This window comes from Natator depressus, chromosome 4 (genome assembly GCF_965152275.1).
Source record: "Natator depressus isolate rNatDep1 chromosome 4, rNatDep2.hap1, whole genome shotgun sequence".
In the NCBI taxonomy this organism is placed as follows: domain Eukaryota; kingdom Metazoa; phylum Chordata; order Testudines; family Cheloniidae; genus Natator; species Natator depressus.
Genome location: NC_134237.1, coordinates 29,815,123 through 29,959,301, shown reverse-complemented (window position 1 = coordinate 29,959,301; position 144,179 = coordinate 29,815,123). Strand labels below are relative to the sequence as shown.

The 144,179-nt window shown below is 41.4% G+C and overlaps 1 protein-coding gene and 1 long non-coding RNA gene across 2 annotated transcripts; one reads left to right on the top strand and one right to left on the bottom strand.

Annotated features, from left to right (window-relative positions):
• The first annotated feature begins 66,608 nt into the window (after positions 1-66,608).
• On the top strand, positions 66,609-134,702 carry TACR3 (tachykinin receptor 3). The gene is made up of 5 exons (XM_074950696.1): positions 66,609-67,084; positions 93,093-93,281; positions 94,193-94,343; positions 128,078-128,274; positions 129,595-134,702. Exons 1-5 carry the CDS (start codon positions 66,609-66,611, stop codon positions 129,908-129,910), a joined length of 1,329 nt encoding a protein of 442 aa, XP_074806797.1. The 3' UTR covers positions 129,911-134,702.
• Positions 111,819-121,853, bottom strand: LOC141985795 (uncharacterized). The gene is made up of 3 exons (XR_012639021.1): positions 121,727-121,853; positions 112,655-112,774; positions 111,819-111,863 (listed from the first exon to the last, which is right to left on the bottom strand). It is a non-coding gene; the product is annotated as an uncharacterized LOC141985795 (long non-coding RNA).
• Positions 134,703-144,179: the final 9,477 nt, after the last annotated feature.

The following is a 144,179-nucleotide window of genomic DNA, read 5'->3' as shown; positions in this document are numbered from 1 at the left end:
AACATGAGGCAATTGGCTTGTCCTCCACCATTCACAGATGATTTGCTATACACTTCAAAGAGAGATGAATACAGAGATATCCCATGTTTACAATTCATTTAAAAGCTAGGATGTTCTTTTGATCTCTGAATTATCAGAATACAGCATAGACAGGGACTGTTGATTACATTGTTGACCATTATCCATATACAAAAACATGCAAAAACACAAACATTATCTCCCCACTTGTCTTCAAGGGTTGAATTTGAACCATTTATTTTGCAGGATGTTTAACCCTTTCTAGCCATGCATCACAAAAGAGTAGGTGGACTTTGCTCCCATTTGAATTTCCTTGTCTGTACCGGGGGGGGGCGAGATATGAATTCAGAGAGCAAGGCAGCAGGGAACAAAAAAGTTGTGCAAATGGGAAGATAGGGAACAGCAAGGATGACAGAGGATGGAGTAATATGGACCCAATCCTATCATATGCTGATCAACTCCAATTTGCAATGAAGTCAACAGCAGTCGAGGGTGCATCACACAATACAGAATCAGGCCCTATGAAAGAGAAAGAATAGAGAAAATGAATTTATTTTTTCTTTGAAAAGCAGTGAGAAAGAAGGTGGTAAAGTCACAGAACAATTCACAAAAAGGTAAAAAGGAAATGGAGTTTGGGATTTAGGAAGCAAGAGACACAGAACTATCAGGTTCATGAATTTGACTGGTGCTCTTTTATTTTAATTGTACTTCAAAGAGATGCCCCGCCTCTCTAACTATGGGGAGAAAGAGTGGCATGGTGATTTGGAAAACTTATGTTATTTGAATATTCCTAGTTATTCTGGATTCCATAGCATAATTGGAGGAAAAGTCAGAAAATGAAATTTAGAAGCAAAGACAATTTATAAATCACCCTCAAAAACCAAAGCAAGACTCCTGGTTTTATATCTGTTACCACTGGCTATTTATGTTAGAGTAATATTGCTGACTAATCTGGATTTTATAGTTAAATATTGGAGAAGACATTAACCTAAAATTCACCAGAATGTAGGCAAAAACCTCTAGTATTTAATGGCTATTCGATAGGCAATCTGAAATTAATCAGCAGTCAATTCACTTCCAAAGACTGAATCCATCGCCATAGCTGGGAACAGCACCATGGATGGTAGCCGAAGTAGAGAGGTCAAGGCAATAAGAATAGCAAACAAATTTCCCTCTTATCACTAGAAGTGATTTTTGCAGGGTTGAACAATGGTGGTGGCACAGGATGGGGAGGTTTATGTGGTTACTCCCCATGCTGCACATATCCTGTGACTAGAAAGAAAACTTACATTCTTACTTTCAAGCTGGAACCTTTCAAAGGAATTAACATTTTTAGATGTGTAGAAAATGGGACATTTTAAAAAATTTATTAATGGAAAGAATTTTCCCTAGGTTGTACAGGGAAGCCAAATCATAGCCCGACTCACAAGCCAAAAGGAATTTATCATGTACATATAGGCTAGTCCAACTCTTGTTGAAGACAATGGGAGCCTTTAATGAGAGCGGGATTAACCCCATAGCTGGGATGGCTGCTACTTGGTCCATAATGTTCCTAATAGAAGGATTTATGGGTAGTAATAGTAGTAATGAGCATTTATACAGCTCTTATTTATATTTTCAAAGAGCTGTACAAACATTAGCTAATTAATCATCACAACAGCTGTGCTAGGTAGGAAAGTTATTATTAAGTAATTGCCTATAGCATACAACCTAGAGATTTTCCCTTTAACCTTATCTCATGCTTTTAATTTCCACAGATTTCTAAATTGCCTCTCTGCTGGAAAACCATTTTGGTCATGACTGAATTATAGATTTATTTTACTTATATTTACTTTTATTTAAAGGTGTATTGAAATAGTGAATTAAATTATTAATTAATAGAAATTAAAAATAGTCTGTCCCTTTATTCTTGTGTGTAAAGATACTTTGAGTTCCATCATAAATCAAGGACATTGCATTCTCAATGCATTTGAGCTAACAAGCACTCTGGTGACCTTGTGGAAGTTAGTCACTCTTTTCACTTCTCGGTGCTGTTGCTGTCCTAGCTATGAAACTGGGATACATAGTTCTCTCAGTACAGGCAATGGAGCCAGAGTAGATTAGCAGCTGCCTGAGTTGTTATTTTTCTGTTTGACATCTAGTAGATAAGAGTATCTGTCATCGTATTTTGTGCAGCTTCTCACCGAGAAGGAAATAAATAAGCAGGAATAGAAGGATTTAAAAAAAAAATTAACTCGCTTGGGAAGATATTCAGTTACCTCCACAGACATAACTTGTTTCTAATCCAGAGGGAGAATTTCCAGTAAATAATTAATGACCTCAAGCTTTCTCTGAGTAGGGGCCTCATGCCTACTATATTTTAGGTGCTTAGAAACAATGGTGATGAGCCAGATACTCTGCTGATATAAATTGTTGCAGCTCCAATTAACTTTGGTAGGTTAGGATGCAATGGATTGGCTTCAATGGAGCTGTGTCAGTTTGCACCTGCAGAGAATTTGGCCCTGACATAGAATAGAATTCATAGATTCATAGATATTAAGGTCAGAAGGGACCATTATGATCATCTAGTCTGACCTCCTGCACAATGCAGGACACAGAATCTCACCCACCCACTCTCACCTATGTCTGAGCTATCGAAGTCCTCAAATCATGGTTTAAAGACTTCAAGGCGCAGAGAATCCTCCAGCAAGTGACCCATGCCCCATGCTGCAGAGGAAGGTGAAAAACCCCCAGGGCCTCTTCCAATCTGCCCCTGAGGAAAATTCCTTCCCGACCCCAAATATGGCGATCAGCTGAACCCTGAGCATGTGGGCAAGATTCACCAGCCAGATACCCAGGAAAGAATTCTCTGTAGTAACTCAGGAACACCATTTACTAGCTTGTACAATTATTTATATTACTTTAGTGTGTAGGAACCCCACTCATGGACAAAGACCCTCTTTGTGCTAGGTGCTGTACAAACAGAACAACAACATCCCAACTTCAACAGGAGCACAGGAACTTGACTTGAATGTCAGGTCAGTACCGGGAGTGATAGCAGGGCATTCCTCCTCATTTCTCTTTAGATTTCAAATCAAATTAGCACACACCACTAAGATTATACTTAATTTAGCACACAGAGCTTCAGTGAGGAAACCTCCTATAGTTTTGTACATGTAGGGACTAATCCTAAAAGGTACCGAGCATTTGTATCTCCCACTGTAACTCATGTGGGCTGAAGATTCTGAAATTTTCTCATCTGAAATTTTCATTTTACCTGCACATTTCTCCACTTTTCTCACATAAATGCAAATTTAATACAAAAGGCTCCCTCTGCCCTGCAGAGGTACCCTTCAGAGGTAGGGACCTGGATCAGCAGGGGGGAAGTAAACCTGTGACCTCCTTTGAAAAATGACCACCCCCTGTTTTCTCCCCTCTATGTGGGCACTGAGTTGCCTCATAGGCTTGAGGAGAGAGACTGAGGGGCTGGAAAAAAGGGTGTAGTGGAAGCCTATCAGCTCCGATAGGCAGGATTTGGGGGTTTTCCACTTTCCTCTCAGAAGTCCCAGGGACCTGCTTGGTACGTTAGGTTGCAACAACACAAGTTTTACAGACATCCAGTGCCAGTAACTGTTCAATAGAGGAGAATTTGAATTGGAAGCTGATTATGAGAATGTATCGCTAAAGAAGGTGAGGATGGCTGTTAGGGGTCCTAATGTTTGGTACAGTGAGAAGACAACCCTTTCTTCCCTCTATCTCAACCCTCATACAGTGAGCAGTGACTGGGGCCCAAGCAGTGGTGCTGGGACTGGTTAAAGGGGTGTGTGTATGTCAAAGAAGGGACAAGAGAAGTCCTCCAAGTGGTATGGATGAGAGAAGGATGACCAGCACTGGACATTGCTGGAGAGTTCCCAGATGTGTTACTTAATAAAGCTGTCATCCAGTTAAATCGCATTTATGGTCTCTTGTCTTCCTTCCTGCTGTGTCCAGGAAAATGAAACAGCTTCAAATAAGTGCATTAAAAGCAATATTAACTAATATGAAGTTATTACTCAAAAGTTTTTGCTAAATAGCTGTTCACTGAGGGTCAAATCCTACAACTCTTACTGAGCTCTAATTCAGGTCAGACTCCCATGGAAGTTTATATCAGGTTTGCCTGAGACACTACAGGATTAAGTCTTTAAGATTAAGTCCACATTCCCTGCACTGAGCTCAAATACAGAAGTTTTGCATGGGAAAAATTAAACTGAGGTTTAGGTTTAGGGGAATCTTCCCTCCCATTGCATGGGCTGCAGGGTGAGCACTTGAGTAGCTGCATCACAGCATTAGCCCACTCGTCCAACCCCCTACATGAGAGTTAATCAATCAGTTAGTTCTAGCAGGGTATGGAGCCACTGACCACGACCCTATCATTCCCCAGTCCATTCCTGTGATCCCATGGAAAGAGCTGCCCTATAGCTGTTTCCTTTACAGCCTCTCCACTTCACTCTCATATTGAGGTTTTGCTGTGCTTTGACTCTGCAGCAGGAGGCAGGACCAGAGGATTGTCTTCTAGGAAGGCAGGTAATATAAACAGGAGAATGAACTGGATCACTTGTTTCCTTCTGATCACCATGAACATAGATTTGTGTCAAATCCCTCATGGAGAAGTCCCAAAAGGAGTTAGTTGTGAATAACAATCTTTCTATTATCAGAGGGGTAGCTGTGTTGGTCTGGATCTGTAAAAGCGGCAAAGAGTCCTGTGGCACCTTATAGACTAACAGACGTATTGGAGCATGAGCTTGCGTGGGTGAATTCCCACTTTGTCGGATGCATCAATCTTTCTATTGAATGTTTAGACTCTTTAAATGACCCAGAAATTTCTACAATAGGGACATAGTATTCCCTTAAAGGCTTAAAAATTCTGTAGAAAGGCTAACATTCTCCACTGATTTTTAGAGTAATTTCCATCAAAATCCTATTTAAATTCTGCAGGACCTTCTTGGCCTCATAGCTGTTCAATTCCAGAGGACTTTTTTCACAAAGGTATATCTAATTAAAGAAATAACATTGCCTAAAGCACCCAGTGTGTGCCATAACTGACGTTGTATTGCTGCACTACTAAAAGGCTCTATTTCAAGAATTTAAAGAAAAGAAATAACATGCAGTAAATCAGCCTTCATTATTATTTTCTTACCTATTTAGTTGCACTGTCTGTGCTATGCCAGACTGTGATACCCTTACCCACACATTAAATAGAACCTTACATTACAAGAAGTCCTTCTGAAGCCAATGGAAAAGGCAACTTACTTACAGCGTAAAGTTGAAGAAGGGTATCTCAATCTCGTCCTATGCTTTAAGTTACACCAAGTAACACAGAATAACTGCTTGGCGTGATCACAGCACCAACAACAGTTTAATGAAATATAAGTACTAATGAGACTGATTGCTGAGAAAGTGGGGAAGGATAATTAATTGGGTTTTATTTTCATTTCACAGGTAGTACAATTACCTGGTATTTGTAAGTGCCCATTCTACTTCTTCACTTACCTTATTGTTTCCTTTTTGTACAGCAAATAGCTTGGTAATCAGAAATAAAAAGGAAGAGATATTGTTTCCCACTGAGCTATTCAATTTGAGGCTGTTACTGAACAAAATCATAACAACTATAATGGTTTTGATTAAAATGATAAAGAGACACCTTCTGTTCTGTTTATACTAGTGTAAGAGAGCAGAGTTACTTCAAAATCCTGTTGTACACATGTGGCTGAAGTGGAGGTCACACTCTCAATGCAGAGGTCCAAGAACTGAAGGGATGGCCCCTTATTTCCTAATGTCTGGGGTTTTGCATGGTTTGGGGGTCATGTCACAGCTCTTTCCTAAAGACAGTAGCTTCCCCCCAACACCCACCCACAGCCCCCTAACCCACGTAGTTCCAGACATCCATGACTTGAAAGCTACAGGGTTTAGTTTAATTTTTCCTGACTCACTGGTTTTTCCATGGGAGAATATCCTGGGGCCTGCTCTGTTTACCTTGAGCAATGAAGTTCCCATTAGAAAGACCAGTTATTAGCTAAAAAAAACCAACAAGGAGTCCAGTGACACCTTACAAACTAACAGATTTATTTGGGCATAAGCTTTCATGGGTAAAAAACCACTTATTCAGATGCATGGAGTAAAAATTTGATCAGGATGGATGTAGTCCACTCCCAATAATTGATGAGGAGGTGTCAATTCCAGGAGAGGCAAAGCTGCTTTTGTAGTAAGCCAGCCACTCCCATTCCCTATTCAAGCCCAAATTAATGGTGTTAAATTTGCAAATGAATTTTAATTCTGCAGTTTCTCTTTGAAGTCTGTTTCTGAAGTTTTTTTTGTTGAAGGATGGCTACTTTTAAATCTGCTATAGAATGTCCAGGAAGATCGAAGTGTTCTCCTACTGGCTTTTGTATGTTACCATTCCTGATGTCCGATTTGTGTCCATTTATTCTTTTATGTAGGGACTGTCCGGTTTGGCCAATGTTATTAGCTAGAGACTATACAGCTTCATCATGGAAGTTACAGTACTTCATAGCAAAGCTGCACATTCCTAAGGCACTGTACGTTTTCAATGAGTAAGTAATACTTTTCCTGACAATTTGTCAAATGAGAAGAGGACAGTTATGTTCCTCCTTCTCTGCTTAATGGGGCTGAAAACAAACAGCACCGTGTTTGTTGTGTCTGATTTTGTACCATCCCTCTACAGAGTTTAAGGCTCAACTTTCAGCCCTGACTTGTGTGTTAGGAAGTGGAGAACTATACCTCAGAAATAATCTGAAGTGAATACAACCCGGAGAATAGGGTTTGTTAATGCTGCTGTTAAGGAAAAGTTAGCACATGTGACTCCATTTTGGTTTGGGGCCCACCATTGTTTAAATGCCAGCACATCATACACCAGGAGGAGTGATCCTTAGATACTGAATCCCTGTGAAAATCCTCCTCCTTGTCTCCAGCCTGCCTTGACTCCCAGTATCTGGTTTTTGTTAGTCTCTAACTCCCTGTCTTTTGGCCTTGATGTGAGGCCTCCCATCCTGATAATAAAAGTTACTGATGCATGGCTTTAGGACCATGCTGTGTAATTAACATACTGGTATAGCACGAGGAATGCACCAAGCAGGGATAGGTGGTAGATAAGACAAGGGTTTGTTTATTGGCTAAGGTTTCCGATGCACGAGGGCAACATGCTTTGCTAAAAAGTATATAACCTCTGTATAATCTGTATTCAGGGTCCCCTCCTGGCTAGCAGGGGGGCACCACGCTCGAGCGTAATAAACTTAGTGTCTTTTGGGAACTCTGCAGTTGTGGACTTTGTTTCTGTGCCTCAGCCTAGATTCGAACTGTGCGTGTCCTATCAGGTATAATTCGCAGCACTGGTGTGCGTGTCCTGTCAGGTATAATTCGCAGCACTGGTGTGCGTGTCCTATCAGGTATAATTCGCAGCATTTGTGTGCGTGTCCTACCAGGTGTAATTCGTAGCATTTGTGTGCGTGTCCTACAAGGTATAATTCGCAGCAGTTGTGTGCGTGTCCTACCAGGTGTAATTCGTAACACTGCCAAGCCATCAAAGAGAGCATATGTATTATTTTTGAGTGTAAACATATTGTCAGAGCCCTGGTTGAGCTCCCCGGTTGAACACGTGTTTGGACCCACATGCTTGCTTAGCCTATCTGCTTTTTAGGCTCCTCTTGGTCACTGGGTAGATTTTAGCCAGCAACAGTCTCTGGCTTCAGCCTCACTAGCCCACTTATTTTGCACAGACTCTCTGATAACCCTCCCCAAAACTGTGGCCCTGCAGCCAAGCTTCCCTAGGCCCCCAGGACCAATTCTAGCCCAATGATGAGACACTTAAGCACTCCCTTTACCAGAGCTTCACCTTGTGGGCAGGCTGATTTAAAGTTTAATGCTTGACGGACCCTTGGACAAAGGCTTTGCAGGAGAATTTCTAAATATCATTCTTTAGACAGCACAAGAAAGAGACAGATCCAGATAAAACAACACACACCTACATGTCATTTCCTGCCTCAGTTACCTCACCACTCAAGCGGGCTTTGGAATTTAGGTCTGTCATAAATATAAAGGGAAGGGTAAACCCCTTTAAAATCGCTTCTGGCCAGAGGAAATCTCCTCTCACCTGTAAAGGGTTAAGAAGCTAAAGGTAACCTCGCTGGCACCTGACCAAAATGACCAATGAGGAGACAAGATACTTTCAAAAGCTGGTAGGAGGGAGAGAAACAAAGGGGTATGTGTGTCTGTCTATATTCGGTCTTTGCCGGAGATAGACCAGGAATGAAGCCTTAGAACTTTTAGTAAGTAATCTAGCTAGGTATGTGTTAGATTATGATTTCTTTAAATGGCTGAGAAAAGAATTGTGCTGAATAGAATAACTATTTCTGTCTGTGTATCTTTTTTGTAACTTAAGGTTTTTGCCTAGAGGGGTTCTCTATGTTTTGAATCTAATTACCCTGTAAGGTATCTACCATCCTGACTTTACAGGGGGGATTTTTTTTTATTTCTATTTACTTCTATTTCTATTAAAAGTCTTTTTGTAAGAAAACTGAATGCTTTTTCATTGTTCTCAGATCCAAGGGTTTGGGTCTGTGGTCACCTATGCAAATTGGTGAGGCTTTTTATCCAACATTTCCCTGGAAAGGGGGGGTGCAAGTGTTGGGAGGATTGTTCATTGTTCTTAAGATCCAAGGGTCTGGGTCTGTAGTCACCTAGGCAAATTGGTGAGGCTTTTTACCAAACCTTGTCCAGGAAGTGGGGTGCAAGGTTTTTGGGAAGTATTTTGGGGGGAAAGACGTGTCCAAACAGCTCTTCCCCAGTAACCAGTATTTGTTTGGTGGTGGTAGCGGCCAATCCAAGGACAAAAGGGTGGAATATTTTGTACCTTGGGGAAGTTTTGACCTAAGCTGGTAAAGATAAGCTTAGGAGGTTTTTCATGCAGGTCCCCACATCTGTACCCTAGAGTTCAGAGTGGGGGAGGAACCTTGACAAGGTCAGTGTCCTTTCAGGGGTTCATGCCCCTCTGCTGGACCCACTTCTCTAGCTTAAGGCTTTTCCTCCAAAATATATAGTCACTCTGACTTGTAAAGTCGCCTTCCATCAGCTTTGGGTGGTCCTGAAATCACCAGTCCCTTCTCCCTCCTAAAACTTTCCCTTCTGTACTTCTCTCGTCCTCTGTGAGCCCTGGTCTGCACTACAAACTTATGTCGTTATGACTATGTTGCTCACCCTTGAGCAACACACTTATGCTGACCAAACTCCTGGTGTAGACAGTTCTATGTCAATAGAAGGACTTCTTCCATTGCCATAGCTACCGCCGCTCTGGAAGGTGGAGTACCTATGCCAACAGGAGAGGCCTTCTTCAGTAAGTGCTACAGTGATGCAGCTGCACTGGTGCAACACTATAAGGGTAGACAAACCCTGAGTCTCTCCTCAGCTTCTCACTGTATGTATTTTAGGCACCTCCTTTGACAGCTGTCTTTATTCCCTTCTGGGATTTTCCACTCCTTATAGTCCTAGCTCTCTGTAGATAAGTTGGAGAAAACTGGTTTCACTTAGGACGCAGCCATCCCACTGTCATGTTTGGGCAAGATCTATTCAGGTGCTGGTCTTAGGTGCCCCTCGCTATCTCCTTAACACAAGAACTAAAAGATAATAGGGGTTTAAACATACAGAGATCAATCTCAAACAGAATTCATTATCTGAATCTAAAGAGATTTCACCAAGTCATCATACAGACATGGCATTTAAAAAAAAAAAACAACAACCGAGCTTAGGGGTTTTTTTTAGCTTGGGTTTGTTCTAATCAGACTTCCCAGACTAAGCATTACATTGCAGTTCTCCCTGTCCAGGAAGGAGAGCCATTTTTCCATTCTGTTTCACCATAAGACCCTCAAAACAGATTTTATTCAAGGGAGTTTGAAAACATTTTTCTTCTCCAAAGATGTATCTATTTAAAGAGTTCTAATATGCTGTCCAGTATCTTAACAGAAGTTGAATGGGAGACCCCTAAAATTAGTTTTGCTAAAGAAAAGATAAAGGAAGGCTTTGCTAAACCTATTTTAAAAAAACAAAATATGAAAACACTATTTGTTCTCTTTTAAGCACTCAAGCAGTACTTTTGACAAATCTTGTGCTGTGTTCAAGAATCCCAGCATAAATTAGAGCATAAACAAAATGAAATTTGTCAGATCATTCTTTGGCCAAGCTGAGCAAAAAGCACAAGGGAAACAGTGAAAAGAAATTTTAAACATTTCTTTTAGTTTGAAATATAAAAGTGTTATTAGTAACATGGGTGAGAATTTTTTAAAGATGATATTTTACAATATAATCCAAGTGTCTCTTTAAGGGACTGATCCTGCCAGCTTCTCAGCCCTGGACTCCCATTAAAATTAAAGGAGGCAGCATAAATTGGGATTGAATTAAATTTACCAAGTTTTCCCTCAGCTCTTGTTGCAATACACTGTGCATAGTCCACTGGACTCCTTTTAACTGTCTCCATACATTAGCCATATATCTTGCCATTCATTTATTCTGTAGGTTGTTTATGACTGCAAACATCCAATCGCTGATTTAGACACTGTACCCTGGAGCATGCCACATTTGCATTCCCAAATGCTCATCTCAGACTATGAATTTGATCAGACGGGAGGTATGGTATGAAAACTCACAAACGATATCCTTATTCAGAGAATGCACAACCATGTTTCAGGTATTGTCTTCTTGTCTTTCAGGTGATAATGTTAATAACTTATGTCAGAAGACAAGGAATATAAAGTCACAAGAAGAAACTGCATAATTCAGAGAGCTGTTGGAATTCTAAAACTGCATTAGATACCTTGACAAATTTGGTGGCATGTTATATGTTAATGAAAAGGAAAATGGAATAGATATAAGGCTAATAGAAACAGGTGCTGGTTGCAGCCTACTTTTACTAGTGATAATCTTTAAAGAAGACACAGAAACCAAGCTTTTCCCTTCTCAGACACTAGCCAAATGAGTAACATTTACAGGGCTAGATCCTCAGTTAGTGCAAATTAGCATAGCTCCACTGACTTCAAAAGAGCTATATCAATTTACTCCAGCTGAGGATTTGGTCCAGAGCTTTTTCATAGCCCTTAAGTGCTCGCCAAAGATTTCAGAATATTTACCAAGCTTGGAGTGCCTGTCTACAGACTTGACATCTTTCTGAAAAATCTAACTATTGAGGATAATAAATGTTCCCAATTCACATGTTCAACTTTTGTTGACAGTGGGAAATCTGTGTGCAGAAGACTGTATCCTGCTGCATATCAATTACACACTGTAAATTTTAAACATTTTTTCCTTTCTTCTCCCATAAGGAACTAGAAATCCTCATTCAGAATGTCTCACCATATGTGAGACATTCCCCCAAGTCTTTTCCTAGCTCAGGTCCCTGCACTCAGTTATGTTGGATCAGGGTCTGCATGGCCATTCTTAGAAGTGTGCTTTAATCCTGACAGTCTTCACCAGCCCACCCTTATAATAATCCAAGACCAAGAAAGTCTTCCTGATGGTTTCCCATGATTGAGCTAAAAGCACCCCTTTAGAATCTTCAACAGATAGTCACTTGACTCAAGCACCTAGTGCCCATTGGTCTGCTCAACCTTTGCAGAATTACCTTTCTTAAAGGGATCATGCCTTAGTACAGGGTTAGCTGTCATCAGGCCTCACTGCCCCTAAACAGGACAGACCACCTTGTTACATTGATGACATGCTCAGCTTCCATGAAGAACTGCCCCCATTAACAAAATAGCATTTCATCCAAGAGAAGAGTTAAACAGAATTCATAAGACTTTTAGAAAGCAAATGAGTAAAAACATAAAAATGGTCCAAATGGGCCATAAGAAGCTGGCACTAGCACTAAACCTGGTGTACTGCTGCTCATGAGATAGAAAATGTCCCCAGACCTCAGTCAGGCAGAAGCCTGTAAAAGAGTTGCAGATCACTAAGCAGACAGTGGCTGTGGTGCCAATATCTCATTAAGAAGACAATTAAAATTACCGCCCTCCCCCCAAAAATTAGAATATCATGTGTCAAACAATTTGTCAAAAGAGCACCCAAGCTCTAAAACTCCCACACACGCTGTCTTTCACCACAGTAGGAACACAGACATTAATCAAAAAAGATATTGTGCAAAAGTAGCTCAAACCATCAATAAATGGCCTGGAACTGCTTCCTGCGCAACCATTGAATCAAGCTTCACCCTGTATGCAAAGATGGCTACCCCTGCGCTTCTAATGGAACCATGATTCACATAAACCTCCCCTCGCCAATCAGCAAGCCAGTGAGCTTGGTTGCCTGAATCTGTGTGCGTCTCTTACAAAAATGTGGACACTTCCTTTTTCTCGGACAGGTACTCAAAAAGAGCCATACGTTTTTTAATGTCCCTGCACCCATTCACATTCATTCAGAGAACCACATACAAAATTATCCATCCGACTAGTACTCTATTACTAAGGGGGAAAAAAACCAAGCCTCAAAAACACCAAATTCTCCTATATCCATTAATCCCCAACTTTGGTCAGTTTTTTCTCCCAATCTGTGCTATTTCTGTTTAAACTTGTAGACATCTCATAGTATACTGAACACACTATAACAGGTTAAGATCAGGAAACCCATCTGCATCTCCTTTCCATGTTTCCCCTTAGTCTTATCCAGAAACCTACTAAGGGTGTCCAGAGTATATCCCCTTCAGGGAGTTCAGAATCCAAAGAATGTGTGAGTTTGTCATCCCCCACACCCAGACTCAGTCACAACTGACCTCAATGGGAAGGGAGGAGGGCAGGGAAAGAGGGAACCTCAGAGAAACTGGAGGGAGGGGACTGCTGGGACCAAGGAAGGCAGAACTACCACCAGAGAATTGTCCATGTCCCTGACAAAAAAACCCCCCCTCCTAATCACCCCCAATAGTGTGCTTCCCAACTGTGCTGACCAAACTAGCCCTCTTCACAGCACCCTTGGAAACTGGAGCCCCTTCCTCTAATGGCCAGTTGCTGCTTCGGGGCTTTGCCAGCAACCCAGAATCCACAGCTAATGCTGCAGATATCATAGCAACAGGCTCAGGCTCCATTTCGCAGTCAGGCTCAGGCCAAGAGGCCACTGAGTCAGAAACCACAGAACCAGTAATACCACCTCCCCCAGGTTGTAAAGGGGGTTGCCCATAACCAACAAAACCAGAGACAGCTGGATCCTGTTGGGACACAGTCTCTGCCAGAGCCACCCCACCTTGGGCTTTACGTTCAGAGACCCCCACGTTCCCAGGTACAGGATCATCTTAGGGCACTGATTAACCAAGTGTGTCAGCCTCCCGCACTGAAAACAGCTGCCCTCATGTCCTCAGCTGCCAACAACTTAGTCACACTCCCCAATTCTATACTTCATGGAAACTTTTAGAACTTTGGCAGCATTGTTTAATATATAATCCTGCCTTTGAAGGGACAAGATATGCAGGACCTCTGGTACGCTACAGAGACAAAAAAAAACACCCACACAACAATCCCCTCCACAGTCATCTGCTCAACAAGGCTAAGTGGGGAAACACAACAGCCTTGCTCATGGGGAGGCATACCTCACAGTTTTAAACCCAGTCATCTTCCCCACAGTTAGAACACATTCCTCCACAGAGGCAGAGTCTGCAGGCAAAATCTGCAGCCCATGGCCATGGGTTAAACCCTCAAAATCCACAACAAACTGAGGTGTTTTCCCCCTCGGCTGGCCATGCCAGCCAGGAGGGCAGACAAAATCCTGCTAAAGTAAGAGAAATCCTGAAATTAATTCCACAATCACAAAGCAGAGCCCCGTTTCCCCAACAGAAAGAAACACAACCAAAGCACATCCACTCTCAGTCTCTCCCCTACTCCCAACATTCCCACAGTCTTCTGACAGAGAATTATGAATAGAGAAATGCTCACTAGATTTTCACCAATGTTTTGCCAGTATATTTTCCTTGCTTGATGCTGTCTGCCAAGTGTCAATTTCCACTCAGTGTATTGCTGTAGTTGAAGGAAAACACTGACACATTGAGTGTGAGGAAACATATACTTCAATGTCTTGGGCAGAGGTGGGCAAACTACAGCCCGTGGGCCATATCCGGCCCATGGGACCATCCGGCCCGGCCCCCAAGCTCCTGGCCAGGGAGGCTAGCCACCGGCCCCTCCCCCACAGCCACGCCACCACACCGCCAGCACTCTGGGCAGCGGGGTTGCGTGCTCCTGAAGGGCAGCGTGTCTAGCTCCAGCCAGGCGGCGTGGCTGCCATACATGCTCCTCTGAGTGGCATGATAAGGGGGCTGAGGCCAGGGGGTTGGATAAGGGGCAGAGGGTCCTGGGGGGCAGTCAGGGAACAGGGAGCAGAGGGCGGCTGGATAGGCCAGAGGTTCGGGTGGGGCGGTCAGGGGATGGGGGGTTAGGATAAGCGTGGGAGTCCTGGGGGGCCTGTCAGGGGGCGGGGGTATGGATAGGGGTTGGAGCAGTCAGGGGACAGGGAGCAAGGGGGGTTGGATGGGGGTGGGGTCCTGAGGGGGCGGTCAGGGGGTGGGAGTGTGGATAGGATTCAAGGGGGTTGGATAGGGGGTGGGATCCCACGGGGGGCAGTTAGGGGTGGGGGGTCCCAGGAAGGGGCAGTCAGGGAACAAGGAGCAGGGAGGGCTGGATGAGTCGGGGTTCTGACAGGGGCAGTCAGGGGGCTGGAAGTGGGAGGGGGCAGATAGGGGGCGGGGCCAGGCTGTTTGAGGGGCACAGCCTTCCCTACCCAGCCCTCCATACAGTTTTGCGACCTCAGTGTGGCCCTCGGGCCAAAAAGTTTGGCCAGCCCTGGTCTTGGGGGGGTCAATGAAATGATTTTCCAATCTAGAATTTTCAAGAAGAGAAACTTGCCTGGGAATGAAACAGATTAGCACAAGTAGAAGTATCAGACTCTTGCATCCCAGAGGCAAATATACCTTCTTTCCTGCCACTCACATTTTCTTTATTTTTCTTTAATTACAATACAATACTTTGATGAACCTTCTTGTTGTTTTGTTTGATCCTCAGAGAAATGGTATTCAATTATGCAGTCAAAGTGTTTTTGGCATAGAGTTTGTTTGTCAGACACAAGGCAACGTAGACGATCAAATTAATCAACAAGCTCCACTTGATTATGATAATGATGAATTAAACATGTGCTGTCAGAAGCTAATTTTGTCAGATACATTTGTGATTTTACTAATTCATCATGCTACCTATTTCTTGTTCGCTTTATTCTAACCCTCTGAAAAGTGTGTTGATTATACTAGCTGTAGCTTCTAATATTTGTTTCCATGTTGCTGATCATTCCATCGTAACTAACATCCTTTTTGAAAAAGCCTATAAAATTTAACACAGGCTAAAAAGAAAAGGAGTACTTGTGGCACCTTAGATACTAACCAATTTATTTGAGCGTAAGTCTCTAAGGTGCCACAAGTACTCCTTTTCTTTTTGCGAATACAGACTAACACGGCTGTTACTCTGAAACACAGGCTAAGAGTCTACCTATGTAAATCTTTAAACCTACAATATTTATTCTAAAGCAGGGGTGCAACTCTCTATTAAATTCTGTAGGATTATAATTTCCATAGAACCCTATTGCATTTCTGGATAACACTAGTTTCAATCTACTACATTCTATAGGCATTTTCTACAATAAATATATCATGAACTAAATTCCATAAGACTTTTCCAGAAGGAAAAAGGGATGAACCCGTAGATTTCTAAAAACCCATAGAATTTACTAGAGAATGCTATTTTTCTATAGTTTTTCTAAAACTGTTCTATTGGAATTATACAGCAGAGTATTCTCTACTATTGGTCTATATTAAATTTATAAAATTGGCAAGATCACTTTCTGTTATACTCTATAGGACTAAGCTGGTAGAGGCCCTGGCTGCATCATATAAAAGCTACCCACTCATTATATAGAGTCAGAAGGATCCAGATCCTCCAGAAGCATTTAGGCAACTAACTCCCATTGAAATCAATTGGAGTTGGTGCCCAAATATCAATGAATAGTAACTGCTCCTAGAGTCTGGTTCATTGACAAGAAGATAACTGCAAAACAACACATGAACCAACGCTAATCAGCCATTTCCCCATATCAGGGAGCTCCTAGGGCTCCTTTACTCCAGCCTAAGCCTTCTCTGAAGAATTTGCTGCTGAGGGGCTGTCTGTTCCAGACGCTAGCTCTCTACTGTAGAAGGCTACCTGCCCCCTCCCCCCAGATGTTCAAAACTCACAAGCCAGATCTCAGAAAAAATAATGAGACTTTAAAAAGATCATTATTTTAAGTCAACAAGCTCACCCCCATTTCTTATTTTTTTTAATTTGCCTTTTGGTTTCCGGGTCCATATGTTGTACTCAGATCATATTTTCCAGCTTTTCTCTAGAAGTATGAGGGTTAGAAATTTTTTTTTAATATATAATGCAAGCTGAGATTCTCACATAATCACTTGGTTTCAAGAACTGGGATTTGAGTGTCACGTACACTGAGAGTTGGGATAAAATCCTGATAGTTGGCAACACTGCATTCTAAATCTACCCCAAAGAGTCAGTAGTAATTAACCTGCATTCCAGATCCTGCTGTCTGGATACGGAAACAGAAGAATCTTGCTACCCTGTTACAAGGACTTTCCCATACAGGAAAGTTACAAATATGAGTGAGAGACTGCAGGGTTTCTTTGACATTGTAGGCCTTGCTTGACATGAGTAAGTGGATATGGAAGGCGCCTAGTTTCTTGGTGATAGGATTAGGGAGGTAACTGGATCATCTGTTTGGAGACATGATTACTCTGCTATGCTGAATTAGCCAAGATGAGGGTAGAAACCCTGGTACTACTGACAATGGAGGAGATAAACCTGGAATGTAGTGGGGAGAGGGTCGATAGGTATGTATAGTGTGGGAACAGAGCATGCAGTACAAGGATTGGTTAAATAACCCAGCCAATCCTGAAGAATTGAATGTGTAATAATGCTATGTGTAAATAAAGGAAACGGTTGAGGTGTAACTTTGGATCTGTTTGCATATGATCAACTCTGTATGCCTAATAAAGATACCGGAGACACAAACTTAGGAGTCTAACTGAGTTCTTGGGAATGCTGAGTGGAAGAGATCTTGGAAGGAATCCTAACAATTACAACAGGTAAAAAGTGAGACAACCATTCCAGATTATGCCATTTGATCAGTGGAAACAAAACAACAACAAACAAACAGAAAAACACACCCCTGTGGAACCATTAGCCTGATGACCTAGGCACATCAAGAGAACTGCAAAAGATTTCCCCAAACAATCTGAGCACAGTCAGTGGAGCTGAAAAAAAGAAGCTAAGGGCTTGGCTACACTTGCAAGTTAGAGCGCATTAAAGCAGCCCCAGCGCCCTAACTCATGACCCGGCCACACTGACAAGGCACTTAGAGCGCCTGGACTCTGCAGCTGGAGCGCTCCTGGTAATCCACCTCCATGAGAAGCATAACGCTTGCTCCGCCTCGGCTGAAATGCCCCAGCGTCAGGGTGAATGAGGTGTTGCATTATTGTGCTCTGATCGGCCTCCGCAAACGTCCCATAATCCCCTTAAGTCAAGTGGCCACTCTTGTCATTGTTTTGAAATTGGCTGTAGGAATGCGGATATGCCCTTTCAAAGCTCCCTTTCTTGCAGCCGGCATGCTTATCTGCTCTGGGACAAAGCAAGCCATTATTGTGGAATGCTGCTGTTTGAGTGTGTGAGAGAGAGGGCTGGGAGGAGGGGGTCTGCTGCTGTCTGAACTTACAAGATAGCATGCTGACATGCTCTCAGCCCCCCAAAAACCCACTCTCTCTCCCCCCACCTACACACTCCCTGTCACACTCCACCCCCCACCCCCCCCATTTGAAAAGCACGTTGCAGCCACTTGCATGCTGGGATAGCTAACACAATGCAGTGCTCTCTGAGGCATTGCAAGAGCTGCTAATGTGGCCATGCCAGTGCGCTTGAATCTGACAGTGTAGACACACTGCAGCGCTTTCCCTACTGCGCTCTTTGAGGGCTGGGTTAACTCACAGCCCTCTACATCTGCAAGTGTAGCCATGCCCTAATACAGTGACCCTCCGTGAGCTTTCTACAATTCTTACATCCACAGTATCCAGATAGGAAAGGCTAGTGGCCCCACAGATGATCTTGGAAAAAGAATAAACAATACAGATCAACAACATGTAGTATGTATGTCCCGAATCAGATTTTTGCTCTACAGATGCTTTTCTTTTCAGCTGCTGATCATCCAACTGGTGGTTAATGCTGCAGGCAGCGTTAACTTTTCCAGATTTTTTCCTTGCCCTTTTGTTTTTTTGTGGAAAATCGTACATGCTATTCTTGAAATGGGCTCCACTATATTTTTGCATAATCACCACATTTTTCATGGATCTGGAGGATCCATTAGCAATTTGCCCTCTGCAACACATGACATCACGACATATACTCTTATAAAGAGCTGGCCCTGATTTTTGGAATAACCTCTCTTTGGCCATTCTTAGTGCCACCTGTGACAGATGTGAGACCCTGGAAGAGTGGAAGTTTCAAAAAGACTAGTTGAGATGGGCCAGATGCTGCTCAAAACTTTGGTTTGTTAATTTACAGTTAAGTTAGATTAGCTAAAAAGATATTGGACATGCACAAGTAGTTATCTGGACATGTTTACTGTCCCGGCCTTTAAATATGCACTCAAGTCTGATGCATAATGAAGCACAAAGGATTTTGCACAATGGATAGAATATTCTTGTTTCATTTAGTCTTTGGTGCTCTGGGTGTAGGGATTCAGGAATGTGAGCCAGCAAGCCTATTCTTTCCACTCAAATAGCTTCTTCCATGTCATTCAAGAAGCTTCTAAAAACCTACCTATTCCATGGAACATTCTGGATATAAAGACCATGCCCCATTCCATCTATTCCAGGGGTGGACAAACTTTTTGGCCTTAGGGCCACATCAGGGTTGCAAAACTGTATGGAGGGCCGGGTAGGGAAGGCTGTGCATCCCCAAACATCCCGGCCCCGCCCCCTATCTGACCCCTCCCACTTCCCACCCCCTGACTGCCCCTGTCAGAATCCCAGACCCATCTAACCCACCCTGCTCCTTGTTCCCTGACCACCCCCTCCTGGGACCCCCCGCCCCTAACCACCCCCCAGGACCCCATCCCCTATCCAACCCCCCTATCCCCTGACTGCCCCGACCCCTATCCACACCCCCACCCCCCTGACAGGCCCCCTGGGACTCCCACGCTTATCCAACACTCCCTGCTCCCTGACAGCCCCCCCCACTCCGAACCTCTGCCCCATCCAACCACCCCCTGCTCCCTGTCCCCTGACTGCCCCCCAGGACTCCCTGCCCCTTATCCAACCGGCCAGGAGCTCGGGGGCCAGGCTGGACGGTCCTGCGGGCCCACCTCTGATCTATTCGTAGGATCGCTCTTGTGGTCTTGCAGTGGAATTCCTGCATCATGGAAAGCTATTGTTACCGGTTTAGTATTGGCCTCAGATTGTACAGTGCCAGGCTTGTTTGTGGAACTATATATGTGTTTAATAATGACCAAAAACAACTCCTACAAAGTATTTTAACTCTGCTAAGCAACAAGGTTTAGTTCTCCTCTAAGAACCACAAGCACACGTCTTAAAAGTCTGCGAAGTGTAAAAAAAATTATTCATTCCTTTCTTTTGAAAAACAAATGTACTTTAAAGACTTTTTGAATCAATAGACTTTTTGAATCTTTTTAATCTGAAACTTCCACATAAGTGTGTCACTTGACTTTTAGATAATTGTAATTCTAAATTTAATTTAAAAGTAAGAAAGCCATTATTCATTCAAACAATGTTTCCTGGCTGAGAGAAACATAATTTTGTTGGAAGATTATAAGTAGGTGAAATTGTACTTGATGTGTAGGAAATTTGTAAATCAAGAGATGTTTCAAATAATTCAACTGTAGCTTCAGTTTTTATTGTTAGGTGCCTTCCTTAATATCAAAATCAATTATAAATTTTCAAAGTGAGAAAAATCTAGGTTGGGATGAAATAGTATTGGATTCCTTTTTGCCTTATTGGTTGTCTCCCAGCAACTTAATAAAACATCTGTGATAGAAAAAATGTTTTCCTCTTTCTGTTCACCCAATCTTTCCATAAGTGGTTGAAAAAAATTCCAGAAGCCCTCTCTAATTCTTCTGTGTCCCCTACCTTTCATAAACGTTCTCTTGCATTACTAGGAATAACTATCTGCATATTGTAAAGTTGGATCAATTTATAATAAGAAGCTGTCTAAGTTCCTGTTCAAAGCACAGCAGAGTACAAATACATAAATATAGATGTTTTCATAAGAGAAAACATCATCTGTTCTCACTCAGTTTGCAACAGGGTTAATATTTTTGAACAATCTACCCAGGGACTGCAGGGAGTACTAGCCTTATTTTGCAGGATCAGAAACTGAGGTACAAAGTAGACTGAGGGACTTACCCAAGGTTACATACTGTGACTGAGCCAGGAATTGCACCCAAGCCTCTTGATACCCAGTCCAGTGGCCTATCCACCAGACCATCTTTCCAGTAAAAAACATGTCCCTTAGAGATGAAAGACCTACTGGGTCTCTTGTCCCTAGCCCTGATAACATGTTTATCCCATTGGACCTACATAGATGCAATATTGACATTGAAATTATGAGATAATTTCCCCACGATCTTCTCAAGAAGGGAAATATTATGCACAGATTCCCACTTTCTAGTTCTAGGGGGTGGTGGGCTATTGCCTCCACTGAGCCATCCCCTTCTACTCCAGGCTGAGAAGGACCCTACAGGAGTCTGTATTTGAGGATAAAGAGGGGGTAAGAAGGATCCATATCATCCCTTCTCCCACCCCTCTTCAATGATAAGTCAGCTAAAAATATAACACAGCCTAAATGCTTTAGAAACTTCTCTATGCCCTCACTGGTGAAAGGCTTCCAGGAGCAGGTGGAGGTGGTAGGTAGAGGAGGACGGGTAGTCTTGTGATCCAAAGCAGAAAGTCTGGCAGTCAGTGGGGAGGCATCTCTGTTGGTGTTCTTGGCATTCAGAATATCCCTGAAGAACCTTTCCACTGGGATCAAGCCTGGCCCTTACTCCAAATGGAATAAAGTTCTGGCACTTTTCTTCCTCCCCTTCCCTGGTAGCTACCCACCACTGACATTCTATTGGTCTCCTATAAAATACACATAACTTAGAACTCCAAATAATGAAGTCAGAAAATATTAACATTTAAACAAAAGCTATGGTGGCGTGCCAAATCACTTGAGAAATAAAATCTTCTAAAAGTGGCTAAATATGAGCCTCAGTGAGATGACAAGGTAGGGCAATAAAAATGGAGAGCACTTATAAGCCCCTGGATCAAAAGGACCTGATTCATACAACACTGGAGAATGAAATGCTACAATACAATGCAATACAATATAATCTATTGGTACCTTCCACGCTGTTATGGGATCACTGACAATGCGTCACAAGTAAGACCATAATGTGTTAGACTCTAAGTAAGCCAAGAAGCCATTAGTGACAATAGAGTAGTTTACAATATTTTAAAAAGAAATCCAGCTATGCTATTGTCAACGCATTGAATAAATAAGGTGTTTTTCAAAGTAGTTATAAGATCCTGGGAGCTCATATGGAACATTCATTAACTGCTTTATTTTTGAAATACCAAATGACATAATTAGAGACTGCTTTTGAGGTGTACGATGGATTATCAAAATACATGTAATTGGAAGTCCTTAAAAACCTCTTGAAAGTAGGGAATCAAAAACAAAAATAAGTATTTTTAAGATATTCAGAGATTTCAAGTGGACCATTTTGATAATCTATTATGAGCTCCTGTACAGCGCAGGCCATATAACTATGATATTACAGTTTTAACACTCAGCAAGTGAAATAGGTGATGCACATCTCTTGAGTGACACCAGATAAGATCTGCGAAGAACTCCACATTGCTCAGTGGAATAACCAGTTTTGCAAACGGAGGCCTTCCATATGGAGATGGGATATACCCCTGTTGCATTAAGGATTCAGGGTGAGATGCATGGCACAGAATTAGAAGTCCAAGGGGAGTAAGGGATATGGTGGCTTTAAGCTACCTCTGCAACCCCCACAATTCTGGGCTGCTTAAGGGATCCGAGCCACCCCAGTATAATTAATGAGGCACCAAAGGACTAAGTTACAACAGCCTGTTCCTGTATTCCTATGGCAACAGGAAAACCCAGAACTCCACAATGCTATGAGCCACCCCCAATATGCAACTTCTGCCCCACCCACACTCCTTGTGTGCTCCCTAGGCAAGGGCTTGCATGTGGATCCTCTGAAGACAGCCTACTGCTGTCTGACTCAGTTCCTGCGCTGGGAAATTTGCTCTGCCTGTCCCAGGACTTTTAGGGTGTCTGCACTGCAGCTGGGAACATGCATCCCAGCACAGCTGGACAGATTTGCACTAGCTCCAATAGCTGTCTGGACCTTGTGGCAGTTCTAACTAGCCACCTGAGGCCAAGCCCACCAGCCCATTGGGTTGGAGCTTGGGTGGCTAGCCCGAGCCATTGCTGTGCTGCAATGTTCAGACCACTAACTAGCAGCACAGGCTAGTCACCCGAGCTCCAACCTGGGGGATTGGGCAAGCTCAGAATTGGGCAGCTAGTCTGAACCACCACCTGGGCCACACCATCCGCCACTAATGTTAGCATGCTAATTTGAGTGGAGCTAGCATGAGTTTTTGTACCTGGGCTGGGTGGCATGCCCCAAGCTGCCATGTAGACATACCCTTAGGTCCCTCTTATACCATTCCAGCTCTTCCCCCTCCCCCTAGTGTAAAGGAGTTGAAGTGGGGGGTGATAATCTCCCCTGCAGAGTCCAGTCCAGTCCTGATCCTATTGTAGTCAATGGGAGTTTTGCCATTGACTCTCCAGTTCCTAGTGTAGTGTCCCTGCAGTGAGAAAAATGTACTTGCCACAATTTAGCATCACAGGAGAGATTATATCATACAGAGCAGGGGCTCTCACCATGATGGGTCTAGTACTACAGTACTAGAATGAGAGACTGATTTGTTCTCTAATCACCACCTGTTTTCAGATATTTATCACAGAGAAGATACTGTTTTCAGGTTATTCTTTGTTATAAAGAAAAATGCTCTTCAAAAATAAAGACTGAAAGGAACGAAAAACAGCATTAAAAGTCATTTAAAGAGGGTAAAAATCCAATTGGACAGGATAAACAAAAGTAGGGGAACACTGAACATTAGTATTGTAATATAGGCATTGAAAATGAAGCTTAAAAACGATCTACTGCTGCTAAAGACTGAAAATCTATCTGAATTCTTACCTGAAACGACTGTGGTTTCATTCTTGTGATCAAATGTAGCATTGTCTTTGCATGAAACAACAGATGCTCAAATAGAAAATATTTCACTGCAACAACAACAAAAAAACATGATTGAGGCATTAGTAAAGTTTGTGGGAGGGGAGAATATTTATTCCACATAGCTTCACAGCATACATTCTTCTGCAACTTTGAAGAATGTCGTCACTAGCTTTTGTATTATACTTGTGCTACTCAGAAAATATCCTACGCATACTTCTGAGTTACTTTTGGAACTATGGTTGTTGTTAAAGGTTGTTGTTACCATAGTGGATTTTTTTTTGAGCATTTCCATTGGCTTGATTTCTCAGTAAAGTCAGTGATAGATTAAGTGGAGATTTTCAAAGGCATAAAGGGCAGTTTAATTGATTTTCAGTGGGAGTTGGACTGTTAAGTTTAGGGAGGAAAACCCTCCATAGACAAGATATAGATCAGAGAAAGCAAGCCACAGACAAAACTTTAAAATAGACCATTTCTATTTTATTGGGGAGAGGGGCAGAGAATATTCCAGGATTAAATGATTCACTGCACATTTTTATACAAACTAGAAAAAAACTGCAGGAAGAGGAACATTTTGGTTAATTCCATTTTAGCTTTTATAATGACAATATTAACAAAATGAAACAACAAAGCCAAAATGAAACATCTTACCTTATTAAAACAACACAGTTTTATCAAAATGGAATGATTCAAAGTTATCTAAACAATGTGTTTTGATAATCCCAATTCAGATTTTTTTGGAATTTTTACTTCATGGGAAATTTAAAGTTTCAGCTTTTTGTTCCAATTCAGAACAAACTTTTTTCCAGAATGTTGGACTTTCCCACGGAATGAAATTCTTGTTCCCAATCCGCTCTAACACATACATTTAAGATTGTGAGATGCTCAAATACTACGGTACTGGGGACTAAATAAGTAACTTGGGGCTTGTCTACACTTGAAATGCGACAGTGGCACAGCTGCACTGCTGTAGAGCTTCACTGTAGATACTACTTGTGCCAATGGGAGGCCTTGTCCCATCTGTCTAGGTAATCCACCTCCCCAAGAGTCTGTAGCTAGGTCAAAAGAAGAATTCTTCTCAATCTAGCAGCTGTCTACCCTGGAAGTTACGTCAGTTTAACTATGCCGCTCAGAGGTGTGGATTTTTCACACCCCTGAGCAACACAGTTAAGTTGACAATTTTCTAGTGTAGACCAGGCCTTAGATATTTGCAATACATGAGTAGTCCCATTGACTTTAAGGCCTATGTAACTATCTGAAAAGGCCAATAAAGGCTGGTGGATCTTTGAAGAGAAAAGGAATATTTGTCAGAATTTGAAAGATAATGTATAAATAGGCAGAGTTGGAAAGAAAAATAGGAATGTCAGGTTAACATCTTTGAAATGCCTTAGAGTCAGATTATTTTTAGAGAACGGTGTAATTGATCTATTTGCTTAAAAACAAGGATTGTCCTCAGGGACAGTTGAAATACATTTAGAGGAGAAATGGATGATAAACCATCCGGAAATTTAAGAGATATCTATATGGACATTTTAAGTATCTAAAAAGGGTGCACCAACAAAGCCATTTTGTATACTTTTGCATCATTGTAACTTTTCCTCATTCTTTAAAATGGAATTCACAATATAGACAGATCCCTTTTATATTTTTAAATAGTGGGACAATAGCTTTTTCCTCTGCAGAATTCAAGGTGCCGCTCTGCACTCGCAGTAACTCCTGTCCATAGGAATTTTAACTATTCAGTCACAGTTATCAGCTGAGAGTTATTAAGTGGAACAAACATCTAATTGTCCATATGTTCCGAGGGGAGTTTTTCTAAGAGAAGACTGCCTAAGACCTATGGGGCCACGATTTCACCTTTGAAGTCAGGGGAGTTCTATCATTGACTTCGGTGAGGCCAGAATTTCCCCCTAAGGCTACATCTACACTACAAGCTAAGCATGTTATTCCCAGCTTGTGTATGCACACTCATGCTACTACTAGGATAAATGGCACAGTAACACAGGTCACAGCAGCGGAGGCATGGCTAAGCCAGAGAAAGTACAAACCCACCTGAAACGGAGGGATCCGTATTTGGCACAGCTCAGCCATGCCTCTGCTGCCATTGCCTGGGCTACTGTGACTATACCGCTCTGCACGCTCATGCTAGCTTCAGGAGTGCTAGTGCGAGTATGTGTACGCAAGCTGGGAATCACACTCAGGGTAGATGTAGCCTGGGATGTTCCGTCCTTTTAAAGTTTGTTATGTCCCCTCTTTTGCCAAGACAGGGTTTGGGGGGTGGGGGGAGACAAGCCTATATCCTGCATTTGCAGTGGGATGCAGTCAATGGTATAGTAGGATTTTCTCATCTCATCTCCAACATTTATGATCCTAAGCCCCTGTACTGCCATAATTCCCCCTTTATCCAAGAAGAGTGAACACTCATACAGCAGCTTCCTGTGGAGTCTGGTGCTGTATTAAAAACTGTCCAGGAGAAGTTCTCTGTGTAACTATTCAGAACATGTGTGTGACAGTGCCTGGTAGTTTTAGGTTAAGTAGGCTTTTATACAGACAGTGGAATTTTCTGGTATGGCTTCTGGGTAAATTCACAACCTGTAAAGAGTATTTCAGTCTATCTGGATTACTAGCCTCTTAATAGGAAGATCAAATATAAACTCTCCTCAAAAGAGTTAGCCAGTATTCCCTCCTACCGCCACCCCCAAGCAATCTAGTTCAACTCAAATTAGATTTTATATATTTCTCTGCTATGTCTAATATTAAGACTATACAACAATGCATACATTTCATACATCTTGCAGGAGAATTACACAAGGATTCTGCTGCCAGCTGTTCCATACACTTCTGCATGATTGCTATTAGTGTTGGTCTAATTATTCATTGCCAATAATATTCAAATAAAACTTAATTTTTTTCTTTGATATTTGTTTGCGAACAGATCCTGATTTCTGCAAGTGTATTCATTATTCATTTGCTAAATAGCTTGGATGAACAATTTTCAGATTATGATTGGGTTACAAGTAGAGCTGTCGATTAATCACAGTTAACTCACACGATTAACTAAAAAAAATTAATCGTGATTAATCGCGATTTTAATCACACTGTTAAACAACAGAACACCAACTGAAATGTATTAAATATTTTGGTTGGTTTTCTACATTTTCATATAAATTGTATTCTGTGTTGTAACTGAAATCAAAGTGTATACTATTTTTATTACAAATATTTGCACTGTAAAATTGATAAAATAAATAGTATTTTTCAATTCACCTCATACAAGTACTAACGTGCAATCTCTTTGTTGCGAAAGTGCAACTTACAAATGTAGATTTTTTTTGCTACATAACTGAACTCAAAAACAAAACAATGTAAAACTTCAGAGCCTACAAGTCCACTCAGTCTTCTTGTTCAGCCAATTGCTAAGACAAATAAGTTTGTTTACATTTACAGAAGATAATCCTGCCCTCTTCTTATTTACAGTTTCACCAGAAAGTGAGAACAGGCATTCGCAGGGCACTTTTGTAGCCGGCATTGCAAGGTATTTACATGCCAGATATGCTAAACATTCATATGCTACTTTATGCTTCGGCCACCATTCCAGAGGACATGCTTCCATGCTGATGATGCGCGTTAAAAACGTGTAAAGACGTGTTACTTCTGACTGAACAGCTTGGGCAAGAATTGTATGTCCCCTGATCTGTTTTACCCACATTCTGCCATATATTTCATGTTATAGCAGTCTCGGATGATGACTCAGCACACGTTGTTCATTTTAAGAACTCCACTGCAGATTTCACAAAACTCAGAGAAGGCATCAATGTGAGATTTCTAAAGATAGCTACAGCACTCAACCCAAGGTTTAAGAATCTGGAGTGCCTTCCAAAATCTGAGCGGGATGAGGTGTGGAGCATGCTTTCAGAAGTCTTAAAAGAGCAACACTCCAGTGCAGAAACTACAGAACCTGAACCACCAAAAAGGAAAATCAACCATCTGCTGGTGGCATCTGACTCAGGTAATGAAAATAAACATGTGTCAGTCTGCACTGCTTTGGATTGTTATCGAGCAGAATCCATCATCAGCATGGACGCATGTCCCCTGGAATGGTGGTTGAAGCGTGAAGAGACATATGAATCTTTAACGCATCTGGCACATAAATATCTTGCAACGCCAGCTACAACAGTACCATGAGAACGCCTGTTCTCACTTTCAGGTGACACTGTACACAAGAAGTGGGCAGCATTATCTCCTGCAAATGTAAACAAACTTGTTTGTCTGAGCAATCGGCTGAACAAGAGGTAGGACTGAGTGGACTTTCAGGCTCAAAAATTTTACATTGTTTTATTTTTAATGCAGTTTTTTGTACATAAGTCTACATTTGTAAGTTCAACTTTCGTGATCAAGAGATTGCACTATAGTGCTTGTAGTAGGTGAATTGAAAAATACAATTTCTTCTGGTTTTTTACAGTGCCAATACTTGTCATCAAAAAATAAATGTAAAAGTGAGCACAGTACACTTTGTATTCTGATTTGTAATTGAAATCAATATATTTGAAAATGTATAAAACATCCAAAAATATTTAAATAAATGGTATTCTATTATTGTTTAACAGTGCAATTATGATTAATTTTTTAATCATGTGATTAATCGCGATTAATTTTTTTTAATCACTTGACAGCCCTAGTTACAAGCTCTCCACTTTGGGTATTCATGTTGTGTGAATGGTTCTCTCTATTTTATGGTATTACTTTGGCTTCCTAATTGGAAGACTGAAATCTTTTAAATTAAAGAAAAATAATGACAAATAAATGTGTAATGAATAATCCACTTGATACAAATCTTTGGAGGAATATTCATTTGTGATAAAATTCTTGAAACTATCACAATTCAAGTACTTTTTCCACACACACACCTGTTTTCCAGTATCCACAAACTAATGATAGACACAAATAGTATAAGCTTAAACAATAATGAAATTGTTTGTATTATGGCAGCACCCCCAGGCCCCAGACAGGATCAGAGCTCAATTCTTCATGTGCTGTATAAGTACATTGTATGACACTGTCCCTGACCCAGAAAGCTTACAATGTAATTTTAAAAGTCAAGTTATAAAGAGTGGATTTAAACAATGGGAGGGTGAAAGGGGAGGGGACTAGAATTACAGCGATGAAAACGTGATTACACAGATTAGAGTACCACTTTATGAGTCCAATTCAGTTTTATTACTGCTGTTACACACACACACACACACTCACACACACAGGCACTTCTACTCATGAAAGTGTTTGAAAACAAAACTTGTTTAACAATTAGTATTTGACCAATAGTGGCTGAAAGCTGCCCCTCTTTGACCACAAACCACATAGAGATATCATGGTATCACTACAGGGAATGGGTTTATTTTCCAAATGGCTGCCCACAGTCAACCTATTGCACACGCACACGCGCACACACACACACACACACACACACACACACACCCAACACCACCATGATTCCTTAATCCTTAGTATTGCGTCAGAGGGTATATCAACTTTTTATTAAAAACACCCTTCCATTTGAAGTTATAGAATGCCATCAACCCACTTCCTACACCTTTAATTACCTTAAAAGGTCTGTGTGAAGTCTTGTAACAAAATGAACAATATTAGGGTGTATATGCATGGTAAACCAATGAGCAGTTTGAAAAGCTACTGCTTAAGGAATGCTAGTTTGTCTTCTTGAGATAGTGATAATTCATAGGGGCATTGCTAGAATACATGGTAAGCACATATGCCAGCTCAGGATTTCCTTCTCATTGTCACCAATAAAAGAAAGTGTGCATACTTGTGCCAGAGAGATAAAAGGCTCTTTCTTCACCACATTAATTTAGAAAGAATTCCTTAGATAATATTCTACATCCATGAAGACATGGAACAAGAAATGAGTTTCTCCAGTCCATAAGTGATGTCCCTGTATGTTATAGCCACCCAGAGTCCTCCTTGACAAAATTAAATTGTTAGAACAATTTTGTGAGACAAAAAACATTTTATCAATACATCACATCTGGATCAACTTGGCAACAGTCAAAGATTAATAAGAGTTTTAATCCCAAGTATTTGCTACATCGAGAAGAAAATAAAGACTTTACTTTCAGAGAACACCACAATGGGGATTTGAGAGATTTAATCAAAAGATCTATTACCTGATGCAGGAAAAAAGCCTATGGAAGCCTCACATTTTAATTAAAAAATCCCAAACATCTAACACTCTTCTGTAAACTTGGTTAAAGGTATGTCTTTTATGTAAACCATAGTACAACATAGTCATTCCCTCTGCTATATTACAGCAAGGTTTGGTTTGTTAAGTTCATAATGCTGTTTAACTCATTTTTATTTATCACTAGTAATAGTGATGATGTAACTCTGAGTTGCTTTCTACAGCCCTGTTTTCATTCCCACTTGTGTGTTTTCCCATAAATCATGATCTACAGCAGGCTCTCAGTTTAAGAATCAGCAGACTAAGCCATTTCTGATGACGTTTTCAAAGACAGGAAATAATTTTGTCCCCTATTAAGGGGAATTCAGCTGCAGGTAAAGGCTGCCTCTGCTCTTGGAAGTGTTAAATGAAGCCAGTTATAAATTAATACTTGTCCCTTGGAAATAAAGTTGGTGTTGCTGATTAGTCCATATGTCTTTGCAGGTTGGTGAGTTGTCCAGGAAATCCAACCGTCACCCATCTGAGTCTAGTACTAGATTATAAACTCAGATAAATTTACTCCTCTGTGCTGGCTCTGGATCTGTGAAGCAGGAAAGAAGTGATGGTGCTTTGTTTGTTTTCCATATGTGAGCTGGCCTCATGGGATCAGAGCTTCATTAAATTAACAGTGTAAGTTATGGAGTTGTAGTAGCCACTTGATAATGAAGGTTGCTATTGAGTTTTCATTATAATGCTGATTCCCCTCCCTCCTACCCTAAGACTCACTAGACAGAGAGATCCTGGCCATCATACGGCCGGACTAGGTATGAGACTGAGTTAGAATTTTTCTGCCAAATTTGAAATTATTCAGACAGGGGGTTCTTGAATTAATACAACCTGCAACTAGAGGAAAGGCTTTTGAAAGAGAAGTATCTTGCAGCCATCGATTGTTTTTCTAGATTTGTAGAAATTTTGCCCCTCACAAGTCAACTGATCATAAAAAATTAAAAGGCATCTCATCTCATTTTAGCAATAAAAAAGAAATTGTAATAGTGATGCTTTTTGGGGTACCGCGGGCCGAGAGTCATTTTGTTGCCCATCTGCCTCCAGCATGAGGGAATCTTGCCTGTGTCAGCTGGGTGTTGCTCCCCAACACAACCAGCCTATCAGCCACTTAAGCACTCTCCTCTGGGCTATACCAGCCCTCCTGGTTGACAGCAGATAAACCCCAGCCTCCAGGTCCCTTCAAAGTGTCCCATGTGATATCCAGCCCCTGATCACTGGATACCCACAGAAATCCCAGATCCTCTGTTCCCAAAAGAACAGCGTATTACAGTTTAGCAGTTTTACCTTGGACCACTTCTTCTGTTTCACACACAGCACCTGAGTTCAGTTATAGTAAAACAAAAGGAAGTTTACTTAAGACTAGAAACTGAAATAGAAACAAGTGAGCGATGGAGACAGATATATAAAACAAAATCATAAGATATGAATTAGGGCCTACACTTAGTAATTACCTTTCCTAGCCAATAAAGTAGATTCTCATTCCAAAGTTCAATCTTTTGCAGTGCTTGCTGGCCCCTAGGATCCAGAACCCAATCTTTCATGAAGCATCCCCAGTCTTCAAGGTGCTTTTTCAGTGAATGGCTGCAGAGTGTCTTTCCCCACCCTATTATATACCAAATCAGTGGTCTTCATATACAGAAAGTGTAATCCCATGCCTGTCCTATCATTCCTTTTCACTGCCGTGTGGTTTCAATGTTTATAGTTTGTGTTGGGTGATTTTCCATTGACTTTTCTGGGTTGTTGCAACAGTGCAATATGTTACATAAACTGGTGACTTGCTTTCACTCTAAGACCATAAGGCATAGTTTTCAATATAGTTACATTATTCCTTAAATGTTACCCATGCACACAGCTCACAATGATTATGAGTATCAATAAGTTAGAAACTTTCAGTAGAGAGCTCACATACTACCCTTTATGGATAAATACTATTTAAGTAGTGTAGTGGGTGTAATGAGTTTGCCAGGTCAGAGACAGGAGTTGCTTGTGAAGAACAATGAACCTTTTGCCAGTTGGCACCAACGAGCCTCCGTGTCACAGTAATGACAATGGGCCAGTTTGTCAGCTCCGAACTCTATGCTTTTGAAGACACAGTATGAATTCAACCTTCTTATTTCCACCTCTACCACTCATTTGGAAGTGGCCTGCTGGAATGATATGTGAAGTTTGTTGAGATAATATGGGATCTCTGTTGAAGAATTATCTATGCTTAGCTTTAGGGCAACTTGTACTTCATACCCTGGAGTAAGATCAGCTCAACTGCTTATGGATCAGATCAGAACAGAACATGTAAGTCTTCACCCTAACAGACTCTGCTTAAAGGATGTGAGGCTGAGAGATTCCAAATCTAAGAGGACTCAGGCTTTCTTCTTTAAACGTCATACTGCATCCCAAAGTTTACCACATGAACCCCAGTCCTAAAAAAAATGGATAAGGAAAATATTGCACAACAGTAGCTGTTGTCTCTGGAAATTGCTGCACTATACATTTGCACCTGTTTGAGAGTGCTCAAGTCATGCTGTTCAGAAGAGGTAAGCAGTTGGTTCCAATCCCAACTGAAGTGCCATGTGACCATAGTTGCATTGGTCCTCACATCACAGCCTTAGCAAAGATAAATCTGCTGGGAAGAGTCTTTACCCTGCTCTGCAGGAGTCTATGCATTTAGAATTTGATAATCCAAGAACATTCACTGGGGCAGTCTCTCTCAGGGATGGAAGATGGCCTGTTCTGGATGAGTGATAAACCAGTGCAGTACCTGGATCGGTAATTGGTTGACAAATATTAATTCTGTTCAAAATTCTTTACACAGGAAAAAAAGAACAAGATGCGAGGATGTGTACTGCTGCATCAACTCTGTCACAGTAAGCCAGGCAAGAAGGGAGCTAGGGAAGGTTCCAGGCAGAAGCTAGATAATGCAGTGATGGGAGGGGAGCTTGAGATCATAATATTTTCCTTATTCTAATAAAGTTTTGTTCAGAGTAAAAGAAAATGAAGCGACCTATTCTGGACACAGCATGGAGTTTTACGCTGTTACAAGCCAAGTCAGGAAAGCCAGAACGACACTGTGTTCAGAAAGATATGCAATAAGAAGCTTGACCTCAGCATGTCGAGAGGATATTATTCCTCCACCACCACCACCCACACACACACCCTTTCTGATCTCAATGATTTTGACAGAGAAAACTCCCCCCACGCCAAAACTGAGCTCAACCAGAGCTCTTTAGATTCCTGATCAAAAGCCCTTTGAAGTCAATGGAAACATTCCTATAGGCTTCAGTGGGTCTTGGATAAGGCCTTAGGGGCCAGTTATTCAAAGGTATCTAGGTGCACAGTGGAACTTTTATAAGTGCATAAGCATTGGAGTTAGGGGTTAGATCCACAATGGGATATTGACATTGCAACTTTTAACTCCTAAGCAACCTGTCACCTCATGAAATCCCGAAAGCCTGAGCTGTTTTGTTTCTCCATGCCTGTTGAACAGAAGTAACCTGCTGCTGTGACTACCAATTGACAAAACTTTAGAATTTACATGGCATACACAACCCAGCATTTGAAACAAAGTATGCCTGGCTATCTGTTGTGTTTAGTGCACCTAGAGGATAGAAAAGAAAAGAAAAGAAAAGAAAAGAAAAGAACATTCTCCACTACTAAGAGATGGATTAATATTCTATAATTGTTCCTGTTCACTGTCTGCTTTTCTAAATCTTGGCCATAACTGAGCACTGTTCTCTCTCTCTCTCAGGAAAAGTTTAGTTAGAAGTCTCGACTGTAAAAAAGACAGATACGTCAAGATCCAGCTGCAATGATCAACCAGATGTTTGCCCAAAAGTCATTTGTTATAACACCGTTCTACTTTATTTTATATTTTATTTATTAATGGGATTCCTCTATAAGAGAGCAGCAGTATTTTGTAATGAAATGGAAACATACCCCCTTTTAAAATTCCACTGTAATTTGACCCCAAAAATATCGCTTTTGAAAAAGGAAATTAAGTAAAAAAAATCATTTTACAAATCATGAATAGAGCACCTGTCTAACTTGTCATTCAAATGAAAGAAAACTGTTCACACAGTGCAAGTAAACAGTAGTGCCCTTATAAATGCCAAGATACTCTTATTGAAAACTGAATCTTTCTTTGACCAAATATATTCATATGGATGAAAGTGTGGCTTTAACCCAGGTCAATGGCAAAAGTCCCATTGACTTTAATGCAGCTAGGATCTCAGCCTGTAAGTAGGGGGCCAGATTCTCAAGTTGGGTAAACTAGAGATAGTTATGCTGCTTTACTCCTGCTGAAGATCTGTCTCGTACTTTAACTTTATTCCACCCAAAGGCATCATATTCGCTCTCTAGGCACTGCCACTCAGCCATCTCTGAGTCCCTTAATAAAAGGAAGCTAATAATATAATCTGCATTAAGTGGTCAATATGCCTGAATTAATTTCAGAGTGGGACTCAAGCCTAAAGTGAAGACACAAAAACACACAGCTCTCTAGACACATTAGAGTCTCTGGCAGGTGAGCAGGCAGCAAGAAGTTTGAGAGTTAGTCTCAAACCAACAGAAATGTAAATCCTTGGATCATATTTCCTAATGGGATAATCCTGTCCGCAGCTCTGTCCTTCTGACTACTGATTTCCAAGTCCTCTGCTCTTCCAGTTTAAGAAGTAGTTGGTGATGATATCATTGGCTTTGACCGAATGGCTGACTGCTTCTGAGTCAGGCCAATAGTCAAACCCCAATGAAGTCCTGAATTCACCCAGGGAAGCTGTGATGGTAAGCACCTCTGTATTCACCACTGCAATGACGTTCATACAAAATATGCCTTGTAAGGTATTTAAAAACTAACACCACACTGGTCACTAATATTGTAAAATGGATGCGCTAACCTCATATGTGAAGTTATAAATTCCCTCTGTATAATGTTACTAGAATACATTTAAGTCAAAGACAGCTTAACCTAGGTAAAGGCAGGTTTGTCCACTAGACAAAGGAATGTAGGTTTATCTCAATTTATATATTAGCCATAAAAACAAAGCTATCAAGCAAACAAGTGGGAGTTGTCTCGAGTCTCAACTCAAGAGACAGAATTAACATGGCTCCTAGACCCCAGGTGGTGATAACCCCTTACTGGTCTGGATTGCACCCAAAGTTGACAGAAGGGCAGCAGCAAAAATAAAAAAGGTAAAATAATATAAACTGTATTCTATAAACTGGAATGCATTATCTTTCCCATGAAAGAAATTGTATTTTTATGCATCTACTGGCTGTATATTTTATTCAAGCTTGAACAATCAGATGATAGAATGCGCACACACTAATAGCGGCAAAATCACCACATTTGAAGGAAATGCAGCCTCATTTTATTGCCATATAAAACTATGCATAGCAGGATTTGGGACATTTTGATATCCCACTTGTCTTGGATCTTGTTTTTGGCATAGCTAGACAAAACATCTGACGGCCTGCATGGCATAACTTTACAAGCTTAAAAAAATAGTATAGTTCTTTTAGAAGCTCTAATAATTTTCATATTAGCATATGTTCACACTGTAATGTTTGATAACATTCTGAATTCCTTTGACTCCTTGGTGAAGAACCTGTTGTTCTCAGGTGCACTGAATTGCTCTTTTTATGGTGGCGGTGGTGTTTTGCCTTGTTTTGGGTTTTTTGGGGTTTTTTTAAGAGTGCTAGTCTGTATTTTTAAAGTTATATTATGGCATTTTAAGAGTATCCTAAGAAAAGAAAATGTCTTTACTAAAAGTTTAATTACATCATTTCTATTCAGATCAGACAATTTCAGTAAACAAAATTAAAAATAACTTGATCGCACAGGTGAAGAGAAGAAAGCAGATCTTCAGCAAGAGTCACAATATCAGTAGACCAGATTTTTAAGGTATTAGATGCCTAAAGATGCAGATAGGCACCTAGTGGAATTTTCAGACATGCCTAGGGCCCAGAGCCTCAAAAGGTACTGAACCCCCAGAGAAATCTGAAAATTGGACTGTGGGATAATCGTATGTGGGTCTGTCTCTCTTGTTGAAGTTGTTCAATTATAAATAATGGAATAACTAATATTAATTGGGTCAGAGTAAGTTTAAGTGACTCTAGTCCAAGGTTAGGCACTCACCCAGGAGGTGGAGAGCCCCTGTTCAAATCTCTTCTCCTAACAGGGGGAAGTGAATCAATATCTCCCATATCCTATCTGAGTATCCTAACCACTGGGCTGAAAGTTAAGGAAGGCTCTCCCTTCCTTCCTCTCTCACACAAGTCTCCTTGTGGATCCAGATCTAACATGCCTAAAATGCTTTGAAGGTTCAAACATTTCAAGGTCTCAGATTTAGCTGTGTCAGGTCCTATGACTATATGACTAACTCTAAAACAAATTCTACCCACATAGGTGCACCCAACTCCCATTGGATGTTTCTAAATTGCTGTCCCACCTATAAAAAGAGGTATGTTAATAAAAGCATTGCATTCATATTCTCACTGTATAATCACATGGAAAGCAAGGGACACTATTAAGGGCTTCAAGCTACATATTTAACTTAGCCTCACAATGTTCTGGGAGAATGTCCTCCAGATATTAAATAGTTGTCTCAGGATGAAAGATTCAGATCTTGATTCAAAACTTGATAAGTTTAGGGGTGTTTGGGTGCTGTGTTTTGGTTCAGGCTCATATCTAATTTTAAGGGATGCACCTTCCACCAACAGAAGTAAGTCCAATAAAAGTCCAGTCTCACCTAGCTGTCTGTTGCATCTCCACTGAAAGCAAATGGAGCTAGGCCAATTTATACCAGCTAAGGAAATGAACCAAAATATTTATTTTATTTTAAATACACTGGTTGTGTTTCAAGGCTTGTTTTTTCAGTTGCCATTGGCTATATGCAACCCTATGCTCTTTCTGTCACAGACCTCATTGCCACGCTTGTGATGAGAGGACCAACAACTCCAAAGATAAGAAAAAGTGGAGCTACATTAGGGGGAAAAGTTAGCTCATGCTCCCTAAAAAGAGAGGAAAGGAGTGGGGCTGAAGGGGGGCAGTAAGCTTCTATTCATCTATTACAAAGCAAAGGGTTAAGAGTTAATAAATCCAACAAGTCCATAAAACTGCACTTGAGTGATGAAATGTTACTTAAAGGCAGTCTGCATGGATCTGTCTAGCTGTGCTTTTTTATTAGCAAACAAATGTGTCAGCAAATTGAACAAAAGACCAACTTTGGAAGGAGAGATTTTGAAAATTTCAAAAGTACTTTCTGAGTAGAGGAGTGTTGGAAGATTTGTCTTAGCTCAAAGCAAATTAAACTTTCCTTCAAAAGTGAATGGTCTCCAAACGACAACTCTTTGTCCTAAGAATAGCAGAGATTTATTTTTAAAGGTGATTCAGGAAAATTCCTATCTCTGTTCACTGGAGCATTTTGTACATATTTTCCCCCAACACCACCATTTCTAAGATATCTCAAACAACCAAAAGGCAGAAATAATCTACAGTTCAAAGGAAACTTCACCCTACATATCAGAGAGCTAAACTGTTTTTTAAATTGTTGTTTTATTTTGAAAATATACCAGAGATTGTGAGTAATATTTTCAAAAGTACTTAAGGGAGTTAGGGATCCAACTCATTTTCAGGATGCCTAACTCCCTTGAGCTCTTTTTAAATTCCTATCCTGTGTTATAAGTATTATTTGTCCTCTTATGTCTTTAGCTTGTCTGCCTCTTCTTCTCTTTGCCCTGGTCTTACATATATTTGCTGCTTTCTCTAGTTACTTTGTACCTTTCTCTGACATTTTTGCTTATTTATTTTTTATTAATTCCTTTTAAACAAATACTTGTACGAAGCCAAGGAATAATTAATACTTGGCCTGTGTGCACAGAATTCAAGAAGAAGAACTAAGACATGCGCAATGTGGTGACAGCTGCCTAGACTGCTATAGGGTGCTTTCTAATGAAAAGAAATTCCCATATAAACACACTGGGCAATTGTAAGAGCACACCCTTGCCTCTAGAGTGCCTCCCTATGTACACAGTACGACAGATATCCTTTCACTCTAACAACCCCTCCAGCTCTTCTGGCCTCATGGCCATCTGTCGTCTTACGTGAGCTAACTCTCCAGCTAAGTCACTGCTCAGTAATGCAAAAGTAATGTACATTGGAAAACATAATCCCAAATATACATACAGAATGATGGGGTCAAACTTAGCTATTATCACTCAGGAAAGAGATCAGGGAGTTGTGGATAGTTCTCCGAAAACATCTGCTCAATGTGCAGCAACAGTCAAAAAAGCTCTTAAGAGCCATTAGGAAAGGGATAGATAATAAGACAGTAATTATCATAATGCCAGTATATAAATGCATGGTATGCCATGAATACTTGAATACTTCATGCAGTTCTGGTTGCCCCATCTCAGAGAAAGACATATTTAGAATTGGAAAAGGTACAGAGAAGGGCAACAAAAATGATTAAGGGTATGGAACAACTTCCATATGAGCAGAGATTTAAAAAAATTGGGCTGTTCAACTTGGAAAAGAGACAAAGGGGGGCTATGACAGAGGTCTATAAAATTGTGAAGGCTGTGGAGAAAGTAAACAATGAAAGGTTATTTATCTCTTGGCATAACACCATAACAACCAGTCACCCAATGAAATTAATAGGCAGCAGGCTTAAAACAAACAAGAGAAAGTACTTCTTCACACAATGCATAGTCAATATGTGGAACTTGTTGCTAGGGGATGTTGTGAAGGCCAACAGTATAACTGGGTTCAAAAAAGAATTAGACAAGTCCTTGGATAGGTCCATCAATGGCTATTAGCCAAGATGATCAGGGATACAACCCTATGCCCTGACTGTTAGATGCTGAGATGGACAACCGGGGATGGATCACTTGCCCTGTTCTATTCATTCTCTTTGAAGCATCTGGCATAGGACACGATCACAAAACAGGATACTGGGCTAGACAGATGATTGGTCTGACCAAGTATGGCCATTCTTACATTCTTAGTAAATCCTCATTCATAGTACACAGAAAAGTCCAAAAATAAGGAACTCACATTTCAACAGCATCAGACTCTCTCCTCCAGCCTCTGCCTAACACTCGGTCCTTTACCATTTTCCCTCTCCCTCCTTAATCTGGGGAAGAGGTAGCAGAACCCAGGTTCATCTGTCCACTGGGTTCCAGCTCAGGCCCTTGTTCAGTACAGCCAGAATTAGCCTCTCTCAAGTCCCTTGCTGTTCCCTCAGCCGCTTCCTACCTTTGTGGGCTTTCCAACCTCTTGTTGCATCTCTCATGTTAGCTTCTCTAGTGGTTCTCACCCGTTTCTCAGCAGAAGCTTCTTTCCAAAGTCCACCAATCTCTCTGGAAGCTACCCTCACCTACCTGCCTTACAGAACTTTTATCCTCAACTGCTCTAGGGCTGCCAATCAGCTCTGGCTGAACAGACAGACAGGTTTTTGTGTTAACCCATTGGTTGCCATGCCAACATGGTGTGTATAGACTCTGACAGCAATACTTCAGCTTATGAACCAGGTTTACTGGTATGATTTGACTTCTTTGTGCCACTCTGGTGAGAAAAGCAGCTGTAAACCTGCTTTAGCCAGCCACTAAAGCCAGCTTTATGGCTTCTGTGCGCCACCAGAGTGGCACAATGTATCTGGAGCATACCAGTTAATCTTGCTGTCTGGGCCCAATACTACAATGCACTGAGTGGCCTCATCTTCACGCACTTTGCACCTTGCTGGTTTGGGTTGTATGTTATCTCTTGCTATTTGTTAGTTCAATTAACCACGCAGGCTATACCAAAGAGGTGTCAGAATTCCTTGCTCACAGTTCTTATGAGGATTATTCCTCTTTGTCAATCACTGTTAGAGAAACTACCCAGAGTTGGGCCAGATTCTGCATTCAGTTGTATTCATTGAAATCAGAAGGTTTCCATGACTGTAACTGAGGGCAGAACCTAGCACAGTATATCTGGGGAAGGACCGTTAGAAAGAAATATGTCTCTCAGCCTGCTCTCTCAACCTGTTGAGTTTGTGCTAATTGAAACAGGCCTGCCAGTTTGCAAGGTCTGTGCTAATTGTAAAAAAAATCCAGAAAAAAAGAGTTTGTTCTAAAAGTAACAAGATAACAACTGTCCTTTATGGCTGATACAACTTTGTTTTCCTGAACTCCAGAATAAGATTTGTGAACCCCCCGCACTCTTGCATGCTTATCTTGTTTGTTTACTTTTAGATGTAACGAGTGGGATGAATAGACTTATTGAAGTCTGCCATGTCCCACTGATTTTAGAATGGTTATGTTAAAGGATGGGTAGGTGATAAAATGCAGATGTGACAGGATATACATTGGAGTGTGATTGTATGTATGAATGAATAAAGAATGAAAAATTAAAGATTGATGTGCCAGCCTTAAAATAAGACTGTTTGGCTGAAGAATACAGAGGACGAGATAGCCCAATAACCCTTAGGGCATACTTGCCCCAATGACAGGAGGGCCAAAGAACCGAAGAGCAAGATAACAACATACTGTCATTCCGTCATTGCTGTTCCATCTGTATGATTGACTATCACTTCAAACATGAGAACAGTCATTGATTATCACTTCAAACCTGAGAACAGCATGACGAGGCAAATACATGAGGATTGATCCCTATAAGAACAGATCCTGAAGACTGAGGACTTTTGGTCTGATTCTGCAAACCAACCTCCAACGAGCACCAGATGTGCATCTGACAAGGCCCTGCTCCCTCCTCGTGTCCAGGCCACCTGGCCAGTGGCTTGGCACGAGCAACTCTAAGGCTGGTAACTATGATAACAACTTTGCAGAACCTGTGCGTGTATGAATGAATGTGTGAATGGATGTGAAATTGAATGGAATGTTATAGCTATAACTGACTGCTTACTATGATTCTTTCTGTATTCACAATAAATGCGGCATATTGCCTTATCCCCTTTAATAAGATCCTGCTGGTTTTTATTTTCTTGGTATAACACTCTTTCAAGTGCAAAATAAAGCACAGAAGGAAGACTAGAGACTGCCAGGTGAATTAGTACAACCGCAGAAAAAGCGGTGGATGCGCCATTGCTTTCAACATTTAAAACTAGACTGGACAAAGCACCCTCCCAGGTCACACCCTCTAGACCTGCTAATACTGCCAGTAGCAGTAGTGGCTATCCCACCTTGGGGCCATTGCTAGTGTACGTAATTTACAGCACTGAAGCTGCCATAAACTATGTCAGGGATAGCATAGAACCAGCACAAGACTAGGGACCCCCAGATGGCTCCTTTACAGCTCCCCTTTCTCCTTACTGTGTGCAGCTGAAGATTGAGCGAGTTATAACATTGTTAGAGGATCAAGTTTTAACCCTGGCAGATACGTAGGCCAAACGGTTCCCGAACATGGTTCATATGTCATACCACTATAAAACAAGATTTATAAACTGACATTCACTTATCTCTGGTCATATTCACCCAGAGTAATTATGTTTGTTTGCAGTTCTATTTGTGAAACGGGCGTGGTCTTATAGCCCTTTACACCTCACTTGATAAATTACATCTGTGCCAAGCCTCTAGTTAGTGGGTTGGAAGCACACTCTCATTGCTGGGTTAGTGTTCTGCCTCAAATATGTTATATACAAATATCAAGATCATACCCCTACTATTGCCACTTTACGCCAAATAAAAGGGCTTAACCAGTTCTGAAATTCTGATCTTAGATGTTTTACTCTGCACTGGATGACACTGTCCAATTAATAGATGCCATTGCACTTTGATTTACAACATTCTATAGTATTTACTCAGCAGTGATCTTGTAACCACTCAACACACTCCCTCATCTGTAGTTTAAGGACAATCTGCACCATGGGCATGCCACATTATTAATAAAATGACACAAACTGTGCCAAGGAAGTGTGACTGATTTTGCTGTCAAAATTAATATCCAAATATTATAGGAAGTTATTTATACACTTGCTCTCTTTTGAGTAAGTAAAGCATTTGTAGACATAGGTTTAAAAAACTGTACAACCTCCTTTCTGGGAAGTACTGATAATCAACTGTATCATTTTGAAATTCGTCTCCAGAAGCAATACCACTGTCGCTAACGTTCCATTGGGTGTTCTAACTGAACAAATCAGTCTAACACATTAAGATATTACGGCTATTCCTACTCTTGGAAAATTGACAGGGGGCATAATTTAGGTGGTTAATTATACACAAGTGTCAAAATATTCCTAGCAGGTTGATTTCTATTCATTTGCTCTGGTCATTTGAAAGTGATCAGACTTGACAGTACATAGCAGAAGATGGTTATCTTCTTTGGTTAAAGGAGATAATTAAAAGAGAAATAGATGACAGTTTGGCATGATATGCTAAAACTATCAGCAATGTCACCCCTGACACTTTAAAAAAAAAGGCAGGAAAAGTGATGACTCAATAGTTCTTGAAACCGAGGTATTGATTGGTTTACTATCAGAATGAATGTTACAACTCGTATTTAAGAATGTATGTTACAAGCATTATTGAGACTCCCTTTTGCTTTTAAAGTGTCCTTTGCCAAATATGCTACTACATTGGAACTGTTCGACTTGGTTTTGTGGAGACTAAAGAGAAATCTGCGTTCGTACAGCACTGCTGAATGCCACGGGACTCTTGCATGTCTGTTCAGGAAATACCAAATACTCTAAGATTTGGTCGGTAGAATGATCTTTTAAGAGCAGTAAGGGAGACCTATAAGTATGGATTTGAGATTCTCCTTTTTCACCTGTTTCAAAACCAAAAGGGAGAATAGACCATAGGCAGTTGAATAAGAACTACCATTGTGTTGTGAAAATATATCAAAGTGTAGCCCTCTGGAGCAGAGATTGCCTATTCTATGTTCTTACAGCACCAAGCATAAAGGAGCCTCAACCCCCACACAGATTTTGGGCACTAACAATAATAAAAGATATTTACTACTGTTAATAATGCACCCAGGAAGGGAGAGAGAAGTAACTTGTCCACTAATTGGTACTGTGATGGGGTGTATATACCCAGACTCCCAATAAGGGCAGGAAGGACTTACTGGCCTAACATGGAGGAGAGGAAATATTGCTGGCTTCCTCCCAGGTGGGGATTAGAGCTCTCCCACAAAGTGGATTCCCCCAAATGGGGAATATCCACTACTGACGAAGTAAATGTAGGGGGACTGTTGCCCCCTTACTAACATTCAGTGGGGGTGGTTTAGTTGCTAGCTCCCAGTACTCAAAGGGGAAGGGTCGATGGGGAATCAGGACCCTGAGACTGACAGCCCCTAGGAACAATGGGGAGAGGACAATGCTCCAGGTCAGCCTGAATGGGCTGACAGGGCGGGCAGGCTAATCAGGGAGTCAGGAGGCCAGGGAGGTCCCATCCTCCGTGTCAGCCGGATTTGCCTGGGTCAGACAGAGTGGGGCCGAGCTAAGGAGAAAGCAGGGGCCTGAGCTGAGCTGGGGAGCAGAACTGTGCCAGATCCAGAGGGACCAGAAAAGCAGCCCAGAGAGAGCAGACCCTGTCCTGGGAGCAGAGCTGCAGCCCCAAAGCCAGAGGCACAGCCCACAGAGAGCAGACTTGCCCTGGGAGCAGAGCTGCAGCAACCAGAGCCAGAGGGGCCAGAAAAACAGCCCAGGAAGCAGGTCAGTGCTGGGAGCAGAGTCACAGAAGCAGCCTGCAGAGCAGACCTGTCCTGGGAGCAGAGCGGCAGCAACCAGAGCCAGAGGGGCCAGAGAAGCAGACCAGGGAGCTGGAGGCAGGGCAGCAGCAGCGCTGAGGCAGAGTGGAGCTGGAGCTGGAGCAGTCCAGAGCTGGGTGTCATGAGCAGCTGTGGAGAGCGAGGGGGACCCTGGGAGGCGGCCCCAGCACAGGGAGACGCCTCAGCCAGGAGGCTCTGCAGGCCAGACTCGAACGGGGATTGGTAACCCCAACAGGGCGGGGGCAACGCTGGGAAGAAGGGCCCTGCCACCTAGAGCCTGTGGCCACCACCAGAGCAAGTGTCTAACCCACAGCATCCCTGCAGCACAGCCAGGGCCTGAGCAGGAGGCCTGGGACTTACAAGGAACAGACTGTGAACGGCCCTGACGTTCCAGAGACACTGTTTGTGATGTTCCCTGCCACAGAGCAGGTTGATGTGTTTCCTTTAACCTTTCCCATTTCCCCTTATTCTTTTTAAAATTAATTGTTGATTAAATAACTTGCATTTGCTTCAAATTGTATGTAATAATCAGTGGATCAGAGAAGTGCCCAGTGCAGACAGAGTACCCCAGAGTGGGGACACCCTAGCCCCTGTCCTAGGAGACCACAGCAGGGTTGGGGGTCGAGCCCCCCAGGAATCCTTGGCCCAGCCTTGGTGGGGTTACGAGGACTCTGCCAGACAGGAGAGTGGAAGGGGAGTCCTCAAGGGCAGGGAGGCCACTGGGTTAAAGGAAGTGGAAGCAAGGACTCAGATCCTTTCGCTAGCCCACTTCACCGGGGTAGTGCAGAAGCCAGGAAAGTTCCCCACAATAGCGGGACTATTCCCCCGCTTACATAAAGAAAGGGCTGAGACCCAATCCTCATAGACTTTAAGGCCAGAAGGAACATCCAGATTATCTAGTCTGACCTGCTGCACAATGCAGGGCACAGAACCTAGCCCAGACACTCCTGCAGTAGACCCCTAAACTCTGGCTGAGTTACTGAAGTCCTCAAATCATGATTTAAAGACTTCAAACCCATATAGAAAAGGCCTTAGCTAACAATGCAAACGCCTAGTGTAGACAATTCACATTAGTGGAGAATAATTTGCACATGTGCAGCTACTCCAGTGACTAAAATGGGAGTGGAGATAAGGCATTTGTGTTTAGTCAACTTTGGACATACATAACCATTAGTCTGGTATCCCCTGGTGAGCCAGGAGTGCTTGTGTCTATGTTAGAAAAAAGATTTTATTCCCACAAGAGTCTAGATTTGAATGATAGCTATCATCTCCCCGCAAGGGAGCAACGTCCTGTGGGAAAGGGGGTGTTCTGCAGAGGAAAGAAAACAAACAGCAGGGAAAAGAAGAGATTCAATTTGGAGAGAAACCAGTTTATTGTTACCCAATGTATTTTAAATAAGCATTCTCCTCTCACATCAGTATTGATCCAATTACTGTTGCTGCCAGCAGCAGACTCCTTTTAATACATTCACTGGGGATTGATCCTGTTGCTGGCCCTGCCTTTACTGGCTATCAGTGGTGTGGGGCTCCTTTTAAATGTGTTCACCCCTGTAGCTCACCCTGGGGTGAGAGTGGAGCATACTGGGCCAGAGCTACATTGTTATGCTAACTCGCAGTCCTGACTGTCCTGCTTTCCAACCCCTAGTGGTGGTACCACAGGGTCAGGAGCTTTTTAATAGGCTTCTCTCCCTCCCCCCACCCCCGCCCCTTCCCAGAAATGGGGGAGCACATCAAAGCCAAGCCACTTCAGTGGGTCATTTGGGCATCATTTGTTGGGTCCCAACCCTAGCTCTACCTGTGATGATTTTAAATTATTTAACTTCTGCTTCAGGAAATCTAACGAAATCCACAAGCCTGTCATAATAGCAAAATAAGGGCAAGCATAAAATATATTTCCTAATTCGTATGTCAACGAGTGAAATGCTGCAAAGGTAAATACATTTCTGCACAGTTGGGCTCCTGGTAGAATTTATTTCTGAAAAGGTTTTGCAATAGCTTGTTAGATAAAACTAAATAAAGGGACAGGGAGAGGGATACGCTTTCAGATAGGAATGCATGATGATATAGTGGCCTCTGCCCTCTAGAAAGAGTCTGATTGAGACTGTGCCTATTGATATAATAACCACAGTTCTTCCTTTAGAAACGTCCCTTAAACAGTGCTGTATTGTGTCATGACTGGGATTCAGGAACAGTCATAAGTTCAAGGTAAAAAAAGAAAAAAAACAGATTGGAACAGAAAAGGCCAGTGAAAGGATGTTGGTAATTACAGTTTGCATTTTTATCAGTAATAGGTCATAGTGATATAGTGTTATTGTTATGCTTTATATGCATGTACTGATTTTTAAAAGTAAAGAGATGAATATTTTACTGAAAAATAAAAACACTGTTCTTATTAGTAAAGATTCAGGTTCCTGTCTCTTAATTATGTGTCCATTAGGAACAGGATGAATGGGATTCATATATAAATACTTGTTGAAGTACGAAGGCCTAGTTTGCACGGAAAAGTTTTGCCAGTATAGTCAAGTTATCTATCTCAATGTAAAAGCAAACCAAGACATAGTCTCAAGTTAACTGGCAATCAATTAACTTGAGGCTAAAAGCCTAATGTAGACATTGCATTTAGGATATGTCCTTACTGAAGGGAGAGGTGAGCTTTACCTCCAGATAGCTAACTTAGCTCAATGTAAAGTCCTAGTGGACACAAGGCACAAGTAGGGTTTATGTCAGTGTAGTAGCTGAGGTTAAATTACACTCATTTCCTCACCTGGGGGTACCTTGACTAGCTACATGGAGGTAGAAATTGCCTGTGAATGACTCCAGCAGGATATTACATCAGCATAGTTACTTGATGTAAAAACTCCCTTTTTTTTGCTATGAAGACAAAGTCATAGGAAACAAGCATGAAGTTGTGTATGGCCTTGCTAGCCGGAACGCTCTGTGCTAGAGGTGCATCTACAGATATTTTTTTCCTGAAAGAAGAGAAGGGAGGTTGGCATCTAACTGGCTGTTTCAAGCACAAGGTAAAGAATGAGGAAATACATGAAGTTACAAGGTGAATGAGGGAGACAAAGGGAGACAAAGAGCAGCATGGTAACAGTATAGGAAATGGGAGTGTATATAAAAGTCCCTAAGGGATCCCTTTCCACAGGATCATCTCCTGACATCCTAGAAGTAGCACAGGTGCTCCCCTTTGGTTCTTCCTACTTTTTAACTGAAGGCCCATATTCCCCTGTGATTGGAAGCCATCCCAGATCACACTTCCTGGCAGCATGGCATAGTTCTGCATGTATCCCACCCTCAGCTCCAGCAGGGTTCTTAAAATGATTTGCTCACACATTAGAACACTTAAGTAAGATCCTCCCTTGGGGGTGGGGGGGGTTCTTATTTATTAAGTTCTATGAAAATGCAGTTCCAGACCTTGTTCTCCTTTAAGCCAGGAGTCTGATAACCCTTTCTTGAGGACTGTGCTCTGAATAAGGAAGAGGTCCTCCCTTCCTTGGTTCAGGAATCCCACAGCCCTTCTTCTTGGGGCCTTTGTCAGTAACTTGCACCACTTTCCCCTCCTTGTGTCAGGGAGACTCACAGCCTTCCTTCTGGAGCCTCTGTCAGCAACTCAGTAAGGCTGTGCCCCTTGGTCAGCTTCTTGGAGCCAACCCCTCTCTAGCTGACCACTCAGTCTCTCTCCCTGTGCATCTCTGGAAGCATCTCTTTTATCTCTATGTTTGGGACTTTTAGCCACATGATCAGCCTGTCATAGGATTGCGCTAACTTTCCCCACCTAGGAAGGGAAGCTGAGTGAAGCACAGGTGGGGCTCTACTCACTACCTCTTAAAGGGTCCAATCACCCTGTGACATGCGCTGCTCTCTGGGCAGGTTGGCATCATGGCTCTTTCTTCTTTAACACACCCAGGATTGAGAGAGAGAGAGAGAGAGAGAGAGAGAGAACTGCTCTTTGCCCAGTTTCCACATGCTGACCTAATTTGGAGAGCCACAGACAGGTGATGGCAAGTTTTTCTGCATGCTTCCCCTCCCCCCCCCAACCCCACCCCAGCACCATTTCTGCCTGGGAGCTCTGCAGGTATCTGCTTGGTAGGAGGACTAGGAGGAAAAGATAGCAGGAGGTGCTGGAGTAGAGAGGGGATGGGTGTGAGAGTAAGGGAAGCTTGCACTACTGTGTGAAGGAGAAGAAAAGAGGTTCTAAGCTGGGCACTGCTGATAGGCAGAGAGCCAAAATGGGTGCCTGGGAACAGATCGCGCAGAGGAAATATTTGGCACCAGACTAATTAATGACAAGAGAAGCAGGACAACGGGATTTGCAGTCAGTATAGCTGTGGGTAATCAGAGGAAGGCATCCCAAGGAGCGGTGGTGATTTAAGGGCAGGTCTACATGATGGGGCCAAGTCGACCTAAGTTACGCAACTCCAGCTACATGAATAATGTAGCTGGAGTCGATGTGCCTTAGGTCGACTTATTGCAGTGTCTACACCACGTTGGGTGGACTTACCGTATGCTTCTTGTTCAGGTGGAGTACCGGAGTTGACGGGAGAGCGATCGGCGGTCGATTTTGCAGGTCTTCACTAGACCCCACTAAATCAGTGGTCTCCAACCTCTCTGTGGGAATAGCATATTCCTATTCCCAGAAGACTGGCGGGCACCAGGCACCCCACCGCCGAAATGCCGCTGAGAAATGGCAACACGACTCGGCGGCATTTTGGAGGGTGGTTCTCCAGCAGCCGTGCTCGGTGGCAGCATTCCTGCAGGCGCACACAACTGCCCCACTGGGTGCCATTGTGCCCCTGGGCACCACATTGGGGACCCCTGCACTAAATTGACCCCTGGTGGATCGACTGCTGCACGTCAATCCCCTGGTAAGTGGAACCAAGCCCTAAGATGCCTTCCCAGAAAGGAGCAAAGGAAGAATTGGGCAAACTCTGAGCATGGAAAAATTGGCTAGTAATCTGCATAAAAGCAGTTGAAGAAAATTACCCAGGTTTGTGGTGTTCAATCTATTATTAGAGAGGAATGTATGGAGTGTTGTAGCTGTGTTGGTCTCAGGATACTAGAGACACAAGGTGGGTGAAGTCATATCTTTTATTGGCTCAGCTTCTAAGCCCACTTTCTCACTAGAGATGAATGGCAGATACCCAATGGCATCTGCAACCTCTTCTACCTACTTACACCCACGTCCCCTCTCTTCACAGTAATGGAGCAGCTGTGGGACATCCCTTAGTAGTTTCAGCATCCCAAACAAGGGGAACTAGCCAGACTTCCAGTTTGCTTAGCACACATCTGCCCCAATAGGAGGGTCTGAGGTATCTCAGCCTTGAAGCACAATTTGCCTTCGACAAACTTCAGCTACTGATTGTCAGATATTTTGTATCTTAACTATTGAATGAATTAAATAGTTGTGTAAAAGTAAATCAAGACTGGATTATTTTATGAAATCAACAGGCTCCATCCCTTCATGTCTTCACTGATGATCCCAATATTTGCTGTTCATCTGGATAATGATAAACTAAACGGGGCAAACATTTTCAATATGATCAAAAGATGGGAAATATTGAAATGTTCTCTGCTCAAGAATAAAGATTTGTTCATGGGATTTCTCAAAAATCTAGAAGTTTCCAGCTGCATGAGAAACTTTTCTAAGAAACTAGAGCATTTTTCTCAGACAAGAAAGAGAAAATGGTCAATCACATATATGACAGGTTCCCCCGGGGTGCCATCTGGAACTGGAGTACCACTGAGCCCTCTGAACCACCAGCCTGGACTCCCTCTCACACTGTGCTACAGTGACAAGCCGCGGACCCACTCCAGGTCCTACACTTCCACCAACATTCACACAGGCAGGGACACACCCAGCTGGAATTACGGTGGCTGGTCAGAGAGCCTGCATATATGAACCAACAATAGAGAGCCCACAGCCAGATAACCCCCAGAACCCCCCACCACCACTTGAGTATAAACCCAAAATTATACCAGCTTGCACTGCACAGCGTAAGCTCATAGAGTTTACCCCTCCCTCAATGTGGACAGGAAATGCAACAGCCCCTGCCCCTTGAGCTATGATTCCCAAGCAAATCATAACTTTTCCAATGACATCTTACGTACCCCATCTTATACAAAATGCATCATAATTATATCATAGTCATACAATTAAGAAGAATATGGGGTGCAGTGACACAGATATATTCTCCACCTCTGTAAGTTATTTTCCTGTAGAGAGAGATATTATGGTGGGATCTAAGCAGCTGCAATAAGGTAACATACATGCATGAGCTATGCTATCTATGCCACACCTTGTAACACACACTGAAAATTCAGACCACATTCTCTCTACGAATGTGCATCCCTAATTGCAAAGCTATGTTCTTTTCTCCCCTTCCAAATATCAGAGAGACTTGTTTGGCAGAAAAGGCATCTGCTGCTAGTGATCTGACTTCCCTCAAATAATTCAACTTGATATAGAGGCAGTGTGGGGACAAGAGGAAACACCGGCAACCCATTTTGCCACTGGATTGTTGTTTCAAATAAGTGGGGGGAAAAGAGTAAAGCAGAGCCAAAGAAAGAATATTTCTGTACTTGTGCTTGAAAAGAAATATAGGACACTTAGTATAGAAGAAACTACATCTGGAAAATTATTTTGGAGCTACATGGAAGGCGTTCTGTAGGAAAAAATGATTCTTAATATTAATCCACAAATGTTCCTTCATTGCATTTCAGTTCAAAATAATTTAGGCTCACAAAGACTGCTTTGATGACACAGGAAATAGAGGTTTTTTGAATACGATGACTAATGTTCTACTACCTTCAAAACGATGGATAAAAAATAATCATGACACGAGTTAGTGATAAAATTGCTTCCCCTTTAAAGTGTTCCTGAATGGAGAAACATCTTTTCATTTGAGACGGACAGCAGTAATCATCATTTTACTGAATCACCATTAAATTCTCCAATAGCTCCCTAACATGCACAGTGATGGGGCCATCATGAATTACAACACAGAAGGCCCTTTTTTTCTAAATTTTGCCTGATAAATGTTCACCTAAGATGGTGGCATAGGTGAGAGCATAACTTGGTCAAACAAGTTCCAGTAGTTTTACCCTGTTTAAAATACTTTTGCAGTAACAATTAGACTGATCAGAATTTGTTTTACCATGGAAAGAGTCAAGGAAAAAAAATTCATTAATATCTTCTGTGGAAAGTTGATTTCTTATTGAAAAAACTGAAAATTGAATGTTGGTAGCCACAAGCCAAGAATATTTTTAGCTTAAAAACTGGAAACTTCTTGATTTGAGATTTGACAGTCAACATGTTCCAGATTTTTTTTAAAACAAAGTTGTATTTACTCAAAAACCCGGTTGTTCATTAAAAACAGTTTAGAGGGATTTTTTTTTAAACCAATCCAAGTAATAATCTCTTATACAAACAGAATTGAGAGAGGAATTATTCATTCAAGTACAGTTTAGAAAAGAAGAATGCATGGATATTTTCCTAATTGTTTACACAAATAGGGTACACTCCATAATACTCCATGTTCAGTGAGTGTTAGGGTCCTGATCTCATGTCCATTCAGATCCCTGGGAATCTTTTCACAGTCTTTGGATCAGGCCCACAGAGCATTTGCATAATTATGCCCTTAGACAATTGAGAAACTTATCAATTCCTTAGCATACCAGGGCAAGATTGTACCCAGAACTGTAACTGGTTTTTGTACTAACATTAAAATTTCAGGAACTGACCTCTTAAGGCAGCTTTCCATACCCTTCTGCCTCTAGAGCAGCACAAAGCAGATGGAGTGAGGCCCAAAATCTCGCCCCTAATCTTTGACAGGCTTTGGTTACCTGGGGATACCTTTTCATTGGGGAATCCCTGTGTGATTTAAATCCAGCCTACCCAACTCTGCCACTTGCCTCTAGTCTTCTCCCTACCATAGGGCATGATGGATAGAACCATTGGCCATAATTATGTGAATGTGTGTATTGGGGGAGAAGGATCATGGCCATTGCATGATGTATGGAAGGTACTTGCAGCTTCCACCAGTCTGTGCGGTTGCTCTACACCATGCCATGGGATGTATTCTGTTTGACTTTATTCCTTCTTCAGCTTCCTATGGGAAAACCTGGCTGTGATCAAGAGACCAGAATTTCACACCAAGAGCCCCAAATTCAAATCACTATGGATCACATGGAAGCATTTCTTCTGGGAGTACCACTGCAGCATTTTCCAATAAAATATACATTGTCTCTGGGAAAAACACTGTTAGGCCACAACAGGCAGCCATTACACAAAGGAAATAAAGGCAAAGTACTTTTTGTTCCCTACTTCTATAGCTCCCAGCATGCCTGACTGAAATCCCTCTCTCATTCTCTTTTTCTCAGGACCATAACTCCAGCAAATACAAACTGTAGGAAAACAGTATTTCAAACTACTAATAGCACAAGCATTAGCAATAATGGTGTCACTTTTGTCAATTTTGTTAAATTTATCATCGCATTGAGAAATCCTGAGCAGTTACCTTAACGAAAAATGAATTCAGTTATTTACTGAAATTTCCCTTCACAAAACACAATACTCATGTAAAACACATTATGAACATCTGCAGCCTTCCTGATCTCTTATTTGGCTTATGCCAGATCTTCCCCTCTTAAACCCACAGATCTAAAACAAGATGTGCTGCAACTAATGACAATATTGAGCCTTTCATTAGCAACAACAATTATAGTCTCATTTTCAAAAAGGTTATTGTTAAGATAATCAAATACTGATTAATGTTCTTCTACCTCATTTGTCCATTGCTTGGTATCCACCATATTGGTAATATTTTCATTTCTGGCTTCATCATTTTTTATGACATGACTCACTGGAGTAGGATGATTTGAGGCACTAGGAGATTCATTTTCTGGTTTTCCCCAGGGATATCTGATTTTGGAAGTATCCCGTGGTCTCTTTGTAGATCCTTAGTGTGTCTGATTGAACTTTAAGGATACTGTTTGGAAAAATTAACACTAGTTGCTGAGTAATTGTGTGTGTGTGTGTGTGTGTGTGTGTGTGTGTGTGTGTGTGTGTGTGTGTGTGTGTGTGTGTGTGTGTGTGTGTGTGTGTGTGTGTTATATAGCCTCTTTATACCTGGCTTCATTTTGTTTTATATACTTCTGTATTAAAGAAAGACAGTAGTGTAAGAATAGGCAATGTTACTAGAATCCAAGTGATTATGCTAATTAGATCATGTATTGTTTGCATTCTGAAGCTTCTGCTAAGCCTCTGAGAATGCCTGATGTAAACTATGTCTCCAGAAGTCTAAGCATTCTCAGGCCTAGTCTACATTTAAGTTTTGTCAGTATACCTATACTGCAAGCTTCCTATAGTAGACAGTTTATAGTGGCCAAAAAAAAAAAAAAAAAAGGGTAACCTCTGACACCGCTATACAAGAAAATTTCTAGTTAAGGCCTAGCCTCAGTCACAGCTGGGGGCTCGTGCATTTCAAGCATTGAACTTCTCTTCAGCCAACTTGCCCTCTGAATGCAAATATGACATGGTGTCAGATGTTATATCAAACTGGAAGTAGCGCAATTACACACTCAATTACACAGGGAAATCTTCCCCCAAAGTGGCATTGGACTGAGCAGCAATATTAACATTCTCATCATTCTGGAGAGAAAGTACCTAAAATGCAGGATAGGCAATCAATATAGGAAATCAAATGAACAACATTCATGGACACAGAACCCAGTTTTCCAATTGTTTGCAGAAAAGAACCTACATATGTAGATTAGTTTAATTTATCAGTCTATTTCAAAACCAACAAGTCACATTATTCTGAAGATAGTTAAAATAACTACATAAAATCTCTTAGCATACCTCTAAGAAATTGCTACAGTTTAGAAGTGGTAGGACCATTTTTGACAATATGAAATTTCAACAAAACGTACTGTTTCAAAGCTGAAATATGTGGTTTTGTAATGAAATGAAAATAAATAATTCTGTAAGTTGTTCTGAAATGGAATAGTCATCCTCTGGTCTGCTCTACTATAGTTGATACAATGATGTTGTGCAAGTGTGAATGGGAGGGCACATAGTCTAGGTTGGAAGTTTCCTATTAAGAAGAGGTCCACACTAGGAAAAGTTTGCTCATCCCCCACTTTAAAATTATTATATCAAAGGGACTATGGGTTTGTTGGAAGTTCGTAGGAAAATTAGTACTATTGCTTCGTCTTCATGCTATGGACAGAAACCAGGAGAGTAGAGTAGAAATCTCACTTACAGTCAGACAGGTGGTACCAAAACAAACTTTCATTTTTTCATTTTCAAATTATATCAGTTTTATGTAAGCATCCAAATATTTAAAAAAGTTGTAATTACAGTATCAGATTTATTAGGCCCATAAGTCAGGAAGGCAGGCATAATAAGGAATACAGGAATAATTCAGTTCACAACATGGTATAAAATAATGTGGTTTTTTTTTCAGAAAACTTACTCTTACATAAAGTAGACAAAGACAGGCTATGGCTATAATGCCAGGGTATCATAATATAAGCAGTATTAGCCTCTAAATGATTTTGATTATAGATGGAATGTTCTAAATGTTTATATATATGTTTTCATATATGTTTATATATATGTTTTCATATAATGTTTTTATATGAAATGCCTGTTTTGCTGCAAACATTTAATCTGTCATGATCCTTCAGGAACCACCTGAAGAAAAAAAATTATAGAAAATGTTTTAAATAAAGGAAACAGCTGCCACTATCCCAGTGTTGAATCAAGAGAATTAAGACAATAATGGGAACATTACATCTAGATGTGATGTCATCTGGCTATTCCTTATACGCTTTGTAATGCTAAGAGCAAGAAACAACCCCTAAATCAAGACAAACTCATTCAATGCTTAATATTGTTATTACACAACAAAACATTGGTGAGTTATTTTTTCACAAAACGTATTCAGAACAAGCAAATCAAATGAGCCAAGCTCAAGTGCCCCTATAGCACAAGGGTCTCTACAGATAGCTAGAAAGCCTCTATTAAAGTAACATCTGCCACTTACATTCCATTTCAGGTTTCCCCACAATCTTCCTTATTGGAAGGATCCTTCCTCCTATTTTGCTAAAATAAAATCCTTTGCATCTTCAGGTGTTCAAAATATGTACCTGTAACTTGTATCTATTCTTAGCCCTAGCCCTTAAAGAAGACCTGAAGGGAGGGAGATAGATAAAGTTCATCAAGTTGTTTTTTGAACAGAACAAACGTCTTTTGTGGTCGGGCTGGAAGTGTATTATGGAAAACTGCCAATACACAGTCTATTAAATTCCAGTTTCTCTTTATCATTTAACACAGTCCCTGGTTTACCCATGACTAAGACAGTCCTGGGATTCAAGGTACAAATATCTTTATAAGAGGGATCCTTATGGTAGAATTAATCAGAAGAAGGTTATCTGAAAGCCAGTTAAGGGATAATTTAGCCAGCTTACCAAGCTCTACTGCTCAGGTTCACTAATGATACTTAAATTTCTTATTCTAGTAGCATGTTTTCCAAGTGAGTTTCTCTGCCAATCTGAATACTTATATGGCTCCATAACCATAATATTGGAGCACCTTCCGACACTGAGTCAAAACTACAAGCCTCTATTTTATTTCATTTTTTCTCTTCATCTCTAGGATTAGACCCCAGACACTGCACTTTCCAATCTGATATTCTGCCATTCACTTTTCATTCTTGGGGAATTCCATTCCAGTTTCTTCTCAATGAAATCTATGGATTTGGAGTTTTTAGAATGTCAAAACATTTATGCAATTTCTCTAGGATGCATGTTACAACTGCTTGAAAGTGTGCTACATTCAATTTTAATGAAGTGCCAGCTGTATTCAGGATAAGGAAAGTGGCTGGCTGCCATTTTTATTCACTGGTGTTCAAGGCTTAATAAAAGAACACTTTTTTGATACAGATTTTGTGCAAATCAGCACATGTAGCAGTTGGAGATGAATGCTCAGAGGTAAGAACCATTGGCTCCTATACTCCTAGAAGGAAAACAGTAGAGCCAAATGAAATTTAGAATTTCCATCCCATAATAAATTCTGACATTTCAGTGTTTTCATTCCAAATCAGGGCAAGAAGTTGAAATTAAAATTAAAAAAAAATCAGATTGGAAATTCTGAAAAAAATCTCATTTAAAATGTCACCACATTTCATTTTGACACTTTCAATTACTGTCAGTCATTTAACCCTCCTAAGTCAAAATCTTTCATTTCAGTTTGTGGAACTGACCTATTTCAAGTCAGTTAATTTTGAATTTTTCCTACAGTGGCATATTGCCTCATGGGAGTTCTAGTTCAGGAACCTGATATCCCATTCTCTCATATGTGCTGAGCTTCCAGGCCAGACTACATCTCCCATGAAGCACCACAAAGAACTTGGTTAGGGGGAATCAGAATTGTATTATAGAAGATGTATTTTTCCAGGCAACCAAGCCCACTGGAGAAAGAGGGGGCCCAAAATATAATATGGAATTGTATATAGCTCTAAGGCAAATAGCAAGGGTTTGAGATTATTTACAGGATCAGGTTCTACAACAAAGTGCCATGGGCATTTAAAAATAACAATAAAATCCTAGAACCTATTACTCTAACAGCAAGGATCAAAGTTCAGATTCACAACACTCACTGGCAACCAAGCGCTGGTGAATTGGAGATGTTGGACAACTCCCTTGAGATCCTGCCAATGGTATTATGTACACTGACCAGTGGGTAAGATCACCAGTGTGTGATGTAACCATCTCCCTCGATAGGGCATGGTACGTCCACAATACTCTCTCATCCCATTGTGCAATACAACTGGATGACTCATTGTTTATTATATACTGCCATTGAAATCCCCATCAGAGGGGATTTAAAATAAGATAAAGTTCCACAGCAAACAATCTGCACTGACTATGGGCCTTATCCATTGACTTCACTGGACTTTGAATCAGGGCCTATGGGAGCAAGAATGATCCTACTTAAGTCAATGGCAAAATTCCCATTGATTTCAGTGCTGCAGGACCACGCCCTATATGACCCAATGAAGTAGATTTTTTTCATCTCTAATTTCTAGGCTTCTATAATTCCATTATGAAAATAACTTTTATAAAGGGATTTTTGTAAGCATGTTACGAGAACGATGACTTAGCACAAGCAGTTGACAGAAAAGGGGTGGGGATGGGACAGAAAATTCCTCTTATTTATTATGTGTGGGGGGAGAGAGGGAGACAGATATGCAAACAGAGAAAAAGGAAAAGCAAGAGATGCCTGGAAATAAGCCACAAAGACATGGCTTCAGATGACTCCTCTTTAGACTGTAAAGAGAGCTCTGGAGGGAGCAGGAAAACATCTGAGCTTGAGTAACAGAAGACTATTTTGTATCAGAGAAAAATGAATGCAGAGTGCACCAAGAAATGTAAACACAGCACGAAATGAGAAACAAGGGAAGGGAAGGATATCAGTTACAAATGGAAAAGGAGTACTTGTGGCACCTTAGAGACTAACAAATTTATTTGAGCATAAGCTTTCGTGAGCTACAGCTCACTTCATCGGATGTATTCAGTGGAAAATGCTGTCACAACAGACAGGACGGTGAGAGGCCTCACTTAAACCAATGTTTGTGGGGAAATGTCCTTAAAAATGCTGGAGCAAGACCAGTAATTTTACCAAGAACCTGTTTGTAGTGCTCCACGCAGGGGCTTCCAACAGGAATCAGAGGTTATATAAATGAAGAGGCAGTAAAATGAGGCTCCTTAGCAGGAATCATAACAGCAGTCAGTGCACGCAGAAACAATGATAAGCATCTTTTACGGGTAGACTTTTGAAGAAGTTCCATGGCCTGTGTTATACAGAAAGTCAGATCACAATGGTCCCTTTTGGCCATGATTCATACCAATTTTGCAACAAAACAAAACGCAATACTCAAAACTATTAGGCCAGATTCTCCACTGCCTTCTTTTTACCCAAGACAGAATGGTCATATTTACACTCATTTTGCTCTCAGTACAACCAGATGTAAATAACTACACAAGGTGCAAGGCAGCAGAGAATCAGGCTCAGTATTTTATTTAACATAAAAGTACTGGAATATTAAGGAGGAAGCACTATTTTCTTAATGGTTACTAAACTATATTGACTTATAACTGACAGGAATAGATCACTACTATCTGCACATAATACCATATTTCATAACATGCAACAACATCCCTTTTAATTTTCAATACATAAATTATTTAAGTATTTGGGACCAGGTTCTCTGTAATATGTGCACATAAACATACACATGGCTCTGTATTACATTAGAGAAGGTAAGGTAGTAAGCTGCTGGGTAATCAACACTTTTATGAAGTGGCAAAGAGAACGTCAGCATCCATGTTCACAAAAGTTCTACAAAACCACAAAACCTCATTTCCTTTCTCTCCTTCTTAGAACTCTTGCAGGCAATTTCTGGACCAACCCATGTATGTAGCTAGCTGCTATTCAGTCCAGGTCTTAGGGCTATATTTTGACACAGAGCACAACTCCAAACAAAGAGGGACAACTCTGGCCCACCAACGGAATGAGAAGCTGTGGACTTAGTGAGGCATTATCATCATACACAAGACTGGACAATCAGCATCTTGACCCCCACCCAAAATGTTCCCTTCTGCTTCATCTCCCACACAGATTCCACTGGTTCTTAGAAACTCTACACCAGATGAAGAGAACAGAACAGAACATCAAGTGGTGATGGCAGAAACTAAGGCTGAAACACACAAAAAATATCAATAGGCCTATACAAAGGCCAAAGGATCATTCCTTTCCACCTTCATAGGAACAATCCAAATCATGCCCAACAGGAGGTATTTAGGATGACTAACTACACCACATGCTTGCACTCTGCAGCAGAGTCCAGCATCATGCTCTGTGAGGAACTAGTATCTTTCTTCACTGAGATTATCTGCATCAGATGGGCTTCTCAATATGGATGGTATAAAGTTCCATGAAAAGCCCCAAGGCCACCTAGGGAGGAGAAATCCTCAAGGAGCTGCTTAAACCAGCTTTAGGTCTGCATTCCACTAGCACAGTGGAAGAAAGCTGCTTTAGTTATGTCCTGTGTGCAGGAACTAAAATGCATTAGTGCAGATTTAAACACCATTAGGGTTTTCACAAAAGTGTTCAAAGTGTTGTTTTTGTTCTGCATTGGAACAAAACCAAAAATTGACATAAAATGCACTTGTCATTTCCTGGTCAGCTCTAATTGCAAATATTCAGCCTTACAGTATGTCCTCTCTGGGACAGCGTGTCTGAGTTCATATTCCTCCTTCCTCTCATGTCTTAGTCATGTAATTACTCTTGCATTAGATAACCAATCCTGCAGTCAGCAACAGGTATAAGGAAGTCAATGAGAGCTGTAGTCAATGAATATGTTGACCAATGAAAGTCAATTAAAAAGGTTTCTGACTTCAGCAGGGATTGGATTAGGCCCTAAGGCAAGATTTTCAAAGGTATTTATGTACCTCAACAAGCAGATAGGTGCTTTTTAAAAATCACTCTAGGCAGCTATGCACATATCTCCCATTGGCTTCAGGCACCTCACTAAGCACTCATCTGTGTCTTTAGCTGCCAAAATATCTTTTTAAAATCTGGCATTTGTGCCAACTCTTCAGTTTTGTAAATCCAATTGTCTTGTAGGAAGCTTACACACACTGGTGCAATCACATGTTACAGGAGGAATGGAGTTATTCTAAATCAGTGCTGACCAGCCAGTGGCTGTGATTGATGCTATACAGATAATAATGATTACTTAATCGTACAATAGCTACCTGGGTTGATTCTGAATTCTGCCAACCTGTTGCAACTCTGCTCATGCACACACCTTAAGAATGAACTTAGGGCACAACTCCACCTGTGTTGGGACAGGCACTTCCCAGGTGAATGCTTGCAGACTTCATGCTATTTGGTTTTTAGCCATCACAATCATGTTCTTATACATCCTAGGATTTGAAGAAGAGATCAATCAGTTTGTGGAGCCCCTTTAACCTGCAAAAGAGTCATGGGATCTGCTGGATGACCATATAGTTAAAAGAGCAATTAAGAAGGATAAGGTCATAACAGTAGGTAAATGATTTCTTTGCACAATATTAAAAAAACTAGTTCCAACAATGGCATTTACCCAGACCTCCCTCAAAGGAAATGGTGGTGGGGAAATCACTTCAAATACATTCCACCTTATGCTGCTTCCAAAAGGGAACCTTTTGAAATAGAGAAAAGGCTTGGAAAATAAACAGCTCTGCAGCAGAAAATTGAACAGTGGTGAATTTGTTGAAATGAGATTATATATTAAGGCTGATATCAAGCCCCCAAAATGACCTCATTGTGCCAAGAACAAAGGAATCCTTCTGTACAGAGCCTCCTCTGGTATCCCCCTGAACTCTCCACACCAAGGGTCCCAGAATTAAATGATAACATATTTTACATTGATAAGGACATGCAGAAAACTTAAGCTTCTGAAGCAGATACAGCCAACTGCCAGATTAAGTCTTATTTCTCTGCATTATTTTTATCAAAAGTATTAATATTCTGTGTTTTTGGGAGCAGACATTGGCAGCTTCTTGCTATTGTGGTTTTATTTGTCAAATCAAAAACACTGGAGCAGATTAAAAATGCTGGGACAATCGCTGCTCTCAATTACACTCTGGGAAATCACATTGAAATCAATGAGCTTGTGGCATGTGCTAAATTAGACAATCCCGAGGCTGTGACTATTCTGTGCTGAAGATTATTTCATGCAAAAAAAAAAAAAGTCACCCATTAAAAATATTATCCCATAAATAAGTCTCTGTACTAGGGAACAAAGCCTGGGGAAACCTCTCTCTCTCTCTCTCTAGACACAGAAAGGAGGAAATGTTTCTCTCCAGATAAAACCCTTGCAAGGGAAGCTTCTTTTGAGAAACTCCTTGTAATGCCAAATGCTCCTAGGGAGACTGGAATAATTTTTTTCTGCAAATTCAGGTCAAATTTGGTTAATAGTTTCAGCCAAAAAAATATAGGGGGAAAAAGTGTTTAGAAACATCAAAACTCACAGCCCTGGGCTGCCATTCGGTGTGTAGACATGCCCTCTTTTTTTAAGGCCTGATCCAAAGTCCATTGAAGTCAGGGGAAAGATTCCCACAGGGAAAGACTTCAACTGGCTTTGGATTAAGCTCATCATGCTGATCTATTTTTGAGAACTCTGAATGAACATCCTAGTCATTTGAAATGTATTACATTCGATAAATACTTAAGCTAGAAAACAAAAGCATTGTTCAAGTCCACCTTTATCACTGTGGATTTAGCAAAACATAGCACTGTGACGTACAGAAGGAACGGCTCTCTCAAACTATTTGTTGGATTTGTTCCTTTATCCGGAACCAGTCTAAATATATATATATATGATGAAGAATTAGGGCAGAAGAATGCTGTAGACAAGTCAAGTACAAAAATTTATAGAGTATACAAAAGTATCTTATCATATTTTCATATGAAAACCCCACTATGTTATATATATATATATATATATATATATATATGATGCAGTGGGGTATATATATATATATATACACCCCACTGCATCATATTAAGACTGTCAACTTTAGCCATATCCAAAAATTAACAGTTTTGATCTCATTTGTTTAGAAATATTATAAAACCAACAGAAATGGGTGTGGTTTCTAATCATCTTTACAGCACTATACCTTTCCTTACTGGGCACTGAGCAAACATAACTGGTGTCTGACAGTCAGTAGTTCCTCTGATTCTGCAGTGAGGCACAAATCTTGCCTCCTCCTGTACCGGTGTGTGGGAACCCTTCCGGAAAAGCCAGGGGGCTGCTGCATAAGCTAGGAGCGAAATAGTAGGGGAGGGGGAGAGAGGGAGCACACAGGGAACTTGTACCCCTGTGAGACAAAGAAGTGGTGCTAGGGATAAGGCAGGGCTGGAACCAGATGATTGGTCACTGCATAGTCCCCTGGTCCACTCTCTACTGTGGAGCGTGGGTACTGGGGCTGGTGAGGCTATTCTAGCCATTAGGTAAAGTATCGTCTGCAGAGAAGCTCCGCTGTTGCTCTGTGGCTTAGACAGAATGATTCCTGGAACCTTCCCCTCCCCGCACCCCGACATGTACACATTCCCACACACTCCCTTGTGGAGATCCCCCCGCATCCTGCGGACTTACTCAGGCTTGGCACAGAGAACAGGATTTTAACATACGTGAACAACATCCAGGAATCGGCATCCCAACAGATTTCCAGCTGTTTGATAAGAACAGCTCCATAAATAAAAGCAATAAAACTATTTGTTCATAACCCAGGTAGGCTGACAGGCTCATGATAATAGTGTAGTGGCAAACAAGCTGCCATAACAAGTAGGACAGCGCTAAGCATTTCTGAGTGATGGCAATTCTTCCACTGTAAAAATCTGAATGAAAGACAGTGAATTTCAAAACAGTCAAGAAGCAACCCAAATGAGGAAGACTTTTGAAGTATCAAAGTATCTTCTGAAAGGTTAATTCCTTGAAGCCCCACCCCCCTCCACTCCACCCCACCCAGGGAGTTAGATGAAAGAAGGGAGTGAGATTGTAAGGCTGTGTCTACATTAGAGAATGGAATCACAGACAACTGATCAGGTGGGACAGCACCAATGTAAATACCAATGGTGCAGTTTATCCACAGTATGTAGCTATGCTGTGTTGGGTGCAGTTTCGCTATACATCCATACTGTTGCAGTCTAGGTATATAAACCCACTTTTCCTGGTGCAGCTCCCTGAAGCAGTGACTTGTGAGAGATTTGAAGACGTTTGGTGCCTAGGGAATTGTGGAAGATGAAATCAAACTCCCAAAGAACCAGCATAACTTGTAAGACTTTATCACAAAATGGAAGTCAGGATGAATACTTAAGTTTCCACTGCATGCTCAGTATGAAAGGTTTCTGCGCTGGAGCTTTTAGAAAGTAGCTACAAGGGGTGTAGGGCAGTTATAATGAAGTCCTGAAGGATGTTCCAGCAGCATATGCAGAGAATTTAATCTTGATCCACTTGGTGTTTCTTTACCATTCACAAATACATAGGAATCCTTGGGAATATGAAAGCACAAATGCTTTTAATTTGGGGAAGACACAATAACCAAATGTTTGCATAAAATAAAAGTAACAAAATAAAGAGTGTATGAGGAATACAACTAACCCCAAACTCTTAGTCAAGGGCCAAGAACCCAGTCCTTATTCATTAACCTGATTAGATCTCGTGGTGACCAAGTGGCTGTTAGGAGACAGCTTTACTCACCTGTCTGCTTCAGTCCATTGAAAGTAACAGCATTAGGTTCTGCTCCACTCCATTGCTAGTCCCATAGGGTTCTAAATCTCTGGGTGTGGGAAACTCCAAGCAGAGAAAGATGCAAAATAGTTCCCTAATATCTCAACCAGACTCTCTCAGTAAATCCCCAAAGGGATCCTAAATCCCATATCCGTGCACACTTGATCTGGCTCCCCAATCTCATACCCCTGTTGTCCAGATTTAGAGTGGTCCAATTCCCTCACTGGACAGGCATTCTCATACTCATCTCCCCTTTCAGGCATCTGGTGACACACAGCAAATATATCAGTTCTGGATGTGGGGTAAGAGGAAAGTCTGTGGGTAGCAGCATGTTGAGGAGAGTAATATCCATAGGGCCACTACACTCCCTTCCACACTGGTGGCCAGGCAGCAAGCAGGCAGGAATTAATTGAGTCTGGCTCCACCCCTCCCCAACCACCAGCTTGTAGAGTTGACCCAGTGTGGAGGGGGGAAGTAATCTGCTCAGTATATAGGGATGGAGTTGATTACTTCCCTATGAGAGCAAAGAGGGAATCAGGAACCAGATTGGTGCTCTGAGTCATAATCTGGTTCTGGATTTGCTTCTGGAACAGTGCCACTGCCCCTTATTTGGGGCTTGTGGCAAAGCCAGCACTGAGTCCATTATAGAGTATTATTAGCATGTGTAAGGGTGACATCATTTGGTTATAAAGAAGTGGCGTGCAAGAGGCCTTGAAAAGGAAAGAATATGAGGGTGTCCAAATTACAGATATACTACAGAATCACAAAAACAGACTTAAAAAAATAAAGTCAGCGCACTTGAATTAGGTCTTTCTACCCAGTCATTTGCACCATTATCTGTCAATACAGCAAAGACTACAATAATTGTTACAGCTGGCCAATCCTGCACTCCTTACTCACTGAACTCAGCATTTCAACACTCCTGCCACAGACTCAGACTCTCACAGGGCTTGTCTTCACTGCAACATTAACTTGGACTAGCCTGGCTCCCATCCACAAACATAACTCTCCCCCATCAGTGCAACCTGAGATAGCCCATCCGTCCTGGGGTAGAGACTTATGCCTGACTAATAGTCACACACAGGCAACCCACACATTTATAATGAGGACTCAGGCTGAATCGCTCCAGTGTTGATTGTCCTCCAATGCCTTCCCACAATTCCCATCATGTGCCCAGAAGATCAAACAAGTTCTCTCCCAATTCACTGGCAATGAATCAGAACAGCTCAAATAACTGCAGTGCTAAGAACCACTGGATATGACCCCACAAGTGAGTTCTGTATCAGTGTGGATGCTACAGCTCCAGTATGGCTTTAGAGTGTGGCTGCTCGCACCTAAATGCCAGTCCCCCAGATTAACTCTGCAGTGAAGGCATGGCCACAGTCAAGTACACATACCACATTCATTGAGTAAATACATCAGCCAAGAGACAGCACAAAGTAATACTTCATCTCTGACATCCAAAAGAAAATATATTCTGATGCCAAGTATTAGTTCTAAATTGTTGAAGTATGGAGTAGAATTAGAGTGACGAGACAGCAAGTGTGAAAATTTGGGACGGGGGTGGCGGGTAATAGGCACCTATATAAAATAAAGTCCCAAATATCAGCACTGTCCCTATAAAATTGGGACATCTGGTCACCCTAAGTAGACTGGCACTGAAATGCACTCACTGCCTGCAGAGTGCAATGCCTCAGATAGTCGGTGTTTGATCAATTTGACAGTGCCTTCCAATCAACATCTGCAAGAAGCATAATCTCTATGCCAACGGCAGTTAAAGAGCTAAGAAATATGTGGGTTTAGGCATTACACCAGGTTATAAACCCAGCCGCTTCACCTAATCCAGTTTAGAAATTGACGTCAATCAATGAAGATAGCTATACTGATTGCTCAAAATAATAAAAGGTGCAAGAAGTTCAGGTAAATGAAAAATGTTTACAATTGCCCACTGAATTCAGAGCAGGTAGGGTTTCTACAATATAAACAATAATAAACTTGGACTACTGGATCTTTTTTCAGTACAAAGAAAATAAAATCCTGCTGATTTCCCCATGTTTAGGAAAATCTTACCTGACTGTCAATTCTACACAAAAGGCTATATCATGTCATCAATTGAAGTCAATAGTTGCTGAATAACCTGGTAGCTTTATAAGATCCAAAGATTATTCTATGAGGAAAGATTTATTAGTTTAAACTTTATAAATGTTTCCTGACAGAATTGCTATTACATGTAAAAAAGGACAGTAGAAAGCAGCAAGATTTATCATTCATTTCATCTCATGAAAAATGTCATTGCTTTAGATCTGCAAAAAGAAAAGGAGTACTTGTGGCACCTTAGAGACTAACCAATTTATTTGAGCATAAGCTTTCATGAGCTACTGCTCACTTCATCGGATGCATGCCGTGGAAAATATAGTGGGGAGATTTTATCTACACAGAGAACATGAAACAATGGGTATTACCATACACACTGTAACAAGAGTGATCAGGTAAGGTGAGCTATTACCAGCAGGAGAGAAAAAAACCTTTTGTAGTGATAATCAAGATGGGCCATTTCCAGCAGTTGGAGTCTGAATGAGAGACTGCTGAATTGGAATTAATTTACAAACTGGACAGCATTACATTAGGCTTGAATAAAGACTGGGAGTGGATGGGTCATTACACAAAGTAAAACTATTTCACCATGTTTATTTCCCCCCCACACACACACACACATACACGCTCTGTTCCTCACACGTTCTTGTCAACTGCTGAAAATGGCCCACCTTGAAAATCACCACAAAAGTCCTCCCCTCCTGCTGGTAATAGCTCACCTTACCTGATCACTCTTGTAACACCCATTGTTTCATGTTCTTTGTGTATATAAAATCTCCGCACTGTATTTTCCACTGAATACATCCGATGAAGTGAGCTGTAGCTCACAAAAGCTTATGCTCAAATAAATTTGTTAGTCTCTAAGGTGCCACAAGTACTCCTTTTCTTTTTGCGGATACAGACTAACACGGCTGCTACTCTGAATCCTGCTTTAGATCTGTAACAGCAGGAACAAATAGCATGCAATCAAATGAAAACTTGGTGAAGGGGGGAGGAGGGGAAAGAGATAAGAGCATAAAAAGAGGATCCTAATAAATTGTTCTAAAGAATGTGTTAATACAAATCAGGGATGTATCTGATGTCCACCAATACTGTCAGCCAGACTAGCTGCTGCCCTTAGCAGAATGCCCAGCATTTCTCAGAGAATGTTCTGACAGAACACAGAATGGAAATGACAATATAGTGGGTTTTTATTAGCATCCGAGACTTGGAATGTTCAACTGATTCCAATAACACAGATCCCTACAAAGCTGGGGAAAGGAGTATTACAAAAAAAAAAAAAACAGGCATGAGCATGAAAAGGTAAAGAGGGAAGTGAAGAGGGAAGGAATGGGGGGGGGAGGGAGAGGATTTATTCTCCTTGTGCCTTCCTTCACAGCTACTGAAAGTGGATGCTGCTCAGAGTGAATGAAAGCTGGGGAGGGGAGGAGGGAGAAGAGAGAAAAAAAGTGTCATCACCCCACTCCCTTTAGGACGCCGGGGAACACACAATCCTATAAAAGGTGCCTCAGCTCCTGATCCCCTTCAGCAAAGCAGAGAGAGAGAGCTGGCTGCACAGAGAGGGAAGGGGACGACGTGTACTACTCACAAGCAGCAGCTCTCCTGGTCCAGCGAGTGTAGCATCCTTCTATAGTTTAAGCAGCATAACCACATGTGGTGTTGCTCGAGCCTGCTCTGATCCCTCTCTCACTTCCACTGAGTGGTTCTCATTTTGTTGATCAACTGTCTTATTTTTGGGTGGGGTGGGAGGGGAAGTGGGGGGAAGACTTTCATATTGCTGGGACAAGGGGGGACATTCAAGATGACTTCTATACCTGCATCCAGCTGGAGTGCAAATGAGAGCAGCGGCTGGAACACAAGCTTCTCTGGATCAGGAGGCAACTGGGGGCAGCCTCTGGGAGCTCAGGCTGGTAACATCTCCTCCCCGTTAGCACCTGCAACAGCTAACTTCTCCAATCAATTTGTGCAGCCCTCCTGGCGCATTGCCCTGTGGTCTCTGGCTTATGGTGGGGTGGTGGCCGTGGCTGTCTTTGGCAACTTGATTGTCATCTGGATCATCTTGGCTCACAAGCGTATGAGGACAGTGACTAACTATTTCCTGGTGAACCTGGCCTTCTCGGATGCCTCCATGGCTGCTTTCAACACCGTCATCAACTTTATCTATGCCCTGCACAGTGAGTGGTACTTTGGGGAGGCTTACTGCCGCTTCCACAACTTCTTCCCCATCACTGCGGTCTTCGCCAGCATCTACTCCATGACGGCGATTGCCGTGGACAGGTGAGAGAAGGGTGGGGACAGGTGGAGATGATGGGGTGGAGACAGAATCTCTCTGCTGAAAAATCCCTGAAGGAGAAAGCCAAATAGGTGAGGGGGTTGAGTGATGGACACTGCACCCAAAGTGCCCTGTGTGGAAATCCTGCTGCAGTCCTTGTGTCTGTTAGACAGATCAGCACCGACACTCCACTGTGCCTTTTCAAGATCCTTCCCTAATGCTCATTTTAACTTTTTTTCCCCTCTGTCTGATTTACCTCTCAGTCTCTCTCTCCTTGTCATCTTTTATTCCTGCTCCCTTAATCTCTTTCTTTCACATTCTTTTCCTGTGTGATGACTTCAGCAGCTGTCTTTGCTCCCATCCTTTCAATAATGATTGTGCTATGCCAGCACCTGCTCTGGGTGTGCTCTTTACCCAGGAAGATGCTCCGTCCATACAGTCCATGCCATTGTGCTACACGCTGCTGCTGGAGAGTCTATACTAATGGTGTGATTAGAGGAAGCATTTCAAATTTCCCTCTTTATTTCTGCAGCTGGCAGTCACTGAGGAGGACACATCCGAGAGAAGCATCTTCCTCTGAGGTCCCTTCCAACCCTGATATTCTATGAATTGTAGTTTACTTCCTCAGCAGAGGGACAGCAACCTCAGACTCTGTTGTCAGTAACTCCCCTAGTAGGAAGCTTCTTTCAGCTTTGCCCCTTCTGATCTTAGCTAATGAAAATATTTACATTGTCATTTGTGTATGCCTGTACGTGTGGCTACAGGAAGTATTATGTTTTTAATAAAGTGTATGATTTCCTTTTCAATAATCAGAGCAAGGAAGCCTGTGATCATGAGAGAAAATAGAATAGGGACAAAACTTCATCCTGGTGTTCTTGATGCTAGTGGGATAGGAATGATACAGAGGTTCCTATTGACGACACCATCAAATCTCACAAAAATGTTTCACTAGATTGTTCCCTGACTCTTGCAAGATCAGTCTGTGGCTCTCCCTTAGGAAGAGCTCCCTTCTTCCTGATCACTTTCACATACACTATATTGAAAGGGAGACTCAGCACTTCCTTCATGAGCCTAAGCAATTTAGTTTACATTCAGAAAAATTGGTAGCTTTAAGATGCAGATCTGCAGCAATAGGTAGTGTAGTTATTTCTAAGACTCTTTACTACGTGTTTGTTATTGCAGTGCATTTATAATTTTTTAAATGCAAGAGAGTACATAAGCTATTAAAACCATGTTCTGTAGTTTTGCTCACTTAACTTGCTAGAAAATCTGAAACTTTGGGGTGATAATTTTTAAAAAGGTTCAATCATATGAAGCTTTAAAAACAAGTGCAAAGACAGCAGCAGCATTCCTACAGAGCAGAAGATCATAATACTTCTTTGTGAGTTCTACTAAATTGTAAGTCTGAAGGCTGAATTCTCAGCTGCGAGAACTCATGCTAGGTACGGCTGACAGAAGAGTGATTCTAAGCCACCTTTCCACTTCCTCTGCTCCTGGGGCTAGTGAGGGCCATTCTACCAGCCTCAAATTGTAAGAGTACACTGTGCTCTGACTTTACTCCTGCAATCAACTCACTTTACCTCACCTCGAACACACACCCCGCTGCTGAAGGGAACAGAGAACAGATGGAATAAAGCCAGGTGTGCCATCCTTATGACAGCTGAGGATTCCCCAGCTGCCCATTTAGGGCTAATTTAATGTCCTCAGTACTCCAAAGAGTCTTTAGTGGGTACTGAGGATCTGGCCCTAAGATTTTATTCATATTTATCCAGATGCCTTGTCTGCATTTTTTGTGAGGAAAAAAATTGAGATATTGTATTACACCAAATATTGCTGATTATTCTAGGATGATGAAGATGAAGTTGTCCTGTGTTACAAAGCCCCCAAGGAAGAGAGATAGGTGTATTTCTAGAATGAGTGAAAAAAAACACCTGTCCTGCTCCCTGCTCCACACTGCCGAAAGCATACATGATGGACCTAAAACGTATCTGAAATGTTTGGCTTGGTTTTAACAGGTTGAAAGGCACACAGTGTTAGAAATTCGTTAGGTGCCATTCTTCCCTCCAACTTATTTCTGAGAACAAGTGACTGGGCTCAGAGATCAGAATAGGGGCTGTCAACAGAAGACATCTCCCTCCTCCACAGGAACCTGCACCCAGAAAAAAACACACAATCTTCCCTTGGTGGAAGGAGGCGTGCAATCAACTGTTCAATGAGTCCTTTTGTTGCCCAGGAAAAAACAAATATTCAGCTCTCTGCAGGGTTTATCAAAAGTCTTTTAAGACAAAAATCTCCTCCTTCTGAGGCTCAAGCAGGAGAGCGGCAGCCACTGCTGCCTTCTTTTATACCTGAACAGCTGGGCCAGACACCCAAATGCACATGCTTCATATGTTTTAACCCTTCCCCACCTGCTTCTACAGCACATCCCTGCAGACTCATAAGGAAACAGTTTAGCTGGGAATCCCAAGGAGGATCCAAGGCCCAACCCCTCACAGAACCCAGATAGGTAGCATGTCCTTCAGAGGACACTGTTCTCAAAGAGGTCACTTCCTAGAGAAGAGATATAATGCTGGATTCCTGCTTGCTTTCATGAAAGATCTCACACTTACTGTCAGAGCCAGGATGTTGCTTCTGGTATCTTGGTCAAGTTTTAACTCCAGCAATTAAATTCTGCCAATCTAAATACCACCAACATCATCAATTGGATATGTTATAGTCTTCACTTCCTGTCTTAAATTGATGTGTAAGTGCTGTTAAACAGATGTCACATTCCACATTGGACACGTATGCATTTCAGCAGTGGGTGAAGTGATCCATTTCTCATGCCTACCTCACAGAGGTGCTGTGTTAGTTCATTACCGTCTGTTATATACTTGATTTTGCCACATGAAAGGCACTATAGAAATGCAAATGTTACTTTATGGCTATTTTATTTATAAATCACTTCCATGTAGTGTGCCAGGGCACTTAGGAAACAGTACTGAAATAAAATACAATATAATTAGCATGTCAAGAAAACAATGTTAAAAAAATATTTAAGAACCATATGCCAATGCATCAAATTTAAAACACTGGGGGGAAATGCTACCCAAGGACTGACATTAAACAAACAGCTTCTTTTGCAGAAGTGTATATGTCCCATATGACTAGAAGCTATTAAAATCAAGGTTCTGAGACTCAAAAATGCATACCCGTAACTAAGTTTTATTGATTGTATGCATTAGTATCCACAGGATATTCTTCACTGTCCCAGGTGTCATTAACTACCAAGAAGGGCATTGATCAAAGTCTCAAGTGATGTGGATTTCCTTCAGTATTTCTAGGACTCTCTGTTGCGTGACTAAGTCAAGTTCTTGGATGGATGTGCTTTATCAATACTGTGTTCAGTATGAAGTCACTGGAACCCACACAGGCCATCCCAGACTAAGATGATCTCCTCAGTGAAGCTGATAGTTCATTGCAGCAAGGAGGTGCTGAGTTCAGAAGTTGAGGAGGAAGACATTTTGGGTTAATGAAGTTATTCACAGTCCAAAGTGTAAATTTAGCAGCCTCTAACAGAGAAGACGTAAAACATCTAGTTTTCTCCCACAGCCATCATGTAGGCTTGTAAGGAGGCTGTGTGTTGAAGTCTGACTTTATTTGCTGTTTCCCACTACCAGTTTTCATTTCTACTTGCCCTCTTTCAGGTTGGGGAGGAAAAACTCTGAGGTTCCAAGAGTAAAGCAGTAAGGGGATGCTCTGGTACCAGGCCTAGTGAATGATCGTAATAATTCTAATCTTTGGGTCTAATTCATTGATGACCAATGGCCCCATTCCACCAGCTACACTGATCTCGGCATAGAGGAGGAGATGGTGGTGTGGTCATGCTGGAAGGGTTGGGTAGTTTAATACGTGTGTTCCCTATACCCATTTCCAGTCTAGAAAAATCAGGCTTACCCTATGAACTACTATGTGTTTAGGCCTTGAAATTAACTGTGACAATACTAGTGAAAATGGGTAGGTTTTGGAGCATAGCACCACAGGCATTGTCAGCATGGATGCTGAAGACTCCCAGGATAAAAAGCTTTGGGTATTTTATGTGCATAATGAAAGGTAGCATCTCGGTTTTAATTTCTTTCTTTTCGTGTGTATTTATACTATTAACACACCCTAAAAAAAAAATCACAACTAACATACTGTTAGCATTTCCATAATAATTCTCTCACTTTTTCCAAGGTTCATAAACACATTAGTATGTAAGGAGTCACCAGATAGCAATGTTACACATATTAGAAGTCCTTTTTCCTAGTTTGCAAAGAAGTTTTTGCTCTTTGAAGAAATGCCATATTGTTATTAGCTTTTTATATGCAGTAGTCCTTGGAGGAAGCTGTGGCAGATAGAGAGTGCTCTCTGGATTTGGAGTAGCTTTCCAGGAACCAAGTGCTGGAGTATAGGCTAAGATTTCTGAAGAGTGATTTGCTTGTGTGCTATTTGTGATGCCTCCAGGATATATATATGTGTGTGTGTGTGTGTATACACACACAAACACACACACACAGCAAGTTACATTTAGGATATAGCCAGACTCTGTATCACTCATTTCTCCTTCACTTGAAAACCAACATGCCAGGTCCCAGAATTTGCTACTACTCAGCAGAGGGCCAACACTGGCATTAGAAGCAGGACACTGGTATTGGAAAGAGAGGGTGTGTGTGTGTGTGTATATATATATATATAAACTGTTTTTTCCTACCTTATTCATATTTCTGATAAAGCAAAACAAGACCTCCAGAGAAAAGAATGCACAAAGTTTGACATAAGTATCTTAACTTACATTCTGAATTTCCTCGTCTGGAGATTCAGGTTTCTATTTTGTATTTAACTCTTACCATCGTGCCTACTTATGAAGAGGTTCACTCACCACAAGAGCACTTCCTCATGGGCAGGTGTGGCATAGCAGCTCTCTCCCCATATGGCATCCCCTGCTGACAGTTGTTCCGTTACCGCAGTGGTCTCTCTCCCCAAAATTCAGCCCTCCAGACCAGACATGATTTAATACACCCCTTTTCAAGTTACAAAATCCCATAGGACAAGAGTCCAAAGGCCATCTCCGGATAGCGTTCAATCCTAGCTTAGGGGTCAATGCCTCTATCAGTAGCTAGCAAAGGAGCCCATCCCATCCGCTACTCTGGGTTCTAACCTAGAGAACCTATAACTAGTAATCAAGGTCCTCAGTACTCATCCCTAGGCTCCTTCCTGCCAAGCCTCCCTACCTCATTTTGCCCCAGGAGCTTACTCTGCTCCCAATGGCTATTTCACCCCCTCCTAGCTTCTTACCAGACTGCTTACTCGAGGATAGGCACTCAGGCCTTACGCTCCCCCTAGACTTCCTTCTTGTCACTGAACCACCCCCATCCCAAGAAATGACTAGAGCCTCCCTCCACTGCAGCCCCCTCTGTTTTTCAGCTTCCTGTTTTTATACTATTGTCCACCCCTTTTTCCAGCTGGGCTTCATTCTCAGTTAACTCTGGCCCTCCTTCTCTCAGGTGAGGCAGGATAACCTCACTGGCCTCTCAGGGCTGGTGTGGGGTGCACATCCCCTCACTCTAAGGCTATACTATTTCATGTGAAAGCAGGCAATTATGACTTGAGCTCTGTGAAATACTTGTACTGAGCCTGAAACTAGCCAGAGCCTGTAACTACAAAAGTTAGAAGCCAGTGACCCTCCCTCCCTGAATTACGCTCCATTGCTACCACTCCCTCCTACAACCCCCATAACATATTTCATTAGACCTTTAGATGGCTTAGGGCTTAATAATAAAAAAAAAAAAAAAGAAACAGTGGGAATCTTTTGGCTGATTTCAAAAGGTTTAGCTCAGGCCATTCATGAGGCATTATAGGGCTTGTTGGGGAGTAGTAAGGGGTCCCTTTGGCACAAGGGTTCAGTCTAGAATAGGAAGGGGCATTTTGTCAGAGCTTCAAATGAGCCTCCAAGGGTGATTTGTCTCCAACTCACAAGAACCAAACTGCAGGGTTCAGTAGATGCCAGGAACCTCTTTGCAAAGCAAAATATGTAAAGATCCCATTGCCCTAATGACCACTCCTTTCTTCAACAAAGAGGAAACAATTAATCCAATACATTTTCTACAATATAAAATTACTGTTTTAAACAGAAAGTGACTAATTTGTTCTACCACTGAGCTACTCCATTCACTTTAAGAAAAGAAACTCTTAAAAATGCAGCTCTGTGCCCATGTCTTGTGTTCTTGTATTCTACTCAATATTTTCTTTTTCCTCTATTGTGTCACCCTTCCCCTGCTGAGCAAATTTATCTAACGCTCTATTTGAACATATTAATGTTCCATACATCATTGCCTTTGCTTGTGAACTAATTACATAGTGTTCGAGCTCTTTGTTTGCTCCATGTAAATAGTCTATGCTTGATGTTTCTCTTGGAAACTGGAAAGCTTGTTTCTTTCCAATAAATCCCTACTCCTTTCATAATCAGGCCCATCCCACAGCCTTCTTTTAGGCAAAACGAGTATTGCCTTCATTACAGAGACAAGGTGAGTGAGGTAATAACTTCTATTGGACCAGCTTCTGTTGGTGAGAGAGACTAGTTTTCGAGCCACGCAGAGCTCTTCCTGGTGGTGTGATGGTATCCCAACAGTTCTGATTGCTGAAAAATCTTCCTCCTAAACAGTGCATTCAAGAGTACTGGTTGCTTTGGGGGAAAACACACACAAAAAATCCTTGATTTCATAGTTTTTTATACTTTAAGATTAATCATCTTGATGGAAGTGAATACATGATTGATTTTATATGGAAGTTTGGTTCAATATGCTTCTTCCTATGTGCAATAACTTGGACCCTCATTTCTTTTGCTAAAAAATACTGATATCATAATCCTCATAGCGTGGCCAGCGCGGCCAACACATCACATCCTGAAACGAGTCATTGACTCTCTAACAGCATCAAAAAAATCAGTTGCCTAATCCTGGAGCCGCAGATGCTAAAGTCTTCTCAGGCTCCAGACTTAAACGAAGGGGCAGCTACATCCCTACCTCAGCAAGTTACCCGACTGAAATTGGTATTCTTCATATCAGGACTGTTTTGTATGTGGTGAGGTGCGCTCTCCACAGATAGCAGTAATGTGTAAAGGGGGTCTCTCAAGGTCTCTCAATTCCTTATTTTCCTTTTCCTTATTGATAACATTGGATTCATACCATAGACCCAATATGTAACACAGCCAGCCCATTGCCACTTTGGCATTTTCAAAGCATTCAGTTCATGATTCACCTTTGTTTGATCTTAAGTCTAATCATAGCATATTACACACACATATATTTCCATGTTTTACTAACCATCTTTATTTTTCATTTCATCTGCTTCGAAAAGTTCAGACCCAAAATGGAATCTACTCAACATAGTTATATATTCTGAAACATACCAACCCTCCAAAACAAAATTTGCAGTACAGAGGGGTTTTTTCAGGAAGGCGATCTGCTAACAAATCTGGGATGCAAATTCTCTTTGTGACTGTTAGCAATACCTTGCCCCATTCCTCTCATTACATGTGCTTATGAATTACCCTTTCTGTCATGTCTGCCTGTTGGACTTATTCCTTTGAGGAGCTAAAAAACTCTGCACTTTGACATCTGTATTCAGAGAATATCTGAGTATCCAGATAGTTAATTCTTTCAGCTAGGTCAAAGATAGGTTTCTTGCTTTGAATATCACTTTAATATATTATCCTCCTCGGATTTTATCACAGCAACAAAAATATTCACATTGTAAAAATTTACTTGTATAGTGCCATTCCACCTGAATATCTCTAGCCACTTTGCAAATATTAATAGTTTATGGATTAGGCCTCCCAGCGTCCAGTGAGATCAATTAGCATTTTCCCCCATTTCACAGATGGGGACAGTAAAGCATAGAGAAGTCAAGGACTTCTTTTTCAAACATGTCCTCTACTTTTGACTGTGTCAGTTTTTGAGAGCCCAATCTGAGACACACAGGGTTTGATTTTCAGTACTTCTACATCACCAATTGACTTCATGGCATATTGTTGTCTTACAGTATGTCTACACTAGCACTTTTGTCGGTAAAACTTCTGTCAACAAGAGGTTTGAAAAAAATACATAGGTGACACCAGCAGAAGTGTGGACAGCACTATGTCGGCGGGAGATGCTCTCCTGCCAACATAGCAGCCAGCGCACACACAGTCTCTCTCACACACACGCTCACTCACTCTGTTACTCTCTCTCACACATTCACACACCACTCTGTCTCACAACACACATACACACTGTCTCTCTCACACACATACACACACACACATACCCTGTCTCTGTCTCACACACATACACACTGTCTCTGTATCACACAAACACACACACTCACTGTTTCTGTGTCTGTCTCTCTCTCTTTCACACACACACTCTGTCTCTCACACATACATACACACACACACACTCTATCTCTGTGTCTCTCTCACATACACAGAAAATAATTTTTGTACATTCTAGACTTGACCCCTCAGGGCTGAGGTGCTGATGAACACCTATAGCTATCAAATTTTTCACAATTTTATATAATTTAAATAAGATTTATGTGGATTCAATATTTAAGGTTCTGGTCCAACTTCCAATGATGCCAACGGGAATTCAATCAACTTTAACAGGTATTGGGTTGCCTTGGAATTATTAATAATATTCAAAATTATTAATATTAACATGGAAACCAAACACTAATTTAAACAAATTATTTATTAAATCCAAAGGCCAAATGGTACTTATACAATTGCTCTAACATGCCTAAAAAGCCTAAATAATAAGCAATTGACTACATCCATACAGTAACAAAACATTTATAAGCATTTGACCAAGATACTTACCAACAGGCTAAACCCAGGAGTGCTTAGACCCATATTGGTCCGCTCCGGTGTGATCAGGGAGGTATTAGCAATGAACCCTTTAAGAGTTTCCTTTTTGTACCCTTTAATAAACAAGTGATGTCACTGCCAATTACTGACTTTCGCTAAAAACCAACTTGAGATAGTTCACCCTTATTTCCAGTCTTGATCCAGACAAGATTTAAAACCTCATTTCTTCCCAAGGCCTTTTTTCCCCTCCTTCTTACTGCCAACAGTTTTTCCATTGCACCTGGGTTCACATAGGATTTAACACTCGTGTGTGTGTTGGGAAGGGCTATGATGGCTCATTTTAAGACAAATTCTCTTTGTTTTATTTAAAACCATCTGCAGTTCTTCCTCTCAGGCGGAGGCCTTCCTTTTAGAAACTTCCTCTTATCTCATTCGTTATTCTTTGAACCAGACATCCTCCCTACTTCATTTCTTCTGGCCTTATAAGTTATTATTTTCAAGACCTTTCTTCTATTTGCTAACGAGTGCTTTTCTTCACAACACATATATTTCCTTAACCAAAGTTAAGATAACCCTAAATCTTTAATTTCATAATTTTCCTACAGGTTGGGATGTAAATTACACAACATTGGTATTCTGCTCCAAATAAAATTGTTCACAATTGCATGAGATTTGCATTTATCTGATGGGGCTGGAAATAAAAGATAGGATATAATAATGTTGCTGAAATAAGCTATTTATACTAGAAATGTGCCGCAGTATTGAGTCCAGGTTCAGATTTTGACTGCTCCCAAAGTTTAGGGAATGATACTTTTATGCCCATCTCTAGCATACATACATAATGAAGCACAAACAACATATAAAGCATAGTGGAATCAGGAGGGTCAGGAAAAGAAAGAGCTCTCCTCAGCCCTTCCAGAGCTGGGAAGGCTGATTCTACCAGACTCTTTCAACAGCACCCTGCTGGGTAGTGTTCCTATTTTAAAAGAAAGCTGTTTAATCTGAGGAATTAAATTAGGGCTTAGTAAATACATTACCAAGGACATATTGCAAATTAGAATAGCCTGGGATGAAAGATAAGACCACAAAGGAAACTGCAGCTCTTTTGTGAGGAAAATTGACACTTTTTCATAACTAGCTTCAATGTTCCCTCATCTTTGAGAACTGAGGGTGAGAGAAAGATCACCTTTAGTATCAGAGAGGAAATCTGCTTTATCTGCCAAGGCCCCTGAAAGATCAGATTTTCAATCCAATTTCAATTTTGCCTAAGATTGCATTATAAAGACTTTTTTGAACTTCTCTGCAATTGCTTGTCTGAGAAGCAACAAAAGCGTTCTTTGCTTCCACCATAACATCCGCAAAGTCTCGATCAATGGATTTGTCTGAAGAAGTGAATAGTCTGATTATTCCAACCTTCCTTCATGGTGGGGACTGCGGAAATTTCTAGAAACTTTACAGACACAACCCAGAAACTGAAGCCAGGAGTGGGTGGGGTGAACTGCAGCAGCCTGTTTATAAAGTGATGTGTCTAAACCAGGCTTAGGATCAGCCTCTTTTAGAAACCGGCTTACCCTCCATGCCACATTACATTAGTTGTAACCCACAGAGGTACTCCAGAATGAGCCCCCTCAGTACAAAAGAAAGAGCTGCCAATAGAATGTTCCATGAGGAGCCCTCAACTTAAACATTAGCTATCCCACTTGGTCCAGAATATCCAGGATTTAGTGATCTTCAGGGCAGGCCCATCTATTTACTCAGGCATTTGGGGAAGGAGAGACATGGTAGGGGCTGGTGTGTGTGTGTAAGGAAGGAGAATATTATTGGGCTTTTTATTTTGCTTGTTTATTTTTGATTTGGGGAGGGGGAGTAGCTGCTTTACTTTTGATTGTATTTTTAAATTGGACAAAGAGACCAAGGGCCTGATCCAAATCCCACTGAAGCAGTGGAAGAACTCCTGTTGACTCCAGTGGGCAGTAGCCTCACAATATTGGGCCAGATTTTCAGCTGATTTAAATGGAAGAGCTCTGTTGACATGTGCCCATGTACATCAGCTAACGATCTGACCCACTCTTTTTAGTTGAAATATTGAAAAAACTCTCCTTTAAAGTGTTTTTCACACATCAGTTTCATATGTTACAGACCTACAATGAAATACCTTGTAACAGTTATGAGTTATATTAAGTAGATTAAATGTTTGTATTAGAGAGCTCATTAATGCCACTCACATGTGCCCAAATACAACTCTAAACAAGGGCTGCTATAAAAAAACTGACACTGTGACACACATTTTCACAGCCAAAGAACCAGGTTGCCTTGTGAATGTAACTGGTTATTGTACTGTCCAGCCAACTACTTCTGGAGAGAATATGCAATTGAGAAATTAAAGGAGCCAGTGATGAGTTTCTGTAAAAAGGGAAATCATGGACAAAATTCATCCCTTGTGTAACTCCACTGAAGTCAGTGGAGATACGCAGAGAATTCAGCCCAGAGTCTTTGGCCTGGGGTTGGAAAATTCAGAATCCATGTTACCAGGGTCTGCCCAAAGCTGCAACTGTAACTTCTCTTGCACTGGGTGGCCTCTAGTGTGGTGGGGGCTCAATGGAAATGTTCACACAGTTTGAAACAGCATTATCCTTTCTTCTAATTTACCATTGGTGATAAAGGAAGATGGCCTGTCCTGCCCAGCTTCTGGCCTCTTCCTTTGCTGTTCACCGAGGTGACAAACATCCCTATCATGTGTCCAGGCATTCGGTGCATAGAGGGGAATTCACACACTAATCTAGAAGGCATATGGCCCATATGAACTGACAAATTATAAGTTTGCATCCATGTAATTAGGAATGTTTTCACTTCACTTACAAGTTATTGTTCATTTAGGATGGGATTTTCAAAGGCATCAAAGGGATTCCCAAATCCCACTGGCTTTCAATGGGAGTTGGGGATTTAACTTAGAGCTGATTGGGAAAAGATTCTTCCTACCTGCACCAGGAAAAAAAAATCTATTTTTTCTAATTATATAAAATAAAATTAAATAATCCAGAACATATTCACTTTTCAGTTGCCAAGAAGTGTAAAATATTCAGTTTTTAGTTTATGATAAACCCTCCCACCCCAAAAACCCAAATTTTTAAACCAAAACAAATGTATTCACAAATTTCTGATTTTGTCAAAAAGCCATTTGCCAAAAAAAAAAGTTTCAACTGAAAAATTTTGACCAGCTCTAACCTAGCAAGTGTTTTTGAAAATCCCATCCACAAAAATCCCACCCTTACTGATTTCTTTGTCCTGCTCACAGAAAAAGTCACTCATTTCAAAACCTCACAAATACCCATTTTCGCTTAAAGATCTGTTTTACATTAGCCTGTACTTCTCCCATTGCATCCAAGTACTGAACGTATGGCGCGTCTTACATGTTGATTTAGTACCAAAGCAAATGTCAGACATGTGGTACTAGTTATGATGCTGTCATTTTAAATCTCAGTCCCTGAACTCTTAAGTTATACCTTGATTTTATGGGTTGAAATCAGACCCATCAAGCTATTAAACATATGGTGTTGAAACTTCGGTTGTTATAACAGATTATCATTTAATCCCCTTAAAAGGTATTAGTCATTAGAAATTCTGAAACAAGCAGTTTTGCATATAGAACAGAACTTTTCATTTTTAATAGACTCCCTGTTGATATCTATCTCTGCTTGAATTCTACTCCTGACAAACCACTTGAGGCATGTATGTGCAATGAACCTTTGCCAGCTATTGCTGCTTCCTGCCAAACTCACCTCCAGCACCTTTCAAGTAGTATAACTTTGCATGAAATTGGGAGCTACATTCTAAAGCATCACCTATTTCATATGGACACTTTGTCCTTTTATTTCACAATGTGGTGAACTGAGGTCCAGGGAAGTGTCTATGGATCACAGCTATGTGCATGTACCTAAAAATCCTCAGACATGTAGAGTTGCTAGAGGTTGCATGGCACCTGCATGGTTGCAGAAGTGATGTGGTAGGCAGGTGCCGTGAAAATATGCATTTGTATTTGTCACCTATGTACACACTGCATCTGCTGGATCTGAAAGATATTGGGTCAGGCTGGTGCAGGACATGATGACATCATCTAAGCATTGCTGCCATTGGCAGGGGGAGCTTGAGAAACAGGCGATGGCTGTGGAGTAGCAAGTCAGGGCCATAAAAGATGTGAGGCAGAGTTGCTCTTTCTGCACAAGCACAGATGGCTTCCAAAGTTGCAGAACCGTCATGGTTCCATTGCACAGAGAACACACCACTTGCACCAGTGTGCATCAGGGACAGTACATTTTATATAGCAACTAGGGAGGTTTGAGCAGCAGCAAGGGGAAAAAAGCAAGATGTGGCTGGTAGGTCTGCAACTGTACAAATCTGTTGGCCAAGATCCCTGTGTAGGGTGAACGTGGAGGTTGCAACAGCTCCGATGCTCCACAGCCTACCAACAAGAGAAGGAAGGATTCTTTCCTGTCCACCCTGGCATTAGTGCTCTGTGCCACTTATTTGGATTTGGTACGTGGAAATAGGATTTGACCCTACTGTAGCATTCTTTCAGGAGGACAGAGATATATCCTGGGACCTGTTCCCGCCCCACTGCCAAAATAGCACTGCCTATTATTGCTTTAGACCAGCGGTTCTCATACTGTGGGTTGGGACCCCCAAAGTGCGACCCTGTTTTAATGGAGTCACCAGGGCTGCCGTTAGACTTGCTGGGGCCCAAGCCCACACTCCACCACCCGGGGCCGAAGCTGAAGCCCAAGGGGCCGAAGCCTGGGCCTGAAGCCCTTGGGCTTTGGCCCTCCCACCCGCAGCAGTGGGGCTCAGGCTTTGCGCCGCCTGCCTGGGGTGGCAGAGCTCGGGCGGGCTCAGGCTTCGGTCCCTGCTCCTGGGTTTCTGTAGTAATTTTTGTTGTCCGAAGGAGGGCACGGTGCAATGACGTTTGAGAACCCCTGCTTTAAACAATGCAAAATGTATGTCTAAAGCAGCTGAAGAGAAATTAAATTGGGAGCCTAGGTCCCCTCTAGGTTTTGGAAGTAGCAAATGTTGTCACTGTTCAAAAAATTGTAAAAACACACTTTTTGTTTATTTTAAGCTAAATGTCATATGCTCTTTCTCCCATCTGCCCACGGGAAGTCAAAGTTTATGTATAGAAAGAATAGCCATATACAAATCTTTTGCAACAATAAATGTGGATAGGGGCTAGGAATCAAATTTTAGTTACCTTTCATCATAATTGTATTCATATATGAGTACATAGAAGCAGTACTGTGACTTCCATTATATCTTTTATTCAAATATGTTGTATGTAGAGGCATTATGGGGCTGGGACATTGTAGTCAGAGATATTTTGTTGTTAAACTGTAAGAAATATGATAGTGGATTTATCTCTTCTGGGATTTTGCAAGAAGACATTTTCTTTTAGAGTCCTCTAAAGTGACATTCCAAAGAGATGGATGGGGGGAAGCTGCTGTTTCCAAAACATGCTATTTTCAAGATGCAGTTTATGGGTAATTAACTTTATTTGCCCCTAGTGTAACACAATTGTACAAAAATATATAATTGCCTTGATCTCTACATTGATGAAACAAACACTGTAGCTTTGCACTAACTGATGGAATTAATACTAATAATATTGTGCTAGCCAAGGTCACTGCGTGCCAGAGACAGACACTGGTATAAAATGTTGTGGGGCTTTGTGGGCTTTTTTCCCTGATTTGCCAATTAGATCAGAGAGCTCAGATGAAAACCAGCTTCTCCCTGTCTGTGTAGCAATTTTATTGTGAGTCTCATGATATTTGGTGTTTTTCTTATAGCCCCGTCTTGTGATTATATGAGTATCTCAGGTTTCATTTAAAATTAAGATTTCTAGCCCTAATAGTTGCAGAGAAAAACAAATGTGAGTCCAAATATCAAAAGGCAAAAAACACAAAAGAACATCACATGTATTTTTGTTGTTGTAAAAAAGCTCATGATTTTGGGGGGTGGGTAATAGTGTTCTCTCTCTGAAAACAAGAGAAATAAGCTTCTGCTGATCTTCCCCCCCCCACCCCCCCCGACATGGGTCAGCCAATCTAAGACACAGGAGAAAGATTAGGTGTCTTACTCTACGTGAGCTTTGTGAACTCAGAATGTGCCTGCAAACAGATTCATTGATAACTAGATAGATAGTCTGGGCACAAACAACATTATTTGTTTTCTTCTTTGTTTTGCATTGAACAAGACTGTTTTTATATCTACTTTATTACATGTAGCGAGGAAAGTGAGGTTGCCCTGCCAATCTTTCCAGATATATAGACAATGTTTACAATAGTCCCTCCCCTCAAATTTCCCTATCTGAAGCAGGAAATATCTGACAAGTTCAAACCAAATGCTGACCTAAGAAATTCAAATCTGACAGTGTGTCTCAAATTTCATTTTCTCAGTAACTTCACTTACAGTATAATGGTAACAATTACAAGGCTTATTTTGGATTTTCCACATATTTCACTCCAGGTTGATACATTTCTGTCTTCTTGGAACAAGGATGCAGAATCATGGGGCTTTTCTTCCTGAATACTTTTTTTCCAGTTCAGTTATGTCCATGTGCTTCTCAAGGATCCGCCAGCCAGAAGCTGACACTATGCCATTTTCTACTGACAATGCACATGTGTGTAATATTTTTGCCTGAAGAAAATAATATGATTTCAAATGCGAACGTTTCCAGTCCTCCTCCTGAAAAAGTAAAGTAACTCACCTGCCAAACACTCCGTGTTTATCTCCTAGTTTATGGTAGATGTTTTGTATTAAACTCGCTTCTGCTTTTGGACAGAGATTGAGCCAATTGGTGTCAAAAGTGTGGGTCCTAAATCCACGTTTAAGCACCAGAAGAGAAGTAGCCTATATTTCAAAGGTGCTGACCATCTACAGCGGACATGGACCTCTTTGGGATTTTTGGGTAGCAATAGAGTTGCTGGTCTTCCACAGTTACCAGAGAGGACCAAGATGTGGTGCATCAGGGAGTTTAAACGTAGGAACTTCCTGGTTAGGGAGTTCTCTAGGTGCTGCTTAAAGCATGGATCTTTGTGTCTATGTCCTTATACTACATGGTTTCAGAAGTGAATGAATCCCTCTCTCTAAAGACAGAGTAAAGGAAAGATGAGACCCCCACACACACACACTGCCAAAGCAGTGAAAATGGAAAATCAGGGAAGAGACTTGTGAAAGCTACAGCAGGACGGAGGCAGAGCCTTGTCTCAGCACAGCAATGGAGCCCATAGTACAAATGGGTCTGTGAGAGAAGTCTGATTTTGGCAACTCAGACAGCTGAGATCCATAGATTTGAGCAATTCTGGATGACTTCTGTTTTAACAGAGAAAGCACAAGAATTCCATGTAATGCCCTGATATTTGCCATGGGTGATGCTGCTGCTGATATACTGTGCATGCTGCTCCCTATTGGAGGATCATAATGCCACTATATAAAGCCATGGCTTGCCCACACCTAGAAAACTGCATGCAGTTCTGGTTGCCCAGTCTGAAAAAAGGTGTATTAGAGTTGGAACTGGTACAGAGAAGGGCAACAAAAATCATTAGGAATAGGGAACAACTTCCATCTGAGGAGAGCTTAAAAAGACTGGGACTGTTCAGCTTAGAAAAGAGACAACTAAGGGGGGGATATGAGAGATGTCTATAAAATCATGAATGGCCTGGAGAAAATAAAGTAGGAAGTGTTATTTCCCTATTCACATAACCCAAGAACTAGGGGTCATCCAATGAAATTAACAGGCAGCAGGTTTAACACAAACATAAGAAAGTACTTCTTCAGGCAATACACAATCAACCTGTGGAACTCATTGCCACGGCACATTGTGAAGGTCAAAATATAAGTGGGTTGACAGGGATAGGTCCATCCTTCATGAACCCATGCTCTAGGTGTCCCTAAGCCTCTGACTGCCAGAAACTGGGACTGGACACTCAATAAATTGCCCTGTTCTGTTCATTCCCTCAGAAGCATCTGGCACCAGCCACTGTCGGAAGACAGGATTCTGGACTAGATGGGCAATTGCTCTGACTCAGTATGGCCATTCTGATGTTATCTTTTTATGAGGAAAAGATAAAATACTCCAAAGTGAAAGAGGCTTTTGATACCCATTTCATAGGCAGACAGAATATTACATATGAAAGGGCAAATTTAGTAGGAGGTGCCAGCCTCAAGGGAAAAGCCTCAGACTTTTATTACTGCAGTTCATAGTCTTGCCGAACATTCGAATATAAACTAGCAGAACTAATAAGAGACACCAGTTGATCAGTACAGCTTCAGTTAGACTCAGATCTCACACTAGCAAAGGTAAGAATCCAAGAAGCTGTAAAGAAACAGCTTTGTGACTTGCATACTAACAGTATATGGGAAACTGCTTCAGACAAAACTGACACAGTAATGAGAGAAAGCCCCAAATGTGAAAGGAGCAATCAGACCAAATGTACACCATAAGAACAGTGCACAACTGGAGAGTGGGAGACCGAAGAACCTTAATAGGAGGGAAGCTTAGAAAAGCTATAGAATATGTGACAAGACACAGCTTGCAACTTTGTCCAGCTAGCAAGGCAGAAGGTAGGAGATGCCACAAAATCGGACACTGTGCAATAGCATGCAGATCGCCAAGAGTAGTGGAAACGATAGAAGAGGGAGTGTTATCAGATAACAGTGAATGCTTACTTCTAGGGACTATATTCTTAATAGAACAGAGAACACCTGGGTGCTCAAGCATGAATAAAAATGGTTGAAACCTTAAATTTAAAATTGATACAGGGGCAGCAGTAACTGGATTTCCAAAAAAGATAATAATTGATTCCAGGATGGAGATCTGCAAAGACCAAATAAGATTCTATGTGGGGCTATGTAGTAGGGTGCACTCTGCTCCTGTCTTCTAGCATCACATAAATGACTAACTCCAGTGACTGTGTATCCACACCATGCTGTTTATTTATGTTCCCTCCACTAACACCTTTACGGTCCTGTGCAGTAATGCTGTGTAGTGTCCCCTGTGTTTCCAGCCCTTTCCCCACAGCCTGAGAGAACCAGAGATGTCAGTGAGACTGGGCTCAGCAAGCCTAGTTCTTCTCTCCCTCACTTCCTTCCGTGCCCTTCTTATCAGTTTTGAGCTGATGGGCTAATTGGCTCTTTAACTCACCCAGCCTCCTCAATTAATTAGGTAATTAACTTCAACTACCCCAGTCAGCCTTCTCCAGAAGAACTAATTGGTGTCAGAGTGCAATCTCACTTGCTAACTGTCACCAGCTAGTAACATTATATTGAATAAAAAGAAAAGGAGTACTTGTGGCACCTTAGAGACTAACAAATTTATTTGAACATAAGCTTTCATGAGCTACAGCTCATTTCATCAGATGCATGCAGTGGAAAATACAGTGGGGAGATTTATATACACAGAGAACATGAAACAATGGGTGTTACCATACACACTGTAACAAGAGTGATCAGGTAAGGTGAGCTATTACCAGCAGGAGAGCGGGGGGGAAGGGGGAAAAACTTTTTGTGGTGATAATCAAGGTGGGCTATTTCCAGCAGTTGACAAAAACGTCTGAGGAACAGTGGGGGGGGGGGGAATAAACACAGGGAAATAGTTTTTTTTACTTTGTGTAATGACACATCCACTCCCAGTCTTTATTCAAGCCTAAGTTAATTGTATCCAGTTTGCAAATTAATTCCAATTCAGCAGTCTCTCATTGGAGTCTGTTTTTGAAGTCTTTTTGTTGAAGAATTGCCACTTTTAGGTCTGTAATCGAGTGACCAAAGAGATTGAAGTGTTCTCCAACTGGTTTTTGAATGTTATAATTCTTTCCTAGTGGAGACTCCAAAGAGGCCTTCTCTGGTGAAATCAGGTTCATCTTTAACATTTTTCAACACAACAAAGAGAGGATCTGAGTCCTGTGAGTATTTTGTCAGGAAGTGAGCCCCCTCCACAGAGAACACCATGCACAAACTCAATAGAAGTGAGAACACACTCTGGAAGACTGATCAAACCTCCTCAAAGGCTTGATCCTTAGAATACTGCTCAGTACTATTTAAATGCAATTGATAAGAGGACATAATCGTGTAAATAGTTTTAAGGAATTTGTAGTTTATTTTGAACTGTTGTGGGTATATACATGGCTTTATAATTATATTTGAATTTATTATAAACAAAGGGACATGAGTGTTAATAAAGTTTCTGGTCCTCCAGAGTTACCAGAGAGGATCAGGATGTGTTGCAGCAGGGAACTTAATAAATGTAGAAATTCCAGGCTAGGGCATCCTCTAGATGCTGTTTAAAACATGGCTCTTTGTGTTTATGGCCTCCCACTACAGGTGCTCATCATCTTTGAAAGCCAGGCTGCTTATAATTTGTACTTTGTTACTTGTCTGATACATTCACCCTACTCTAGGGCATCAAGCTCAACTGCATAAATGTGTACACTTACACACACTAACAATAATTTGAATCATCCTGAGAATTCCACTGTCATGGAGGGAGGCTCCTTTTTTGTTTACATTTTACGGTCTCACTTTATACTAATGGTACATCTATAAATAATTTTGAAAGGTTAATCGCAATTCATAGATGTTTGCTCAGTAGTTATAGCTAAAAACCAGATAAAATACTTTTGATTGACTTGACGTAATTTATCAGTTAAATGATTCAATGATGTTTTAATCATGTATTAACCCTTTATAAATGATCACTTAACATAAAGTGTGACCCTTTTTATACTAGCTCATTCATATGATGAAAGATTTTGAAGTGTATTTCGAAGCCATTTTAGAGTCTTTCAAGTTGGGCTCCCAAAATCATCAGATGCTTTTGATAATTTTGGCCATAAAAACCAGGCAGCAACAGTAGTTCAACATCCAAGGGCACAGTCCTGGAAACCGTTACTCATGTGGGTAGCCCTTGCTCACTAGAGTAGTCCCATGAAATCAAACACACTAAATTGCTTGAGTATGGATTATTCTCATGAGCAAGGGTTTGCAGGGCAAGGGTTGCATGGTTCTGTTGTAGGTGGACATAAAACAATGCAAAGGTTAAGGAGTTATTTTGGTCATTTAGAAAATGTCTTAGATACCTCCAGGTTGCGAGCTTGTATTGCTGTTCCCAGGCATCTCCTGGAGGATTCTTTACTGCAGTGTTTTTAACTAGATCCATCCACCGTTAGGATTCTTGCCCCTCTATCCTTGAGTTTCTTGATTACCAGTCAATCCAAATACCAATGCAGGGGACAATATTGGGTAACCAACCACACCTTTGAGGGAAAGAGTCTGTGCACTGTGAAGAACTGGAGTGGTCTCTGCTGCAGATGAACCTCTTTTCATGCAAACTTTATAATTTTCTTCTAATCACTTTCCTCTATCAGCGTCCCAGTCACCTGTTCCAACTTCTGCCGAGTAGGTTAATTCTCCCCCTCGCCCCCGCATGAGTTCACAAGCAAACTGTAAGTAAGCTAGACAAATCATTTAGGACTTTTAATGGATTCCAACTGTGTCTGCAGATGGGTGTTTGTAAAATTCAATTTGGAACTTGGCATTGTTTTTAAAACGACTATGTATTTTTACTGCAATTGTCCAAATAATGCGTTAAATGCAGGAAAATTGATCTCTATTTACTAACACACAGTTTGCAGTCCCCTATCCATCTTAGCTGCCTTTTCCCGCCCCCCATCCTCTGAAGGTTCTATTACTCTCCACTGGACTGAATGATGCTTCTTCTGTAATGGGGGATGGCATTTAGCTTGTTTTAGAGATACACATTTCCTGGTTCCCTGACGTTGTGGGATATAAGAAAAAAAGTATTTACTCAGTTGTTTCACAATTTTAAAAACATGTGCTAAGGAGACTTAGCACTATACATTTGAAAGCAAACTGATCTTTCCTTTTCACCCAAATGAAATCTAAATAAGGCTGAGCTATTGAGAGCCTATTATCTGAACATAATGCCTGCAGAGCTGGGACTGAATTTTTGGTCCTGTAGTTTCAAACATACTATACGGGCCTTTAAACACATGAGCCAACAGAAAATTTACATTATGGATCATCTATAGAAAGATTTTATGTTATATATGAGCCGTAACAAGCCAATAGAGTGCAACACTCTCACAAATATAGAGTATATCTGATTTTGCTCCCACTGAAGTCAATGACTAAAACCTCTCATTAATGTTATTTGAGTGAGGACTGGACCTTTAATAATTCCCGAAGAGTGAGACAGATTTTCCTGATTTAGGAGACTAAGAAGCAAGTACCATACAGTAAATCCTGGAGGTTGGCCAGACAAACTGAGCGGACCTGAAGGAAACAAGATTTGTCTCTCTTTTGAGCACAGCAGATAAGACCAGTCCTGAAGGAGGAGTCCAGTGTCTCTGAAAACCACTACACATCAGCTTTGGTATTCTGGGGCCTGCTCCAACTCTGATTAAATCAGTGGAAAGACTACCATTAACTTTAATAGGCGTACGGTCAGTCCAAACTGATACCTAGAAAAATTTTCAGTAGGCATATGATTGCTCTAATATGGTCACAACAACCCAAATAGCAAAGTTTAATGATGAAAGTTATGAATTAACTGCCACCGAAAGATTCTTAAAATCAGAAATCTAAATTCAGAACTCACTGCAGAGGATGAATAATTCACAAGTCATTCTTGCAGGTGGTGACTTAACTGAATTTTTTTTTTAGGTTACTTGTCATCAGTTCTTAGCTGTATTTACATATATCCATTTCTAGATATGTATATCTTATCTTGTAATTACTTTCCAAGTGTTGATTTGGTGTTTATGCTGGATGGGATAGCAACAGTTTTCAACTGGCTGTTATGATGAACAAGCATCGAGTTAATTTTTTTGCACTAAATCTTTTCTGTTGATTTGCATTTTTGATTCACAAACACACACACACCCATTTATTTTTGTTTAATTCGTCATTTGCAGCATGACTTTTCAGAAGCACAGCATATCTGCATGTTCCCACTGATGCCAAAAGTCTTTTGAGGTCCAATCTGGAACCAAATGACGTCAGTGAGAATTTTTTGCCCTTGACTTTAGCAGGAGCAAGATTGGACATTCTCTGGCTCCAATCCTCGATTCACTGCATATCAACAGGCCTGTTGCTTGGAGCCCTGCTGAAGTAAATTGACCTCTGCATGGGCACAGCAGTCCATCCATGCACAGCCAATTGAAGAATCAAGGCTTATACTACTTACGTGCCTACATGCACTCTGTTGGCTGGCTGCAGCTTAGATATACACTAAGAATCCTTCTGTTGCTGATAGCTAACATACCTTTTCCGTTAAGTCAAACTGTCAGAGCTCTTTACAGAGGTCTGTAGGTTTCACCCCCAGCTCTGCAGGTGTGTAATTCATGTATTGTGTAGTGCTAGAAACTACTGCAAAATTATTAGTGGCCTCATTCTGAGACGTACTGAGCACCTGCTACTTTCACTGACTTCAGTGGGATTTGCTAGTACTCAGCTGTCATAAATATAAAGGGAAGGGTAAACACCTTTAAATCCCTCCTGGCCAGAGGAAAAACCCTTTCACCTGTAAAGCGTTAAGAAGCTAAGATAACCTTGCTGGCACCTGACCAAAATGACCAATGAGGAGACAAGATACTTTCAAAACTTGGGGGGGGGACGACAAAGGGTCCTCTCTGTCTGTGTGATGTTTTTGCCGGGACCAGAGCAGGCATGCAGGTCAGAACTCCTGTAAAGAGTTAGTAAGCAATCTAGTTAGATATGTATTAGATTCTGTTTTGTTTAAATGGCTGATAAAATAAGTTGTGCTGAATGGAATGTATATTCCTGTTTTTTTGTAACTTAAGGTTTTGCCTAGAGGGATTCTCTATGTTTTGAATCAGATTACCCTGTAAGGTATTTACCATCCTGATTTTACAGAGGTGATTCTTTTACTTTTTCTTTAATTAAAATTCTTCTTTTAAGAACCTGATTGCTTTTCATTGTTGTTAAGATCCAAAGGTTTGGGTCTGTATTCACCTATGCAAATTGGTGAGGACTTTTATCAAGCCTTCCCCAGGAAAGGGGGTGTAGTGCTTGGGGGGGGGGAATATTTTGGGGAGGAGATGTTTTCAAGTGGGCACTTTCCCTGTTATTTTTGTTAGACACTTTGGTGGTGGCAGCATAAAGGTTCAAGGACAAAAGGTAAAAGTTTGTACCTTGGGGAAGTTTTAACCTGAGCTGGTAAGAATAAGCTTAGGGGGTCTTTCATGCAGGTCCCCACATCTGTACTCTAGAGTTCAGAGTGGGGAAGGAACCTTGACATCAGTACATCTGAAAATTAGGTTGGGACAATACAGAGGGTAGAAAGAGAAGGCAGATGCTAGGGATGCTCACTGGAGGAGAGAGAGGAGAACACCATAATAATCCCTAGTCATAAATTTGCTGCTGACTTAGTATTTAACTTTGCGACTGGTATGTCTTTTCAGGTTTCACTGACTTATCTTCTTTTTAAGAGTTCAAAAACAGCTAATGATAAATGAGCCATATTCCCCTGGGTTTTCTTTTCCCCTTTAGAGGCTATGGTTAATATTTTCATAACCGATAAATACTATGTGGAAGTGAGAGTAACAGTTTCACCTTTAATGCTGTTAGTCTACTTGTGATTTGCAAGTTACACAACAACTGCAGTTGCTGGTGGGGAAAAAGCAATAGTTTACAAAACCCAATAGAAATCATCAGTAATTAGGGATCAGAGCTGGCCAAAACTACAGATTTCCAGTTCCAGGGAAATTTGGAAACTTGGTTTTGTTCTGATTTGGACTGAAACAATAAAATTTAAAATTTCCCATGAACCCAAAAAAGTTTCATTTCATGAACACTGACACATGGTATTTCTCAAACAAAATATGCTCCCTGGGATCATAGGAGCTGCTGACTCAAATAAGATAAGAATGTCAATTTTAGGCAGCAGCTGCTGGGGTTCTGAGGGTCTGCAGCTCTGGGGCAGCCCTACTACGCAGACTGCCCTGTGCCAGGGACTCCAGGACTTCCAAAATCCCAGGGCTGCCTGCTTAAGAGCCAGGCAACATAGGGAACCAGCTGGCCCAGGAGCCTCATAGCCCTGGGGTCTCCAGGACCAGGGCAGGGTTGCCCTACAGCCACAGACCTCAATGCTCACCCCAGGACTTCCAGGCTCCCAGCTCCATGGCAGGGAGTTCAGAAGCTCTGAGAGCCACCATGGTTCCAGGCTTCCTGTTTCATGGCTTTGAAAACTTTAGGGCATCAGATCAAATAAACGTACTCAGTAAGTCTGGGAGCTATTTTGCCTTTCACAAAAAAGAAGTACTTCTTTAAAAGACGGTGTTGGCCCATGCCTTGCAACATGCTAATTAGTAACAAAAGACAACCCTTCATGAATCAGTCTTTTAATCAGGTGTTGGTAAATGAAATGGGGGGAGGGTGATCAGAGAATTTAGTGGAGAAAGTGTTAATTTGGAACTCAGTTTAGAGATCAAAGCAGAGCTATGCAGAGATATGTAAAAAGCACATTAAAAATACAAGTGTGGACTGGAGGTCCTCATTCTGATTTGCTTTTTCCATCAACTCAGAGATCAAAAGGCAGAACGATTACGTTAATTTTCACTTTTTAATGTACACCTCCCCCCAGACCCCCTGCTCCTTCCATCATGTTCTTTATCCTGTGTCCTCCTGAAGAGACTGTAGTTACTGAAAGGCTGTATTTTCCTATTTGATAGTTTTCTATGAGGTACCACCTTAAATGTATAGCCAACACAGTTACAGGAGAGCCAGATAGATGCTATTCTGTCTCAAACATCACTAACAAAATTGCAAGAGGTTGCAATAATTTCCCTATCTTAGACCCACATTTCTACTCGTGCCTTCATCTTTTGTGGTGTTTCAGCAGGGGTGCAACAAGGAGATAAAGTTTCTCTCACCATCCTCCCACCTTGCAGGGCCAGTCACAATCTGGCCTTGTTTGTATTGCTGATTGCGTGAAACTGAAGGAAACTCATGCCTACTTAATAAAATGCATGGGTATGTATCAGTTTTTCTAGATACAGGGCAGCTCTTAAAGTAGACTCTAGCCATATGCTCGCCTTGGACACCACTGTGACTTTTAGAATTTGGTCGTTAACTTTAAATTTAACAAATCTGTTGTCTGCAGCAAAAGATTACTGAAGCCATCCTGTCTTGATCACGAGCCAAATGTGGTTTGCTATATTACTACAGGTATTTCTGTGAGACAACTGTTGTATTAACGTAGATGGAATATACAGGCCAAAGTTTTAACATAACCCAATCACCGTCCAACATTAAACAGTGTAAAATAAGGTTTAGGGTTTGGCATCAAGAGTCCTCAGCCTTATTACCATGGCAGGCACACTGTTAAAACTCCTTTTAACCTTTTACTAGATACAGAAAAGTAGGGGAAGCTGTTAAAGTATTTGGAACATAAAATGTTCATTTTAAAAACATTCCTTATTCCCTTTAGCTGGAAATTAAAAAAACACCTTCTTTGCCATGGTTTTAGGTTTGTGGCTCTCCCCCAACCTCATTCTTAGTTACAGAACGTGTGTTGTTGTAGTGTATGTCTACACCGCAAGTAGACACACACGACTGGCCCATGCCAGCTGATTTGGGCTACAGGGCTATTTAATTACAGTGTCGACTTTGGGGCTTGGGCTACAGCCCAAGATCTGGGACCTTCCCAACTCACAGGGTCCTAGAGCCCAGGCTCCGGTCCTAGAGCCCAGGCTCCAGCCCTAGCCCAAATGTCTACACTGCAATTAAATAACCCCTTAGCCCAAGCCCTGTGAGCCTGAGTCAGCTGGCACAGACCAGCCAGCAGTTTTTAATTGCAGTGTAGACGTACAGTAAGAGTCTGAATCAACTTCCATTGAAGCAAATGAAAAAAGAAAAGGGAAAAAAAAACCCACCTCCCACTGACTTTAATGGGAGCTGGGTCACGTCACTGATCATTTGAAGAATATAATACCATTGGGCCTTCCCAAGACAAGAAAATAACTATCATCTTGTCACTCCTTTGGACAAGCTGGTTTGATATAGGAACACAGTAATCACTGACGATTTCTCACATGAAGGATTTTTGTTTGTTTTTTGTACAGATACATGGCCATTATCGATCCCCTGAAGCCCAGACTGTCTGCAACTGTAACGAAGGTGGTCATTGGGAGTATATGGATTTTGGCTTTCCTGCTTGCATTTCCCCAGTGCCTCTACTCCATAACCAAAGTGATGCCTGGAAGAACTCTTTGCTATGTAGCATGGCCAGGTGGTCCAAAACAGCACTTTACGTAAGCTTTTCGGCTTTTATACTCAGGCATGGCTATATCTAAACTGCAGGCTTATTTTAATTTTGCAGAGGGATCGCAAGAATAACTTGCAGGCCAAGAAACCAAGCCCTGTACCTATCCCATGCTCACAATCTGGGTTACAGAGATTTTCAGCCATATTCTCATCTGGTGTAAGTTGACGTAGCTCTACAGAAGACAATGGAGCTACACCAATTTACACCAGCTAAGGATCTAGCCCTTAATCTGCAGGAGTTTGGGATGGTACGTTACTTATGAGTGACAAATTTATACGGAAGGAGATCTTCTTTCATTTACCTGTCAGGACCAAAGTTAAAATTCTGTGTTTGCTCTTCAATAGCAGTTCACCACACTGCCACCAAAACCAGGACTTATGTTTATATAGGTTTTTGAGGCAACCCCATGCATTGCAGGATAAACGAGGAAGTCTGTACACTGATCTCAGTAGTTGAAGATGCCAGTTTTTCAAATATTTGGATTTTAAAAGTTGTTTATGGGTACTTTATTGTGCAATATTTGTCTACCCAGAAAACTGGTCTCAGTGACACTATTTTACAGTGTTGTAACTCCACTGATTTCAATGAGTTACTCCTGATAAATAGCAGCCAGCATGAGTTCAGAATCAGAACTATAGGTTTTAATAATGACTTCAGATCTTTAACAGTTTTCCGTCTGCTTTTAATGCAATTTACTTAAGACTTTCATGATGGACAGTAAAGAACAAAATACTGGGCCAAATCCCCAGCTGGTGTAAACAGTCACCATTTACGCCATCTGAGACTGACCCCTTAGGTAGTAGAGAAAATGTCTTATTTATTTCTCAAACATTCAGAAAATTCTATCTGAATAGTTCCTTTCAAAGCATTTATCAGTTCAATGCTCTTTTGTTGCAGGTATCATGTCATTGTGATTGTATTAGTGTATTGCTTTCCACTGCTTGTCATGGGTATCACTTATACCATAGTTGGAATTACCCTTTGGGGAGGCGAGATTCCAGGTGACACATCTGACAAATACCACGAGCAGCTCAAAGCTAAGAGAAAGGTACTGTTCCATTAAACCTTGCTAAGTACATTTTTTTTTTTCCTGCTGAAATCACTAGCAATTACGTTGTAAAGTATTGGAAGTGTTTTATTTCAAACAGAATGGCATTTGAGACTGTTATAAAAGAACTCTGTTTAAATTGCAATTGATTTTGACAGGGTTTCCCCCCTCCCCACCATGTGGTGGCTGTTCAAACAAATGATGTAAATGTTTGGATTTTAACTCTTTACTCCAATTCTAGGAGGCTCTGAGTAACATTTAGTCAAGCATACAATTGTGTCCTTGAGATGTGGAAACAGAAGGCCTGCCTTATTAACAGAACTAAAGTGATGATCCTGGAAATTCTTGGGTTCAGCTTTGTTTGTTCTCTGAACAGTAGCTGTTTGTTGACCTGATCCAAATCCAGCGGAAGTCAATGAGAATCTTTCTATGACTTAATAGGTTTTGGATCTGGCCTATTTCAGTACACAGATAAGAGCTGCTTTACCTATTCATGTAACGAATGCTATGCATTAGAAATTAGCACCTTTTACAGTGAAAATCAACTGATCCTTTCAATTATTTTTTTCAATGTATTTCATTAGTTTTAATTATTTGTATAATCAATATTTCAGTTTATACGTTGTTAGTGAACCATTTACTTTGACAATTCACTCAGTAGTTGTGCAATTGGTCACATGGATCAGATTGTATTGTTTCTGCTTCTTAGGCGGACGACAGAACATTCTAAGTAGGATAGTAACCAAATAAATAAGCCCTTCTGTTATTCATTTTTTGTGCTAAAATTCTTTAAAATGGATTTGCAAACATTGAGCCCAATGATGGAACTCTAACTTGCTTTGGTGAGCACATACTCAATTAGTCTGACTGGTCATCCCAAAGTTATCCAAACATTTGTGAATAATGAACATAATCCCATGAGTCATAACAAACTGAACAAAAAACACTTTGTGAAATACTCGTGAATCAGTTATTCCAACTCTCCCACAAGCTCGCCATCACAATTAAAATTCACATAGAAGGACACCACCAAATTCTGCGTACTACTAGTGTTGTCTTAGACAGTTGTGATCTTGGAATGCAAAAATTATGTTAATGTAAATAACTATTAGCCTTAATTAAACCCATCCATGCTTTCTGACTATCTACATAGCAAACTCTGGCTTGCTACCACTCCACTATAACGGGGGGGGGGAAGACCCTCAAAGTCCTGATGCAGTATGCATTAAACCATAGGATGGATTCTTGGGTGCTTCAGTTGTTTCAAAAACATACAAAGGAACATAGAAGGAAGTGCTCCCAGACAGTACAAGTGATCACACCCTTAGAATAGAGGGCCTAGAAAGGGAGATGTCAGGGCTACCAAGAGTGTTTCTGAGCCCAGGATACATCATATAGTCTTGATCAGTTGGCAAGAGCAAACAGAACAAATTCCCACTTTTGTCAAAAAGTGGGGTGCAAGGGGGAGCAAGCAGCAATGCAACTCAGGGCTGGGGGTGGGAAGGGCCCAGGTAAGTGGCTTGGGCCAGTCCCACCTGGGGGAATGGGGGAAGGCTCAAGCTAACTCTGTGGTGTCCTGTTTTCCCTTTGGGAAATATGGTCCCCCTACAGTGGGATGAATGCAATGTCTTCTATGTATAGGTTGCAAACAGTTTCACTCACCCAAGTCCTGGATGCTTAAGGAAGTTTAGGCTACCACCTGCAACTTGGACCCATGTCCTTAATAACTAGTAACACCCTGTGGAAAATATTGGAAAGGACTTTGAACAGCTCCTTTTTGGAGGGCAAAGTGCCAGCATCTCTTAAAGAAGCAACTGTTAGGCCCTGCTCAAGCAACCATCTTTTAACAGACTCTTACCAGTTATTGCCTTAACTCTATTCTTGTGGGAGCAGGGGAGGGTAGGGGGGACATGGTAATTTTAAACTAAGTGAAATGTAATTATTAAGGAAATCTGGAAAATGTACTTAATTGTATCCCCCCGAAGCTAAATGCTTTAGATTCAGTTCAAGGAATATAAAAAGCATTTCCATAGTGCTCTGTTTAGATCTTTAACAGGGTCCTTATCTCCCATGGGAGCAGGAATGAATCTGCCATTCACAATATCACCCATCCAAAAACAAGTTTTGTATGTTTACAAAATGAACTTTATTACAAAACCCTAGCAGTGGAAACTGTACTGGGCAATTAGCTGGCTTATTCCCTATACCTCCTCATTAGGTCATAAAAAGAAACCATGAATGGTGCCAAGGGTTTGACAGTGAAAATAAACTGAGAGATGACTGTGTGTGACACATGCAGTTTGCCAAAGGGAGTTTGGAAGGTAATATTAAAGGCAAGCTCCTGAACTCGGGGAGCCAAGCCTTCCCACTTTATCAAAGAAATTCAGCACATTTGATAGTAGTGGCTAAATGAAATGAACAATTTGTGATGAAAGCTAGAAGGCTTTGAAAAGAGTAGCTGGCATTTACTTTGTGTTGCTAATAGTCCAACTACATCCCTTCAATCCTTTAAAACTATGGCTATTTAGGACTTTAAAAGTATGCAAGAGACATGAAATGCCTCATTAAAGGTTTCAGAGTAGCAGCCGTGCTAGTCTGTATTCGCAAAAAGAAAAGGAGTACTTTGTAGACAATGGATCATGTAGTGTGGTCTCTCAACCTCAGCCGTGCAGAACACAATGCCATCCACAGCCTCAGAAACAACTCTGACATCATAATCAAAAAGGCTGACAAAGGAGGTGCTGTTGTCGTCATGAATAGGTCGGAATATGAACAAGAGGCTGCTAGGCAGCTCTCCAACACCACTTTCTACAAGCCATTACCCTCTGATCCCACTGAGGGTTACCAAAAGAAACTACAGCATTTGCTCAAGAAACTCCCTGAAAAAGCACAAGAACAAATCCACACACACACACACACCCCTGGAACCCCGACCTGAGGTATTCTATCTGCTATCCAAGATCCATAAACCTGGTAATCCTGGACGTCCCATCTGAGGCATTGGCATGTAGACTCCCTCCTCAGGCCCTACGCTACCAGCACTCCCAGCTATCTTTGAGACACCACTGACTTTCTCAGGAAACTACAATCCATCGGTGATCTTCCTGAAAACACCATCCTGGCCACTATGGATGGAGAAGCCCTCTACACCAACATTCTACACAAAGATGGACTACAAGCCATCAGGAACTGTATCCCCAATAATGTCACGGCAAACCTGGTGGCTGAACTTTGACTTTGTCCTCACCCGTAACTATTTCACATTTGGGGACAATGTATACCTTAAAATCAGCGGCACTGCTATGGGTACCCGCATGGCCCCACAGTATGCCAACATTTTTATGGCTGACTTAAAACAACGCTTCCTAGCTCTCGTCCCCTTATGCCCCTACTCTACGTGCGCTACATTGATGACATCTTCATCAGCTGGACCCATGGAAAAGAAGCCCTTGAGGAATTCCACCATGATTTCAACAATTTCCATCCCACCATCAATCTCAGCCTGGACCAGTCCACACAAGAGATCGACTTCCTGGACACTACGGTGCTAATAAGCGATGGTCACATAAACACCACCCTATACCGGAAACCTACTGACCGCTATTCCTACCTACATGCCTCCAGCTTTCACCCAGACCACACCACACGATCCATTGTCTACAGCCAAGCTCTATGATACAACCGCATTTGCTCCAACCCCTCAGACAGAGACAAACACCGACAAGATCTCTATCAAGCATTCTTACAACTACAATACCCACCTGCTGAAGTGAAGAAACAGATTGACAGAGCCAGAAGAGTACCCAGAAGTCACCTACTACAGGACAGGCCCAACAAAGAAAATAAGAGAACGCCACTAGGCATCCCCTTCAGCCCCCAACTAAAACCTCTCCAACGCATTATCAAGGATTTACAACCTATCCTGAAGGATGACCCATCACTCTCACAGATCTTGGAAGACAGGCTAGTCCTTGCTTACAGACAGCCCCCAAACCTGAAGCAAATACTCACCAGCAACCACACGCCACACAACAGAACCACTAACCCAGGAAACCTATCCTTGCAACAAAGCCCGTTGCCAACTGTGTCCACATATCTATTCAGGGGACACCATCATAGGGCCTAATCACATCAGCCACACCATCAGGTGCCAGCAATGCCCCTCTGCCATGTACATTGGTCAAACTGGACAGTCTCTACGTAAAAGAATAAATGGACACAAATCAGACGTCAAGAATTATAACATTCAAAAACCAGTCGGAGAACACTTCAATCTCTCTGGTCACTCGATTACAGACCTAAAAGTGGCAATACTTCAACAAAAAAAACTTCAGAAACAGACTCCAACGAGAGACTGCTGAATTGGAATTAATTTGCAAACTGAACACAATTAACTTAGTTTTACTTTGTGTAATGACCCATCCACTCCCAGTCTCTATTCAAGCCTATTTCCCCATGTTTATCCCCCCAACCCCCACTGTTCCTCAGACGTTCTTGTCAACTGCTGGATGTGGCCTACCTTGATTATCACTACAAAAGGTTTCCACTCTCCTGCTGGGAATAGCTCACCGTAAGTGATCACTCTGGTTACAGTGTGCATGGTAACACCCATTGTTTCATGTTCTCTATGTATATAAATCTCCCCACTGTATTTTCCACTGAATGCATCCGATGAAGTGAGCTGTAGCTCACGAAAGCTTATGCTCAAGTAAATTTGTTAGTCTCTAAGGTGCCACAAGTACTCCTTTTTTCTTTTTTCATTAATTAAAGGCTTTTTAAACATGATGGCAAGCCCCTGTTTTTCATTATGCCTCTCCATATTATCTCTCTGCCTACAATGGGCATGTACTGGAATTCATGCTTTGCAAATGTACAATGAGAGGATTAACAGTGTATGGGACATAAAGTAACTGCATCGGCAGTGTTATTAGTGGAGCCCTTAGACAGCTCTTCAGTCACACTGTTGTCAGGTATGATTTCTGAGGCAACTGGTATTTGGAAAGATGAATTTGTAATTGTCACTCAAAGGCAAATTAATAGATCAGGCTCCAAAGTAGGTTCTTATTTGTTCTTCCTGCAAAACTCAATTTAAAAAAAAAAGCTACAGCTCTGCCTTTATTCAAATGAAGAGAAACTTGGCTAGTTACCTAAACACATGGAGGGCTTGCGCTGATTGCAATTTATTCTGAAGAATAAATCTACAACAACACTAGGGGAGTTTGACATTAAGCAATGAGGTACTGATTATTGGGAATGGTGGGCAAAGCATATAAAATGCTAGCAGTTAATGAATAGCACTTGCAAGACTTCTTTAGAAGTCATTACAAGTTTGCTAAGAAAATGGTTAACACCTAAACAACATATCAAGTTATCAACAGCTTTGGAGACATTCCCATTGTCTGACTCTATGCAGCACTGCAACATACCCACATTCTTCTCAAAGTAACTTCCAAATTACATGGAAATCAAGGAAGATCACTTTATATCTAGAGATGAGTAAAACCATTCCTGGTATTTTGGAGAGCCCCAGTTTTACGGCATTTCAAAAGTTCAGGACAATATGGGTGAATTTTAGAGAATATCCATTTCTGAGACAGAAGAGGACCCACCATCCACATGATGCCCCATCCCAGGGCCCAATTAACCTGTAGACCAGTGGACTTGGCCCCCACCCTCACCCCCCGACCAGCTGCAGCAGCACCTGTCCCGTCTATGCTCAAAACTTGAACTAAGCCCTGCCCTGATATTAGGAATTGACTTTTGTCTTGGATTCCCCACACTTGCCATTTGTGAATCTTTCAGCTTCCTGTTTCAGCCAGAGCTAGGAGAAAAGGACAGAAACATTTCAACAGAGGCTATTGTTGCATTATTTCTGGCCAAGCCAAGACCAGAAATTACTGGAAATGGGGAGAGATTTTTTTTTTTTTTGCTAACATATCCAGGTCTACAAGATACTGCTACATACACATTTGAACTTTTGGATGCTTCCCTGAATCTAATTCAGTGGCCAACCTTTGCGGTTTACCCAACACCAATCTGAACTTTAGAACAAGAACAAGACTTGGGAGATATTTTTCCTTCTTATTAAAATCTTTGCCATGAGAATGACTCATGTTTCTCGGCTGTGCTCTCATTCTATAATTGTTTTCTCATGAAAATTATTTCCAGCCCCAATTGTCTGTAGATAAGAAACTTTTAATAAGTGTATAAATATGGGGAACTATTAAGTGTTAGTGTCAAAATCACCTGAGCATTAAAATGCACATTCATCCCTAGCTTTTCAACTACTACAGTGTTCTTTATTTTATTTGTTCATCAATTCCAATTCCTCTTCTAACTTTACAGAGACTGTAAAAAGGGAATAGCCAGCATATACTGTAAAGGTCAAAGTAATAACTTGCTTCTATCTATTCTGTGAGAGAGGATAGTAATACAATTCTGGTACAACATTTTTGTGACAAAAATTGTTTTGATAAGATGAGTCTTGGGCCAATGATTAGACCAAGAATAGGAAATTCTATTCTTCAACCCTCTGCATTTTTCATCTTTTCTCTAACTTTAGCATAAAATTAATAGGTAAAGATGATACTCCACTGTGTGTGTGTTTTTTGACAATTTTAACGACCGCAACACTTGACTCTGTCCACATTCTCTCTCCTCCTGACGCTGTCAACATGCAGCCTCAACTCAACTTCCGTCTTCGTTGCAGTATAAATAAAAGCCAGACTTGGCCTGTGCCAAAATGTTTAAGTGTTTGTGGTCCTATGAGCCTGGAAGTATACATAACGTTTCCCACTGTGTCATAGTATCCCAGGAAGTAAATCGGTAAGCACACAGGTGCAATAGTGTCAATTACATGAACAAATTTGGAAAGCTAGATATAGAAATAGTGGTTACAAGAGGAAAGATGCCATAACCACTAAGATGAGAATCCTCTATTTGATTAATTAACATACTGTGTGTGTGATACGGAAGCTCAGAATACAAGAACATAGATATCTAAGATTGCTGTCTAGAGAGAAAAAGATACTCCAAATAGTTTGTTGATTGTTTGGATTTAATAAAGTCAAGATTCTTATCTTTGATGTGAATTTGAGAAGCCATACACTGTGGGGAAGCCAAATATAAAAAGAAGACAGAATTATTTGTTTCTGAGGCAGAGTTAGATTACTGAGGTGAAAATTGGAAAACTCACCCAGAATAAAAAAGAGTGACAAGTTCAAGAAATTTTAAATATATATTTTTTCAAGTGAACCTCTAGAGGCTCAGATTAAGACACCCCTAAGCAAACACTTTACAGTAATGTGCTGAAAACAATATTGAGTATAAATTTTAAAAATGACAATAAAGCACCCTAAGAAATAGCCACTTCTCCACATGTAACCAGACAGAATTCTGTTAGCCTCACCTTATATATAGAATTGAGCCCTCTCTCCATCCCAACAAGAATATTAAGATTGTGATCCTTAACAAATTCACAAACAAGAAGGTATTTATGAGTGTAGCTCAACAAATGAATCCTCAGGAAATATTCTTGGCTTTTCTCTGGCATTCCACACAACCCATACAGGAAGAGCAGATTGTCCAAGTTATCAGCACACACAGACTAATGACATGTTGCCATGTCCAGACACCGTATCAACGCTTGTGTATATACATTATACAATGCTATTGTATAGTACTGCAGAGAATCCATTGGTAATACACATTCACTCTATCCTATATGAAATGCACAAAATAGTAAAGAGAAGTAGGGGTGCTACCATCGGACATTAGACAGCAGTCTAAAGAGTTTTCACATGCTTGAAGTAAAAAGTATGAGAATTCAGGGTTAGAATTCTCATTATTGGAACCTTAAACCTTTCATGCTCTCACAATTTTTGATCAGAGGAGGACCCTTTCCCTTCATTCAGCTACTGTTTCTGTTTTCAGAATAATTTACATACTATTTAAACTAGGTGGCAGGCATTCTTAGTATTTTTTTCCTCTGAAAGCTTTAGATCCTGCCTCCAGTTAAGAGCCAGTCCATATGCCATTCAAGTTTGTCTAAGTAGACTGGGGAGAGAAATTATTTCCTTCTTAGAAGTACATTAAATTGTGCATTTCTAGCACATCATTACAAAGTTTCATAGCCAAGTGATTGTCACCTGCCTTGACCTGTGCTATTCCTGTTTTATCTGCTACTACCATACCCAGAAGTTATTTCTGGAACTGTCAGGCTCAAAAGTTGTATGCAGTATTGTTGTAGCCATGTTGGTCCCAGAATATTAGAGACAGAAGGTGGGTGAGATTATATCTTTCATTGGACCAACTCCTGTTGGTGAGAGAGACAAGCTTCAAAGCCATACACATGCCACGATCTTACGCATTTTCCACTATCTCTTTAATCCTAAAGATAGAAACTGCTTGGGAAGCAATGCTTCAAGTCAAATCACTTTTGGTGCTTTGTCCTCCTATGCTGCATCTCAGACAGATGTCATTGACACAAGCCCTTTGTTATTCTGAAAAATATATTAAAAATGTTTTCTCTAAATAAAAGCTTCATCATCTGTAAGGTAACACCTAATCTTTACATGAAAAGATAATCTTCCCATCTGTAGAAAAGATGATAAATAGATGTGCCTACTATTAAAATGTGTCAGGGAAAGATAATAGTATTCATTATGTGAAAAGCTTCCTATAGGGTGTGAAAAGGAAAAAGTCAAAGGGTTAAAGCTGCAATTAATGAGATGGTATTATTATCCCTATCAAGATTTGCCAGACTTATTCTCAAACCTTCTCACCATCTCAGTCAAATAAAGCAAGAGTATTACATGGTAGATGGGCAACATGCTGGAAAGCAGGGTCAGTGATTATATATTAAAACTTGTTAAGAATAGAGTTGGTAAGAACAGAAGACCTAGCTACAAGACAAGAAACTACAAAAAGGACATTTTTACTACATAGCATAAAGCGGACAACAGAATTTGTTCCGATGGGTTGACAGATACCATACCTCAAAACCTGAGGCTATTATGGCAGTTCATGCTGCCACCTATTACATCCATCAAAATTAATTATGGGATTAATTAGACCATTAAACTTCAATGCCTCGTTTGCTAAATGTGAACAAGCAGAACAGGTGGCTTCGGTAATGAAGCTAGATGAATGAACTTTGGACTTAACGAAAATTAATTTCAGACTTATGGTATGTGAAATTAGTATCAAGGATGGATGAACAGAGAAGCCATGGAGTAAGTCAACAAATTCAGTCCTCTTGAACTGTCCTTTTAAAGCATTGTCTACGCTAGAGAGGCATAGGTAATTAAATTGGTGAGATAGCACCATGGTAGGTGGCAATGATGTAACATATTCACAGTAACCAAGCTATTTCAAGTGCAGATTGGTTTCAGTTTTGCCCTGTATCGGTATGTCACTGCAGTGGCACTGCTAACTGGATATTCCTTCCAGGACCAATTTAGTAAGTAAACTCTTTTCATCCAAGGATGAATTTCAGCCTTTTTTAGATTAAAGCAATTTTATAATCCATGGGCTCAAATAATTTACACCTCACTAACCGCAGTACATTATCTATGAAAGAGCCCAGCCAAACTACTGTAAATTTTCTTCTATTGGATCCATAATTAATAACTACAAACATTATGTCAATTTCTGGTCTAACATTAGAAAATGTTACTTGGATGAACACATGAAGTTTAAGTAGAAAAAACGTTTTAGATTATTGTAGGCCTATAAAAATTCTCCTGTTCAGTGCAAAATCCATAAATCCTTTATAGTGATTAGACTAGCAATGAAAGTGCTTCCACAAACATCCTGAAGCCATAAGTGTCAAATGGGATGTGAGGAGGGTTGAGTCTGGAAAAGCAGCGGCTTTTACAGCCCCTCCCAGGAGCACATGGGGAATTATTAACTCCTTATTTTTCAGGCACAGGGGAATGCTTCGGAATCCTGTCACAAATCTCTTATTTCCCAGGCTTTCATGTAAGTCTGTTCTACTCTATCAAAATTTAAAACAAAACAAAAAAATCTTTCCAATAGAAAGTATTTCTCATCTGTGTTTCCAGTGTTCAGTCCAGACTTACAAACACCCCATTAATTTCCATGGGATTTCTCATGCAGGTTAGCAAGCTCACATGAATAAAAGTTTACAGGACAGGGATTTTTGAAGAGCGTACTACTCCCTGCTGGCTTGCCTCATTGTGGCATAGCAGGCTCTCCGCATTTTGGTCTCCCTGCCAACAAACACTTTGAAAGAGAAGAAGATGATTAGTGCAGAGCCAAAGTGTTACTGGCCTGTGGATAAGGGGGAAGAAATAGATGTGATATAACTGGATTTTGGTAAGGCTTTTAACACAGTCCCACATGACATTCTCATAAGCAAACCAGAGAAATGTGGTCTAGATGAAATTACTGTAAGGTGGATGCATAACTAAGTGAAAGACCATACTCAAAGAGCATTGTAAATGGTTCACTGTCAAACTGGGAGGGCATGTCTAGTGGGGTTCCACAGGGTCAGTGATGGGTCCAGTACTATTCAATATCTTCATTAGTGACTTGGATTATGGAACGGAGAGTATGCTTATAAAATTTGCAGGTGACACCACGCTGGGAGCGCTTGCGAGCACTTTGGAGGACAGATTTAGAATTCAAAATAACCTCTACAATCTGGAGAACTGGTCTGAATTCTACAAGATGAAATTCAAAGATAAGTGAAAGTATTTCACTTAGGAAGGAAAAAGTCAAATGCACAACTACAAAATAGGTAATAACTGGTTAGGTGGGAGTACTGCTGGAAAGCTGTTGGGGTTTAAAGCAGATGACAAATTGAATTTGAGTGATTACGATGCCCTTGTGAAAAAGGTCTGGCATGTATTAATGACAGTTATATGTAGGACCAGGGAGGTAATTGTCCTGTTCTGCTCACCACTGGTGAGGCCTCGGCTGGAGAACTGTATCCGATTTTAGGATCCAGACTTTAGGACAGATGTGGACACATTGGAGAGAGAGAACAAAAATTATAAAAAAGTTTAGAAAACTTGGCATAAGGAAAGGTTAAACAACTAGGCTTGTTTAATCTTGAGCAAAGATGACTGAGGGGGGACCTCATCAGTCATCAAATATTGTAATGGCTGTTATAAAGAGGATGGTGATCAATTGTTTTCCATGTCCATCAAAAGGAGCAGAAGTAATGGGCTTCATCTACAGAGAGGGAGATTTAAGTTAGAAACTTTTTCCTAATATATAAACTATAAGGGTATTTAAGTTCTGGAATAGGCTTCCAAAGGGGGGGTTGTGAAATCCCCATCAGTGCAGGATTTTTAAGAATGGGTTAGACAAATACCTGTCAGGGATGGTCTAAGTTTACTTAGTCCTGCCTCAGCACAGAAGGTTGGTCTCGATGACTTCTTGAGGTCCCTTCCAGCCCTATATTCCTATGATTCTGTGACTCATCCTTCCAGCCAGGTCACTTATAGTCACTCCCCCAGGTAATAGAGTTCAACAGCCTCACACCAAGTCCAATTCTAAACTTACTAGTCCTTTTGCCCCTGGTGTCTTCACACCATCATTCTGAGTGGGCCTGTAGGAGAACCCAGGCCTTCTCTCTCCACTGGGTTCCAGCCCAGGGAATCTATAATAAGCAAGCAATGTCATCTATTCAGACCAATCCTGCTTCTTCGTTGGGCTTCTTCCTACCTTAGTCAGTCTATTGGCTTTTCACACAGCCCCATCCTAGGCCCACTATGTACTTGTATTCTCCTCATGCTCCAGAGCCAATCAGGGTTTACCCTCCTTTCAAGGCAGGGACTCCCAATGCCTTCTCTGTTTGTCTCCTGGGCTCTTGCCAGAGATCTCCACTCAGGAGAGGATCCCTAGGCTAACTCTTTCCCTGGGCTTCCTTTTCAACCCTGCAGGACTCTACTGCCAAGAGAGGGACTTCAGAGTTCTTTTCCTCCACCGTGCTCTCTCTCTCTCTCCCTGCAACTCCCACTTGACTTCACCTCCTTCTACTCTGGGCTTCTTTTCTTTATAGCAACCAGCTGGCACTTATCTTTCATTGGGCAGAGCCCACTCTCCAGGTACAACCTGGTGGCCTCATTGAATGGTCCAGCTCCAATTACCCATTTCAGCACCAGTGTGTGGTATACACTGCAGCCCAGGGAACTTTGTGTTTATTTTTTTTATGTTCATCACAAGCTTTTTTAAATGGCTAAGGGCCAAAATACCATGAGCACAATTCCCAGATGGTGAAGATATGATAAAAACAGATATCCTGTTATTTTTGCCCAACAATTGGCTCCCTTAAGGCATTAAAAACATGAGTACTGTAAACACAAATACAGTATCAAGATATACAACTCTATTCAGGTGTTCCTGAATACCATTAACTTGAACTTTATTGAGGTTCCATGAATAACCTTACTACTCATAATGATAAAATGGCCCAAGCCTAAAATGACATGAGGCTGTATGGTTCCTACTCTGAGAAAGTTCTTTTAAAGTGTTTAAAATAACTTATTAAATCCTTTCCATCATATTGTATATAAAGTTTAAATGGACCTAATACCCACTGTAAAGGCAGCTCACTGTTATGCATCATACTTTTGGTTTTATTGTTTCATTCTTCATGCACTCAGTAATTGCCCAGGAAAAAAATGAGACACGAGAGAATGGGAAATTATTTCCTTTGAATTTGTTAAAAGAAACCAAAAATTATTATACCCATACCAAAATATTTTAGGATGATTGTACAGGTTTAGATTTTTCAAAGGATGGGATTAATCCTTTCTCGTTTTCATAGGCTATCAGACATCATTTGCCTTCTCCTAATATATCTGTCCCTTGCACCTGACAGACCTTTTTGGCAATGAATTTTAGAATTTATCCATAACTATTGCCTTCCTGCAGCAGAAGTAAACGAACTCAGGCTTGGCTGATCCTTTCTATATCAGTGTGAATGTTCTGCTCCTAAAATGTACCACTTGACACTTCTGGAAACCTGGAGTCTGCTGTTTATCCACAGAACAGGTGCAGCATAGTAAGCAGCAGTACACGCTTCCCCACATAGCCCTCCATGTTTTCCTAAGCAGAAAGGACCACCACGAGTAAGAGGGGAGCTACGTGCTCCTGTGCTGCAGAAGTTTTGAGCAAACGCTGCAGGATGTGACTGTCACCTTTAGCCTGTGCAGTGTTGTTGCAGCCATATTGGCCTCAGGATATTAGAGAGACAAGGTGGGTGAGGTCGTCTCTTTCACTGGACCAGTTTCTGTTGGTGAGAGAGAGAGATGCTTTCAAGCCGCACAGAACTCTGCTTCAGGTTTTCTTCAGGGCCTTTAGCCTATCCATCAAGACTGCTAAATTAGCAGTAGTACCGGTATGGTAGCACTTAGGATCCCTTGTCATGGACCAGTATCCCACCATGCTAGATGCTGTAAAAACACAGAACAAAGTGGTAGTCCCTGCTCCAAAGCACTTACAGTCCAAGACGAGGGACAACACAGATGGATACACACAAATGGTGGAGTACAAGGAAACTATGAAACAAAACTGATTAGCATGACAAGTAGGGGTCTCAGCACAGCAGCAGCCTAACCACTGTCAAGTTTTTTGTACTCATCATGGCACTGGAGAGTTTTAAGGAGGATAATGTATTAGTTTTGCAGATGTTTAGGTGGAGCTTCTCCCAAGCGTGAGGGGCAGCATGGGAGAAAAAACAGACGTGTTTGTTTGATTAATAAGTGAGCAATGGCGACTGGCATCATGGTCTTATTAGAGACAGGAGTCTCACTTGTTACTGAATCAGAGATGACAAATTGAGTGGTGATAGGTCCTGAAGGGCCTTGTAAGTGAAGACAAGTAGCCTATGTTTGATGCAATAGAGAAGAGGGAGGATGCTAAGAGAGGGACAACATGATCAAAACAATGGGCTAAGAAAATTATCTTTGCAAGCAGCATTCTGAATGGATACAAGCAGGGCAAGACTGCATGTGACCTGGCCAGAGAAAAGAATGCTGCAGTAACTGAGATCTTGGACAAGGTTTAACTGTTTGGATGGATAGGATATCTTAGATATGTTAATACAGAAAGAATCTGTAAGACTTTAACATAGCCTGGATGTAGAACACAGAGAGAGAGAGTCCAAGTGATAAGAGGATACCCAAATTATGGGCCCAGGTGACAAGTAGAAAGGTGGTGTTGTCCACAAAGACTACGAAAGGAGGTAGTGGTAGGGATTCAGAGCTGTGTTTTAGCCAACAACCACATACCACACAACAAGAAAAGGAGTACTTGTGGCACCTTAGAGACTAACCAATTTATTTGAGCATGAGCTTTCGTGAGCTACAGCTCACGAAAGCTCATGCTCAAATAAATTGGTTAGTCTCTAAGGTGCCACAAGTACTCCTTTTCTTTTTGCGAATACAGACTAACACGGCTGTTACTCTGATACCACACAACAGAACCACTAACCCAGGAACCTATCCTTGCAACAAAGCCCGTTGCCACCTGTGCCCACATATCTATTTGGGGGACACCATCACAGGGCCTAATAACATCAGCCACACTATCAGAGGCTCGTTCACCTGCACATCCACCAATGTGATATATGCCAGCAATGCCCCTCTGCCATGTACATTGGTCAAACTGGACAGTCTCTACGTAAAAGAATAAATGGACACAAATCAGATGTCAAGAATTATAACATTTATAAACCAGTCGGAGAATACTTCAATCTCTCTGGTCACGCAATCACAGACATGAAGGTCGCTATCTTACAACAAAAAAACTTCAAATCCAGACTCCAGCGAGAAACTGCTGAATTGAATTCATTTGGAAATTGGATACTATTAATTTAGGCTTAAATAGAGACTGGGAGTGGCTAAGTCATTATGCAAGGTAGCCTATTTCCCCTTGTTTTTTCCTACCCCCCCCCCCGAGACGTTCTGGTTAAACTTGGATTTATGCTGGAAATGGCCCACCTTGTTTGTCATGCACATTGTGGGGAGAGTGGTCAGTTTGGATGAGCTATTGCCAGCAGGAGAGTGAGTTTGTGTGTGTGTTGGGGGGGTGTGTGTGTGAGAAAACCTGGATTTGTGCTGGAAATGGCCCACCTTGATTATCATGCACATTATAGGGAGAGTGGTTACTTTGGATGAGCTATTACCAGCAGGAGAGTGAGTTTGTGTGCGTATGGGGGTGGGGGGGTGAGAAAACCTGGATTTGTGCTGGAAATGGCCCACCTTGATTATCATGCACATTGTAGGGAGAGTGGTCACTTTGGATAAGCTATTACCAGCAGGAGAGTGAGTTTGTGTGTGTGTGTTTTTTGGAAAAAAAAAATGGGGGGGGGGGTGAGAAAACCTGTATTTGTGCTGGAAATGGCCCACCTTGATTTTCATGCATGCTGTAAGGAGAGTGGTCACTTTGGATAGGCTATTACCAGCAGGAGAGTGAGTTTGTGTGTGTGGTTTTTGAAGGGGGGTGAGAGAACCTGGATTTGTGCAGGAAATGGCCCACCTTGATTATCATACACATTGTGAAGAGAGTGGTCACTTTGGATGGGCTATTACCAGCAGGAGAGAGTGTTTGGGGGGGGGGGGGCGGAGGGTGAGAAAACCTGGATTTGTGCTGGAAATGGCCCAACTTGATGAGCACTTTAGATAAGCTATTACCAGCAGGAGAGTGGGGTGGGAGGAGGTATTGTTTCATGGTCTCTGTGTATATAATGTCTTCTGCAGTTTCCACAGTATGCATCCGATGAAGTGAGCTGTAGCTCACGAAAGCTTATGCTCAAATAAATTGGTTAGTCTCTAAGGTGCCACAAGTACTCCTTTTCTTTTTGCGAATACAGACTAACACGGCTGTTACTCTGAAACCAGCCATGTTGAGCGTGAGCTGATAGCTAGACATCTACAAGGAGATGCCTGAAACAGGCAGGTTTCAATTAGACAAGAGTTCTAACTAGAGCCTGATAATGTCCACTGGGAAATAGACTGAGATCATTAGCTCATTTCATGTAGAACACCAAACCACCACCAGGTGGCAACAACTTTTGGTCAGTACCTGAAGTCAGACTCTCTAACAAAGACATTGAATTAGGCGTTATAGGATCACTTTAATTCCAGATTTTTAAGCATATATTAGACAAAGCCAGAATAACCGATCCCGCCTCAACATGTGAATCCTAAATTGTGTTTCGTCACATAGGCCTCAGTTCAATAAAGCACCTTAACTTAAGCACAGGCTTAAATGATTACTCTGTAGGAATAGGACTTCAGCATGTGCTTAAGTGTTTTGCTGAACTGAGTCAGAGATTTCTTAACAATAGAGTCAAAATTCCCACACAAAAACCAAATGATACCTACTCGTCAATATTTGGAATATTTGGGTATTTATTATACTAAGACATAAAGTGAAAAGTGTAGCACAAAACTGGCCCAAGTCTGTGATTCATAAGCCACGTGTGAAAATGGAACTGCTCACTGGAATGAAGTGAAACTCAGTATGGGCTAGATCAGGGATCGACAACCTTTGGCACGTGGCCCACCAGGGTTAGCCCCCTGGCAGGCTGGGCCAGTTTGTTTACCTGCCGCATCCACAGGTTCAGTCGATCGCGGCTCCCACTGACCGCGGTTCACGGCTCCAGGCCAATTGGGGCTGCAGGAAGCTGCGGCCAGCACATCCCTCGCCCGCGCCGCTCCCTGCAGCCCCCATTGGCCTGGAGCGGTGAACCGTGGCCAGTGGGAGCCGCAATCAGCCGAACCTGCGGATGTGGCCGGTAAACAAACCAGCCCGGCCCACCAGGGGGCTTACCCTGGCGTGCCGCATGCCAAAGATTGCCGATCCCTGGGCTAGATTGTGCTCAAACATGGCCCTGCACAGGTGGGGAGAGATTACAAGCAGACTTTCTCCTTTGTGCCAGGCACAGAAGCCAGGCACAATTCCAGTCCTGGCATAATCCTTGACTGATCCCTCAACTGAGTTTGTTGCACTTTCTGTACCCATCCAAGACGCTGTTGTATTTGCTTTCTGGGACAGATCCAATACCCACTGAAATCAATGAAAGGACTCACTGACTTCTATAGGCTTTGGATCAGGCCCTCTTAGAACTAGATCCTACCACCCTTCCTCAAGTTGGGTTGTACCATACTCCACAAGTCACCATATGGGAGTAAGGTACTAATCACTCAAACTAATGTTGGCAAGTTGGCAAAATCTGGCCATTAGTGGGCAAGGATTTGGGGATTCTTGCACCAGTGTGATGCAGTACTCTACTTACCACTAAGATAGGGACACCTGGCTGGTCTCCAAACTGAGGTGCACAGACCCCAGGGGGTGCGCGAGATGATCCCAGGGGGTGCATGGCACCAGGAGCGCCGCCAGATGGCACTCCGCCATTTTTTTCCTTCGGCGGCAGCTCTGCACGTCCACGGCTGGTGTTCCTCTCCGGGGGCCCGCCTGTGGTAAGTCTTCCAGTCTTCTTCTGTCTGCGGCACGCCTGCGGCAGGTCTTCCAGTCTTCACCCTGGGGATGCGCGAGCCAAAAAGACGACTGCCTTACTGAATCAGAATAAGAAGCCGAGCACTTCAAATACAATAAGTAAAACTCCAACATCATTGACATTAATTTACTTCAAACTCAATTTAAATGAAATGCCGAACACATGTTTTATGGGTGTGTTTTTGTTTTGTTTCTGCAGTAATGAACCCCTTTGTTTCAACTTTTTGAAGAAAAGATGTTACTACCTTTGCAAATGCACAATTATGAGGGAAATAAAAGACAAGGTCTAACTGCTTTGCAAGCTGCATTAAGCCATGGATTCTGAAAAAGTGCTGTTAGAGACAAGTGCTGCCTTTATCTTAGGCAACACAGTTTTGTTCACATCAGGACAGAAAAAAAGTAGCTCTTCAATTAAATGTTTAGCACTTTTTTCCCCTGGACATTTTCGTATAACAAATGATAAAGAAACACAGTAATTATCTAAAGTGGTGTCTTACTGTATAACTTTACTGGGGAAAGGGCTTACTTATAAAAGCAGCCACTTAATTCAATTTAGTGAATAAATGAAGAAGGCCTTTATGACCACTCCCCAGTCATGGTCCCTGCAGGTTTCCAGGAGTACCAAGCTATGCAGGCTACTTCTCATTCTAAGGGAATACTTCCCATTGTTAAAGGTTGCATGATGAGAGCCCTGTTTCTAGAGCTGAAATGTGCTTTCTGCTTACCTGCATGCCCTAGATTGATTGATTTACCTATCTGTTCATATTTAATTTCCATTTGTGCCCATTAGAGTTCTCTAGAGGTAAAATGCCTACCTGTGCCGAGGGCTAGCCCAAGGCTTATGCACCATTTTTAGTCCCACTGAAGTCCAATGCTGAGAGCTTAAGTGGAGAACAGGCCTTGTGGTAGCCCATTGTACAGGGATGAATTTCAACCTAGGTAGAGTACAAAATTTAGAATCACAACAACAAATCAAAAACGTAAAAAATAGAAAAGAAAAGAACAGTGTGATCAAGGTCATTTTAACAGTATAGACCAAAATTATGGCTTTTATAGCGGTGGATCATTGCAGGAAGTAAAGCACCTCATGCGCCCTCGGGATGATAGGAGGAGCTATTATGAGCCTACAATGGACACTGGGAGTTGACTGAACTGTGAATAAGCTGTTCTCCCCCTCTTGCTGTGCTTTCTTGCCCGGGCTTGGCAATGGGATTGCAGGTCACTTAGCCCTGGTCTACATTACAGGATTAGGTCAAATTTAGCCGCATTAGGTCGATTTTAAAATGAATGCGTCCACACAACCAACCCCATTCCATTGACATAAAGGGCTCTTAAAATCGACTTCTGTACTCCTCCCTGGCGAGGGAAGTAGTGCTAAAATAGACTTTGCTGGGTCAAATTTGGGCTAGTGCAGATGCAAATCAATGGTATTGGCCTCCGGGAGCTATCCCAGAGTGCTCCACTGTGACCGCTCTGGACAGCACTTTGAACTCCGATGCACAAGCCAGCTACACAGGAAAAGCCCCGGGAACTTTTTAATTTCATTTCCTGTTTGGACAGCGTGGTGAACTCAGCAGCACTGGTGACCATGCAGTCCCCCCAGAATCAAAGAGCGTAAAATGTTTCTATGCTCCCCCTATCAACTCCATCCCTGAGGTTATTGCAGATTAGAAGGTGAAAAAAACCACACTCATGATGACATGTTTTCCAAGCTCATGCAGTCCTCCCGCACTGATAGGGCACAGCTTAATGCATGGAGGCATTCAGTGGCAGAGGCCAGGAAAATATAAAGTGAGCGTGAAGAGCGGAGGCAGGACACAATGCCGAGGCTAATGGGGGAGCAAATGGACATGATGAAGCGTCTGTTGGGGAGCAAAAGGACATGATGAAACATCTGTTGGAGCTGCAGGATAACCAACAAGAGCACAGACCCCTGCTGCATCCACTGTATAACCGCCTACCCTCCTCCCCTTATTCCATAGCCTTCTCACCCAGACGCCCAAGAACACAGGGGTGGGAGGCTCCGGGCACCCAGCCATTCCACTCCAGAGAATGGCCCAAGCAACAGAAGGCAGTCATTCAAAGAGTTTGATTTTTAGTGTGGCTATAATAAGCAATGTGGCCTTGTCCTTCCCTCCTCCCTCACCCGACCCGGGCTACCTTGTCCATTATCTCTTTTTTATTAATTAATAAAGAAAGAATGCATGGTTTCAAAACAATAGTTACTTTATTTCGAAGGGGGGAGGGTGGTTGGCTTACAGGGAATTAAAATCAACAAAGCGGGTGGGTTTGCATCAAGGAGAAACACACAACAGTCACACCGAAGCCTGGCCAGTCATTAAACTGGTTTTCAAAGCCTCTCTGATGCGCAGCGTGCCTTTCTGTGCTCTTCTATTCACCCTTGCTATCTGGCTGCTCAAAATCGGATGCCAGGTGATTTGCCTCAACCTCCCACCCCACCATAAACGTCTCCCCCTTACTCTCACAGATATTATGGAGCACACAGCAAGCAGCAATAACAATGAGAATGTTGGTTGTGCTGAGGTCTGACCTAGTCAGCAAACAGCACCAGCGAGCTTTTAAACGTCCAAAGGCATATTCTACCACCATTCTGCATTTGCTCAGCCTATAGTTGAACTGCTCCTTACTACTGTACAGGCTTCTTGAGCCATGGGAGCAAGGGGTAGGCTGAGGTAGGTGCGACCGCATGGTGCTGCTGGCTGGGAGAGCAGCCTGAGGCAGAAGCCTCCAGTTCGCATGATATTCCAGGCAGGATTGAATCTCCATGAGACAAACCTTAAAGAAGAGAATGGGGGAGGGATAGCTCAGTGGTTTGAGCATTGGCCTGCTAAACCCAGGGTTGTGAGTTCAATCCCTGAAGGGCCATTTAGGGATCTGGGGGAAAAATTGGAGATTGGTCCTGCTTTGAGCAGGGGGTTGGACTAGATGACCTCCTGAGGTCCCTTCCAACCCTGATATTCTGTGAATGACCTGGAGTCTCTGGCTCCCATTTGGTGCTCTAAGAGGAGGATAGCCATGTCTATCCAGGCGCCCCTGATCAACCTCACCGAGGTCTGCCAGGAGCACCCAGGAAACTGCACTGTCTGCTGCGAAGGCAAGGAGCTGCTGCTGTGTAGCAATGCAGTACCGTATCTGCCAGCAGCACCCAGGAGACGTACAGTGATGGTGAGCTGAGCGGGCTCCATGCTTGCCGTGGTATGGCATCTGCATGGGAAACAAGGCATGAAACGATTGTCTGCCGTAGCTTTCACGGAGGGTGGGAGGGAGCGGGCCTGATGACATGTACTCAAAACCACCCGCGACAATGTTTTTGCCCCATCAGGCATTGGGAGCTTAACCCAGAATTCCAATGGGCAGTGGAGACTGCGGGAACTGTGGGATAGCTACCCACAGTGCACCACTCTAAGTTGAGGCTAGCCACGGTTGTGAGGATGCACTCCGCCGACTTAATGCACTTAGTGTGGACATACGCAATCAGCTGTATAAAATCGGTTTCTAAAAATCGACTTCTATAAAATTGACCTAATTTCGTAGTGTAGACATACCCGAGCTAGCTTTAATCTAGCTGGCTCAGGTACTGAAGTAGTGAAGCTGTGGCAGAACAGAATTATGCGTGGCCTGTACAAGTCTCTTGAGTGGCTAGCTTGTGCTGAAGCCCGTGCTGTCACAGCTTCAGTGATCTAGATTAAATCTAGCTTGGGAATGTCTACAGGAGCTGTGATCACAGCCTGTGATTGCAGTGTAGACATACTCTTAGACATGACCCCTCTGACCTGATTAGCACTATCAGCAATGCTAGAGTTCACTCTCCAGTTCTCCCTTGTCCTAGTAGCAAAATTATGGATGATGCTTTGATGGGTGCACTGGGAAAAAATGGACTTCTTGTGTCTTCTTCCCTCCTCGCACACCTCTGCTGAGCCATTCAAAACTTAGTACTTAGGTATGATTAGATAAATGCTATAAGGTCTTCTCCCACTATTTGCTCTGGTAACTCAAAACTGGAGGCTGGTTCCTCCTCTTTGAGCTTCTTGGTCTCCTTAATCTGAGCAATTTTGTTGAATTAAGTCCATTTTCCAGGTCATGAACCCTGCACTTTCCTCCAAAATGGCTATACTGAAAGCCTCTGCATTTCTTCCACTGCTCTAATGATTTCTGATTTAATTTCAGCCAAGGAGTGAAACACCTATTCAAGTGTAACTTTTTCCCCTCAGGAAGAGTAACCTTTTGCCATCTGTGAAATAGCAAGTATAAGTTCTGTGAACTGGGTAAAAGTGATTTCCTCTTTGGTGATGCAGAAGAATGCTTTGGCCTCTTGCATCCAGTTAACTTATCTGTTGAACTTTCTATTTCAAGTACTTGAAGGTGGACATAATGATCCAAAGCCAAATCCTACATTCACTTTCACACCATGCATCCTCATTGACTCAGAGAGACACATTTGGCCCATAATCGGGGGTTAAATATGAAGTTTAATGGTAGAAGATTACTATTTAATTTTTAATGTAAAAAGGCAGGCAAGTCTAATGGATCTAAATCATGAAGCAGCCACCTTAGCGGAGCATTGCACAGTTCCCACTTAAGTCATTTAAAAACAGGAAAAGCTCTCAATACACTACAATCCTGCATTGGCAGGGGATGGACTAGATTTCCTAATAGATATTTCACATCTCTAGCTTCTGATTCTGATGTGTAGAAAGAGTAGTAAATATGGCAGGCAACCAGCTTGGCTTAACAGTGAAATCCTTGCTGATTTTAAACACAAAAAGGAAGCTTACAAGCTTACAAGAAGTGGAAGGTTGGACAAATGACCAGGGAAGAGTATAAATATATTGCTCGGGCATGCAGGAGTGAAATCAGGAAGGCCAAATCACACCTGGAGTTGCAGCTAGCAAGAGATGTTAAGAGTAACAAGAAGGGTTTCTTCAGGTATGTTAGCAACAAGAAGAAAGTCAAGGAAAGTGTGGGCCCCTTACTGAATGAGGGAGGCAACCTCGTGACAGAGAATGTGGAAAAAGCTAATGTACTCAATGCTTTTTTTGACTCTGTCTACACGAACAAGGTCAGCTCCCAGACTACTGCACTGGGCAGCACAGCATGGGGAGGAGGTGACCAGCCCTCTGTGGAGAAAGAAGTGGTTCGGGACTATTCAGAAAAGCTGGACGAGCACAAGTCCATGGGGCCAGATGCGCTGCATCCGAGAGTGCTAAAGAAGTTGGCGGATGTGATCGCAGAGCCATTGGCCATTATCTCTGAAAACTCATGGCGATCGGGGGAAGCCCCGGGCGACTGGAAAAAGGCTTATGTAGTGCCCATCTTTAAAAAAGGGAAGGAGGAGGATCCTGGGAACTACAGGCCAGTCAGCCTCACCTCAGTCCCTGGAAAAATCATGGAGCAGGTCCTCAAGGAATCAATTCTGAAGCACTTAGACGAGAGGAAAGTGATCGGGAACAGTCAGCATGGATTCACCAAGAGCAAGTCATGCCTGACTAATCTAATTGCCTTCTATGATGAGATAACTGGCTTTGTGGATGAGGGGAAAGCAGTGGACATGTTGTTCCTTGACTTTAGCAAAGCTTTTGACACGGTCTCCCACAGTATTCTTGCCAGCAAGTTAAAGAAGTATGGGCTGGATGAATGGACTATAAGGTGCATAGAAAGTTGGCTAGATTGTCGGGCTCAACGGTTAGTGATCAATGGCTCCATGTCTGATTGGCAGCCGGTATCAAGTGAAGTTCCCCAAGGGTCGGTCCTCGGGCCGGTTTTGTTCAATATCTTCATAAAAGATCTGGAGGATGGTGTGGATTGCACCCTCAGCAAGTTTGCAGATGACACTAAACTGGGAGGAGAGGCAGATACACTGGAGGGTAGGGATAGGATACAGAGGGGCCTAGACAAATTAGAGGATTGGGCCAAAAGAAATCTGATGAGGTTCAACAAGGACAAGTGCAGAGTCCTGCACTTAGGACAGAAGAATCCCATGCACCGCTACAGACCAGGGACCAAATGGCTCGGTAGCAGTTCTGCAGAAAAGGACCTAGGGATTATAGTGGATGAGAAGCTGGATATGAGTCCACAGTGTGCGCTTGTTGCCAAGAAGGCCAATGGCATTTTGGGATGTATAAGTAGGGGCATTGCCAGCAGATCGAGGGACATGATCGTTCCCCTCTATTTGACATTGGTGAGGCCTCATCTGGAGTACTGGGTCCAGTTTTGGGCCCCACACTATAAGAAGGATGTGGAAAAATTGGAAAGAGTCCAGCGGAGGGCAACAAAAATGATTAGGGGACTGGAACACATGGCTTATGACGAGAGGCTGAGGGAACTGGGATTGTTTAGTCTGCGGAAGAGAAGAATGGTGGGGGGGGGGATTTGATAGCTGCTTTGAACTACCTGAAAGGGGGTTCCAAAGAGGATGGATCTAGACTGTTCTCAGTGGTAGCAGATGACAGAACAAGGAGTAATGGTCTCAAGTTTCAGTGGGGGAGATTTAGGTTGGATATTAGGAAAAACTTTTTCACTAGGAGGGTGGTGAAACACTAGAATGTGTTACCTAGGGAGGTGGTGGAATCTCCTTCCTTAGAAGTTTTTAAGGTCCTGCTTGACAAAGCCCTGGCTGGGATGATTTAGTTGGGGATTGGTCCTGCTTTGAGCAGGGGGTTGTACTAGATGACCTCCTGAGGTCCCTTCCAACCCTGATATTCTATGATTCCTTCTGCTTTTTTCTTACTCAATGCCACTCCAGGAGGCCCATTTGGAGTTCCCCCATCCCTCTCTTTATATTGTGGATTAATCCAAGTTTGTGACATTTAAGCAAAATCCAACAGAAAATTATCAAGACTGGAGGAAATTCTATGTCCATTTTCTATTTGACAGAACTTCATAAAGAGTCAGACTGGAGAATTTTCTTTTGGCAAAACTCAGACATCACCAGCTTTAATTCCAGAGGACCAGCAACATCAGTGAAGTGCAGTATAACAATGCCAGGAGCCAAATCTGCTTCTAAAAATGTCAAAATGGCTTTGATTTTGTAAAAAAGACCACAGTTTGTAAGAGATTATTGCAAATTTATGAAACTAAGTAACAGAAGTGTTGCATAGCTGATGGTGAAACCAGTCTACAAGAAGATCCTAGCTTTTTTAAGTTTCCTATTTAAATAACAAAAAAATTGATCACGAACTTTTATTTTTGGGTTATTCAAATGAAATGTAGAGATAGCTATTTAAAAAACTGGCAGAAAGTGGCTGATAAATCAGAAGAACAAAACAACTTATGAAGTGCGGAAATTGGCACCTGTCTTATCTGATTGAAAGACTATCTGTGCTTTCAAACCTTGTGATTCTTTACTGTTCCCATCCTGAGTACATTACTATTATCATGAAAGCATTGTTGATATAGACTAAAAAGTTAACAAAATCACTAGGTTTGTGAAAATTATGTGAAAAGTCTCAGTGTTTATAGGAATATAGGCCCACACTAACTGAGTGAATTATACATTTTAAACTGAGTTTGGATTTTGGCATGACTGATCAGCCCAAACCATGTGACCAAAAGAATGAGATCATGAGACAGAGGGATTGTTTGTGTTAAACTTGTAGTGGTCCTGGAAATACCAGTGTTATTTAAAGTTTGCGCTGAGCAATAGAAATACAGAAAACATGGTATATTAGGTACCAGGGTCAGTAAAATAATTAGGTATATAAGTTTGTTTTGAAAAGAAATGCTTAGTCCAGTAGCTGGGTAAAAATAGGCTACACTCCATAAGGTGAAAAACTTGAAGAAAGCAGAATGCAGCCCTAAACTGCTTCAGCTAACTTTAGCGTAGGCCCAATAACCAGCAATGCTATCACTTGTTTGTTACAGTGTATAAAAAGAAAAGTTTTCTAGGGGTTCTTTGGCAGAGCTTTTCCTTACCACTCTGGAGTACGCCATGATAGGAAGGTGTCACCTAGGCCTAAACCTGTTGTAGGTATTTTAGCCAATACTTATAACTGTATTGTTGCTAGAGTACAGAATATAAGGATGTATAGGCTTGTATTGATATTTTGGACGTAACTAACACTAAGTGGCCTGTGGACTAATAAAGGAATGATTGTGTTGAAAGTAAGTCATGGTAAACCTTATTATGTCCAACAGTGTTTGACTTCTCAAGCACCATCTCATCTGTGGCATAAGTCTATTGACATCAGTAGAGTTACACCAGTAATGATTATGGCCTCAAATGCTAATTATCTAAAACGGGTCAGACTGTGGTCCATCCTACCTGCAAAGTGCATGGCAGAAAGGGGTGTAACGACACCCCCTTTTTTCTTTGGCTTGCTACCCAGAGCATAGCATATGGTAGCCACGGGCGGGGAATGGGCAGAGCCTGGGCTTCACTCCCCAAACATGCCTGCCAAGGCAGCTCACCCAGCATGTGAGTGGAAGTAACCTGGTATAGGGCGGATAGATCATTTCCCCCTAAAGAGGGGGAAGGGAGGAAGGAACCAGGAACCAGACTGTGACTTTCTGAGTAACCATCTGGCTTCCAGTCTGCCCTGGAGCAATGCAACTAACTGCTGCCCCTTTCTGAGGGCTGCGGCAAAGCCACAATCTAGCCTTAGTGAGGAGAATGGAAGGTTCAAGCCAAGGGTTCGGAGTATGAAGAGTCAAGTGTTAGCAAGCAATGGGAAAATGGGAGAAGAGGCACTAACCACTGGAAGTAAGTCACTGATGGTAATGACTTGGGAATCAGGGGAAGGAAGCGGAAGGAGAGGAAGGGATAGTGAAAAAAGGAAATGAGAACAACAGTAGGAGGACAGAGAAAAGAATCTGCATTTGCTGCTGTATTTTCCCTTCTCCTTATCCCTAAAAAGAGATAGGCAGAAAGATGGAACGAGACATAGTTAACGGAAGAAACACATACTTACTGGTGCCTTAATAACACTCCAAGAACTTAATATAGTCATCGGTACCAACCAGCTGTCACTAAAAGTACTCCTGTGTGTGTGTGTGTGTGTGTGTGTGTGTGTGTGTGTGTGTGTGTGTGTGTGTGTGTGTGTGTGTGTGTGTGAGAGAGAGAGAGAGAAATATTAAAGAATGTAGGCTATTGTGTGTGTGTGTGTGTGTGTGTGTGTGTGTGTGTGTGTGTGTGAGTGAGAGAGAGAGAGAGAGAAATATTAAAGAATGTAGGCTATTGTGTACAGTTAGCAATTTGTCTTTGGCTAGAGTTAGCAATGGTAAAAGAAACTAAAATGGCAAAATCAAGCATAATTAAAAATGTGGCAACATTTCTAGAGTGGATTAATTTCTTCCCTTCAAGGAGAATTGATTTGATGATCTAGTAGGTGTTTTCCATCTAAGTACTATGATTCTTTGATTTAGGGAGCATGCAGGACACATACCTTTTGGTTTTCATAACCAAAGACAAAAGTCTCATCACTTTGTAACAGAGGTTCCTTTTAACCTTCTCTGGGTATGAGAAATCTCATTAATAATACACTTTATCAGATTACAAAAGAATTTTCCTTCTGGGTTGTTAAGTGTAAAGATGAAACAAAAGAAAGGTTGATTGCTAAGTATACTATAGTACTTCAAGAGCGAAAACTGTCTATTATATAGGGAGATAGGACATCAAAATTTAAAGTCTCTTAATATCTTAAATGGCACAGATTTCATCTTTCAGAAAATCATTGAGGGAAAAATATCAGTAACAATGAGAAGGTTCCAATATATAGCTATAACAAGGCAAAAATCAAAAGCAAAGCCACACTTGATTTAGTTTTACTTTAAAGTATCCACTTACTTACAAACCTTAAGATACATGTTGCAATTTTATCACTTTATTCTAGCTAAACAATCCATGAATGGATAAATGAAGATATACTTACAGAGATATGGTCTTTAATAACTGGGCCTGATTCTTACTTCCATCTTTGTAACTCCACTGAAGCTGATGAAGTTTCACAGTATGGTGCAAATGAGATCAGAATCCCATCCCATTCACCTCGTAGAAACAACAGGATCAGGTTTGCAACAAAAAGGCAATAAAATGACGCAGTGCAGTTTGGAGAGGAGGATTTTGACCTGCCTAAGAATCTTGTTCGAAGTATACTGAATAGCTCAGCAAAATGCAGAGAGCTGAGAAGCCCAGGGTGGTAGCCAAGCTCCCAGTGGGGAATGGGGAGCCGAGAGCCTGGGGTAGCAGCCGGGTTCCCAGCGGGGAGATCCGCACCCAGTGTCCAGGCACCTGTCCCTTTCTGAGTGGGAAGCGGGGAACCGAGAAGCCTGAATGTGGTTGCCCCATTCACAACGGAGAACTGAGGAGGCCAGGGGCCAGCCGGGCTCCCAGCAGGGAGCTGAACAAAGAACTGAGAGCAGCCCTGGCTCTCAGCCCCTCACACTGTCTCTCTTAAATTGGTGGAAGCTCTCCCTGGTGAGGATGCGCACCACAGACAGAAGGGCAGTGTGAACATGAACCACCACATAATTCCTGCACTGGCTATAAGTCGACCTAACATATGGTCGACTTAAGTTTATAGTGTAGCCATGCCGTATGTTAGTCTGGCTGATTCAGATGTAATTTGTCTAGCCATCCTGGGCTAACCCTTCCCATGTGTGCAAAATAAAAATAATAAAACAAACCAAACATCGCTGCTGTTCTTTGTGAATTTAGCAGACTCCTTTAGTTCCCATTCATTTTTAAAATAGCATCAAATATTTCACAAGGCAGGGGATCCTGCAAAGTCTCACTCCCATAAGTACCCTTGCCCACACTAGATAAGCATATTTTGTTCTTTTTGATATACTACATTTCAGCTGACTCTTTCCTTTGCTGTGTTGCAATGAGAGTACAATGAGAAATTGCAACTTGTGTGAGGAAAGGATTTAAGAAGTAAGCAAGGCTCCAAAGTACACAATCTAACTCATTTTTATATAATCTCCATGTTGAGTGAGAAATCTGTATAAATAGTCGAGGATTGCCCTTAAATAAATTCCTTATTTGATTCATCAGACAGGGACGGTCCTGTAAGGCTGCACTCATGAGAGTAATCCAACGGGACTCCTTGCATGAGTAAGGATTACTCTCCTGACTGAGTGTTATACTTATAAGAAGCACACGGGATCTTTATAGGGGAGAAGGCAGCACGCCGCATTTATTGAGAATACAACAGTTAGCATATGCTTTTCAATCACACACACACACACACACAGAGTCCTGCCAGTTGATGTTTATAGTTACCAGTCCAGAGTCTGGATCAATCTAGTGGCCAGCCAGATTGGTTGCAGAGGGGAGCAGGGCTCTGTCGGTTGTGATCTGATACTCCTGGAGTGTGGCAAGACAAACCCAAAGCACCCTGTTCTTATAGTCTTTTTTCTCTGTTGAAGTCTATGGATTTTGCTGTGTCAGTTTGTGACCAGTTACTTCTTAATTGGTGTATCTTTTGATGTAAACATTCCAATACATCTCCAAGAGGGTTATCCTGTCCTGGTTCTGATTTAATCAATTGTCCTGTCTTTAGGGGTACCAGCTTTCACCTCAGGGTCATCACTCTGCCCTTCCTTCATTATGGATGCGCGTTGACGATTCTCTGGTGTCCTTAAGTCTCTTCACTCCTTCTTCCTTGACCATTTGGCTATAACAATGGCCTTCACACCTTATCTTTTCCTGATGCATATATTCCTCATTCACACAAACAGTCTTTTACAGAGACCTTTGAGAGTACAAACAGTGTCAGTTTATTTTGAATCTCCTTAACATAGACACAATACAAGATCCTGTCACTTACTTACTAAACCTTAAAACAAAGAAATGTATATTTAACTAGAGTGCTTAATTTGTAATACATATAGGAGACCATAGTAGACATTATAACTTATCCTAAAACAAAAGGGTAACCAGAATCAGTCATAAGGATTGTTCTGGTCTGTCCCTGCCTTAACATCAGTACAGACACTGGCAGTCTGTCAGATGCATTTCTACCAATGTCCCAGAGAGTAATTCCTTTCTGCTATTCAAATGGGGTGGCTGGTAAAATTAAATCAAGACATACAGTAGTACCTCTATTCTTATAGTACAATTATAAAATCCTGTTCCTACATGAGGATCTGCAAGATCAGCCCTAAGTAATATAACAAATGTGGAAAATTTCTTTATAGGAAATCCTGCATTATTCACATTGTCTTTATGCAGATGTCTCACAAGAGTTAAAGAGTTAGATACTCAGGTGTGGTGGAGATACAGTCAGAGCAGCTGAGGGAGGTAAAGTAAACATGGCTTGCAGCTAAGGCTGTTTTTCAATGTAAAACTGGGTTTTCAACTAAACAGAATTTTTCACTGAGAGTGCCTGCTTTCTGCAGACAAATTGGAAACTTCATCCAAAAAACAAAACAAAACAAAAAAAAACAAACACCCCAAAATTGAAAGGTTTTCAGATTTTGATGTTTCACCAAAATGTGGAAATTTTTCAGCAGAAAAATTTGAGAAAAATCGGGGGGGGGGGCGGGAATCAACATTTTTCATGAGGAAAAAAAAACAAAAAACAACATTTTCCTACCAGCTCTACTCACAACCTCATGATTGCTCAAAGCATACCCGACTGCCCTCCAGCCCAGGGACTGTTTCAACAGCTAGGAGTCTACAGTGGTGGAAGCCACCAGTAGCTGGACCCACTGGTTTCTTAGTGATTTATGGTGGCAGGACAGCACATAGCAGCTAGAATAGGGTTGAGGGTCTGGTCAAGAGATTATGTAGAAATGAAAAGTCATGTACTTCCCTGGCTTGCTTGCTTCATAAAAATCTTTTCCATCTGCACAAATGGCAATCGTTCATTAATGAATGTAACACAACATGGAACAAAGGAAAAAAGCAGCTGAAAATGGCAGTATATCAAAAAAGAGCAAAACATACATATTAAAAAAAGAAAATAAACTGATTTCTGTATTGCTAGATGCACTCTATACAATTCAAATAACAAAATTATTAAGATGCTTTCTTCTCCGGAGCAATAACACCAGAAGGGGTATTTTTGCTAAAATTTCTAGTGTAGGTATAATCTGCAGATTGGGAGAAATTAGGTACAAGTACCGTTTCATTCTCCTTCTTGTGCTGTAGCTTAACTCTTTGCTGGAGCTTGTGCCAGAGTTTCTTCTTTTCAGGACTTTTCATTAAACTGAGTCAAACTGATACAAAATTTTGTATTTATAAACCATGAATGTAGATCCTATTTGTTAGCTACCAGCCATTGTCAAGGAGAGAAACACTAATGGTATTTGGATAGAGCAAGAGGACTGAATGGATTCACATAATGAGTTACAGTGGATTACATTTGTTTTTTTATCATAGAATATCAGGGTTGGAAGGGACCTCAGGAGGTCATCTAGTCCAACCCACCCCCTGCTCAAAGCCGGACCAATCCCCAATTTTTGCCCCAGATCCCTAAATGGCCCCCACAAGGATTGAACTCACAACCCTGGGTTTAACAGGCCAATGCTTCAAACCACTGAGCTATCCCTTATCACATTCAAGTAGAACATAAGAATGGTTCTACTGGGTCAGACCAAAGGTCCATCTAGACCAGTACCCTGTCTTTTGACAGTGGCCAATGCCAGGTGCCCCAGAGGGAATGAACAGAACAGGTAATCATCAAGTGATCCAACCCCTGTCACCCATTCCCAGCTTCCGGAAAACAGAGGCTAAGAACACCATCCCTGCCCATCCTGGCTAATAGCTATTGATGGACCTTTCTTTTTTTAAACCCTGTTATTGTCTTGACCTTCACAACATCCGCTGGCAAGGAGTTCCACAGGTTGACTGTGCGAAAAAAAAATACTTCCTTTTTTGTTTGTTTTAAACTTGCTATTAATTTCATTTGGTGGCCCTAGTTCTTGTGTTATGAGAAGGAGTAAAGAACACTTTCTTATGTACTTTCTCCACACCAGTTATGATTTTATAGACCGCTATCATAGTAGTTTTGTTTTTCATTAAGAACAAATTTGCGCATCTGAAATCATTACCCCAAGAAAGCTCCGTACAATCACATTGTGATGTGCTTCATTGCCTGACTTTCCTGTGGTGCACAACTTCACTGTAGCAGACTAAACAGAAAGAACGTTAGCCATCTAAACAAGTCAACTTTGTACAAGTCCAGTACAGCCATCTAAGCAATTCACTTCAATAATTTCTCCCCTGCCACAGTGCTTGTGCAAAAATTTTCATATACCAAACTCAAGGCAGAGACAGCAACAGGTTAAGCTGACCCTGCATTCACTGGCTTATTTGTGTTTCTTCGGGAGACCTTCAGACGATCTTTTAAATCAGCAACTCCTCTAGAGCGGTTTGACTTGCCCTTTAAGTGTCTACACATTAACCTGCTTTTGTAACAGCTTAGGTGTTAGAAACAGAAAGGCTACTTTCTCTGGAAATTGTGGGGCTAACACATTTTAGTGATGCCAGAATTGGTAACCTGTAATGTTACAGTTGTAGCAATTCCTGCAGCTCCAGGGTATGAGAATCAGTGTGCAGCCAGTTTAAACCAAATACATTACTGAAAGTCTCTGCTGCTTCAGTTTCTCAAGCACTGTATAGATGGATTGTTCGCATAACATGCTAAACTGACTTTTTAGACTATAAAGAATTGGGGTCTGATTTTCATTAGCAGCCTCCTATTTTCCACCTATTTTGTTCCACTGGTAAATATTTTCAGGGGTAATTTTATTTAAATATTTGTTGTATCAGGTTTTTAGCTGACTAATTTTGCTTACAAGTAATTAAACATTTAAGTGCTATGAAATATGCCTGCAAGTTCAAAATAACAGTTCCTAACTGGCACAAAAATGTGGATGCAAAACTGGAGGCCCTTCTGAAAAATCAGGGGATTCAATGCTAACATATGCACCAAGTCTTCTTGCAGTACAATTTATAGTTGCAGGAGTAGTTTCATCACCGATGAACAGCTGGAAAGTATGTCCAAAAAAAAAAAAGAAAAAAAAAAAAAAAGAGTGAAATATAACCCAGTCTGAACTATGATTGTTTCAAACACAATATTTCTATTAGCCCACTGAATCTGGTAGCAGAAATTTAATGAAAAGTAATTTGTGTGTGAAAAACATGAGCATGTCTTCATGTAATTACAATCTGTACCATCATCCATATGTACCACAGGGCCAGATTAAGGTTGAACAGGTTTAGCTGAAGCTTAAAAAAAAAAAAAAAAAAAAAAAAAACCAGCATGAGAGAGACACTTGACATGGAAAATTTCAGCTCTTGTGCTTAAAGTTTGGCAAAAAGTTGAAAGCAACTGGAAACAGGGTTTTTATAATGGGAAGTGACAGGCAACCCTAAATATGGGTGGTAATACCAGTTCTGCTTGTAACATGCATACATATACACGGCCAACAGATGTACAGTATAAGCCTAATCAGGCTAGTTTTCATTTTATACACACAAAATAAAATCTACCATGCTTATTTCTGACATTGTGTGTTGAGAATGACTGGTCTAGCAATATCTGTAGCTGAAGCGGGCAAGATGGCAGCTAGAAACACTTTTGTTTAATGCTTACTTCCTCTGTCTTGCAAGACTTTCTCTCCTTGCCTTTCACACTGACCAAAGCTTCTCTTCATTTGTCTTTTATTGTGATTTGGGGACTGTGATGCCACACAAAACGAGGGAAGATGATGAAGATCACCAGCCTGTCATACTTTTGGATGTACGCCATCTGAAACTAAATTAAGAATGGAGATTGCTTCTGGTGGGCATTCCCTGAGGGTCACTGATCACTCAACTCCCATCAAGGACCTAGGGATATAGTTGTTTAGCAGTTAGAGAGGAGTCTCTTCTCTACAACAGACTTTGCGGCAATAAAGGCCATGCAGGGGCGGCTAAATGGAAAATAGGATAACCGTAGTCTATGGCTAATGACCTAGGAAAATGATAATATTGAACAAGTCCAAGCTTCAGTCACTAATTTTTTTCCAATTTTTGGTACAAAGTTCAATTATTGAGGAGGATGGTGTTCTCCAGAGAAAAATGGAGACACCAGAAATTCAGATTAAAACCAAAAATGCTGTTAAAAAATGTTCATCCCTGCTACTACTTCACTAACTTTAATAGGGAGATGATCAAGAAGAGGTCCAGTTGGTGCTAGCTGCAGTGGTGCTTGTGATGAGGACACCTTTGTACTAGGTGCGACACAAGAAAAAATATATTATAAAATGGCCTTATTGCTTCCTTCTTTCAGGTGGTAAAAATGATGATTGTCGTTGTGTTGACATTTGCAATCTGCTGGTTGCCCTACCACATTTATTTCATAGTTACTGGGATCTACCAACACTTAAATCGGTGGAAATATATTCAGCAAATCTACCTAGCCAGCTTTTGGCTAGCCATGAGCTCCACGATGTACAATCCCATTATCTACTGCTGCCTTAATAAGAGGTAAGAGAGAATTATGAAACTATTGGGTGTGTGAGAGCTTAGCCAGAATATAAATGATTTGAATGTGAAAGAGACAGAGTAATTTTCACTTCATTAGTAAAGATTCCCAATGAGAGAAAAAAATATATATATATATCTATCATGTGAGGTAAAAGCCTCCTTCAGGTTTCTGTTCAATGCTAATACTATTCTTCCAATAAACACTTGTGGCATTGACAAATGTAAGAGCAAAATTTAGCCTTGGGGGGTGGGGGGGGTTAGTCCGCCTGCCACGTTCCACATGCAGAACACGTAAGAACATCAATGGAAGTTGCACCTGTCAGGGCTTGCAGAACCAGGCCCTAATTGTTTAAAATATACCAAATGTAAATTAAGGTTGCTTTGCTGTTAGCAAACATAGATTGTGGCATACACCGCTAACTAATCATTACTCCAAAGATATGTATAGCATGACTTTACGAGGTGGGGGTCAAAATGCAATTTAAAATAAAGCTTTTATTGTAGTATTATTGATCACATCACAATATTTTTATTATACATTGCAGTCTGAATCGGATGATAAAATGAATGTTCATAGCCTTATTACTCAGTACTAAAGCATATGTAGTTGGAGATGCTGGGGGGAAAAAAGTCACATACACTCCTAGGTTCTTATTTTCAAGGGGGCTGCATTTGCAGTTGACTTCCCTGGGATTTGTGGGTGCTTACCCTTTTGAAAAATCAGGCCACGACTGTTTAAGGGACTCTTTATGGGCATGAGTCACCTTGCCTGGATCAGATTGCAGGATCAGGGTCTAAATAAATACTATTCAGAGTATGTGCCATTACCCCTCTTCACAGCTGATACCTGCTAATTTTTCAGTGATTCCATTAGTATTACTGAATTAAAGCCATCAAGAGCTTGAGAGAGAACCTGGCTAGGGAGGCAGCAGCCCACCCCCTCCGCTCCCGCCCAGGTCAGGCTACCAGGGACAGGAGCTGAGCAAGCCAGAAACCCGGGTGGGTAGCAGAGGAGGCAGGCAGCTGCCACCTTCCCAGCCAGGCTGTCTCTCAGGCAGCTGCTGCGCTGCACAGAGGCAGTGACCTGGAGTGGCCACACTCAGCCAGCATGAGACATGACTCTGTCCCTCCCCTTCTGCGCCCTGCCCAGACCTGGCTGCCAGGAACAGGTGCCAGGGGGCAGGTGCAGTAGAAGTACAGAACCCCTCTCCCTCCCCACTGGAAGGCTGAGCAGAAATATGTGGGGGAGGAGCACTTGACCCTGCATGACCCCCTACACATTGCCTATGAATGCTTTCAAAGAAGTATCTTTCCTTTCAGATTCCGAGCCGGTTTCAAGAGAGCATTCCGTTGGTGCCCATTTATTGAGGTGTCCAGCTATGACGAGCTGGAGCTCAAGGCAGCCAGGTTTCATCCCACCAGACAAAGTAGCTTGTACACGGTATCCAGAATGGAGTCTAGCACAACAGTAGTGTTTGACCCCAATGATGGAGATCATTCCAAGTCCACCCATAAGAAAAGAGCTGCTTCGCAGGACACAAGCTTTAATGGCTGTTCACGCAGGAATTCCAAAACCACCTCTACAACCTCGAGTTTTATCAGCTCACCCTATACATCAGGGGATGAGTATTCTTAAGGCGCTGGGTAAATTTGTGATGAGTGTGAAAAGAGCAGTATTGTACATGAAAGAGAATGCTATTATACCTTAGAACCCATATCCAAGCTACAGGATGGCAGTCAAGATTCAGTCGATGAACCCTGGTTGTAAATACCATACGACTTACTGGCCCTGCTTACGTTTGTACTTTGGAAAAAAAGAGGAACTATAAGACGTCTGTTTACATGAGTAGGAAAAACACAGTGGCATCTTGTACATAGAAATGTTTGTAAGAATTATTTAAAACAATACAACATAAAACTCTTCCTCCTGTATTAGGATCAAATGCAGACCTGTAGCTGACTTGCTGATATTTAAGTTTTACTGACTGAAATGTAACCAGGCAGCTTCAAAATAAGTACAGTTCAAACTGTACTGAATTTTTATATTATTTGTGAATTCGACAGGAGGAAAGTTACATAAGATTGGGTTAAAAATTCCTTTTGTATTTTCCTGATAAGGAAATTTCCTGATAAGTTCCAAATCCAGTCTGCTGTTACACAAACTCATGTGGGTGATCCTATTGAAGTCAAGGTGGATGGGATTCAGCTCTGTGCGCCACTTAAATACACTTAAGACTAACTCAAACCCCAAATAGGGCTTAAGTGGTTCATAGGCTTTGTTCTGGCCCCTGCACATGCGGGAATACCAACCACCCTGTGTGCTGCAAGTAGGACTTACTTGACCCACAGTTGCAGTGTCTTTCAGTAGCTACACCAGACTGCAACCCTCAAAGTGAAGGTCACAAAACATAGTCTGTATCAAGAGATCTTTGTTAAACATGGATCAGTGCTCACCCGCTGAAGTAGGAAGAGCCACTTCCTCAGTAAGGCACTGCTAAAATAATGCCTTACTAGACAGACATAAAAATACATAACTGCATTTGTATTCATTTTGACTGTCAGCCAACTAGTATACATAATTAAATTCAGACAACTGAAGCTTATGATCAGATATCTGTTTTCCTGCAAAAGCAAAACAGTGATTGTAATAAATAGTTTGCTTGCTCTGTCCCCAGATACAAACTCAGTTTTGGTTTGGGTTGAATCCCAAACTATAAAGGATGTATTTCAGTGCAGGTTCAGATATGGCCATTCTCTCACACAAGCAGCTTTTTCTTGCAAGATTTTGATCCAACGTATTATATTTTGATTCAAGATAAAAGAGAACTCCTTTGAGATCATGTCATATTGCCAGTTTTTTTCCATCATTTTGTCCTAAAAACAGTTCACAGGATTTTGGCATAATTGACTCCAAACCCAAAATTTGAACTCCAGATTAAAGCCTGAGTCACGGATGAATGGTAGCTTAATCCTAATCCATTTGGGTAGGGCTCTTTACACTGGGAATGTGATTCCAACAGTCATTTGAGATGTGTGTGGGAGGTTTATGGCATATGAAAAAAATATCCATCATCAAGATCTCCATGGTGCTTCAGAGAATTGCAGTGCTGTTCATTGAACTCTAAGGGCTTACTTTGGAATCCAGCCTTTAATGGGGCTCTCTTTCTGCACCCACAAAATAGAATAAATCATTTCAATGTCTAAATACCTGATAGCTCCAGTTAGATTGTACTAACAAATTTTGTACAGGGAGCCTGCAGCCACTTGCACCTGCAAATTGTAGAGGCAAAAAACAAGATCCCAGTGTTTTGAAATTTGTCCTCATAGACCATAGTTTTCCAAATATACATTTCCTTCAATAATGTGCATTCTTATGGGTGCATGTAGAAATCTTGTGATCACATTTTTGGAAGCTTGTTTGTGAATATGAAACAAAAATCTAAGCATCCTATATTTTTATATTAGATTAAAAAGTATTCTTTTTAAAAATTACCTACTGTAGTAAAAGCCCAAGGAGCTGAGCACCTCTTGAGAGCTTCTGTTCAACCTCATTTTCCACTGAAGTCACTGGGCCAAATCTTGAAATCTGTATCCAGTTTTTACCTGTCCTTAGTCAGGCAAACTGCCACTGAAGACTGCAAAGTCTAATTGCTTGAATAAGAACTGAGTAAAAGTTTCAGGATTTCGCCCAACAGGGGTTGAGGGCACTCAGCACCATTTAAGAGACACTCTGAACCTTGGAGATCAGACCATAAATTTGCCAATCCTGAATCTTTAACGTGGCACTCCTATTGTCGCTGGGCAGCAAGGGAAATTTCTAAAACTTCTGATACTTAGACAAGGTGGATGAGACAACAGCATGTTAGGAAATCATTAGAGAATCCAGTATTATCACTGTTCAGGCTAACTGCCACATTACCAACACACTTAAACACCAACATAACCCCTTAATGGTTTTAATATCAGAATTTTCCCATTTTTCTTTAACAAGAATGGTTGTATAGTCCAGAAGTATTAGTGTGTGACAGAGTTTAGATCCATATCCACCTAATACACATCTGGGGTGAACTGGAACAAATACAGTTCTTTTCTATAATATACAGAATCTTTTCTATAATATACATAGTATCTATTTTTAGTCATACAGCACTTCTATCACACAAGACCAAAAGTTTTTTCAACAAAAGACTAAAGGGTTTTGTGACACAGAAGTATGATTAAGAATAAATACGATCTTATGCTGAAGCAGAATACAGTAATTCAGAGAAAGGACACAATGGATATTACACTTCAGGAAACTTTGGAGTTTGTTTATAAACATGAATAGGTGTACTTTATATATTTTTTATTTGTACAAGTATGTTTGGTAACTTTAAAAAAATACTATTTGTTTTCAATTGTGTAATTGTACAAGATAAATTGTAAATGTCAGGAAAAGTCTACAGCTGAAAAAGTCTTTAAAAAAGATTAAATTATAATGGAACCATCAGCTTCTTAATAGAATACATTATATGATATTTAATTAAAATGAGAATATTGCTACTTAGTTTAACCGGAATCATCATCTCAGATGTGGCAGTAACAACAAATATCTTTTTGAGGTGTATTTTTTGTATTAGCTTAGGTGAATGTACTATAGCTCACTGTTCTGGTAGCTAAGGGAGAAGTCCTGGCTCCACTGAAGTCAATGGAAGCTTTGGCATTGATTTCAATGGGGTCAAGATTTCTCCTAGAGATTTTTAACTAATATACACAAATAAAGAAGAAAAAATTCAAAGCAGAAAGGTCAGTATGCCATGTTGTAATGTTTTCTTTTACCTAAAACAGATAAACAAAACAATGAAAAAAAATTTGTGCCATTTTTCCTAGGATAAAAAGGTGACAATTTCCCCAATGGAAGAAAACCCATCACCAAACTATCCCTTAAGAATAGAAGGCCAAATTCTGATCTCAGTTACTCCACTGAGGTCTAGGGTAACTACACTGATTGCAGTGGCGTTATTCAGGATTTAAACCGGAATAATTGAGATAAGAATCTGGCTCAGAGGTTCTTTAGGAGCAAAACATGCTACAGATGTTTGATATGTGCTCAACTTCTGCCAGGTATTCATATACACTAGAAATTCAGAATTTAAAAAATAAAATTCATTTCTAAAATGCATCTAATTCTCTCACAATCTCTCTTTAAATGAAAAATTCCTGCTGATAGAGTTCCTGTTGCTCTATAAACAGATCTTTTACCAAATCCTAGAATTGCCACAGCTCTGGACATTTAACAACTTTCCAGGCACACTGCAATGCCTCTCTCTTTCTGCAGGCATTAGGGGAGACGTGGTCTAATGGGTGGGTAAAGCTGGACATGGGAGATTGATTTGGGGTATTTTAGGGCAATGGTTAGAATTTGTGCAATGAATATTAAAATTTTGTAAAATGTCTAGGATATGAGAGCTGACTTTATAAAAATCTCAATATGTTTAAATGGCTTTGTTTGGCAGAGCTGTAACAAGGTTTGAGTGAAATCATATTTCAAGATGCATGAAAATGTGCATACTGCAATATAGATTTGCTTTCATGAATTTGTGACCCATTTTGTCACATCACCAGCCAGAGTCTTGTGACAGACGAGAAACTAGGTAACGTGAATACAAAATGGGAAATGATGGCCTTGGAAGGACTACTGCAGAAAAAAGAATTTGGGAGTTATAGTGGATCACAGACTGAATGAGTCAACAATGAGCCGTGACTCGGTCACACAAAACAAGCCAACTCAGAGCTGTAGTGTGGGGGCAGAAATGTGTACAAGATGGAGAAATTTTGCATTATTGTGACCCCATATTAAGACATCTTTTGCATTAACCTCAAGAACTTCATTCCAAAGGTGAATGCAGAAGTCATTTAAAGAAACCATTACTCTTTTATATTAGAAAATTATAAAAATATAGTAACTTGCAATTCCAGTGTCACATATGCCCTTCTCAGCAAGGGCAGGATCCAAAGCCCATTGACATCAAAGGAAAAAGTCCCACTGATTTCTGGACCAGACCTTAAGACACTGCTCATACATGCCAAGTCCCTGTATTTATGAACAGGCCCTGTTTTTCAGCAAAATTTAAAAACAAACAAACAAAAAAACCCCACCCTTCTCCTAGTTCAGTATATGTAATGTGATGCACACAAAATGTCCAGTTTTCATTTTTTGCCTCAAATGTCCTGATTTTAAGGTTCTAAATCCACACAACAAGATATACTAACACAACTCAGCTGGGGGAGTTCAGACTGGCTACAAAAAGCTGAGCATAGTAACTTTGTGCTTGTATATTATGTGTGTGTATTGTAAAGTCTTTCTGGTTGTTCATGTACAATTTCTGTCTATAAGGAAGTTATGTATAGAAAACGTATGGTTGTTGAATAAACTGTCTTTTTTAAAGTGCGGCTATTACAAAAATAGGCATTGTATTAATAAAAATCAGTATATGAATATATGTTGTATACTTTAAACTGTGTGACTGTGGTGAGCTTATTTTGTTTTTCCTCTCTTATTTTAAGCTTAAAAAAAAAGACAGATGTAGAATTTTAGAAGTGGCTTGTGACAATCCAATGTCAGAAATGTGCCAGGTTTCCTCCTACTCTATATACACTTTTCAAATGCTGATGATAGCAAGAACAATGCAAATGATCCTGAAGACAGAGAATGTGGTAAATAAGCCTTGTGGTTGGGGGAAGCAGTAGATGTGGTATATCTTGACTTTAGTAGAGCTTTTGATACAGTCTCACATGATCTTCTCATAAACAAACTAGGGAAATATAGCCCAGATGAACCAACTGAAGGGGGGTGCACAACTAGTTGGAAAACGATACTCGGAGTAGTTATCAATGGTTCACAATCAAGCTGGAAGAGCATATTAAGTGGGGTCCCACAGGGACCTGTCTTGGGTCTAGTTCTATTCAATATTTTCATAAATGGGTTGGATAATGGCATAGAGTGTACACTTATAAATTTTATGGGTGATACCAAGCTGGGAGGGGTTGCAAGTGCTTAGGAGGACAGGATTAGAATTTAAAATGATCATGACAAACCAGAGAAATGGTCTGAAATAAACAGGATAAAATTCAATAAAGGACAAATGCAAAGTTCTCCCTTAGGAAGGAATAATCAGTTGCACAAGTGCAAAATGGGAAATGACTGCCTTGGAAGGAATACTTCAGAAAAATAATTTGGGAGTGATAGTGGATCACAAACTCAATGAGTCAACAATGTAAAACTGTTCCCAAAATGATCTTGGCTTTTTTCCTTTTATGGTATGTATTAGCAAGATACAAATAGTAATTCCTCCACTCTACTCGGCACTGATAAAGCCTCAATTGGAGCACTCTGTACAGTTCTGGGCACCACACTTTGGGAAAGAAGTGGACATATTGGACAAAGTCCAGAGGAGAGCAACAAAAAATTATTATAGGTCTAGAAAACATGGCCTACAGGAAAAGTTGTAAACAAACCCATTTTTTTTGGTCTGGAGAAGAGAACACTGAGAGGGGACATAGTCTTTTAAGTACATAAACATTTTTTATAAAGAGTAGGGCAATAAATTTGTCTCCTTAGCCCCTGAGGACAGGACAAGAGGTAATAGGCTTAAATTGAAGCAAGGGAGTTTGAGGTTAGACATTAACTATCAGGGTAGTTAAACACTGGAACAAGTTACCTAGGGAGGTTATGGAATCTTTGTCATTGGAGGTTCTAAAGAGCAGGTTAGACAAACACCTGTCAGTGTTGGTCTAGATAATACTTAGTCCTGCATCAGTGCAGGGGACTGGACTAGATGACCAACTGAGGTCCCTTCCAGTCCTACATTTTTGTGATTCTATGAATGGAGACAATGTTAGGTAAATAGTTAATATAGGGACAGACTGTAGTATCCTCATTCATGTCTATGATAGGTGTGGACTGAAGACCATGTTGCTGCTCCTCGGATGTCCATGATAGGGACATGACCCACACATGCTACAGAGGCTGAGTGTGCTCTTGTTGAATACCTGTGATTCTGTAGTACATGACAATACAGCTGGTGATCTACTTGGAAAGTATGTGGTTACAGATTGTCCTCTCATTTGTTCCATTCAGGAGACGAACAGGTGGGAAGAGATCCAACAAGGCTTTGTTCTTTCCAGATTAAAAAACAAAAACAAAACTAATGCTTAGTGAACATCCAAAGCATGGAGCTATTGGATATCTTTATGATCATGTGATTTTGGAAAGAAGACCAGTATAGAGAGAGATTGGCTGAGGTCAGATGCTACTTTGAAGAGAAACTTGGGATGCTGCCTAAGCTGCACCTTGTCCTTGTAAAAAAAATATATATATATATAATTATATATATAATAATATAAAGTGTATGGAGGGTCTGTAACTAGAGCATGTAGTTCCCCTACTCCTCTTGCTGAAGAGATGGCTATTAGAAAGGCCACCTTTCCTGAAAGGTGAAGCAACCAACAGGTGGCTAATGGTTTGAAAGGGGGATCCATAAAGGCTGACAAAACGAAGTTCAAATCCCACTGTGGAGTAGGACCTCTGATAGATGTGAACAGTCTTTCTAGGCCTTTAAGAAACCTGGTGAACATAGGCTTAGAGAATACCATCCTACCCATTACATGAGAACAAAACAAATTGCAGCCAGGTGCACTTTGGTAGAACTGATCACCAAACCTGACTCTTAAGTGTAATAATCCAAAATCTTTTGAATCATAGATTGCATAGGAAATATACCATAGCTAGCTGCTCAGATAGAGAAATACTTCCACTAAGGTAAGTAACCCTTGTGGATTAGTTCCCTATTATTAAGTAGGCCTTTCTGGACAAACAGTGTCCCTCCACTAAGTTTAGCCACTGAAGAACCAGACCATGAGGTGTAACAACTGAAGATTCAGGTGCAACATCTGCCCCATGATTCTAGGATATCAAGCCCTTGCCTAAAGACAAGGTAAGAGTTCCCTGATGGACAATCTGTGCAAGTCTGGCTGCCTTGCTCAGGCTGACACAATGAATATCATTTTGCCTTGCTCTTGCTTCAGCTTGGAAATGACCTTGGGAATCAGCAGAACCAGAGGAGAAGCATAGAGTAGGCCCTTGTCCCTGGGACAGAGAAATGCATGTGAGATGTTTTCGGGGCTGTGGCCTGCCCCAGAGCAGGCAGCATTTCCTGTTCTGACAGGTTGCAAATAATTCCACAAAAGGGATTCCTCCTAATTGAAATATTGACCTTAGTATCATTGTGTTGACAGACCACTCCTGATCCAAGATGAACAACTTGCCCAGTTGGTTTGCCAAGCCATCCTGAATTCACAGTATATGTGACACTACAAGAGTCAGAAAATTTCATATGCGGATGCATCCTGCATCCTCTGAGAACTCCAACATACAATACAGCTTTGTGATCAGGACGGTGCAGGGGTTCCTGTCTAGTGCACACAGTCCAATATGGCACCCGTCCTGCCCAGTGGCTATGGTTTGGATGGGGTAGGGAAACCTAGGCCCACCCTACTCCACCAGCTTCTGACTCAGGACCTCGTAAGGATGGTTCAGCTGGTCATCTGTCTTCATATGGTGTCAGCCTCCAGACAGCTTCCCTGGGCCACTTCCTACTCCAGTGCATATCCCGTTCAGCTGCTGTGCATCTCTGGGGAACGTCACCTTCTGGGCTTCCAGCCCTTGTCCCAACCACTGGTGTTGTGGCTCACCAACTCACTGCAAGTTTAGCTCTGGTCCTCCCGGAGAGCTTCCAAGGTATGTCTTCCTCCCTGGCTTGCCAGCCCTAGATTGAGGGTTATTATTAAGGATTAAAAGTGAGAGAAAGTGCGGGGTGGGGAGGGAAGAGAGACTAAACTACATTTTTGGAAATGAAAATTTTCATAGAAAAATATTCATCACTGTATAAGTGCTAAGAGCTGCTGTCTGATCCCTCCAGCTAGGTAGCATTAATAAGAGCACAGGAGTATTCCAAATCCTACAGAACAAGGTAATCTTGGATGAGTGTAAAGGAGAATGAGCCTGGGGCCGAGAGACTAGAAGGAGAAATCAAAAGGGGAAAAGGGAGTCCAGGAAAAGAAGCAAGTGAGAAAGAACCATAAAAGAAATGAAGAAAGAAGCACGGAAGCATGGGGGGCAGAGCAGGATTTAAGGGGGGGGATTCAATGCCCTGTTCCATAGGAATACCCTGCACAGCAGCAGGATGCAGGTGTGGTAGGAGGATCTGCTGCTACATTGTTGCTCCCATCCATTTCTGGGGTGAGCAGGGCTGGATTACCCAATAGGCAGACTAAGCACCTGCTTAGGGCACCAGCAAAGCAGGGGGCACCAAAAAAAAAAAAAAAGGGGGGGGGGGAAGAGGTTGGAAAAAATTTGATATTTAAAAAAAAAAAGCATCGGAGTAGGGATGGGATGAATCAGAACTTTGTTAGACTTCCTTACACTCCACGACACACTCTTCCCCCGTTTTTCTGTTCTCTTTTTATTACTTATCCCCACCTAAACCAGGGGGGCGTCCTACTAATGTAGATCGAAGTAATGCGAGGAAATCAGATCCTGTCATGTATTGCAATAAATTTGTTTTATTATTGATGTATTCTTCTGAGTTATACATACTTGATTCAGTTTTTTTCCCCCCTTTCATATTATATTATATATATATATATACACACACACACAATAGTATATGTTGTGTAATTTTTAATTTTTTTTTTTTAAAGTTCAGATAACTGAGATAAGGGGCAGGATGAAACGTAACCAACTGAGTGGAGCACAGAAATGTAAACTGGCAGAAGAAAAGAAACAAAAACTAGTGAAATTCTCCAAAATCTTCCAAAGCTGACATAATTTTTCAAAGCGAATCCATCAGAAACAACATCTTCTCTCAGTAGCACAGAGATAGTTCCAAAACCTGTAGGTGTTTCAGAGACTGACCCTTCTTCTATTGGTGAAACAAACACCATTCCAGAACATGTGGATGTGTCAGAGACTGTAACTGATCATCCTACTCCTGGTAAAACAAACATTGTTCTAGAAGGTGTGGATGTGTCAGAGACTGAACCTGCTCACGCTGTAAATAATAGAAGAAAAGATCCTGGTATGTGGGTTGATTTCAATACCAATGATGTAGCTTACTGGATAGATCGTGGACCAAATGACGGTCAACACCACACTGGGCCATTTGAGAAATCATGTCAGACTTTTATGAATGACAAAAAACAAACAAGATATTGTCCACAAAATATTTTTCGGCATGAAAGCGAATGGTGAGAAATACACTCGAGAATGGCTACTGTATTCACCATCAACAGGGTCTGTGTACTGTTTTGTTTGCAAACTTTTTGCATATAAACCTTCAACATCCCAGTTTGCTGCAGATGGATTTAATGACTGGCGGAATACTGTTTTAATTGAACAACACGAAAATAGCACTACTCACAGAGATTCAATGTTGACATATTTAAATCGAAGACAGGGCTTTGGATTGACACAAAAATTGGAAGAACAAATTAAAGGGGAGCGTGAATACTGGCAACATGTCTTGCAGTGTGTTATAGCTGTTATTCAAACATTAGCTGAATGTGAGCTGCCTTTCCAAGGACCAAATGACACATCTGCATCATTGCAGAATGGAAATTTCTTGGGATTGTTAGAGCTTGTGGCTCAGTTTGACCCATTTTTAGCAGGCCATATCTCAAAATATGGGAATGCTGGCAAAGGTAACCCATCATACTTCTCCAAGACAATATGTGATGAACTCATTGGTCTAATGAGTGACAAAGTTCGTTCAGCTATTGTGGATGAAATAAATACTGCTGGGTACTTCAGTTTATCTGTTGACTCTAAACCTGATCTTTCACAAATTGATCAATTGAGTATTGTACTAAGATATGTGTCTCCCACAGATGGAAAACCAGTTGAGCGATTTATAACATTCCTCAATTTGAAAAGCCACACTGGTGAAGAAATGGCAAATCATGTACTGCGTTATCTGTGCCAAGTTTGCAAAATAGATTTCTCAAAGTGCAGAGGCCAATCTTATGACAATGCTGCCATCATGTCAGGGCATTATTAAGGAATTCTGAAGAAGCTTTTAGAACAGAACAAATATGCCATATTCATATCATGTGCTGCACACTCTTAATCTTGTTGGCCGCAGAGCTGTTTGTTGTCCAGTGGCAGTAAGTTTTTTTCTCAAGAGTCCAGTTACTTTATACCTTTTTCTCTGCCTCAACACACAGATGGGCAGTTCTTAAAACATATTTGGGCAATGTTCGTGTGTTGAAATCTCTTTCTAATACTCAATGGGAGGCACATGCAGTGGCAACAAGTGCAATTCTGGAGTCCTACTCAAAGATTGTGGATGCATTAGAAAGTATAGCTGAAGACCAATCAGAAAAGGGAGAAACTATATGAGAGGCAGAAACACTGCGAACAAGATGCAAGAACTAGAGTTTGTATTCATGTTGACCATGTGGAACGAAATTTTACAACACTTTTACCACATAAGTCAAGCTCTCCAAGAAAAAGGATTGGATTTGAAAACATGTGCAGACCAATGTCAGTCATTAGCAGACCACTTACACACTTTGAGGAATGATTTCGAAAGATCTGAAGACATACCAAAAGATATCTTGCCTGATACTAACTACAAAGCAGCCCAGTCCTGCAAGCGAATCAGGGAAAAACAAGCAAACGATAGCAGTGCAACAGAAACAGCACTGAATCCTAGAGACAAATTTCACGTATCTACTTACTACACTATAATTTATACACTTGAAGCTCATATGAAGAGGAGAGGTGAAGTGTACAAAGAAGTATCAAGTAGATTTTCTTTTCTAAACGATATGGACTTATCTGACGAACAATATTCACAAGGTTCCCAAAAGCTAGTTGACTCATACCCTGTTGACTTGAACATGAATCTCTGTGGAGAAGTACGGCAGTTCCACTGTTATATGCGCACAAAGTTTAATGAAACAGGAAAAATGAAATTCAGTCACATTGATCTTCATGACACAATACTGAAAGATGGAATACAATGTGTATTTCCAAATATAGAAATCGCCCTATGTATTTTTCTAACATTGATGATTACTAACTGCTCCGCAGAACACTCTTTTTCTCAGCTGAAAAGAATAAAAAACCCTCAGAGAACAACAGTGTGTCAGGACAGACTTGATTCACTTTCCCTATTGTGTATGGAAGCGGACGTGCTTCGTCGAGTCACCTTCGATGAACTTATCCCAAATTTTGCAATCAGATTTTGCAATCAGAAAATCTAGAAAGAAGCTATTTTAATTTCAGCATACATGTAAGTTTTGTGTCATTTCAAAAAATAAAATTTTATTTTACAATATAGTATTGTTTTTATTTTGAATTACATATGCGGGGGGGACCACCATAATCTTTTCAGCGCTTAGGGCCTCTAAAGGTCTTAATCTGGCCCTGGGGGTGAGCATTTTGCCACAATTTCAAAATTAAAAATTTCAAAAATACCAAACATTGCTGTGTTTCTCCTCAAAAGGTTTTGATTTTTTTTTTAAATGTAATTGAAAATTTTTCACAAGACCCCTTTTTCAACAAACAAACAAACAAGAATATCTGTGATGCTTTGCCATTGTCACATAACATGGAGGATTCCTCTCTATGTCCCCAGTACACATATACCTAGCACTTGACCTGGCTACTTAGCAAGGGTGCTGGACTCAAGATTTGGCTGCATGTTATCACCCAGCCAACCCTCAAACAGAACTGGCAGGGATCAAATATCTGCCTGACGCTCTGCCTCACTACTGAGTCTGAACCAAAGGTGGGGCCCACGTCTCAAGGATCTGGACAATGAGCCATCTACCCTACCCATTACATCTCCCTTCAGAGAATGAAGGAGAGAACCAGCATCTGGAACTGATTGTGTTGACATGCTTGATATGTGTAACACTGTGTGACAAAAATCGCCGGTGTAATTCAGCTGAAGCATTTGCCTCGTTGTCTCAATGGAGTCATAAAAAGCTATCACCTCCATAGATTGTCTTGTCTGACTGAAACATTAAAATCCCAGCAAGTGGTTTTTTAGTAATGCGGTAAAGTGTCTCTTTCTTCTAAGATGATGTTTTACAAGGAAAGAGAGTTAAAACCAATAACTCAAAGGAAAGTACGTAGTAAAGTATTTTTGGACATGATCTGATGGAAAGTAACCTGTACTTAAATTTAATCAGAATAGTGAGAGGGTATATTAAGAAGAGGGGGTCAGGGAGGAGCGTTGCATCATTCCTGAAGGTTCCCCCGTCTCCCCACCCCCCGAGGTTCCTGTTACAAATGATGTTTCTTTAATTTAGCACAATTTTCAAGGCTTTTGGGGGGGGGGGTTGATGTTAGTCAGCCCATGCAGTAACTAGAAGCAATCATTGATTAGGTGAAATGTCACAATAATAGTTGTGTGACACATGCTTTGAAATGAAGTCCCTTGACTCTGTCAAACTCCAGAGGAAGTGATAGATTACACAGCTACACTTGTAGCAAAACAAAAGCTCTGGTTGGCACAGGCCTGAGTTTTCATTAGCAGTTTTTGAACAAATATTTTCAACAACAATGAAATAACATCTCCACTAAGTTATATGCCAACTGTTACCCAACTCCTCTCACTGGACGTTTATACACAGCTTGTCCCAGTACAAATACACACGTAAGGCCCCTGCCTCCCACCACTTGTGCAGCCATGTAGGACCATCTCAGATTCTGTTTTCAGCCTGTGTTCCAAATACTCTCTTTCCCCCATAACCAAGTGGGTGGAGAGGGGACAGGGAAAGGCAGAGCTGGCCTGCACTGGAAGACAAAGTAGCCACATTATGAAAAGTGGTGTAATCTCTTACCTTCCCCTACAGCACAAAGGAAAGAGGGGAGGAATCCTGGTTCTCAGGGGCATATTTCCTTCTCAGAGCTCCTACTGGGGTAGTGTAGCTATAGATCGCCCTATATTCAGGGCTGAATCTAAAAGCGCAACCTAACCATTAGTGAAGAGTCTTTGTTGAAAGCCTTAGTTGAATTTAGGCACCAATCTTTCTGTGGACAGATTATTTCAGTGTAGTTCAGGTGACTTTAGCTTTCATATCCATCCATATCCTGAACATCAGCTTCCCCAGCCATGCTGGTGGCAGTCTTTGATGGCAAAGGAACCAGTATAACAAGAAGATAAGCCTAACTGATGCTCAACCCTGAGTTAATAAAGATCTCTATCTTCTCTGTAATAAATTGAACATGTGTGAGAAGCTGGGGTTTCTGCATATTAAAAGCTAATTAATGGAGTAAAGGAAGTAACAGCTTTAAGAAGAAAAAAAATCATTTTAAGTCAGAACAAACTAACCAGAATTCCTTGTTAAGATGAAGGGATGGTTACACTAATAAGAAACTGAATTGTTACAGGATATATTTAGTAAATTGCAACCTGCTGACAGGTAATCCCTTGATGGCTACTTTCCCACTCCACTTTGTGCTATTGTCAAGATTAAGGCACACCCTCAGAGCTGTGTTGCATCTGCCTACACTGTGTCTTTCTGGAGTTACCCTGACTTAATTAGTTGCTAATAATGCTCAAATCTATTAACTCTGGGTCAGACCAGTCCCCAAGTGAACGTGTAACCCGCTGGTGAATGTCTGATGATCCACAGAGGATATGAGTTGTTACAGACCCTAGCTACAAAGTCTTGTGTAACAGGTTCACTCACCACTCTGACACCTCCTGCTGGTTGTCATGGGAATTAGCTCTGCATGTTAGTGTGCACTCTTCGGGTGGTGCCTCGCCACCGTCACTACTGCTCTAGGACCCACAACTCTCCAAGGATCGTGGCGTCCTCTTCAGCGACACAGCCCACTGGCCGTGACACAC

Excerpts from the sequence above, each read along its gene's own strand:
- TACR3 (XM_074950696.1), top strand. The coding sequence starts at position 66,609 with ATGACTTCTATACCTGCATCCAGCTGGAGTGCAAATGAGAGCAGCGGC. Across the intron at positions 67,085-93,092 it reads ACGGCGATTGCCGTGGACAG|ATACATGGCCATTATCGATC; the intron begins GTGAGAGAAGGG and ends TTTTTTGTACAG. Across the intron at positions 93,282-94,192 it reads GGTCCAAAACAGCACTTTAC|GTATCATGTCATTGTGATTG; the intron begins GTAAGCTTTTCG and ends CTTTTGTTGCAG.